This window comes from Ascaphus truei, unplaced genomic scaffold, assembly GCF_040206685.1.
Source record: "Ascaphus truei isolate aAscTru1 unplaced genomic scaffold, aAscTru1.hap1 HAP1_SCAFFOLD_1075, whole genome shotgun sequence".
Lineage (NCBI taxonomy): Eukaryota > Metazoa > Chordata > Amphibia > Anura > Ascaphidae > Ascaphus > Ascaphus truei.
Window position 1 is genome coordinate 1 of NW_027453941.1, and position 118,884 is coordinate 118,884.

At 51.9% G+C, this 118,884-nt stretch overlaps 1 protein-coding gene across 1 annotated transcript; it reads right to left on the minus strand.

Annotated features, from left to right (window-relative positions):
- Positions 1 to 7,087: 7,087 nt before the first annotated feature.
- On the minus strand, positions 7,088 to 107,226 carry LOC142475165 (dynein heavy chain domain-containing protein 1-like). The gene is made up of 7 exons (XM_075581138.1): positions 106,771 to 107,226; positions 82,267 to 82,372; positions 72,919 to 73,510; positions 62,600 to 62,767; positions 33,200 to 33,403; positions 7,150 to 7,260; positions 7,088 to 7,106 (listed from the first exon to the last, which is right to left on the minus strand). The coding sequence occupies exons 2-7, from the start codon at positions 82,283 to 82,285 to the stop codon at positions 7,088 to 7,090; spliced, it is 1,113 nt and encodes a 370-aa protein (XP_075437253.1). The 5' UTR covers positions 82,286 to 82,372; positions 106,771 to 107,226.
- Positions 107,227 to 118,884: the final 11,658 nt, after the last annotated feature.

Below are 118,884 nucleotides of genomic sequence, written 5' to 3' on the forward strand. Positions count from 1 at the left end.
CTGCAGGGCGGCTGTATAATGGGGCACTGTGTGTGTGTCACACACCTGTATATATGCTGCAGGGCGGCTGTATAATGGGGCACTGTGTGTGTGTTACACACCTGTATATATGCTGCAGGGCGGCTGTATAATGGGGCACTGTGTGTGTGTCACACACCTGTATATATGCTGCAGGGCGGCTGTATAATGGGGCACTGTGTGTGTGTTACACACCTGTATATATGCTGCAGGGCGGCTGTATAATGGGGCACTGTGTGTGTGTGTTACACACCTGTATATATGCTGCAGGGCGGCTGTATAATGGGGCACTGTGTGTGTGTCACACACCTGTATATATGCTGCAGAGCGGCTGTATAATGGGGCACTGTGTGTGTGTGTGTTACACACCTGTATATATGCTGCAGGGCGGCTGTATAATGGGGCACTGTGTGTGTGTCACACACCTGTATATATGCTGCAGGGCGGCTGTATAATGGGGCACTGTGTGTGTGTTACACACCTGTATATATGCTGCAGGGCGGCTGTATAATGGGGCACTGTGTGTGTGTCACACACCTGTATATATGCTGCAGGGCGGCTGTATAATGGGGCACTGTGTGTGTGTTACACACCTGTATATATGCTGCAGGGCGGCTGTATAATGGGGCACTGTGTGTGTGTTACACACCTGTATATATGCTGCAGGGCGGCTGTATAATGGGGCACTGTGTGTGTGTCACACACCTGTATATATGCTGCAGGGCGGCTGTATAATGGGGCACTGTGTGTGTGTCACACACCTGTATATATGCTGCAGGGCGGCTGTATAATGGGGCACTGTGTGTGTGTTACACACCTGTATATATGCTGCAGGGCGGCTGTATAATGGGGCACTGTGTGTGTGTTACACACCTGTATATATGCTGCAGGGCGGCTGTATAATGGGGCACTGTGTGTGTGTCACACACCTGTATATATGCTGCAGGGCGGCTGTATAATGGGGCACTGTGTGTGTGTCACACACCTGTATATATGCTGCAGGGCGGCTGTATAATGGGGCACTGTGTGTGTGTCACACACCTGTATATATGCTGCAGGGCGGCTGTATAATGGGGCACTGTGTGTGTGTCACACACCTGTATATATGCTGCAGGGCGGCTGTATAATGGGGCACTGTGTGTGTGTCACACACCTGTATATATGCTGCAGGGCGGCTGTATAATGGGGCACTGTGTGTGTGTCACACACCTGTATATATGCTGCAGGGCGGCTGTATAATGGGGCACTGTGTGTGTGTTACACACCTGTATATATGCTGCAGGGCGGCTGTATAATGGGGCACTGTGTGTGTGTCACACACCTGTATATATGCTGCAGGGCGGCTGTATAATGGGGCACTGTGTGTGTGTCACACACCTGTATATATGCTGCAGGGCGGCTGTATAATGGGGCACTGTGTGTGTGTCACACACCTGTATATATGCTGCAGGGCGGCTGTATAATGGGGCACTGTGTGTGTGTCACACACCTGTATATATGCTGCAGGGCGGCTGTATAATGGGGCACTGTGTGTGTGTTACACACCTGTATATATGCTGCAGGGCGGCTGTATAATGGGGCACTGTGTGTGTGTTACACACCTGTATATATGCTGCAGGGCGGCTGTATAATGGGGCACTGTGTGTGTGTCACACACCTGTATATATGCTGCAGGGCGGCTGTATAATGGGGCACTGTGTGTGTGTCACACACCTGTATATATGCTGCAGGGCGGCTGTATAATGGGGCACTGTGTGTGTGTTACACACCTGTATATATGCTGCAGGGCGGCTGTATAATGGGGCACTGTGTGTGTGTTACACACCTGTATATATGCTGCAGGGCGGCTGTATAATGGGGCACTGTGTGTGTGTTACACACCTGTATATATGCTGCAGAGCGGCTGTATAATGGGGCACTGTGTGTGTGTTACACACCTGTATATATGCTGCAGAGCGGCTGTATAATGGGGCACTGTGTGTGTCACACATCTGTATATATGCTGCAGCGTGGCTGTATAATGGGGCACTGTGTGTGTGTTACACACCTGTATATATGCTGCAGGGCGGCTGTATAATGGGGCACTGTGTGTGTTACACACCTGTATATATGCTGCAGGGCGGCTGTATAATGGGGCACTGTGTGTGTGTTACACACCTGTATATATGCTGCAGGGCGGCTGTATAATGGGGCACTGTGTGTGTGTTACACACCTGTATATATGCTGCAGGGCGGCTGTATAATGGGGCACTGTGTGTGTGTTACACACCTGTATATATGCTGCAGGGCGGCTGTATAATGGGGCACTGTGTGTGTGTCACACACCTGTATATATGCTGCAGGGCGGCTGTATAATGGGGCACTGTGTGTGTGTTACACACCTGTATATATGCTGCAGGGCGGCTGTATAATGGGGCACTGTGTGTGTGTTACACACCTGTATATATGCTGCAGGGCGGCTGTATAATGGGGCACTGTGTGTGTGTTACACACCTGTATATATGCTGCAGGGCGGCTGTATAATGGGGCACTGTGTGTGTGTCACACACCTGTATATATGCTGCAGGGCGGCTGTATAATGGGGCACTGTGTGTGTGTCACACACCTGTATATATGCTGCAGGGCGGCTGTATAATGGGGCACTGTGTGTGTGTCACACACCTGTATATATGCTGCAGGGCGGCTGTATAATGGGGCACTGTGTGTGTCACACACCTGTATATATGCTGCAGGGCGGCTGTATAATGGGGCACTGTGTGTGTGTTACACACCTGTATATATGCTGCAGGGCGGCTGTATAATGGGGCACTGTGTGTGTGTCACACACCTGTATATATGCTGCAGGGCGGCTGTATAATGGGGCACTGTGTGTGTGTTACACACCTGTATATATGCTGCAGGGCGGCTGTATAATGGGGCACTGTGTGTGTGTCACACACCTGTATATATGCTGCAGGGCGGCTGTATAATGGGGCACTGTGTGTGTCACACACCTGTATATATGCTGCAGGGCGGCTGTATAATGGGGCACTGTGTGTGTCACACACCTGTATATATGCTGCAGCGCGGCTGTATAATGGGGCACTGTGTGTGTGTTACACACCTGTATATATGCTGCAGGGCGGCTGTATAATGGGGCACTGTGTGTGTGTTACACACCTGTATATATGCTGCAGGGCGGCTGTATAATGGGGCACTGTGTGTGTGTGTTACACACCTGTATATATGCTGCAGGGCGGCTGTATAATGGGGCACTGTGTGTGTGTCACACACCTGTATATATGCTGCAGCGCGGCTGTATAATGGGGCACTGTGTGTGTGTCACACACCTGTATATATGCTGCAGGGCGGCTGTATAATGGGGCACTGTGTGTGTGTCACACACCTGTATATATGCTGCAGCGCAGCTGTATAATGGGGCACTGTGTGTGTGTCACACACCTGTATATATGCTGCAGGGCGGCTGTATAATGGGGCACTGTGTGTGTGTCACACACCTGTATATATGCTGCAGCGTGGCTGTATAATGGGGCACTGTGTGTGTGTCACACACCTGTATATATGCTGCAGGGCGGCTGTATAATGGGGCACTGTGTGTGTGTGTTACACACCTGTATATATGCTGCAGGGCGGCTGTATAATGGGGCACTGTGTGTGTGTCACACACCTGTATATATGCTGCAGCGTGGCTGTATAATGGGGCACTGTGTGTGTGTTACACACCTGTATATATGCTGCAGGGCGGCTGTATAATGGGGCACAGTGTGTGTGTTACACACCTGTATATATGCTGCAGGGCGGCTGTATAATGGGGCACTGTGTGTGTGTGTTACACACCTGTATATATGCTGCAGGGCGGCTGTATAATGGGGCACTGTGTGTGTGTCACACACCTGTATATATGCTGCAGAGCGGCTGTATAATGGGGCACTGTGTGTGTCACACATCTGTATATATGCTGCAGGGCGGCTGTATAATGGGGCACTGTGTGTGTCACACACCTGTATATATGCTGCAGGGCGGCTGTATAATGGGGCACTGTGTGTGTGTCACACACCTGTATATATGCTGCAGGGCGGCTGTATAATGGGGCACTGTGTGTGTGTCACACACCTGTATATATGCTGCAGAGCGGCTGTATAATGGGGCACTGTGTGTGTCACACACCTGTATATATGCTGCAGGGCGGCTGTATAATGGGGCACTGTGTGTGTGTTACACACCTGTATATATGCTGCAGGGCGGCTGTATAATGGGGCACTGTGTGTGTGTTACACACCTGTATATATGCTGCAGGGCGGCTGTATAATGGGGCACTGTGTGTGTGTTACACACCTGTATATATGCTGCAGGGCGGCTGTATAATGGGGCACTGTGTGTGTGTCACACACCTGTATATATGCTGCAGGGCGGCTGTATAATGGGGCACTGTGTGTGTGTCACACACCTGTATATATGCTGCAGGGCGGCTGTATAATGGGGCACTGTGTGTGTGTTACACACCTGTATATATGCTGCAGGGCGGCTGTATAATGGGGCACTGTGTGTGTGTCACACACCTGTATATATGCTGCAGGGCGGCTGTATAATGGGGCACTGTGTGTGTCACACACCTGTATATATGCTGCAGGGCGGCTGTATAATGGGGCACTGTGTGTGTGTTACACACCTGTATATATGCTGCAGGGCGGCTGTATAATGGGGCACTGTGTGTGTGTCACACACCTGTATATATGCTGCAGGGCGGCTGTATAATGGGGCACTGTGTGTGTGTTACACACCTGTATATATGCTGCAGGGCGGCTGTATAATGGGGCACTGTGTGTGTGTCACACACCTGTATATATGCTGCAGGGCGGCTGTATAATGGGGCACTGTGTGTGTCACACACCTGTATATATGCTGCAGGGCGGCTGTATAATGGGGCACTGTGTGTGTCACACACCTGTATATATGCTGCAGGGCGGCTGTATAATGGGGCACTGTGTGTGTGTCACACACCTGTATATATGCTGCAGGGCGGCTGTATAATGGGGCACTGTGTGTGTGTCACACACCTGTATATATGCTGCAGAGCGGCTGTATAATGGGGCACTGTGTGTGTCACACACCTGTATATATGCTGCAGGGCGGCTGTATAATGGGGCACTGTGTGTGTGTTACACACCTGTATATATGCTGCAGGGCGGCTGTATAATGGGGCACTGTGTGTGTGTTACACACCTGTATATATGCTGCAGGGCGGCTGTATAATGGGGCACTGTGTGTGTGTGTTACACACCTGTATATATGCTGCAGGGCGGCTGTATAATGGGGCACTGTGTGTGTGTCACACACCTGTATATATGCTGCAGGGCGGCTGTATAATGGGGCACTGTGTGTGTGTCACACACCTGTATATATGCTGCAGGGCGGCTGTATAATGGGGCACTGTGTGTGTGTTACACACCTGTATATATGCTGCAGGGCGGCTGTATAATGGGGCACTGTGTGTGTGTCACACACCTGTATATATGCTGCAGGGCGGCTGTATAATGGGGCACTGTGTGTGTGTTACACACCTGTATATATGCTGCAGGGCGGCTGTATAATGGGGCACTGTGTGTGTGTTACACACCTGTATATATGCTGCAGGGCGGCTGTATAATGGGGCACTGTGTGTGTGTCACACACCTGTATATATGCTGCAGCGTGGCTGTATAATGGGGCACTGTGTGTGTGTCACACACCTGTATATATGCTGCAGGGCGGCTGTATAATGGGGCACTGTGTGTGTGTGTTACACACCTGTATATATGCTGCAGGGCGGCTGTATAATGGGGCACTGTGTGTGTGTCACACACCTGTATATATGCTGCAGCGTGGCTGTATAATGGGGCACTGTGTGTGTGTTACACACCTGTATATATGCTGCAGGGCGGCTGTATAATGGGGCACAGTGTGTGTGTTACACACCTGTATATATGCTGCAGGGCGGCTGTATAATGGGGCACTGTGTGTGTGTGTTACACACCTGTATATATGCTGCAGGGCGGCTGTATAATGGGGCACTGTGTGTGTGTCACACACCTGTATATATGCTGCAGGGCGGCTGTATAATGGGGCACTGTGTGTGTGTCACACACCTGTATATATGCTGCAGCGCAGCTGTATAATGGGGCACTGTGTGTGTGTTACACACCTGTATATATGCTGCAGGGCGGCTGTATAATGGGGCACTGTGTGTGTGTCACACACCTGTATATATGCTGCAGGGCGGCTGTATAATGGGGCACTGTGTGTGTGTTACACACCTGTATATATGCTGCAGGGCGGCTGTATAATGGGGCACTGTGTGTGTGTCACACACCTGTATATATGCTGCAGCGTGGCTGTATAATGGGGCACTGTGTGTGTGTTACACACCTGTATATATGCTGCAGGGCGGCTGTATAATGGGACACTGTGTGTGTGTCACACACCTGTATATATGCTGCAGGGCGGCTGTATAATGGGGCACTGTGTGTGTGTCACACACCTGTATATATGCTGCAGGGCGGCTGTATAATGGGGCACTGTGTGTGTGTGTGTCACACACCTGTATATATGCTGCAGGGCGGCTGTATAATGGGGCACTGTGTGTGTGTTACACACCTGTATATATGCTGCAGCGCGGCTGTATAATGGGGCACTGTGTGTGTGTTACACACCTGTATATATGCTGCAGGGCGGCTGTATAATGGGGCACTGTGTGTGTGTCACACACCTGTATATATGCTGCAGGGCGGCTGTATAATGGGGCACTGTGTGTGTGTCACACACCTGTATATATGCTGCAGGGCGGCTGTATAATGGGGCACTGTGTGTGTCACACACCTGTATATATGCTGCAGAGCGGCTGTATAATGGGGCACTGTGTGTGTGTCACACACCTGTATATATGCTGCAGGGCGGCTGTATAATGGGGCACTGTGTGTGTGTTACACACCTGTATATATGCTGCAGGGCGGCTGTATAATGGGGCACTGTGTGTGTCACACACCTGTATATATGCTGCAGAGCGGCTGTATAATGGGGCACTGTGTGTGTGTCACACACCTGTATATATGCTGCAGGGCGGCTGTATAATGGGGCACTGTGTGTGTCACACACCTGTATATATGCTGCAGGGCGGCTGTATAATGGGGCACTGTGAGAATCAGTCTCTGGCTCAGGGATAGTTGAGTCCTGAGGAATCGAATCCTCTTCACGTGTTTCTTCCATCTGCAAGAACAGAGAGGGGCAAGAATTACCCCGGGGGCAGAGATAGAGGGGCAAAAATTACCCTGGGGCAGAGAGAGAGAGGGGCAAGAATTACCCCGGGGGCAGAGATAGAGGGGCAAAAATTACCCCGGGGGCAGAGAGAGAGAGGGGCAACAATTACCGGGGGCAGAGAGAGAGAGGGGCAACAATTACCCCGGGAGCAGAGAGAGAGGGGCAACAATTACCCCGGGAGCAGAGAGAGAGGGGCAACAATTACCGGGGGCAGAGAGAGAGGGGCAACAATTACCGGGGGCAGAGAGAGAGGGGCAACAATTACCTGGGGCAGAGAGAGAGGGGCAACAATTACCGGGGGCAGAGAGAGGGGGGCAACAATTACCGGGGGCAAAGAGAGGGGGGCAACAATTACCGGGGGCAGAGAGAGGGGGACAACAATTACCGGGGGCAGAGAGAGGGGGGCAACAATTACCGGGGGCAGAGAGAGGGGGGCAACAATTACCGGGGGCAGAGAGAGAGGGGGCAACAATTACCGGGGGCAGAGAGAGAGGGGGCAACAATTACCGGGGGCAGAGAGAGGGCAACAATTACCGGGGACAGAGAGAGAGGGCAAAAAATAAAGGGGCGGGGCAGAGAGAGAGGGCAACAATTACAGGGGGCAGAGAGGGGCAAAAATTTCTGGGCGGGCAGGGAGAGAATGTGACCAATAACGGGGGGTAGAAAGAGGAGGCGGCAGAAAATAGGAAGCAGTATTGTCGGGGGCAGAGAATAGGAAGCAGTATTGTCGGGGGGCGGAGAATAGGAAGCAGTATTGTCGGGGGCCAGAGAATAGGAAGCAGTATTGTCGGGAGGCAGAGAATAGGAAGCAGTATTGTCGGAGGGGGGCAGAGAATAGGAAGCAGTATTGTCTGGGGCAGAGAATAGGAAGTAGTAATGTCGGGGGCGGAGAATAGGAAGCAGTATTGTCGGGGGCCAGAGAATAGGAAGCAGTATTGTCGGGAGGCAGAGAATAGGAAGCAGTATTGTCGGAGGGGGGCAGAGAATAGGAAGCAGTATTGTCGGGGGCACAGAATAGGAAGCAGCATTGTCGGGGTGCAGAAAATAGGAAGCAGTATTGTCGGGGGCAGAGAATAGGAAGCAGTATTGTCGGGGGCAGAGAATAGGAAGCAGTATTGTCTGGGGCAGAGAATAGGAAGCAGTATTGTCGGGGGGCAGAGAATAGGAAGCAGTATTGTCGAGTGGCAGAGAATAGGAAGCAGTATTGTCGGAGGGGGGCAGAGAATAGGAAGCAGTATTGTCGGGGGGGCCGAGAGTAGGAAGCAGTATTGTCGGGGGGCAGAGAATAGGAAGCAGTATTGTCGGAGGGGGGCAGAGAATAGGAAGCAGTATTGTCGGGGGGGCCGAGAGTAGGAAGCAGTATTGTCGGGGGGCAGAGAATAGGAAGCAGTATTGTCGAGTGGCAGAGAATAGGAAGCAGTATTGTCGGAGGGGGGCAGAGAATAGGAAGCAGTATTGTCGGGGGGGCCGAGAGTAGGAAGCAGTATTGTCGGGGGGCAGAGAATAGGAAGCAGTATTGTCGAGTGGCAGAGAATAGGAAGCAGTATTGTCGGAGGGGGCAGAGAATAGGAAGCAGTATTGTCGGGGGCAGAGAATAGGAAGCAGTATTGTCTGGGGCAGAGAATAGGAAGCAGTATTGTCGGGGGGCACAGAATAGGAAGCACCATTGTCGGGGTGCAGAAAATAGGAAGCAGTATTGTAGGGGGCAGAGAATAGGAAGCAGTATTGTCGGGGGGGCAGAGAAAAGGAAGCAGCATTGTCGGGGTGCAGAAAATAGGAAGCAGTATTGTCGGGGGCAGAGAATAGGAAGCAGTATTGTCGGGGGGGGCAGAGAAAAGGAAGCAGTATTGTCGGGGGGCAGAGAGTAGGAAGCAGTATTGTCGGGGAGCAGAGAATAGGAAGCAGTATTGTCGAGTGGCAGAGAATAGGAAGCAGTATTGTCGGGGGGCTGATAATAGGAAGCAGTATTGTCGGGGGGGCAGAGAAAATGAAGCAGTATTGTCGGGGGGCTGATAATAGGAAGCAGTATTGTCGGGGGGGCAGAGAAAAGGAAGCAGTATTGTCGGGGGGCAGATAAAAGGAAGCAGTATTGTCGGGGGGGCAGAGAATAGGAAGCAGTATTGTCGGAGGGGGGCAGAGAATAGGAAGCGGTATTGTCGGGGGGCACAGAATAGGAAGCAGTATTGTCGGGGGGCTGATAATAGGAAGCAGTATTGTCGGGGGGGAAGAGAAAAGGAAGCAGTATTGTCGGGGGGCAGATAAAAGGAAGCAGTGGGGCAGAGAATAGGAGAGCAGCATTGTCGGGGGGCTGATAATAGGAAGCAGTATTGTTGGGGCAGAGAATAGGAAGCAGTATTGTCGGGGGGCAGAGAATAGGAAGCAGTATTGTCAGGGGCAGAGAATAGGAAGCAGTATTGTCGGGGGCAGAGAATAGGAAGCAGTATTGTCGGGGCAGAGAATAGGAAGCAGTATTGTCGGGGGGGCGAGAATAGGAAGCAGTATTGTCGGGGGGCAGAGAAAATGAAGCAGTATTGTCGGGGGGCAGAGAATAGGAAGCAGTATTGCCTGGGGCAGAGAATAGGAAGCAGTATTGTCGGGGGGCAGAGAAAGGAAGCAGTATTGTCGGGGGGCAGAGAATAGGAAGCAGTATTGCCTGGGGCAGAGAATAGGAAGCAGTATTGTCGGGCAGAGAATAGGAAGCAGTATTGTCGGGGGGCTGATAATAGGAAGCAGTATTGTCGGGGTGCAGAAAATAGGAAGCAGTATTGTCGGGGGCAGAGAAAAGGAAGCAGCATTGTCGGCATGCAGAAAATAGGAAGCAGTATTGTCGGGGGCAGAGAAAAGGAAGCAGCATTGTCGAGAGGCAGAGAATAGGAAGCAGTATTGTCGGGGGGCTGATAATAGGAAGCAGTATTGTCGGGGGGGCAGAGAAAAGGAAGCAGTATTGTCGGGGGCTGATAATAGGAAGCAGTATTGTCAGGGGGGCAGAGAAAAGGAAGCAGTATTGTCGGGGGGCAGATAAAAGGAAGCAGTATTGTCGGGGCAGAGAATAGGAAGCAGTATTGTCGGGGGGCTGATAATAGGAAGCAGTATTGTCGGGGCAGAGAATAGGAAGCAGTATTGTCGGGGGGCAGATAATAGGAAGCAGTATTGTCGGGGGCAGAGAATAGGAAGCAGTATTGTCGGGGGCAGAGAATAGGAAGCAGTATTGTCGGGGCAGAGAATAGGAAGCAGTATTGTCGGGGGGGCCGAGAATAGGAAGCAGTAATGTCGGGGGGCAGAGAAAATGAAGCAGTATTGTCGGGGGGCAGAGAATAGGAAGCAGAATTGCCTGGGGCAGAGAATAGGAAGCAGTATTGTCGGGGGGCAGAGAAAAGGAAGCAGTATTGTCGGGGGCAGAGAATAGGAAGCAGTATTGCCTGGGGCAGAGAATAGGAAGCAGTATTGTCGGGGCAGAGAATAGGAAGCAGTATTGTCGGGGGGGCGAGAATAGGAAGCAGTATTGTCGGGGGGCAGAGAATAGGAAGCAGTATTGTCGGGGGGCAGATAATATGAAGCAGTATTGTCGGGGGGCAGAGAATATGAAGCAGTATTGTCGGGGGCAGAGAATAGGAAGTAGTAATGTCGGGGGGCAGAGAATATGAAGCAGTATTGTCAGGGGGCTGAGAATAGGAAGCAGTATTGTCGGGGGGGCAGAGAATATGAAGCAGTATTGTCGGGGGCAGAGAATATGAAGCAGAATTGTCGGGGGGCAGAGAGTAGGAAGCAGTATTGTCGGGGGCAGAGAATAGGAAGCAGTATTGTCGGGGGCAGAGAATATGAAGCAGTATTGTCGGGGGGCAGAGAATATGAAGCAGTATTGTCGGGGGCAGAGAATAGGAAGCAGTATTGTCGGGGGGCAGAGAATATGAAGCAGTATTGTCGGGGGCAGAGAATATGAAGCAGTATTGTCGGGGGCAGAGAATATGAAGCAGTATTGTCGGGGGCAGAGAATAGGAAGTAGTAATGTCGGGGGGCAGAGAATATGAAGCAGTATTGTCGGGGGCAGAGAATAGGAAGCAGTATTGTCGGGGTGCAGAGAATAGGAAGCAGTATTGTCGGGGGCAGAGAATAGGAAGCAGTATTGTCGGGGGCAGAGAATATGAAGCAGTATTGTCGGGGGCAGAGAATATGAACCAGTATTGTCGGGGGCAGAGAATAGGAAGCAGTATTGTCGGGGCAGAGAAAAGGAAGCAGTATTGTCGGGGTGCAGAGAATAGGAAGCAGTATTGTCGGGGGCAGTATTGTCATGGGGCAGAGAATAGGAAGCAGTATTGTCAGGGGGCAGAGAATAGGAAGCAGTATTGTCGGGGGCAGAGAATAGGAAGCAGTATTGTCAGGGGGCCGAGAGTAGGAAGCAGTATTGTCGGGGGGGGGGGGTGGCAGAGAATAGGAAGCAGTATTGTCAGGGTGCAGAGAATAGGAAGCAGTATTGTCGGGGGGCCGAGAGTAGGAAGCAGTATTGTCGGGGGGCAGAGAATAGGAAGCAGTATTTTCGGGAGGCAGAGAATAGGAAGCAGTATTGTCGGGGGCAGAGAATAGGAAGCATTATTGTCGGGGGGCAGAGAATAGGAAGCAGTATTGTCGGGGGCAGAGAGTAGGAAGCAGTATTGTCGGGGGCAGAGAGTAGGAAGCAGTATTGTCGGGAGGCAGAGAATAGGAAGCAGTATTGTCGGGAGGCAGAGAATAGGAAGCAGAATTGGTCGGGAGGCAGAGAATAGGAAGCAGTATTGTCGGGGGCAGAGAATAGGAAGCAGTATTGTCGGGAGGCAGAGAGTAGGAAGCAGTATTGTCGGGGGCAGAGAATAGGAAGCAGTATTGTCGGGGGGCAGAGAATAGGAAGCAGTATTGTCGGGGTGCAGAGAATAGGAAGCAGTATTGTCGGGAGGCAGAGAATAGGAAGCAGTATTGTCGGGAGGCAGAGAATAGGAAGCAGTATTGTCGGGGGCAGAGAATAGGAAGCAGTATTGTCGGGGGGCAGAGAATAGGAAGCAGTATTGTCGGGGGGCCGAGAATAGGAAGCAGTATTGTCGAGGGGCCGAGAATAGGAAGCAGTATTGTCGAGGGGCCGAGAATAGGAAGCAGTATTGTCGAGGGGCAGAGAATAGGAAGCAGTATTGTCGGGGGGCAGAGAATAGGAAGCAGTATTGTCGGGAGGCAGAGAATAGGAAGCAGTATTGTCGGGGGCAGAGAGTAGGAAGCAGTATTGTCGGGAGGCAGAAAGTAGGAAGCAGTATTGTCGGGGGCAGAGAATAGGAAGCAGTATTGTCGGGGGCAGAGAATAGGAAGCAGTATTGTCGGGTGCAGAGAATAGGAAGCAGTATTGTCGGGGGGCAGAGAATAGGAAGCAGTATTGTCGGGGGGCAGAGAATAGGAAGCAGTATTGTCGGGAGGCAGAGAATAGGAAGCAGTATTGTCGGGAGGCAGAGAATAGGAAGCAGTATTGTCGGGGGGCAGAGAATAGGAAGCAGTATTGTCGGGGGGCAGAGAATAGGAAGCAGTATTGTCGGGAGGCAGAGAATAGGAAGCAGTATTGTCAGGGGGCAGAGAATAGGAAGCAGTATTGTCGGGGGCAGAGAGTGGGAAGCAGTATTGTCGGGAGGCAGAGAGTAGGAAGCAGTATTGTCGGGGGCAGAGAATAGGAAGCAGTATTGTCGGGGGGGCAGAGAATAGGAAGCAGTATTGTCAGGGTGCAGAGAATAGGAAGCAGTATTGTCGGGGGGCCGAGAGTAGGAAGCAGTATTGTCGGGGGGCAGAGAATAGGAAGCAGTATTGTCGGGAGGCAGAGAATAGGAAGCAGTATTGTCGGGGGCAGAGAATAGGAAGCAGTATTGTCGGGGGGCAGAGAATAGGAAGCAGTATTGTCGGGAGGCAGAGAATAGGAAGCAGTATTGTCAGGGGGCAGAGAATAGGAAGCAGTATTGTCGGGGGGCAGAGAATAGGAAGCAGTTTTGTCGGGGGGCCGAGAATAGGAAGCAGTATTGTCGGGGGCAGAGAGTAGGAAGCAGTATTGTCGGGGGCAGAGAGTAGGAAGCAGTATTGTCGGGGTGCAGAGAATAGGAAGCAGTATTGTCGGGAGGCAGAGAATAGGAAGCAGTATTGTCGGGGGCAGAGAGTAGGAAGCAGTATTGTCGGGGGCAGAGAGTAGGAAGCAGTATTGTCGGGGTGCAGAGAATAGGAAGCAGTATTGTCGGGAGGCAGAGAATAGGAAGCAGTATTGTCGGGGGCAGAGAATAGGAAGCAGTATTGTCGGGGGGCCGAGAGTAGGAAGCAGTATTGTCGGGGGCAGAGAATAGGAAGCAGTATTGTCGGGTGCAGAGAATAGGAAGCAGTATTGTCGGGCGGCAGAGAATAGGAAGCAGTATTGTCGGGGGGCAGAGAATAGGAAGCAGTATTGTCGGGGGGCAGAGAATAGGAAGCAGTATTGTCGGGGGGCAGAGAATAGGAAGCAGTATTGTCGGGAGGCAGAGAATAGGAAGCAGTATTGTCGGGAGGCAGAGAATAGGAAGCAGTATTGTCGGGGGCAGAGAATAGGAAGCAGTATTGTCGGGAGGCAGAGAATAGGAAGCAGTATTGTCGGGAGGCAGAGAATAGGAAGCAGTATTGTCGGGAGGCAGAGAATAGGAAGCAGTATTGTCAGGGGGCTGAGAATAGGAAGCAGTATTGTCGGGGGCAGAGAATAGGAAGCAGTATTGTCGGGGGGCAGAGAATAGGAAGCAGTATTGTCGGGGGGGGCAGAGAATAGGAAGCAGTATTGTCTGGGGCAGAGAATAGGAAGCAGTATTGTCGGGGGCAGAGAATAGGAAGCAGTATTGTCGGGGGCAGAGAATATGAAGCAGTATTGTCGGGGGCAGAGAATATGAAGCAGTATTGTCGGGGGCAGAGAATAGGAAGCAGTATTGTCGGGGGCAGAGAAAAGGAAGCAGTATTGTCGGGGTGCAGAGAATAGGAAGCAGTATTGTCGGGGGCAGTATTGTCATGGGGCAGAGAATAGGAAGCAGTATTGTCAGGGGGCAGAGAATAGGAAGCAGTATTGTCGGGGGCAGAGAATAGGAAGCAGTATTGTCAGGGGGCCGAGAGTAGGAAGCAGTATTGTCGGGGGGGGGGGTGGCAGAGAATAGGAAGCAGTATTGTCAGGGTGCAGAGAATAGGAAGCAGTATTGTCGGGGGGCCGAGAGTAGGAAGCAGTATTGTCGGGGGGCAGAGAATAGGAAGCAGTATTTTCGGGAGGCAGAGAATAGGAAGCAGTATTGTCGGGGGCAGAGAATAGGAAGCATTATTGTCGGGGGGCAGAGAATAGGAAGCAGTATTGTAGGGGGCAGAGAGTAGGAAGCAGTATTGTCGGGGGCAGAGAGTAGGAAGCAGTATTGTCGGGAGGCAGAGAATAGGAAGCAGTATTGTCGGGAGGCAGAGAATAGGAAGCAGAATTGGTCGGGAGGCAGAGAATAGGAAGCAGTATTGTCGGGGGCAGAGAATAGGAAGCAGTATTGTCGGGAGGCAGAGAGTAGGAAGCAGTATTGTCGGGGGCAGAGAATAGGAAGCAGTATTGTCGGGGGGCAGAGAATAGGAAGCAGTATTGTCGGGGTGCAGAGAATAGGAAGCAGTATTGTCGGGAGGCAGAGAATAGGAAGCAGTATTGTCGGGAGGCAGAGAATAGGAAGCAGTATTGTCGGGGGGCAGAGAATAGGAAGCAGTATTGTCGGGGGGCAGAGAATAGGAAGCAGTATTGTCGGGGGGCCGAGAATAGGAAGCAGTATTGTCGAGGGGCCGAGAATAGGAAGCAGTATTGTCGAGGGGCCGAGAATAGGAAGCAGTATTGTCGAGGGGCAGAGAATAGGAAGCAGTATTGTCGGGGGGCAGAGAATAGGAAGCAGTATTGTCGGGAGGCAGAGAATAGGAAGCAGTATTGTCGGGGGCAGAGAGTAGGAAGCAGTATTGTCGGGAGGCAGAAAGTAGGAAGCAGTATTGTCGGGGGCATAGAATAGGAAGCAGTATTGTCGGGGGCAGAGAATAGGAAGCAGTATTGTCGGGTGCAGAGAATAGGAAGCAGTATTGTCGGGGGGCAGAGAATAGGAAGCAGTATTGTCGGGGGGCAGAGAATAGGAAGCAGTATTGTCGGGAGGCAGAGAATAGGAAGCAGTATTGTCGGGAGGCAGAGAATAGGAAGCAGTATTGTCGGGGGGCAGAGAATAGGAAGCAGTATTGTCGGGGGGCAGAGAATAGGAAGCAGTATTGTCGGGAGGCAGAGAATAGGAAGCAGTATTGTCAGGGGGCAGAGAATAGGAAGCAGTATTGTCGGGGGCAGAGAGTGGGAAGCAGTATTGTCGGGAGGCAGAGAGTAGGAAGCAGTATTGTCGGGGGCAGAGAATAGGAAGCAGTATTGTCGGGGGGGCAGAGAATAGGAAGCAGTATTGTCAGGGTGCAGAGAATAGGAAGCAGTATTGTCGGGGGGCCGAGAATAGGAAGCAGTATTGTCGGGAGGCAGAGAATAGGAAGCAGTATTGTCGGGGGCAGAGAATAGGAAGCAGTATTGTCGGGGGGCAGAGAATAGGAAGCAGTATTGTCGGGAGGCAGAGAATAGGAAGCAGTATTGTCAGGGGGCAGAGAATAGGAAGCAGTATTGTCGGGGGGCAGAGAATAGGAAGCAGTTTTGTCGGGGGGCCGAGAATAGGAAGCAGTATTGTCGGGGGCAGAGAGTAGGAAGCAGTATTGTCGGGGGCAGAGAGTAGGAAGCAGTATTGTCGGGGTGCAGAGAATAGGAAGCAGTATTGTCGGGAGGCAGAGAATAGGAAGCAGTATTGTCGGGGGCAGAGAGTAGGAAGCAGTATTGTCGGGGGCAGAGAGTAGGAAGCAGTATTGTCGGGGTGCAGAGAATAGGAAGCAGTATTGTCGGGAGGCAGAGAATAGGAAGCAGTATTGTCGGGGGCAGAGAATAGGAAGCAGTATTGTCGGGGGGCCGAGAGTAGGAAGCAGTATTGTCGGGGGCAGAGAATAGGAAGCAGTATTGTCGGGTGCAGAGAATAGGAAGCAGTATTGTCGGGGGGCAGAGAATAGGAAGCAGTATTGTCGGGGGGCAGAGAATAGGAAGCAGTATTGTCGGGGGGCAGAGAATAGGAAGCAGTATTGTCGGGGGGCAGAGAATAGGAAGCAGTATTGTCGGGAGGCAGAGAATAGGAAGCAGTATTGTCGGGAGGCAGAGAATAGGAAGCAGTATTGTCGGGGGCAGAGAATAGGAAGCAGTATTGTCGGGAGGCAGAGAATAGGAAGCAGTATTGTCGGGAGGCAGAGAATAGGAAGCAGTATTGTCGGGAGGCAGAGAATAGGAAGCAGTATTGTCAGGGGGCTGAGAATAGGAAGCAGTATTGTCGGGGGCAGAGAATAGGAAGCAGTATTGTCGGGGGGCAGAGAATAGGAAGCAGTATTGTCGGGGGGGGCAGAGAATAGGAAGCAGTATTGTCTGGGGCAGAGAATAGGAAGCAGTATTGTCGGGAGGCAGAGAATAGGAAGCAGTATTGTCGGGGGGCAGAGAATAGGAAGCAGTATTGTCGGGAGGCAGAGAATAGGAAGCAGTATTGTCGGGAGGCAGAGAATAGGAAGCAGTATTGTCGGTGGGCAGAGAATGGGAAGCAGTATTGTCGGGGGCAGAGAATAGGAAGCAGTATTGTCGGGGGGCAGAGAATAGGAAGCAGTATTGTCGGGGGCAGAGAATAGGAAGCAGTATTGTCTGGGGCAGAGAATAGGAAGCAGTATTGTCGGGGGGAAGAGAATAGGAAGCAGTATTGTCGGGGGCAGGGAATAGGAAGCAGTATTGTCGGGGTGCAGAGAATACGAAGCAGTATTGTGAGGGGCCAGAGAATAGGAAGCAGTATTGTCGGGTGCAGAGAATAGGAAGCAGTATTGTCAGGGGCCAGAGAATAGGAAGCAGTATTGTCGGGGGCAGAGAATAGGAAGCAGTATTGTCAGGGGCCAGAGAATAGGAAGCAGTATTGTCGGGGGCAGAGAATAGGAAGCAGTATTGTCGGGGGGCAGAGAATAGGAAGCAGTATTGTCGGGGCAGAGAATAGGAAGCAGTATTGTCGGGTGCAGAGAATAGGAAGCAGTATTGTCAGGGGCCAGAGAATAGGAAGCAGTATTGTCGGGTGCAGAGAATAGGAAGCAGTATTGTCAGGGGCCAGAGAATAGGAAGCAGTATTGTCGGGGGCAGAGAATAGGAAGCAGTATTGTCGGGTGCAGAGAATAGGAAGCAGTATTGTCAGGGGCCAGAGAGTAGGAAGCAGTATTGTCGGGGGCAGAGAATAGGAAGCAGTATTGGCGGGGGGCAGAGAATAGGAAGCAGTATTGTCGGGGGGCAGAGAATAGGAAGCAGTATTGTCGGGAGGCAGAGAATAGGAAGCAGTATTGTTGGGGGGCCGAGAGTAGGAAGCAGTATTGTCGGGGGGCAGAGAATAGGAAGCAGTATTGTCGGGGGGCAGAGAATAGGAAGCAGTATTGTCGGGGGGGCAGAGAATAGGAAGCAGTATTGTCGGGGGGCCGAGAATAGGAAGCAGTATTTTCGGGGGGCCGAGAATAGGAAGTAGTAATGTCGGGGGCAGAGAATAGGAAGCAGTATTGTCGGGGGCAGAGAATAGGAAGCAGTATTGTCGGGGGGCAGAGAATAGGAAGCAGTATTGTCGGGGTGCAGAGAATAGGAAGCAGTATTGTCGGGGGCAGAGAATAGGAAGCAGTATTGTCGGGGTGCAGAGAATAGGAAGCAGTATTGTCAGGGGCCAGAGAATAGGAAGCAGTATTGTCAGGGGCCAGAGAATAGGAAGCAGTATTGTCGGGGGCAGAGAATAGGAAGCAGTATTGTCGGGTGCAGAGAATAGGAAGCAGTATTGGCGGGGGGCAGAGAATAGGAAGCAGTATTGTCGGGGGGCAGAGAATAGGAAGCAGTATTGGCGGGGGGCAGAGAATAGGAAGCAGTATTGTCGGGGGGCCGAGAGTAGGAAGCAGTATTCTCGGGGGGCAGAGAATAGGAAGCAGTATTGTCGGGGGGACGAGAATAGGAAGCAGTATTGTCGGGGGGCCGAGAATAGGAAGCAGTATTTTCAGGGGGCCGAGAATAGGAAGTAGTAATGTCGGGGGCAGAGAATAGGAAGCAGTATTGTCGGGGGCAGAGAATAGGAAGCAGTATTGTCGGGGGGCAGAGAATAGGAAGCAGTATTGTCGGGGTGCAGAGAATAGGAAGCAGTATTGTCGGGGGCAGAGAATAGGAAGCAGTATTGTCAGGGGCAAGAGAATAGGAAGCAGTATTGTCGGGGGGCAGAGAATAGGAAGCAGTATTGTCGGGAGGCAGAGAATAGGAAGCAGTATTGTCGGGGGCAGAGAATAGGAAGCAGTATTGTCGGGGGGCCGAGAGTAGGAAGCAGTATTGTCGGGGGCAGAGAATAGGAAGCAGTATTGTCGGGTGCAGAGAATAGGAAGCAGTATTGTCGGGGGGCAGAGAATAGGAAGCAGTATTGTCGGGGGGCAGAGAATAGGAAGCAGTATTGTCGGGGGGCAGAGAATAGGAAGCAGTATTGTCGGGGGGCAGAGAATAGGAAGCAGTATTGTCGGGAGGCAGAGAATAGGAAGCAGTATTGTCGGGAGGCAGAGAATAGGAAGCAGTATTGTCGGGAGGCAGAGAATAGGAAGCAGTATTGTCGGGGGCAGAGAATAGGAAGCAGTATTGTCGGGAGGCAGAGAATAGGAAGCAGTATTGTCGGGAGGCAGAGAATAGGAAGCAGTATTGTCGGGAGGCAGAGAATAGGAAGCAGTATTGTCAGGGGGCTGAGAATAGGAAGCAGTATTGTCGGGGGCAGAGAATAGGAAGCAGTATTGTCGGGGGGCAGAGAATAGGAAGCAGTATTGTCGGGGGGGCAGAGAATAGGAAGCAGTATTGTCTGGGGCAGAGAATAGGAAGCAGTATTGTCGGGAGGCAGAGAATAGGAAGCAGTATTGTCGGGGGGCAGAGAATAGGAAGCAGTATTGTCGGGAGGCAGAGAATAGGAAGCAGTATTGTCGGGAGGCAGAGAATAGGAAGCAGTATTGTCGGGGGGCAGAGAATGGGAAGCAGTATTGTCGGGGGCAGAGAATAGGAAGCAGTATTGTCGGGGGGCAGAGAATAGGAAGCAGTATTGTCGGGGGCAGAGAATAGGAAGCAGTATTGTCTGGGGCAGAGAATAGGAAGCAGTATTGTCGGGGGGCAGAGAATAGGAAGCAGTATTGTCGGGGGCAGGGAATAGGAAGCAGTATTGTCGGGGTGCAGAGAATAGGAAGCAGTATTGTGAGGGGCCAGAGAATAGGAAGCAGTATTGTCGGGGGCAGAGAATAGGAAGCAGTATTGTCAGGGGCCAGAGAATAGGAAGCAGTATTGTCGGGGGCAGAGAATAGGAAGCAGTATTGTCGGGGGGCAGAGAATAGGAAGCAGTATTGTCGGGGCAGAGAATAGGAAGCAGTATTGTCGGGTGCAGAGCATAGGAAGCAGTATTGCCTGGGGCAGAGAATAGGAAGCAGTATTGTCGGGGCAGAGAATAGGAAGCAGTATTGTCGGGGGGGCGAGAATAGGAAGCAGTATTGTCGGGGGGCAGAGAATAGGAAGCAGTATTGTCGGGGGGCAGATAATATGAAGCAGTATTGTCGGGGGGCAGAGAATATGAAGCAGTATTGTCGGGGGCAGAGAATAGGAAGTAGTAATGTCGGGGGGCAGAGAATATGAAGCAGTATTGTCAGGGGGCTGAGAATAGGAAGCAGTATTGTCGGGGGGCAGAGAATATGAAGCAGTATTGTCGGGGGCAGAGAATAGGAAGCAGAATTGTCGGGGGGCAGAGAGTAGGAAGCAGTATTGTCGGGGGCAGAGAATAGGAAGCAGTATTGTCGGGGGGCAGAGAATATGAAGCAGTATTGTCGGGGGGCAGAGAATATGAAGCAGTATTGTCGGGGGCAGAGAATAGGAAGCAGTATTGTCGGGGGGCAGAGAATATGAAGCAGTATTGTCGGGGGCAGAGAATATGAAGCAGTATTGTCGGGGGCAGAGAATATGAAGCAGTATTGTCGGGGGCAGAGAATAGGAAGTAGTAATGTCGGGGGGCAGAGAATATGAAGCAGTATTGTCGGGGGCAGAGAATAGGAAGCAGTATTGTCGGGGTGCAGAGAATAGGAAGCAGTATTGTCGGGGGCAGAGAATAGGAAGCAGTATTGTCGGGGGCAGAGAATATGAAGCAGTATTGTCGGGGGCAGAGAATATGAAGCAGTATTGTCGGGGGCAGAGAATAGGAAGCAGTATTGTCGGGGGCAGAGAAAAGGAAGCAGTATTGTCGGGGTGCAGAGAATAGGAAGCAGTATTGTCGGGGGCAGTATTGTCATGGGGCAGAGAATAGGAAGCAGTATTGTCAGGGGGCAGAGAATAGGAAGCAGTATTGTCGGGGGCAGAGAATAGGAAGCAGTATTGTCAGGGGGCCGAGAGTAGGAAGCAGTATTGTCGGGGGGGGGGGGGGGGCAGAGAATAGGAAGCAGTATTGTCAGGGTGCAGAGAATAGGAAGCAGTATTGTCGGGGGGCCGAGAGTAGGAAGCAGTATTGTCGGGGGGCAGAGAATAGGAAGCAGTATTTTCGGGAGGCAGAGAATAGGAAGCAGTATTGTCGGGGGCAGAGAATAGGAAGCATTATTGTCGGGGGGCAGAGAATAGGAAGCAGTATTGTCGGGGGCAGAGAGTAGGAAGCAGTATTGTCGGGGGCAGAGAGTAGGAAGCAGTATTGTCGGGAGGCAGAGAATAGGAAGCAGTATTGTCGGGAGGCAGAGAATAGGAAGCAGAATTGGTCGGGAGGCAGAGAATAGGAAGCAGTATTGTCGGGGGCAGAGAATAGGAAGCAGTATTGTCGGGAGGCAGAGAGTAGGAAGCAGTATTGTCGGGGGCAGAGAATAGGAAGCAGTATTGTCGGGGGGCAGAGAATAGGAAGCAGTATTGTCGGGGTGCAGAGAATAGGAAGCAGTATTGTCGGGAGGCAGAGAATAGGAAGCAGTATTGTCGGGAGGCAGAGAATAGGAAGCAGTATTGTCGGGGGGCAGAGAATAGGAAGCAGTATTGTCGGGGGGCAGAGAATAGGAAGCAGTATTGTCGGGGGGCCGAGAATAGGAAGCAGTATTGTCGAGGGGCCGAGAATAGGAAGCAGTATTGTCGAGGGGCCGAGAATAGGAAGCAGTATTGTCGAGGGGCAGAGAATAGGAAGCAGTATTGTCGGGGGGCAGAGAATAGGAAGCAGTATTGTCGGGAGGCAGAGAATAGGAAGCAGTATTGTCGGGGGCAGAGAGTAGGAAGCAGTATTGTCGGGAGGCAGAAAGTAGGAAGCAGTATTGTCGGGGGCAGAGAATAGGAAGCAGTATTGTCGGGGGCAGAGAATAGGAAGCAGTATTGTCGGGTGCAGAGAATAGGAAGCAGTATTGTCGGGGGGCAGAGAATAGGAAGCAGTATTGTCGGGGGGCAGAGAATAGGAAGCAGTATTGTCGGGAGGCAGAGAATAGGAAGCAGTATTGTCGGGAGGCAGAGAATAGGAAGCAGTATTGTCGGGGGGCAGAGAATAGGAAGCAGTATTGTCGGGGGGCAGAGAATAGGAAGCAGTATTGTCGGGAGGCAGAGAATAGGAAGCAGTATTGTCAGGGGGCAGAGAATAGGAAGCAGTATTGTCGGGGGCAGAGAGTGGGAAGCAGTATTGTCGGGAGGCAGAGAGTAGGAAGCAGTATTGTCGGGGGCAGAGAATAGGAAGCAGTATTGTCGGGGGGGCAGAGAATAGGAAGCAGTATTGTCAGGGTGCAGAGAATAGGAAGCAGTATTGTCGGGGGGCCGAGAGTAGGAAGCAGTATTGTCGGGGGGCAGAGAATAGGAAGCAGTATTGTCGGGAGGCAGAGAATAGGAAGCAGTATTGTCGGGGGCAGAGAATAGGAAGCAGTATTGTCGGGGGGCAGAGAATAGGAAGCAGTATTGTCGGGAGGCAGAGAATAGGAAGCAGTATTGTCAGGGGGCAGAGAATAGGAAGCAGTATTGTCGGGGGGCAGAGAATAGGAAGCAGTTTTGTCGGGGGGCCGAGAATAGGAAGCAGTATTGTCGGGGGCAGAGAGTAGGAAGCAGCATTGTCGGGGGCAGAGAGTAGGAAGCAGTATTGTCGGGGTGCAGAGAATAGGAAGCAGTATTGTCGGGAGGCAGAGAATAGGAAGCAGTATTGTCGGGGGCAGAGAGTAGGAAGCAGTATTGTCGGGGGCAGAGAGTAGGAAGCAGTATTGTCGGGGTGCAGAGAATAGGAAGCAGTATTGTCGGGAGGCAGAGAATAGGAAGCAGTATTGTCGGGAGGCAGAGAATAGGAAGCAGTATTGTCAGGGGGCAGAGAATAGGAAGCAGTATTGTCGGGGGGCAGAGAATAGGAAGCAGTTTTGTCGGGGGGCCGAGAATAGGAAGCAGTATTGTCGGGGGCAGAGAGTAGGAAGCAGCATTGTCGGGGGCAGAGAGTAGGAAGCAGTATTGTCGGGGTGCAGAGAATAGGAAGCAGTATTGTCGGGAGGCAGAGAATAGGAAGCAGTATTGTCGGGGGCAGAGAGTAGGAAGCAGTATTGTCGGGGGCAGAGAGTAGGAAGCAGTATTGTCGGGGTGCAGAGAATAGGAAGCAGTATTGTCGGGAGGCAGAGAATAGGAAGCAGTATTGTCGGGGGCAGAGAATAGGAAGCAGTATTGTCGGGGGCAGAGAATAGGAAGCAGTATTGTCGGGTGCAGAGAATAGGAAGCAGTATTGTCGGGGGGCAGAGAATAGGAAGCAGTATTGTCGGTGGGCAGAGAATAGGAAGCAGTATTGTCGGGGGGCAGAGAATAGGAAGCAGTATTGTCGGGGGGCAGAGAATAGGAAGCAGTATTGTCGGGAGGCAGAGAATAGGAAGCAGTATTGTCGGGAGGCAGAGAATAGGAAGCAGTATTGTCGGGGGCAGAGAATAGGAAGCAGTATTGTCGGGAGGCAGAGAATAGGAAGCAGTATTGTCGGGAGGCAGAGAATAGGAAGCAGTATTGTCGGGAGGCAGAGAATAGGAAGCAGTATTGTCAGGGGGCTGAGAATAGGAAGCAGTATTGTCGGGGGCAGAGAATAGGAAGCAGTATTGTCGGGGGGCAGAGAATAGGAAGCAGTATTGTCGGGGGGGGCAGAGAATAGGAAGCAGTATTGTCTGGGGCAGAGAATAGGAAGCAGTATTGTCGGGAGGCAGAGAATAGGAAGCAGTATTGTCGGGGGGCAGAGAATAGGAAGCAGTATTGTCGGGAGGCAGAGAATAGGAAGCAGTATTGTCGGGAGGCAGAGAATAGGAAGCAGTATTGTCGGTGGGCAGAGAATGGGAAGCAGTATTGTCGGGGGCAGAGAATAGGAAGCAGTATTGTCGGGGGGCAGAGAATAGGAAGCAGTATTGTCGGGGGCAGAGAATAGGAAGCAGTATTGTCTGGGGCAGAGAATAGGAAGCAGTATTGTCGGGGGGAAGAGAATAGGAAGCAGTATTGTCGGGGGCAGGGAATAGGAAGCAGTATTGTCGGGGTGCAGAGAATACGAAGCAGTATTGTGAGGGGCCAGAGAATAGGAAGCAGTATTGTCGGGTGCAGAGAATAGGAAGCAGTATTGTCAGGGGCCAGAGAATAGGAAGCAGTATTGTCGGGGGCAGAGAATAGGAAGCAGTATTGTCAGGGGCCAGAGAATAGGAAGCAGTATTGTCGGGGGCAGAGAATAGGAAGCAGTATTGTCGGGGGGCAGAGAATAGGAAGCAGTATTGTCGGGGCAGAGAATAGGAAGCAGTATTGTCGGGTGCAGAGAATAGGAAGCAGTATTGTCAGGGGCCAGAGAGTAGGAAGCAGTATTGTCGGGGGCAGAGAATAGGAAGCAGTATTGGCGGGGGGCAGAGAATAGGAAGCAGTATTGTCGGGGGGCAGAGAATAGGAAGCAGTATTGTCGGGAGGCAGAGAATAGGAAGCAGTATTGTTGGGGGGCCGAGAGTAGGAAGCAGTATTGTCGGGGGGCAGAGAATAGGAAGCAGTATTGTCGGGGGGCAGAGAATAGGAAGCAGTATTGTCGGGGGGCAGAGAATAGGAAGCAGTATTGTCGGGGGGGCCGAGAATAGGAAGCAGTATTTTCGGGGGGCCGAGAATAGGAAGTAGTAATGTCGGGGGCAGAGAATAGGAAGCAGTATTGTCGGGGGCAGAGAATAGGAAGCAGTATTGTCGGGGGGCAGAGAATAGGAAGCAGTATTGTCGGGGTGCAGAGAATAGGAAGCAGTATTGTCGGGGGCAGAGAATAGGAAGCAGTATTGTCGGGGTGCAGAGAATAGGAAGCAGTATTGTCAGGGGCCAGAGAATAGGAAGCAGTATTGTCGGGGGCAGAGAATAGGAAGCAGTATTGTCGGGTGCAGAGAATAGGAAGCAGTATTGGCGGGGGGCAGAGAATAGGAAGCAGTATTGTCGGGGGCAGAGAATAGGAAGCAGTATTGGCGGGGGGCAGAGAATAGGAAGCAGTATTGTCGGGGGGCCGAGAGTAGGAAGCAGTATTCTCGGGGGGCAGAGAATAGGAAGCAGTATTGTCGGGGGGACGAGAATAGGAAGCAGTATTGTCGGGGGGCCGAGAATAGGAAGCAGTATTTTCAGGGGGCCGAGAATAGGAAGTAGTAATGTCGGGGGCAGAGAATAGGAAGCAGTATTGTCGGGGGCAGAGAATAGGAAGCAGTATTGTCGGGGGGCAGAGAATAGGAAGCAGTATTGTCGGGGTGCAGAGAATAGGAAGCAGTATTGTCGGGGGCAGAGAATAGGAAGCAGTATTGTCAGGGGCAAGAGAATAGGAAGCAGTATTGTCGGGGGGCAGAGAATAGGAAGCAGTATTGTCGGGGGCAGAGAATAGGAAGCAGTATTGTCAGGGGCCAGAGAATAGGAAGCAGTATTGTCGGGGTGCAGAGAATAGGAAGCAGTATTGTCGGGGGGCAGAGAATAGGAAGCAGTATTGTCGGGGGGCAGAGAATAGGAAGCAGTATTGTCGGGAGGCAGAGAATAGGAAGCAGTATTGTCGGGAGGCAGAGAATAGGAAGCAGTATTGTCGGGGGGCAGAGAATAGGAAGCAGTATTGTCGGGAGGCAGAGAATAGGAAGCAGTATTGTCAGGGGGCAGAGAATAGGAAGCAGTATTGTCGGGGGGCAGAGAATAGGAAGCAGTTTTGTCGGGGGGCCGAGAATAGGAAGCAGTATTGTCGGGGGCAGAGAGTAGGAATCAGTATTTTGGGGGCAGAGAGTAGGAAGCAGTATTGTCGGGGTGCAGAGAAAAGGAAGCAGTATTGTCGGGAGGCAGAGAATAGGAAGCAGTATTGTCGGGGGCAGAGAGTAGGAAGCAGTATTGTCGGGGGCAGAGAGTAGGAAGCAGTATTGTCGGGGTGCAGAGAATAGGAAGCAGTATTGTCGGGAGGCAGAGAATAGGAAGCAGTATTGTCGGGGGCAGAGAATAGGAAGCAGTATTGTCGGGGGGCCGAGAGTAGGAAGCAGTATTGTCGGGGGCAGAGAATAGGAAGCAGTATTGTCGGGTGTAGAGAATAGGAAGCAGTATTGTCGGGGGGCAGAGAATAGGAAGCAGTATTGTCGGGGGGCAGAGAATAGGAAGCAGTATTGTCGGGGGGCAGAGAATAGGAAGCAGTATTGTCGGGGGGCAGAGAATAGGAAGCAGTATTGTCGGGAGGCAGAGAATAGGAAGCAGTATTGTCGGGAGGCAGAGAATAGGAAGCAGTATTGTCGGGAGGCAGAGAATAGGAAGCAGTATTGTCGGGGGCAGAGAATAGGAAGCAGTATTGTCGGGAGGCAGAGAATAGGAAGCAGTATTGTCGGGAGGCAGAGAATAGGAAGCAGTATTGTCGGGAGGCAGAGAATAGGAAGCAGTATTGTCAGGGGGCTGAGAATAGGAAGCAGTATTGTCGGGGGCAGAGAATAGGAAGCAGTATTGTCGGGGGGCAGAGAATAGGAAGCAGTATTGTCGGGGGGGCAGAGAATAGGAAGCAGTATTGTCTGGGGCAGAGAATAGGAAGCAGTATTGTCGGGAGGCAGAGAATAGGAAGCAGTATTGTCGGGGGGCAGAGAATAGGAAGCAGTATTGTCGGGAGGCAGAGAATAGGAAGCAGTATTGTCGGGAGGCAGAGAATAGGAAGCAGTATTGTCGGGGGGCAGAGAATGGGAAGCAGTATTGTCGGGGGCAGAGAATAGGAAGCAGTATTGTCGGGGGGCAGAGAATAGGAAGCAGTATTGTCGGGGGCAGAGAATAGGAAGCAGTATTGTCTGGGGCAGAGAATAGGAAGCAGTATTGTCGGGGGGCAGAGAATAGGAAGCAGTATTGTCGGGGGCAGGGAATAGGAAGCAGTATTGTCGGGGTGCAGAGAATAGGAAGCAGTATTGTGAGGGGCCAGAGAATAGGAAGCAGTATTGTCGGGTGCAGAGAATAGGAAGCAGTATTGTCAGGGGCCAGAGAATAGGAAGCAGTATTGTCGGGGGCAGAGAATAGGAAGCAGTATTGTCAGGGGCCAGAGAATAGGAAGCAGTATTGTCGGGGGCAGAGAATAGGAAGCAGTATTGTCGGGGGGCAGAGAATAGGAAGCAGTATTGTCGGGGCAGAGAATAGGAAGCAGTATTGTCGGGTGCAGAGAATAGGAAGCAGTATTGTCAGGGGCCAGAGAATAGGAAGCAGTATTGTCGGGTGCAGAGAATAGGAAGCAGTATTGTCAGGGGCCAGAGAATAGGAAGCAGTATTGTCGGGGGCAGAGAATAGGAAGCAGTATTGTCGGGTGCAGAGAATAGGAAGCAGTATTGTCAGGGGCCAGAGAGTAGGAAGCAGTATTGTCGGGGGCAGAGAATAGGAAGCAGTATTGGCGGGGGGCAGAGAATAGGAAGCAGTATTGTCGGGGGGCAGAGAATAGGAAGCAGTATTGTCGGGAGGCAGAGAATAGGAAGCAGTATTGTCGGGGGGCCGAGAATAGGAAGCAGTATTTTTGGGGGGCCGAGAATAGGAAGTAGTAATGTCGGGGGCAGAGAATAGGAAGCAGTATTGTCGGGGGCAGAGAATAGGAAGCAGTATTGTCGGGGGGCAGAGAATAGGAAGCAGTATTGTCGGGGTGCAGAGAATAGGAAGCAGTATTGTCGGGGGCAGAGAATAGGAAGCAGTATTGTCGGGGTGCAGAGAATAGGAAGCAGTATTGTCAGGGGCCAGAGAATAGGAAGCAGTATTGTCGGGGGCAGAGAATAGGAAGCAGTATTGTCGGGTGCAGAGAATAGGAAGCAGTATTGGCGGGGGGCAGAGAATAGGAAGCAGTATTGGCGGGGGGCAGAGAATAGGAAGCAGTATTGTCGGGGGGCAGAGAATAGGAAGCAGTATTGTCGGGGGGCCGAGAGTAGGAAGCAGTATTCTCGGGGGGCAGAGAATAGGAAGCAGTATTGTCGGGGGGACGAGAATAGGAAGCAGTATTGTCGGGGGGCCGAGAATAGGAAGCAGTATTTTCGGGGGGCCGAGAATAGGAAGTAGTAATGTCGGGGGCAGAGAATAGGAAGCAGTATTGTCGGGGGCAGAGAATAGGAAGCAGTATTGTCGGGGGGCAGAGAATAGGAAGCAGTATTGTCGGGGTGCAGAGAATAGGAAGCAGTATTGTCGGGGGCAGAGAATAGGAAGCAGTATTGTCAGGGGCAAGAGAATAGGAAGCAGTATTGTCGGGGGGCAGAGAATAGGAAGCAGTATTGTCGGGGGCAGAGAATAGGAAGCAGTATTGTCAGGGGCCAGAGAATAGGAAGCAGTATTGTCGGGGTGCAGAGAATAGGAAGCAGTATTGTCGGGGGGCAGAGAATAGGAAGCAGTATTGTCGGGGGGCAGAGAATAGGAAGCAGTATTGTCAGGGTGCAGAGAATAGGAAGCAGTATTGTCGGGGGGCAGAGAATAGGAAGCAGTATTGTCGGGGGGCAGAGAATAGAAAGCAGTATTGTCGGGGGGCAGAGAGTAGGAAGCAGTATTGTCGGGTGCAGAGAATAGGAAGCAGTATTGTCGGGGGCCGAGAGTAGGAAGCAGTATTGTCGGGGTGTAGAGAATAGGAAGCAGTATTGTCGGGGGGCCGAGAGTAGGAAGCAGTATTGTCGGGGGGCCGAGAGTAGGAAGCGGTATTATGTGGGTGCTCTCTCTGTATTCCTAACGCTCACTGTATTATTCAGGGGGTGTCTCTAATATATGGGTGCTCTCTTGCATTCTTGCTTGGTGTTCTCTCAGTATTATCAAAGCTCTCTGCATGATTGGGGTGTCTAATATTGGGGTGCTCTCCTTTAATATTGGTGCTCTTTGTATTATCATGGATTTTTCTATTGGGGTACTCTGTATTATTGGGATCCTCTCGCTGGGAACGCTTTTTATTATCAGATATTGGACACTCTGTGTTATCGGGTGTCCCTGTATTGTACGGTGCCATGTATTATAGGGGTGCCCCTTTTATAATCGGATGACCCTGTATTATCAGGGTGCTATGTATTATAGGGCTGTTCACCATGTGATTGATCTATATTAGGGTGTCCCTATATTAACAGTCTTCTCTGAATTATAGGGGTGCCCCTTTTATTATCTGTGTACTCTGTAAAATTGGGGTGCCTATATTTTTCTGCTAAAATACGTCTCCCTGTTGAAACCTCTGCACACATCTCGTACAGGGTGCCCTGTATTATCGGAGCTCCCTTGTATTATCAGGGAACCCCGTATTGTATTATCAGGGAGCCCTGTATTATATTATCGGGAGCCCTGTATTATATTATCGGGAGCCCCGTATTGTATTATCAGGGAGCCCTGTATTATATTATCGGGATGCCCTGTATTATATTATCGGGGTGCCCTGTATTATATTATCGGGAGCCCTGTATAATCGACGTGCCCTGTATTATATTATTGGGAAGCCCTGTATTATATTATCGGGGTGCCCTGTATTATATTATCGGGAGCCCTGTATAATTGAGATGCACTGTATTATATTATCGGGGTGCCCTGTATTGTATTATCGGGCACCCTGTATTATATTATCGGGCGCCCTGTATTGTATTATCAGGCACCCTGTATTGTATTATCGGGGTGCCCTGTATTATATTATCGGGGTGCCCTGTATTGTATTATCGGGCGCCCTGTATTGTATTATCAGGCACCCTGTATTGTATTATCGGGGCGCCCTGTATTGTATTATCGGGGCACCCTGTATTGTATTATCGGGGTGCCCTGTATTGTATTAACGGAGTGCCCTGTATTGTATTATCTGGGGCGCCCTGTATTGTATTATCGGGGCGCACTGTATTATATTATCGGGGTGCCCTGTATTATATTATCGGGCACCCTATATTGTATTGCCAGGGATGCCCTGTATTGTATTATTGGGGCGCCCTGTATTATATTATCGGGGTGCCCTGTATTATATTATCGGGCACCCTGTATTGTATTATCGGGCGCCCTGTATTGTATTATCGGGGCGCCCTGTATTATATTATCGGGCACCCTATATTGTATTTCCAGGGGTGCCCTGTATTGTATTATCGGGGTGCCCTGTATTATATTATCAGGCACCCTGTATTGTATTATCGGGGCGCCCTGTATTATATTATCGGGGTGCCCTGTATTATATTATCGGGCACCCTATATTGTATTTCCAGGGGTGCCCTGTATTGTATTATCGGGGTGCCCTGTATTATATTATCAGGCGCCCTGTATTGTATTATCGGGGTGCCCTGTATTATATTATCAGGCGCCCTGTATTGTATTATCGGGCACCCTGTATTATATTATCAGGCGCCCTGTATTGTATTATCGGGGCGCCCTGTATTGTATTATCGGGGTGCCCTGTATTGTATTATGGGGTCCCTGTATTGTATTATCGGGGCGCCCTGTATTATATTATCGGGGTGCCCTGTATTATATAATCGGGCACCCTGTATTGTATTATCGGGGTGCCCTGTATTGTATTATCGGGGTGCCCTATATTGTATTATCGGGGCGCCCTGTATTGTATTATCAGGCACCCTGTATTGTATTATCGGGGTGCCCTGTATTGTATTATCGGGGCACCCTGTATTGTATTAACGGAGTGCCCTGTATTGTATTATCTGGGGCGCCCTGTATTGTATTATCGGGGCGCACTGTATTATATTATCGGGGTGCCCTGTATTATATTATCGGGCACCCTATATTGTATTGCCAGGGATGCCCTGTATTGTATTATTGGGGCGCCCTGTATTATATTATCGGGGTGCCCTGTATTATATTATCGGGCACCCTGTATTGTATTATCGGGCGCCCTGTATTGTATTATCGGGGCGCCCTGTATTATATTATCGGGCACCCTATATTGTATTTCCAGGGGTGCCCTGTATTGTATTATCGGGGTGCCCTGTATTATATTATCAGGCACCCTGTATTGTATTATCGGGGCGCCCTGTATTATATTATCGGGGTGCCCTGTATTATATTATCGGGCACCCTATATTGTATTTCCAGGGGTGCCCTGTATTGTATTATCGGGGTGCCCTGTATTATATTATCAGGCGCCCTGTATTGTATTATCGGGGTGCCCTGTATTATATTATCAGGCGCCCTGTATTGTATTATCGGGCACCCTGTATTATATTATCAGGCGCCCTGTATTGTATTATCGGGGCGCCCTGTATTGTATTATCGGGGTGCCCTGTATTGTATTATCGGGGCACCCTGTATTGTATTATCGGGTGCCCTGTATTGTATTATCGGGGTGCCCTGTATTATATTATCAGGCACCCTGTATTGTATTATCTGGCACCCTGTATTATATTATCGGGCACCCTATATTGTATTATCGGGGTACCCTGTATTGTATTATCAGGCACCCTGTATTGTATTTCCAGGGGTGCCCTGTATTGTATTATCGGGGCGCCCTGTATTATATTATCGGGGTGCCCTGTATTATATTATCGGGCACCGTGTATTGTATTATCGGGCACCCTGTATTGTATTATCGGGCACCCTGTATTGTATTATCGGGCACCCTGTATTATATTATCGGGGTACCCTGTATTGTATTATCAGGGCGCCCTGTATTGTATTATCGGGGTGCCCTGTATTGTATTATCGGGGTGCCCTGTATTGTATTATCGGGTCACCCTGTATTGTATTATCGGGTTGCCCTGTATTGTATTATTGGGGTGCCCTGTATTATATTATCGGAGCGCCCTGTATTATATTATCGGGGTGCCCTGTATTGTATTATCGGGGCACTCTGTATTATATTATCGGGGTGCCCTGTATTGTATTATCGGGGTGCCCTGTATTATATTATCAGGCGCCCTGTATTGTATTATCGGGGTACCCTGTATTGTATTATCGGGGCACCCTGTATTGTATTATCGGGCGCCCTGTATTGTATTATCAGGCGCCCTGTATTGTATTATCAGGCGCCCTGTATTGTATTATCGGGGCGCCCTGTATTGTATTATCGGGGTGCCCTGTATTGTATTATCGGGGCACCCTGTATTGTATTATCGGGTGCCCTGTATTGTATTATCTGGCACCCTGTATTATATTATCGGGCACCCTATATTGTATTATCGGGGTACCCTGTATTGTATTATCAGGCACCCTGTATTGTATTTCCAGGGGTGCCCTGTATTGTATTATCGGGGCGCCCTGTATTATATTATCGGGGTGCCCTGTATTATATTATCGGGCACCCTGTATTGTATTATCGGGCACCCTGTATTGTATTATCGGGCACCCTGTATTATATTATCGGGGTGCCCTGTATTGTATTATCGGGGTACCCTGTATTGTATTATCGGGGCGCCCTGTATTGTATTATCGGGGTGCCCTGTATTGTATTATCGGGGCACCCTGTATTGTATTATCGGGGTGCCCTGTATTATATTATCGGAGCGCCCTGTATTATATTATCGGGGTGCCCTGTATTATATTATCGGGGCGCCCTGTATTGTATTATCAGGCACCCTGTATTGTATTATCAGGCGCCCTGAATTATATTATCGGGGTGCCCTGTATTGTATTATCGGGCGCCCTGTATTGTATTATCAGGCGCCCTGTATTGTATTATCGGGCGCCCTGTATTGTATTATCGGGGTGCCCTGTATTGTATTATCGGGGTGCCATGTATTATATTATCGGGCGCCCTGTATTATATTATCGGGGTGCCCTGTATTATATTATCAGGCGCCCTGTATTATATTATCAGGCACCCTGTATTGTTTTATCGGGGCACTCTGTATTATATTATCAGGCACCCTGTATTGTATTATCGGGGCGCCCTGTATTGTATTATCTGGCGCCCTGTATTATATTATCGGGGTGCCCTGTATTGTATTATCTGGCGCCCTGTATTATATTATCGGGGTGCCCTGTATTGTATTATCAGGCGCCCTGTATTATATTATCGGGTTGCCCTGTATTGTATTATCTGGCTCCCTGTATTATATTATCGGGGTGCCCTGTATTGTATTATCAGGCGCCCTGTATTATATTATCGGGTGCCCTGTATTGTATTATCTGGCGCCCTGTATTATATTATCGGGGTGCCCTGTATTGTATTATCGGGCGCCCTGTATTGTATTATCGGGTGCCCTGTATTGTATTATCGGGGTGCCCTGTATTGTATTATCTGGCACCCTGTATTGTCAGGGGGCCCTGTATTGTATTATCGGGGGGCCCCGTACTGTATTGTCAGGGTGCCCCGTATTGTACAGTCGGGGTGCCCTGTAACGTCGGGGTGCCCTGTAACGTCGGGGTGCCCTGTAACGTCGGGGTGCGCACCGTGAGAACACCCTCCTCCTCAGGAAGTCCCGGAAGTAGGGGATCCCCCTCAGCGCTCGGCACAGCACAGCCTCACGGTGCCAGGCCCCCAGTGTCAGCGTCTCGCTGCCGTCCTGAGGGTGAACGTGCAGGACCCCAAAGGGCGAGAACACAAAGTGCTCGGGGCGCAGGAGGGAGGGACGGGTCACCACCAGGTCATACGGGCTGTAATACAGAGAGATCTCTATATAACACACACACATATACCCCACAGAGACCTCTATATAACATACACACACATACCGCACACAGAAACTTCTATATAACACACACATATACACCACAGAGAGACCTCTATACAACACACACACATACCGCACACAGAAACCTCTATATAACACACATATACCCCACAGTGTACTCTATGCAACACACACATATACCCCACAGAAAAACCTCTATACAACACACACATACCCCACAGAGAGACCTCTATATAACACACACATATACCAGACAGAGACCTCTATATAATACACACATATACCCCACAGAGAGAACTCTATATAACACACACATACCCCACAGAGAGAACTTTATATAACACACACATACCCTGCAGGGGGATCTGCATATAACATACACATATACACACACGACACAGGGACCTCTATATAACACACATACTGTATAAACTATCCCATACATACTGATACATATCGTCATATATTATATTCACATATATATAGTTTCACGTTTCTTAGTACACTAATCTCGCGCTGCTATTCGTGTTTTTTGCTTGTCTGCCCATTTAGCAGCTTTTAGTTACTATCACAGATTATTATTTATATAATCACAGCCACCATGATGAAATCCACCTCAGAAAGGTTTAGCCGGCATAATGAATTTATATCTAATATAGACCCTGCTAAATCAATAAGTGTTTGGGTAACAGTGATCATAACATGGTCTCATTTGAAATAAATGATCAAAAAACAGATTACTTGGGTTCAACAAAGACTTTAAACTTTAGAAAGGCAGATTTTAATAAACTGGGGTCTAATCTACAAGTAATACAATGGGATGATGTTTTTGCAGGAAAAATGTAGAAGATAAATGGGCAGTCTTTAAAACATTGTTAGTAAAGCACACTTATCAGTGTATAGCCTTGGGTAATAAGTATAAAAGAAATAAGTGTAACGGGTATTCCCTGTGAATACAGACGCTACTAATGCTGTATATTACCTGTGTGGCCCTCAGGAGCCTAAGCCTCCGCTCGGGGAGCCTGGGGTACATATATTTTCGCTTCCTAGTGGTGCAACGCCTCCACCTGAGAGGGATCCCGACAGGGCGGGAAGGGGCCCTCACAGGACGCAACCCAATAACACACAATTGGTATGATAAAACAATAACAAACTTTACTGAACATATATATATATATGCCGCCGTTTCCTAGTAAATACAGTACGCTACCAATGCTGTGTAACCTGTTAGCTCGCAGGGCCGGAGCCTCCGCCACGGAGAGCCTGGGGCGCTCACAGTAGTACTGAGAACCTCTTACTTGGTGCAGCGCCTCCACCTGCGATGGCTCCCACCAGAGGGGGAGTGGTTCCCCGCAGGACAAATATATATCACTCCACACACACAGCATGTAAAATAACCAATGACTTTACTAACGCAACCATAAGTATGCATATAACCAACAGGTGTCCCTCCCTAGAGGAGACACTAAACTACGGCGTCTCGCAGGACGCTTCCCCCTTCACCGGGTGATCCCACCCCGGGGCCAGTACCCACACTCAATGTTCCCCCACCCTCAAGTGAGAAATATGTGTGTGACTGCGCAGCCACTATGTCCTGATATGGATGTATGGTATAGTTGGTGCACTTGATGAATTACCTGCCACTCCAGTGCCCGGGCCTGCCAAGGAACTTCACAAAGGATCCGATGACGGTGGAATGCCAGGTCTACCTTCCGGGGCGATCCCACCCGGTCGGCTGCTGCTGCGGAGGTCTGAGCCCAAACCTCGGACTGGATAATTACACTGTCTCTTTGGTTATAGTTCTCCAGTGGGCACTAAAGGGGGACTGTAACCTGACAGAGGGCCGGTCCCTACTTCAGCTCCACTCTACGGGGACTCGGGGTCTAACTGGGCCGGGGTATATGGCCTAGTGTAGGGGCTCCTTGCCTCCCCACATGTAGAGCTCCTTCTCCTTCCTCCTCCCTCTGGACTCTGACAAGCGTGCTCCCCTGCGCAACCTCCTAACCTCCCTCCTGATAGCCTCGCCGCCCTAAAGGCTCCCTGGCGTCACCTGGTCTCGCTATGCCTCCTGGGACTCGTAGTCCCGTGTGCTCCACCCTATAGGAGCCGCTCCTCTTTCGCGGGCTTTGCAACCTCCGGCCGCGCATGTGCGACCTCTACTCCACCACCTCCACGGACCGCTGCGCTTGCGCGAGTACCCAACATGGCGGCGCCCTGATCGCTCGGATACTGCGGAGCCTCCGGTATGTCGGAGTGCTCCCTTCACTCGCTGCAACCTTCCCCATGGATACAGCGATAGGGGCGAGACTGGGGAGCCTGGCTACATATATCTCTTATACTCTATAAGTTCCCAATGTCAATCACTCCCACTTATGAGTGTATGCCCCTTACCCACCACCGTGTACCCCCACACCGTGTCCACAGAATAACCCTTGTCCCGTGGTCAGCGCTGCCACTATGTGTGAGTATTCTGTAGGTGGTACACGTGTGTAACAATACCTGCCCAGTGCGACAGCACCTGGGCGTTCAAAGGATCTTCAAAAAGGATCCGACGACCTCCTGGTGACGTCCGGTTCCTCCAGCAGGTTGATCGGTCAGGGCGGTCCACCCTGGGTACAGTTCTACTCTCTCGGCGGAGTAGGCTTGATCCCAAACCTCTTGGTGGGAAGCGCAGTGTCCGCTGTGTCCCTAACTGACACTGTATATACTGCTAAAGGGGGCAGGATCCCTAACCTGGGGCCTGTCCCTGAAGCACCACAAACTACTGAGTGGCTCAGGGCTAATCTGGGGCCTAGGGGGCTGCTGGCCTAGTGCAGTGGGTCACTGACCTCTGCACCCTCACCTCCTTCCCCTAGCCTCTAATGGCGCCGACTGCCTGTCTCAAAACCCTGCAAAATGTATCTATCTCCTATAGCAGGGAGATCCTACAGCCCTATAGGCTCCCTGGAGTCACGTGGGGTCCCCTAAGGCTCATGGGACTTGTAGTCCCTGCTTAGAGCCTTCTCCTGATTGGTGGGGGTTCGCGCGCATCTCACTGCGCATGCGCGACTTGCCTCTGGCCTTCCCGTCACTATCACTCTGCGCATGCGTGCGCCACAACTAAGACGCGGCGCCCTGCAACGGGAGCCGCCGGGAGTACTCTGCTCGCAATCGCCGCACCAGCACCCGGCAACCTCCCCCCCCGCGCTACTGAGGGTGCGCGCCGTGCGCTCACACGCATCCGCACCTCCCCGCGAGCGGCCGCTCTACCCCTGACCGCTGCGGTGAGTACCTGGGGGTCTCGCTGTACCGAGGGGGACCTGGCTACATAAGTCAAAACCAATGTGACTAAATAAACAGGTAGGTAGGAAATGAACAAGAAGAGGAGGGACGGAGACATCAAAAATAACAAAAAATTGCAAATTAGCAAATTAGCAAAAATGGATTATGAAAAAAGGATTGCTATAGAAAGTAAGGTCAACCCTAAAAAGTTCTTTAAGTACCTTAATAACAAAAAAATGAGAAAAGAAAATATAGGAACCGTTCAGTGTGAGATGGGTAGGCAGATTATTGGAGATAAGGAAAAAGCAGAGGTATTAAATAAATGCTTTGCCTCTGTGTTTACCAGGGAAGAATCAAGTTCAATAGTAGTGCCGCAGGAGGAAGCCACAACCTCCATATTAATGACCAATTGGTTAACTGAGGAAGAAGTTCATAAGCGACTTGAAAAAATTGAAGTAAATAAGGCACCTGGCCCCGATGGCATACATCCAAGAGTTCTCAAGGAGTTAAGCTCAGTAATAGCAAAACCATTATATTTAATATTCAAGGACTCCATTTCCATAGGCTCGGTACCACAAGATTGGCATAAAGCAAATGTGGTGCCTATATTTAAAAAGGGAGCTAGATCACAACCGGGAAATTACAGACCTGTAAGCCTGACTTCAATAGTAGGGAAACTACTTGAAGGTTTAATACAGGATAATATTCAGGAATACCTAATGGAAAACAAAATTATTAGTAATAGTCAGCATGGATTTATGAAGGATAGATCATGCCAAACTAACCTTATTTGTTTCTTTGAGGAAGTAAGTAGGAATTTAGACCAGGGTAATGCAGTTGATGTGGTCTACTTAGATTTTGCAAAGGCTTTTGATACAGTTTCACACAAGAGGTTGGTGTACAAAATAAAGAAAATTGGACTCAGTAATAATATATGCACCTGGATTGAAAACTGGTTAAAGGACAGACAACAGAGGGTTGTCATAAATGGAACTTTTTCAGGTTGGGCTAAAGTCGTGAGTGGAGTACCTCAGGGATCGGTACTGGGACCCCTGCTTTTTAACTTGTTTATTAATGACCTTGAGGTTGGGATCGAGAGCAAAGTCTCCATCTTTGCTGATGATACTAAATTGTGTAAGGTAATAGAATCAGAGCAGGATGTAATTTCTCTTCAGAAGGACTTGGAGAGACTGGAAACGTGGGCAGGTAAATGGCAGATGAGGTTTAGTACAGATAAATGTAAGGTTATGAATTTAGGATGCAAGAACAAACAGGCGACTTACAAATTAAATGGAGACAAATTGGGGAATCCTTGATGGAGAAGGATTTAGGAGTGCTTGTAGACAGCAGGCTTAGCAATAGTGTCCAATGTCATGCAGTAGCTGCAAAGGCAAACAGGATCGTATCTTGCATCAAACGGGCAATGGATGGAAGGGAAGTAAACCCCTTTCCTTTGTACTTTTATGTTTGCCTCACCCCACCCCTTTCCTCTCCCTTCCCCTGTATTGTACGTTGTGGTTTCACATTCACTTTGTGTTTTTCATTAAAAGATTTTGTGTTCACCAATCCCCTTATCGTCTTTTGTGTGCTGGGAACATTCATTTTTTTGTATTGCATTAGGGAGGAATTAGGGTCCTCCCTGTTCCACATTGCACCTACTATTCCATACGCCCGTTTGAGTGCCGTCTATATATTTTTGTTGTTCAAACATAATTATGCCCCTTTACAAAGCATTAGTAAGACCACACCTTGAATATGGAGTACAATTTTGGGCACCAATCCTAAGAAAAGACATGATGGAACTAAAGAGAGTGCAGAGAAGAGCCACCAAATTAATAAAGGGGATGGACAATCTAACTTATGAGGAGAGGCTAGCTAAATTAGATTTATTTACATTAGAAAAGAGACGTCCAAGAGGGGATATGATAACTACATACATATATATTCAGGGACAATACAAGGAGCTTTCAAATTAACTATTCATCCCACGGGCAGTACAAAGGACTCGGGCCATCCCTTAAGGTTGGAGGAAAGGAAATTTCACCAGCAACAAAGGAAAGGGTTCTTTACAGTAAGGGCAGTTAAAATGTGGAATTTATTACCCATGGAGACTGTGATGACAGATACAGTAGATTTGTTCAAAAAAAGGTTGGACATCTTTTTAGATAGGAAAGGTATACAGGGATATACCAAATAAGTATACATGGGAAGGATGTTGATCCAGGGATTAATCCGATTGCCAATTCTTGGAGTCAGGAAGGAATTCATTTTTCCCCTTAATGGGGTTTTTTGTTTGCCTTCCTCTGGATCAATAAGTAAGTATAGATATAGGATAAAGTATCTGTTGTCTAAATCTAGCATAGGTTGAACTTGATGGACGTACGTCTTTTTTCAACATCATCTACTATGTAACTATGTAAATGGGTCTGTATATCCCATAAAGAGTTTAACAACACTGCTAAGGTAATTTTTTATCAGTTTTTTATTTAGTTTGTAGTTAAAATCACTGTCCCCCAACTTCTCTTCCCCATCTCCCCTTCACCCACCTCCCCTCCTCTACTCCCCACCATACCCCCGCTTCTCCCCCCTTATCCCTTTCCCCCTCATCTCCTCCCCCCTACCCTCACCTCTCTCCCCCCTTCATACCCCTCTCCCCTCACCTCTCCCAACTCACCTCTCCCCCCTTCACCCCTATCCCCCCCTTCACCCCTCTCCCCCCCTTCACCCCTCTCCCCCCCTTCAACCCCCTCCCCCCCTTCACCCCTCCCCCCCCTTCACCCCTCTACCCCCCTTCACCCCTCTACCCCCCCACCTCTCTTGCCCCGTCACCTCTCTTCTCTACCCCACACTTTTCTTTTCTCCCCCCCCCTGTAAAAGGGGACTTTTCCCTGTTGAAAATGTGCCTCTAATCCAGCAGTGTGGTGGTTAACTGCTGGTAGACAATGAACCAACACCACCTGGCTGATTACAGGTGTCAGAAAAGACTGCCTCTGAGACAGTAAGAGAGATTCTTTCTGAGCTCACATGTGAGCTGAGCTGACCCAGGAAGCAGAAAAAGCAGAGAATTCCTTAGTCTCACACGTGATGTGGGGCTGAACCAAGGAAAGACTGCACACGGACACTGTCTTGAGCGGCAAAGAGACTGCACGCTGCCAGCAAGACACAGGAGACAATATTTCTAAACCTGGATCCTGACATTGCCTTATCGCACCAGGAGAGCAGAGAAGCCTTCCCCTACAGCTACAAGAAACAGAGAAGACTTTCTTATGGGACTGTTTATATATCTGTTTATATGTATTGTGACAAACGGCTTACTCTGGGGCTCCGTTTAGAACAGTCCGGGACTGTTTAGAACACGGTCTTTTAGGGTAGGTTAAATGATGAGGCGTCACGTACTGTTCCTTTAAACAGGCTATGCCTGGTTTATTCAGTCCCAGGCACTGAGACTGCCACAGTGCATACAACAGAAAACAGATCAAAACAAAAGCTGCTCATCTGAGCGATAACTTAACTTAGATATCCCTGACTCAGGGTTGGAAGTGGCTTTTCCACTCCCAACAACAAAACAAGGTACTTTTGCAGTCTTATACAAATGAACAGAAAGATTGAACCTGTTAGGGGAAGAGGCTTCTCCCCTCTGTAGTTCAGCAGCCTTCCAGCCTCCTGGCTCTTGTGGGGAGCCCAGAGCAAACAGGAAAACAGTCTTACATACCTGATTCCTAATTAGCATGACAGGTGACAGAAATCAGGCAGCAGACAAACTCTGGTCTGGATCTCTCATCCCTCAGTTCCAGCGCTTGCCAAACTGTGGGATGGAGTGTATGTATTATAAGGCTGCACTCCCAGGCCAAACAGGATAGAAACTGTTTAGTATCCTGGGAGCCCTATATACGGAATTTATTACCATCCCCTGGTTTCTGTCACATATCCTCCCCCCCAGCTCAGACCTCGAGGGATGAGCGACCATGGATATTAGGGAGTGCATCCTTGACAACCCGTCAGCATTGCCATGTTTGTGCCCTGACCTGTGTTCCACAGAAAATTTAAAGGGTTGTAGGCTTAGGAACCACCTGGTCACTCTAGCATTCTTTTCCCTGTTTTGACACATCCAGGTAAGGGGTGCATGATCTGTGACCAACCGGAATTTTCTCCCCAACAGGTAGTATTTGAGCGTCTCTACAGCCCACTTTATTGCGAGACACTCTTTCTCTACTATGGAGTAATTTTTCTCCTGGGGATTTAGTTTCCTACTTAAATAAAGGATGGGGTGCTCCTCACCTTGAGACTCCTGGGAGAGTACCGCCCCCAGCCCTACCTCAGATGCGTCGGTTTGGACTACGAACTCTTTGGAGAAGTCAGGTGTGACCAACACTGGTTGGGCACAGAGAGCTTCTTTCAGGCTTCTAAAGGCTTGTTCGGTTTCAGGGGACCACTTTACCATTAGTGGTCCTCTTGCTTTTGTGAGGTCAGTTAGTGGGGTTGCCTTAGTTGCAAAATTGGGAATAAACCTTCTATAGTACCCAATTAACCCCAAAAAGGTCCTTACTTGTTTTTTTGTAACTGGCCTTGGCCAATTTTGTATCGCCTCCACTTTGAGTGTTTGGGGTTTGAGTAAACCTCTGCCAATAGAATATCCCAGATACTTGGCCTCCTCCAGACCAATAGTGCATTTAGCGGGGTTAGCAGTTAGTCCAGCAGACCGGACTGCGTCAAGCACAGCTTGGACCTTTGGAAGGTGGGATTGCCAATCTTCACTATGGATTACCACATCATCCAGGTAGGCGGCAGCATACCGAGCATGTGGTTTTAAAATTTTATCCATCATTCTTTGGAATGTGGCGGGAGCTCCATGTAAGCCAAAAGGCAACACCTTATACTGAAAGAGGCCGTCTGGGGTTGAGAAGGCTGTCTTTTCTTTTGCCCTTTCTGTGAGGGGAACCTGCCAGTACCCTTTTGTTAGGTCTAGGGTTGTGAGATATCGGGCTTTGCCCAGTCTCTCTACAAGTTCATCTACCCTGGGCATAGGATAAGTATCAAATTTTGACACCGCGTTTAGTTTCCGGTAGTCATTACAAAACCTTGTTGTACCATCTGGCTTTGGGACTAAGACTATAGGGCTGTTCCACCCACTTTGGGATTCCTCAATTACACCTAGTTTTAGCATTTTTTTAACCTCTAAACTTATAGCCTTTCTTTTGGCCTCTGGGATTCGGTACGGTTTAAGGTTAACTCGGACCCCCGGTTCAGAGACTAGGTCATGTTCAATTACGCTAGTTCTACCTGGCCGTATAGAGAAGATTTCTTTGTTTCTTCTCACTAAATTCTGAACCTCTCGTTTCTGATGAACAGACAGGGTTTCAGCTATGCTAACTTCTGGGTCAGTTTCTTGATTCTCTGACGGACCTGGGGGTACTAGGGTTAACAAGACTTCTCTATCTTTCCAGGGCTTGAGTAGGTTTATATGGTAAATTTGCTCAGGTTTCCTCCTACCTGGCTGTCTCACCTTATAATTTACTTCTCCCACTCTTTCCAAGACCTCATATGGCCCATGCCATTTAGCAAGGAATTTACTCTCCCCGGTGGGAACCAGAACTAGTACCCTATCACCTGGATAAAAAATTCTGACCCTAGCACCCTTATTATACGTATTCCTCTGTGCTTCTTGAGCTTTCTCCATGTGTTCCCTCACTATGGGTAGGACCGCAGCTATGCGGTCCTGCATCTGGGCAACATGCTCTATTACACTTCTGTAAGGGGTAACTTCGTGTTCCCAAGTCTCTTTGGCTATATCCAGTAAGCCCCTTGGGTGTCGGCCATACAATAGTTCAAACGGGGAGAAGCCTGTGGATGATTGGGGAACTTCCCTAATGGCAAATAACAGGTACGGTAACAAACAATCCCAGTTTTTCCCATCTTTATCAACCGCCCGCCGTAACATGCTCTTTAAGGTTTTATTGAACCTTTCCACTAAACCATCTGTTTGTGGATGATAGACTGAGGTTCTGAGATGCTTGATTTTTAGGAGTTTACATACAGTAGCTCTTTTGTTACTTGGGACATAAATGGTGTTCCCTGGTCAGATAGAATCTCTTTAGGAATCCCGACCCGGGAAAACAGAACTACTAACTCTTTTGCTATGTTTTTAGCAGACGTGCTACGTAGGGGAACTGCCTCCGGATATCGGGTGGCATAATCTAATATTACCAATATATGCTGATGTCCCCTAGCAGACTTTATTAGGGGTCCTACTAGATCCATAGCAATCCGGTCAAATGGTACCTCTATTATGGGAAGGGGTACCAATGGGCTGCGGTACGCCTTGAACGGGGCGGTGATCTGACATTCTGGGCATGAGGAACAATAATTCGTAATTTCTGCCAGAACCCCAGGCCAATAGAAGCTTCGGAGAACCTTTTCTTTTGTCTTTTCCACCCCTAGGTGTCCCCCCAATGGATGACTATGTGCGAGGTGTAATACTACGTTACGGAATGTCCGTGGTACCAACAATTGTTTAGTTGTAACAGATTTCCTTTTATCAACCCGATATACTAGGTCGTTCTCTACCTCGAAGTAGGGGTAAGCAAGTGACCTATCTGGTTGGCCAGGAGTACTATTCTGGTCCCGTATATTTCCCCTTGCTACCGCTAATGTGGGGTCCTCCCACTGGGCCTTCTTAAAACTCCCAGGACTGACCTCTAGGTCAGCGAGGGTCTTATCCGGTTCTGGGTTGGTAAGTGTCTGCTCAACATCTTGATTTGGGGTATTCCCTACCAAAGTAGTGATGGGGAAGGGAATTTTACAGCACTCCTCCTTTTCCCCCTTCTTATTTGGGCCCTCGTCAACCTCCATTTCTGAAAAAGGGAAAGGATTTGTTTCTTCTAATACTTCGTTATGGTCCGCTATTGAACTCTGGGCGCTATTCTGAGCGGGGGACCACATTTTTAGAAAATGGGGAAAGTCGGTCCCTATTAACACATCATGTGCCAGTTTGGGTACAATACCCACCTTGAAATCTAAAGAACCAAACTCTGTTTCAAAAAAAACATCAACAGTGGAATATTCATGATTATCCCCATGTATACAACAAATTGCCACTCTTTGTGAACTGTTTCCCTGTTTCTTCTTAATGGGCAAGAGGTATTCGGACACTAGTGTGACCATGCTCCCCGAGTCAAGAAGTGCCCGAACCCTCTTACCATTAACCTTTACAAATGCCCACAGATGGTTATTCAAGGGGTCCTCTGGGCTAGGGCCCATACATTGGGACAACAGCGAATAAGGTTCCACGCTGTTGCATTGCATGGGCTCATCATTTAGTGGGCAGATTTTTGCTGTGTGGCCCCTCTCATGACAATTTACACATTTAGGTACATAGTCTGTGTCCCACTTAGAGCCTTTTCCTGGCTCCCCATGTTGGCTATTGCCCTTAGTGTGCGAACCACTGTTGCTGGTGCTGCGTGAAGGTGGTCGCCGCTCTTCAGCGCCCCTTAACCCCGGTACCCTTTTACCGTCTCTGGAAGAGTCCTGGAACCTCGGGTAGTGGGGTTGCTCCACGACTGTGGGTTGCGGGTGCTCTTCTGCTGCATTGTACCTTTCTACGAGGGCCACAAGCTCATCCGCATTGTGGGGGTCACTCCGACTGACCCAACGGCGTAAGGCAGAGGGAAGTTTCCTCAAGAACTGGTCCATGACCAACCGTTCCACGATGTGGCTGGCTGAGTTGATCTCGGGTTGTAGCCACTTCCGGGCGAGGTGGATGAGGTCATACATCTGGCTTCGGGTGGCCTTATCCATCGTGAAGGACCATGCGTGAAACCTTTGGGCGCGAACAGCCGTGGTTACGCCGAGGCGGGCGAGGATCTCGAACTTCAATTTTGCATAGACGTTAGCTTCGGTTGGCTCTAGATCAAAGTAAGCCTTCTGGGGTTCGCCGCTTAGGAAGGGTGCGATTAGACCAGCCCACTCAGCTTCTGGCCATCCCTCTCTCTGTGCCGTGCGTTCAAACGTGAGAAGATAGGCTTCCACATCATCCGAGGGTCCCATCTTCTGAAGGTAGTGGCTTGCCCTGGTCATTTTCGGAACTGGGGCTGCCACTGCCAGTGGAAGGTTACTGATAGTCCCCCTCAGGATCTCGAGTTCCTGCTGTAAGCCCTGAGCGAACCGCTGTTGCTCCTCTCTCAGCAAGCGGTTTGTCTCTTGCTGGTTTGCATTCGCGTTTTGCAGGGCTTCATTCGTCTGTTGCTGGTTTGCATTCGCCTGTTGCTGGTTTGCATTCGTCTGTTGCTGGTTTGCATTCGCCTGTTGCTGGTTGGCATTAATCTCTTGCTGGGCTATTAGCAGCTGTTGCTGGGCTGCATTCGTCTGCTGCTGGTTTGCATTAGTTTCTTGCTGGGCTATTAACAGCTGTTGCTGGGTTTCATTCGCGTCTTTCTGGGCAGCGACATTGCATACCAGCGCACCCACCACGTCTTCCATCTTGTTTGCAGAGGATGAAAAACCTTTTTTTTTTTTTTTTTCTCAAAGTTCTTCAACCCGCAGACCCCCTAGTGCTCTGCCCGCATTCTCCACCATATGTGACAAACGGCTTACTCCGGGGCTCCGTCGTTTGTCCGGGACTGTTTAGAACACGGTCTTTTAGGGTAGGTTAAATGATGAGGCGTCACGTACTGTTCCTTTAAACAGGCTATGCCTGGTTTATTCAGTCCCAGGCACTGAGACTGCCACAGTGCATACAACAGAAAACAGATCAAAACAAAAGCTGCTCATCTGAGCGATAACTTAACTTAGATATCCCTGACTCAGGGTTGGAAGTGGCTTTTCCACTCCCAACAACAAAACAAGGTACTTTTGCAGTCTTATACAAATGAACAGAAAGATTGAACCTGTTAGGGGAAGAGGCTTCTCCCCTCTGTAGTTCAGCAGCCTTCCAGCCTCCTGGCTCTTGTGGGGAGCCCAGAGCAAACAGGAAAACAGTCTTACATACCTGATTCCTAATTAGCATGACAGGTGACAGAAATCAGGCAGCAGACAAACTCTGGTCTGGATCTCTCATCCCTCAGTTCCAGCGCTTGCCAAACTGTGGGATGGAGTGTATGTATTATAAGGCTGCACTCCCAGGCCAAACAGGATAGAAACTGTTTAGTATCCTGGGAGCCCTATATACGGAATTTATTACCATCCCCTGGTTTCTGTCACAGTATATATATATTTGGGGGCTGGTAAATAGCTTAGCTAACCACCCAGTTATAGAGAGGGCTGAACTACATGTGTAGATTGTCTCCAAAGCGGAGATAGGATTTTGCTTGGCTTATTTTCATGTTTTCTGGTGTTAAAGGGACAGGCGCAATAAAGCCTTATTTTAATTTCACCTTAAAACAGTCTCCATTTCGTACCTCTGAACACGTCTCTTACATATGGTGTCAGAAGTTGGGGTGAGTGGTGGCCCTTGAAGTTAAAAGGGGCTCCGGAGATTGTCTGTGAAATTTTTTTATGCTTTTTGCCTGCATGCAGTCTTGCAAACAGCCTGAGCAACAAAAACAAAGATGCACCTGCAGCAGAGGCCAGAATTAAAGGGCTACATACACCGCACTGAACAAAGCCACAAAACCACAGATCGACGCTTTTCCCCGATCCCAAGAGGAGAGAGACTGTGTTGAAGCAGGTAAACCTTACTTGCCCATCACAATAATGTGTAATATGGTTCTTGATAAAGGGGCTTTGCCTTCCAGTTGTAGTCAGAGTTCAAGAAGTGAGTTAGCGCTCCAGAGGAGCTAGGCTTTGTTTATTGTTTTCTTAAAAAAAAAAAAATGGTGTTTGGCTATGCGTCTGCTGAAGCAAGGAAATGGGCAGCTAGCAAGCATTGTATTTAAAGAAACAGTGCCCCAATAGGTCAAGGTGAAGAATACACCTGTGTGGAGAAACCCCCCCCCCCCAAAAAAAACCCATGGAATTTAAAATGGCTGCCCAGCTGAAGTCAAATACAGACTGCAAAAATGAGAAAGAAAATGTGTTCCTGATGTAAAGAACCTCACCACACGGAGCAGTGTCCCTTCAGGCCTTATTCAGACGATGAGAGTGAATGCATGCACAGTACTGCTAATATTGTAAAACTTACCAAAGGGAAGAAAAAGAAAAAGTCTACAGAGATGCCTGTGAGAGTTACGACCTCTACAAGTAAAATATGCCCACCGGTAGGACTACCACAATTTGGGGTTCTAGCGAATACAGTGACAACAGCTGCAAAAGCGCCTCCTGAGTTCAGGAACAAAAATACACCTGATAGCCCCCAAATGGACGACAAGATGTGGCGTTTCTGTAATGAACCCTACCCCACTGAAGAGTGGCCCTTCCGGTCCGATAAGGAGAAAGACATCTCTTATGGGGAACCCGAACCAAGTCACACCCACAAAACACCCCGAGAATGGTGGGGGTGCCTGAACTCGGTACGAACTGAAAAGACCGCTCTCTATGATGACGAATATGTTCGGCAGGAGAAAGAGCGGGAGCAGCAGATCACCGAATATTCCTGTCAGCTAACTCAACTGCAAGAAAAGCCTGGTGTATATAGTGAAGCTGCTGAAGTTTCAAATAAAGACGGAGACCCAGTATTCCTGATGGGACGGAGTCATCCAAAACAAAAAGGCGGAAAAAGAAAAGCGGGTCTTCACTTACCATGGAAGGAACAGACATGTCCGCAGACCCCGTGGAGAAAAAGGGGGTCCAAGATGCCCTGCAGCCTAGAGAAAATGGAGGTTTTGTCCCGCAGATGACAGAATATCCAGAGGGCCCAAGGCGGAAGTCGTGTAACCCAAAGAAGTGTCTGTCCGGTGCTAATAGTGAGAAACCCTCAACCAACCATACCAGGGAAGCGGAGCCGGAACCAATGAGTGGCGATCCCTTGACCAGCCCTGAAGATGCCCTGGAAATTGCCAGGCGTGACTCTGATCTGCTCCGGGAACAATTGAAACTGGAGAGGGAAGATAATGCTGAGCTACAGAAGACTATTCTCGCAATGTACTCTGAATCTGGACCCGTATTGGAGAATCTAAGGACAGATCTAGATACAGCAAATGCTACTATTACCATCATGGATGGAAAGCAGAGTCAATCTGATAGAATGATTGCTATTCTGAAGCAGAAGTATGAAGAGGCACGGAAGGAGATTATAGTCATTCAGCAAGACGTTCGCAAATGCCATAGAGAGGTGGAAGTCTCTCAGAATGAGGTTCACACTCTCCGCATAGATCTGAATGCCTCACACCAGGAGGTCAACAGTGTCCGGACAGAGGTGGACATATCCCAGAAGGAGGTTCATACACTCCGCACAGCACTGGATGCCTCACACCACGAGATCGGCAGCTGCCACACAAAACTGGAAGTCTCCAAAATGGAACTTCACAGTCTCACTGAGGAGCTGGACAATTCTAAAAAAAAACTATTGTCAATCTTAATATAGATCTCAAAGTCTCTCAGAAGGAGCTTCAGACCATCAACCTAGAGATGGAAGTCTCATGCCAGGAGACAGTCAGTCTCCAAGCAGAGGTGCGAAAATGGAAAGCGGACTACAAGGAGGCCCTGAATATTACAGAGACTGAAAAAAGAGAAAATGTAAGACTAAAAAAAGAAAATTCTGAGTTGACAGACCATGTCAATGGAAAGAATGAAAAGATCCACGAGCTGGAAAAAATAAAGAAACTTCTGGAAGGTGAAAAGGTTGAAGCAGAGCACCGACTGCAGAACCAACTACAAGGTCTGCATACACACCTCCAGAATACCAAGGAGAAGCAGCGAACTCTGCAGGAAGAAAATCTGCAGGCTGCAAAAGAGGTACAAGCGCTGCAGTAACGTCTGAATACCCAGTGCGTCCCCACAGAGCAGTATGAGGAGCTAAAGGCCACGCTGCATGTCACCAGAGCCTCGCTGAAGGCAGAGCTTAGAGATCAGGTGACTCTATATGAGAAGAAGCGGGAGAAGGCCCAGAAACTGGAGCAAGAGCTGGAGAAGCTGTTCCATCCCCTTAAGTCAGTACACCAAGGAGAAAACAGAGCCAGCAGCAACCTTGACGACAAAAATCACAGAACTCCAGAATATGAAGGAGGCGCTGAGACAAGCTCAGAGAAAACAAAGTGAGCAGATAAATTCCCTGAGAAGAGATTTGCAAGATGCCCTCAAAAACCAGGGATCTCTTGCTGATGAGATTACAGTACTATAAGGACAAGTATTGACCCTGACCAAGCATCAGTATCCCACAGTCACAAAAACCCATAGAAAAAAGGGTACACAGAGCTGGGAACACCGCACAAATGAAAAACAAGGTTGCAAAGTCTAAACCACCTAAGCAAGCACTAGCAAAACCTTCAGCTGGCCAACAGGCAACACAAAAAGGTATACGTGCCGAATCAAATCCAGAAAAATCCTTAGCTGGTGAAGCTGAGAAGATAGGACGTTCTCGGGAAATGGAGGTGGAATTGCAACTCAACCCAAAGAAGCTGAACTGGCAACTCCGTTGAGTGGAGAAAGTGCAGAAAGACAGCTTCAAGAGCGGAAAACTCAAAGGGCTATTCTTAACCGCTCTGTAACTGTCGCCATACTGTCTATCTACAAAAAGTGGAGCGCCCGATACAAGGGAAATCTCATGACCACGCACTCAGAAAAAAGACTATACTTGGAAAAAGTCCTCCTCGAGCGGCTGAGGAGTGCTGAGCTCAAGCACCTTCGGGAGACACAAATAAACTGGAGAAAGGGCTCCAATCCCAGCAGGACTGACGGTTCTCTTCCTCCATCCACTCTCATTTAAGTCACAGAAAGATCTCGAATGAAAGTGGAAGGATGGGCGTTGGCCGTGGCAAGCCCGAGCTTCCCACAAACAGGGGAGTTATGTAACAGGGGACGTATCCCTGTTGAAAAAATGTGCCTCTAATCCATCAGTGTGGTGGTTAACTGCTGGTAGACAATGAACCAACACCACCTGCCTGATTAGAGGTGGTAGAAAAAGCCTGCCTCTGAGACAGGAAGAGAGATTCTTCCTGAGCTCACACATGAGCTGAGCTGACACAGGAAGCAGAAAGAGCAGAGAATTCTTTAGTCTCACACGTGACGTGGGGCTGAACCAAGGAAAGACTGCACACGGACACTGTCTTGAGCGGCAAAGAGACTGCATGCTGCCAGCAAGAACCAGCATTAATAATACATCTATCAAATGTAATAGATTAGAATGCATTTCTAAAATCTTATTTTGCACAGTGTCTATATAGAACTAATGATTTCCAAATGTAAATATAAAATGCCCTTTTATTAACTTCCAAGAGATGTAAACAGTATATTATCATTATAATTAATTGCCTGTGATCACAAAGACTCTATTAAACTCTGTTGGATATGAATATATAGATGACTTTAAATGAGAGAAATGTATATTATTAGATTGTTACAGCAATATATACGTCATCACGTGTGCTGAGACAACGCGAGGGCGGTACGGTCGTTCCCTGCATGTGAGCAGCTGATTACAGACGCTATACCGTAGACATACAAACCGCATGGTGCAGGATCGAGGTGCTGTCAATTTATCCACGATTTCTGCATCGGAAGGTGGAATTATTCTGAGGGCAGCACCGATGGACTACATGATCCGTTTCCCAAGCGCCCAGCTGTACAGCCTTGGACTTCGACTCCTATCGGGTGACGTCATCCATCCAGAGATTATCTCTCAAATGCTTCAATCTTTTATCCTCTTATGAGTGCAGGTCCAATAGAACGTGTCTCTCTTTTTAACATTACATTCATTTTATGCTATGGAGCTTGCGCTTCTTTTTGTATTATATATATATATATATATATATATATATATATATATATATCTATATAGATATATATATATATATATATTATTTTTTTCAGCCACCTTGATTTCTACCATGATAGACACAGACTTCCACTGTCTATATTAATTGTTCTGATTTGATAGTCATACAATTGTTTAATATGATTGCATATAAGATATAATTATCAGTACAACTCTGATCCATTCCTGAATGAGCATAGAGAACATTAGCACTAAACTATTACATTGGGATATATTAACTCTTATTTCCATATCTCTGTCAATATATTATTTATGTTTATGTGTGTTGTGTTAGGATATTTTGATAGATTCTACATGTATAATAAGTGGTGTGTAGTTTTATTTTCCTATGTATAAAGAAATAGTTTATGCTACCGTTGCTTCTATTAGGAGACCCTCCCATCCAATCAATCTATCATCGCACTCTAAAGCTTATATAGGGAGAGAGGTAGGGTCACACTTCATTACCCCCGAGGAAGCTTTTTGACGTGAATCGCATAGGGTTACCTCTGGGATTTCCTGAGAGCACTGAGCATTAGTACAGAGCAGGCTGAGCATCCTGTTACAACCACAGACACAGCTGTGAGATTACTACACTAGTACGCAAGCGCAGCCACACCCCCTGACATCATCGGCGGGTGACAAGGAGGAACGGAGCTACTGAGCGTGCTGTGAGGGACCGGAGAATCCAAACAAAGCGCCGGCCATCGATTTCGAACTCACGGCTGTACCAGGATGTGTCCCACATTGCACTTTTACTCTAACAAATTGGGTAGCTGGCATCACAAAACTGGGATGAAGCCCAGCTAAGCTACCCCTAAATCCATGTGACTTGGCCTCCTATATGAAGCTTATTTCAGCCAAATGTACTTTCATATCTGGGGAAGAATAGGGAATGAGTAAATGTAGCCCATGTCTGTAAGAATGTATTTCAACGCATGTATTCTTTATTCCTGGTGACAATCCTTCCCCCAATTTAGAAAGCCGGCATTGCCTTATGATATGATTTTTGGCCTGTGTGTAAATTGGGTGTCAGCCCTGCAAGAAAGTAAATGAGATATTCCACTGATACTGTCATTTCTATGGAGAAAGACTCAGAAATCCACTTGTATCTTGTTATGTGCATCTTTGTTTTGTCTGCTGGCTTGCCAGAATAAACCTCATTTTATTCAAAATTTTGTCCCGTCTGGTGCTAGTGAGCCCGGTGGTTTTGGAGTAAAAGTACTGGTTTCCCGTGACAGTGGCGTTTTATCATTTGCGTAGTAAACTTTTGATACAGTGCGTCACGCTATATTGCCGTCACTCATTTTCAGAAGTGTTTTCCCCACTTCTCGGTCCACTTGAATTGGACCTCTATCCCTGCTCCTCACCAGAGATTGTATGTATTACTGATTCCTATGCCACTCTTTCCACCGATTTAGTTTGCTTATTCTCCCCTGTTTGCCTCAGGTCACTGTGTTTGTGTATGTGCAGGGAAGACCATTGGACTACTGGACTGATCTCTTACCCTAACAGACATCTTTTGCTTCTCTTCTCAGGTAAAGCCCAAATGTGATTCTGCTGTCTCCTATTCACCCCTTAAGTGTCCATTTGACTACATTCAACTTGTAACACCCAGACAGGACAACACCCTGCTTAAAAATTTACCAATTGTTTAAATGGGCGTCACATGTGCTAATTGAGCTGGTTGGGCTGAAATTAATTTAGTCCTGTGATTTGTAAGACCTATATAACTAGAGACACACTGGGGAAGCAGCAATGCTGAACAGGGAGTTAAACAGGAGTGTAACAAGTGGACAACACCTACTGGCCCTGATTCCTGGGTTTTGAACTACGCTGGAAAGCAGGACATGATCTCTCAGCACTGAACTATTGCTGCCACGCCGCCACTACTGTTTATATTTGCCTTGACCTCACTTCTTTTCAAAATACATACTTCTTTCTACCAGCCTCATGTGTCTACCTCTATTCATATCTCTCCATCTCTTCTTCCTTCACCGCTTCTCTGTTCACATGAACGCCTTTCTTACCTGCGCCCTCTAACACCACACCGCTATACCCCCTGCACTAAAACACACCCCTACAAAACATCCTCACACATTCTCTTTGTCCATGCTCTATCCATGCTTCTCCTCCTCGCTTCTGGGGATATCTCTCCCAATCCTGCTCCCTGCCTTATTCCTGTATGCTCCTGTCCTCACCTTTCACATCCAACTTCTACTCCTTCGGGTGTTAACCCCTCTAACCTCATACCTATCCCCTGCCACCCTCCCTCCTCTCTCCCATCCCCTGCCACCCTCCCTCCTCTCTCCCTTTCTCCTGTGCCCTTTGGAACGCTCGCTCCCTTTCTAACAAGTTCCTCTCTGTGCATTACTTCTTTCTCTCTCACTCTGCTCCTATTTGCTATAACTGAAACTTGGCTCACTCAGTCTGACTCTGCTCTGGAAGCTGCCCTCTCCTACGGTGGCCTTTCCTTCTCCCACACTCCACGCACTGATGGCAGGGGTGGAGGTGTGGGGCTCCTGCTCTCCTCTCTCTGCCGCTACCGTACTCTTCCTATTCCTCCTTCTCTTGCTTTTCCCTCCTTTGAGGCTCACACTGTCCAGATTTTCTCTCCTCTCCCTGTCCATGTGACGGTCATCTATCGCCCACCTACCTCTACTCATCCCCCTTCTGCCTTTCTCTCTCACTTTGAATCCTGGCTCTCTTTCTTCCTCTCCTCAGACTCCCCTGTTCTTCTCCTTGGGGACTTCAACTGCCACATTGATGACCCCTCTCTCCCTTGGGCTTCCCGCTTTCTTTCTCTAACCTCTTCTTTTGGCCTTCAACAGTGGACTGCAGCCAGCACCCACAAAGATGGCCACTACCTAGACCTGGTTTTCACTAAAAACTTTTCTCTCTCTCCAATTTCTCCATTTCCCTTTTTCCTCTCTCTGATCATCACCTCATCTCATTCTCTCTATCTCGCTTCTCCCCCTCTCTTCTACAGAAACTTGCGCTCTATTAACCTACCAGCTTTTGATTCCACTTTACGCTCCTCCCTCTTGTCATGATAGAGAGGATTTGGCCTGGGATTAAAGGGGTTACACCCCATTTGGCCACCCTCTACTCTCGCCTGGGAAACAAGGGGTTAACTGGACTGGGGTCCAGTAATGTGTTTTTGCCTTGCTTCAGCCATCCAACTGTTTATTCCCCTGTATAAATGTATTGTTTCTGGGCCAGTGTCTGCAGCACACACACACTGGGGCTTAAGGGGTTAATGAGCGGCAGTTTAGGAAAATACATTAGGATGCGTGGTGTCTTTTCAGAAATCTCTGGAATTCAAAAGGCTTGACTGAAGTTGGGTGTGAAAAGTAGAGGGTTTTTTAGTGCACAGTATGTTAATACCTAATTTGCAGGCCAAGGGTATATTGCTGGGAGACAGCTAGGACAGGAGGTCTGGGGCACTGGGTGTGAAATATAGCGCCAGTGACAGATGTCCACTACACAGCCCTGCTTCAAAGGATTTCTTGATGGGGGCCAGGGGTGCGGTTACGCAAGCAGATATCAGAATGAGTGACCTTATTAAATATAAGAAAAATAAGGGATGTCCCCATGGGACTGATGCTACAACTTTGTAGGTTTAGTGTGGACAAGTGGAGAGAGTCAGTAAGAAACCACCGCAGCAACAAGATAATCAATAAGTCCTTAAACATATGATTGTAGACCTCTATCATTGATGGGGGGCATTTAAAGCACGGCTGGTAGAGATACACCGGAGCCCTATCTAGACAGAGCTCAGGAGTAAATCACGAGTCCAGCTACTGCTAGCCTCACCTGCATCTTGTGATCGAGGGGTTGATTCTGCCGGTGTACATCATTCCTTGATCTGAAGAACTGCCGGGTGCTGCTGTAAAAGAGCGTTGCTTGTTGCTGTGTGATGCGGTGGTGTGCTCCTGCTCGCAAATGGTGAAGAGAGGTAGGTAAATGGTGGACAGACGGCGGTCACTGCTCCTCTGAAAAAACTCTCCAACCAGGCGTAAAAAACAAAAAAACTTTATTGCATCAAAACGAACATCCACATGTCAATGACACTCTGACGCGTTTCGTTCTGGGAACAGAACTTTATCAAAGAGTGCCTTCTACTCCGTAATCCCCCCTATAAGTAGACCATAAATGATCCTCACTGGCTGAACAACGTCACGTGTAAACACTCCCACCGGTGAACCAAGTGCCAATAAGATTTGAGACAAATCGGCATTCAAGGGGGGGGCGTAGGGACACTAACAATAAACAAATAGTGCAACAATATAAACTTATTGCTGATACAACATAATACAAAATAGAGACATACTGATTAGTGACAAACGGAGTTAAAAGTAAGAAGATATGTGGATCTTAAAGGGCAGTTGCTACAATGTTTATCCTACCTGGGCACCAATATCCTAATACTATAATAGACAGCTATTAACTATATATATAAACAGCTATTACAGCTACAAATATCATCATGATTTTATTAAAGGAGTCAAATCTGCTCTTGATTCTATATGTGCACAGGACTAACATACAAAGTAACGTCTGCCCTAAATACATAATTAATTAATTAACATCTATATCACGTTATAAAAACAGGTTGGACCATGGACAGGACATAGTAACTAGCTCCAATTTTAATGAAATGTTTTGAGGATACTAATATGAATTATCTGAACAAGCTATCCACTCACATCACTATTGATTAAAGCATCACTTTACTAGGTGTCTCAAGTGTATCCCTTAGGGAAAAAAAAAAGCTAGGTAGTCAAAAAATGCTTTAGCTCCCAATCTATATTTATACCAGTGGGATAAAGTGTGCCTAAGGTGTGGATCCAAAACATCTCCTGTCTATTGAGTCTATTAACCCTATCACCTCCTCTCACATACTGGGTATTTGCTCGAATAAAGTGTGTCGGTGCAGTATACACGTTTTTTAAATATAAAGGATTTTTTATTCATATTTGTTTGATATACACATATAAATTATGGAAGAAGTGGACACGGACACAGGGTCTAGAGAAGGAGATACCTATGTTTATGCCTGTGGTGATGACACTAAAAGGACAAAGAAAGCAGCACACTTGTTTGACGAGATTAAGGATATTACATATGAAGTGCCATCAGATTTAACACATTATTTTGTTAAACTCGAGAGACTGTTAGTCCAGAATATTAAGCTTTGGTGGGAAATTACATCGTTGGAGAATTATGTTAGATGCAGTAGAATTCCCAGAGGTCTACGGATCAAGAAAACGCCCACTTTTGGGTTTACCAACAAGCAGTTTGAGTTGGATTGGGTTAAAATCTTAGACCATTGTTCTAATCAATTAATGGAGTTAATTATACAACATAAGTTAACTGAGAAAGCTGCAATTATGTCGGAAATTAATATTCTAAGAGCCAAACTACAACCATTCGCCAAAATGGAACAATTTGTGAAAAATGATAGAACTTTATTATCCAATATAGAAGTCATAGAGGATGATATTAGCGATAAAAAGCACAATAAATTTGAGAGGGATAAGGCTGATTACATCAAGGGCCAAGTGTACTGTTGGCAAAGGCCACAGGTAGCTAGAGAGAGGTTTGGTTTCAGTACACCCAAGGGAACCTCCAGAAAACGCTCGTATAAAACACCGGGTAAATCTATCTTAAAAACCAGACATACAGAGACTTCCAGCTTCGACTCAGAAAACTCTGACTATGAAACAAGGTCACATTCTGTGTCTTTTGAGGGCCAATCGGATAATATTTCGGATAATCAGGGAAGAACGAGGAGCGATAGTAGGTCTTCCATTTCGTTAGCTAATATTAGACCAGCCAATTCATCTGTCTTTGTACCCACTTCATCACTTCCATCAGGGTCAAAAAACTACGTAGGACCAGAAGATCCAAAAGGAAACGGGGGAGGCAGAGGGAGACCAAAGAGGAAGAAATACACTTGAACGCAACTGATAATAATGTAATAAACCTATCTGGTATTGAACTTTCATATGAACAGCTTACATTGCTAAACAAAGGCTTGGGATTTGCTCCGGTCCAGGACTTTCACCTTTTCCAAACTGTGATTGACCTCCAAAAATTCACACGAAAATTAACATTGAAAATTTTTTTTTCTTCCAGAGGTCGATTTGATCATTTGAGGAGTGAGGTTTTAAAAGGTGATATGGACTATGCGAACCAGGACTCTGAATCCAATCCTATGATGCATGTTGATTCTGATGGTTCTACCGATATTGATGCATTAATGAATAACTTTACTTTTCAGGAACAATGTACGGTATCTGATTTACATAATTTGTTGGAGGTACAGGGTGAATCTACTAACACATTTTCTCAGCCATTTTTTGGCAGTCAGTCGTCAGGGCTAAGGAGGAAGTCCATATTCTGCCCAAATTTCAATCGGGGCCCATTTATAACTACATTTGAAAGACTAGTAGAACGTGATCTCAAATTATTAGCCCAAGGCTTCTCACACTCACATGTGAGTTCAGGGAACCTTACCTATGTTGAAACTGTTCAATTAGACTGTCTAAAGAAAAATCACGATATAGTCATACGTAAGGCAGACAAAGGAGGTGCCCTAGTGGTACTCTCGGCTAATCAATACAGACAGGAGGCACTTAGACAACTGAGCAACGTGGCCCACTATCAATTACTAAAGAGAGATCCTACCCCTGGTTTCCTTGGAGAATTAGCGGAAGTCATTGATTTGGGTAAAATATTATATGTTATTGACAACAAGGAAATTGAATTTTTGAACTGTCCACATCCCGTGATACCGGTATTCCACCATCTCCCGAAGATCCATAAATCGCTGGTAGATCCTCCGGGACGCCCGATAGTTGCGAGCATTGGATCTTTGGGAGATGGGTTATCGCGGTATGTGGACAGTTTCCTTCAACCACTGGTCTTCCGTCTGCCCTCGTTCATCAAGGACACGTCGGAACTTATTGTCGCATTGCAGGAAGTGGTCTGGAAAAAGGAGTACAGGTGGGTCACATTAGATGTGGTCTCCCTGTACTCCATCATTAAACATGAACACGGTTTATCTGCTATACGTCACTTTTTAGATTCTTCAGATATTTCTGTCACCCAGGGGGTTTTTCTTCTGGAATCAATCACTTTTCTATTAACACATAACTATTTTATGTTTGACTCACACTTTTACTTACAACTACTAGGCACTGCTATGGGCACGAGTTTTGCACCTTCATACGCGAATTTATTTATGGGTTATTGGGAAGCACAATTTATTTATCACATTAATAATACATTTCGCACTAATATTATTTTCTTTAAGAGGTATATCGATGATCTTATAATGATTTGGGAGGGTGATGAGGTTTCACTGCTCACTTTTATTAATACACTTAATCAAAATAATTTAAATATTAATTTCACGTTTGAACACAATATACATCATATAAATTACCTTGACCTACTGCTATATATCGATAACGACATGACCATCCAAACCGAGATTTTCAGGAAGGCAAATTCCAGGAACACGTTGCTCAGGGCCAACAGCAGCCATCCACGCTCTCTCCTAAATAGCATACCGAAAGCCCAATTTATTAGGCTTAAAAGACTCTGTTCTAGTAATGACTCATTCATCAAACAATCGGGGGAAATGGCAGCTAGGTTTAAAGCTAGAGGCTATACTGAAGAGATCATTAATACTGCATTTACATATGCTGACTCAATGGATAGGGCCAAATTATTGCACAAAAATATTAATAAAAAGCGGCACACTAAGTTCAATTCACCTATTCATGATGGGTGCCCCACTTTTGTGACAACATACAGTAAGCAATCAAAGTCCATTCGTGATATAATCAACAAACATTGGGCAACAATAAGCCTAGATAAAGACATTTCAGATGTTACCAAAAAAAGACCAAGATTCAGTTACCGTAAAGCAAAAACATTAGGTACACTTTTATCACCCAGTCTCTTTGACTCCCGCTCCAATTATAAGATTCGAAATATACCTCAAGGGTTCTTTTCATGTGGTCACTGTTCTATGTGCCGCTATGCCCAGCCCACTAAAACTATTATGCGTGATGTTGATAAGAAGAAGAGTAAGATTACGAGCTTCATTAACTGCAATAGTAGTTATGTGATTTACATGCTGTCATGTGGGTGTAAGAAGTCTTATGTGGGTCGAACCACCAGACCTTTAAAGACCAGAATAGCAGAACATGTGAGGCTTATCAAGAAATGTGATAGTGTTCATCCAGTTCCCAGACATTTCAGCCTTTGTCCTAAGGGAGGTATAGCGAATTTTTCATTCTGTGGAATTGAACATGTACCGTGTCACCCGAGAGGAGGTGATAGGGTTAATAGACTCAATAGACAGGAGATGTTTTGGATCCACACCTTAGGCACACTTTATCCCACTGGTATAAATATAGATTGGGAGCTAAAGCATTTTTTGACTACCTAGCTTTTTTTTTCCCTAAGGGATACACTTGAGACACCTAGTAAAGTGAATTATACTTTTAACTCCGTTTGTCACTAATCAGTATGTCTCTATTTTGTATTATGTTGTATCAGCAATAAGTTTATATTGTTGCACTATTTGTTTATTGTTAGTGTCCCTACGCCCCCCCTTGAATGCCGATTTGTCTCAAATCTTATTGGCACTTGGTTCACCGGTGGGAGTGTTTACACGTGACGTTGTTCAGCCAGTGAGGATCATTTATGGTCTACTTATAGGGGGGATTACGGAGTAGAAGGCACTCTTTGATAAAGTTCTGTTCCCAGAACGAAACGCGTCAGAGTGTCATTGACATGTGGATGTTCGTTTTGATGCAATAAAGTTTTTTTGTTTTTTACGCCTGGTTGGAGAGTTTTTTCAGAGGAGCAGTGACCGCCGTCTGTCCACCATTTACCTACCTTATTAAATATAAGAATATTATGAGATGTCCTCGGCTGAACGTGCTAAAAGCTACATATGTGTATTCGTGGGACCGAGCCGCAACTAACGATTACCGACACCTGATGTTTAGCAGGTCCTAAGAGACAGATATTAATATCTCTCTTAATTTTAGTATTACACTAATATTTAGTCTTATTGGGAGCGTCATGCGTGCCGGAATGTATTAATATGTCTCGCGTGCCAGTAAGTATTACTGAACTGAAGTTATGAAGTTATTTAGATAGGAAAAGCAGTTTTTAAACGTCCTTGGGTGGGAGGAGTTTTACTCTGAGGAAAACTGTCAACCTCACCACTGATTTATGAGAGGGGCTGGGTTTAGGTTGTGTTCAATGGGAAATAATGGTATAAGAACCAGGCTCAGCCTATGGCTATTGTCTTTCATTTCTTTTCGTGTCTTGGTGATCATTAAGATTGCTGTATGAACTGCCAGTCCAGATATGACTGTTTCATCATTTCCATATTTTGTCTGTTATTTGTATATCTCGTGTGTTCACCTTTTTCAAGGAATAAATTATATTTTATCATATCTAAGTCTCGTCCAGTTCAACCCAGTTATATATTTGGTGTGTATTATTATAGCCTGTCTCAAAGCTACCGTCACACCTCTCCTCTCTCAGCTCTGCTCCAGACAATGACAACCTGGTCAGGAACTACAACTCTGCCTTATCCTCCTCTCGATCTATATGCCCCGCTTTCTCTCTGCCGTCTTCTCCCTTCTAACCCCAGACCCTGGCTAAATTCCCACACACGCATGCTGCGCTCCTGTACTCGCTCATCTGAACGCCTCTGGAGGAAATCTCACATTCTCGCAGACTTCCTTCACTACAAATTTATACTGTCCTGTTTCAACTCTACCCTCTCTCAGGCTAAACAAGCCTACTTTTCTTCACTAATCAACACGCACAAGTCTAAACCACGCCGACTCTTCTGTCTTTGACTCCCTACTCAGACCACCCTCTGCTGCCTGTTCTTCTTCCATCTCCACTCAGGACTTTGCTGACTATTTTAAGGAAAAGGTGGAATCCATACGAAAGAACATCCCCTCTGTTTCTTCCTCTCATCCTACACCTCTTCCTAACTCTCCTCCTGCCTTCCTTGACTCTTTCTCCTCTGTCTCAGAGGAGGATGTATCACTGTTGATCGCCTCTTCTCCCTCTACCACTTGCCCTCTTGACCCCATTCCCTCCCATCTCCTAAAACCTCTTGCTCCTACTATAATCCCTGCGCTCACACACATTTTTAACTCCTCCCTCTGCTCTGGAACCTTTCCATCCTCCTTCAAACATGCAACAGTCATACCATTACTCAAAAACAGCGAGCTTGACCCTACCGGTCTTTCTAACTATCGTCCTGTCTCCCTCCTGCCTTTTGCCTCTAAACTCCTTGAACGTCTTGTATTCTCTCGCTTGCTCCATTTTCTCAACACCTATTCTCTCCTAGACCCTCTACAATCTGGCTTCCGCACTGCTCACTCCACGGAAACAGCCCTCACTAAAATAACTGACGACCTCCATGCTGCCAAAGACAGAGGTCATTACACTCTGCTCATATTACTTGACCTCTCTGCAGCATTTGACACCGTGGACCACCCTCTTCTCCTTCACATTCCCCATACTCATGGTATTCGGAACAAAGCTCTTTGCTGGATCTCCTCTTACCTCTCCCATCGTACTTTCAGTGTCTCTTTTGCAAACACCTCCTCCTCTATCGATCTCTCTGTGGGGGTACCCCAGGGCTCTGTCCTGGGACCTCTTCTCTTTTCTGTCTACACACTCTCTCTAGGTGACCTAATCACTTCTCTTGGGTTCAAATATCACCTCTATGCTGACAACACACAAATTTACTTTTCTACCCTTGACTTTACACCTGCTGTACAGACTAAAGTTTCTGAATGTCTGTCAACTATATCATCCTGGATTGCCAGCCGCTGACTTAAACTAAACATGGCAAAAACAGAGCTCCTCATACTCCCTCCCAAACCTGGCCCAACTACCTCCTTCCACATTACTGTTGGAAGTAATATCATTCACCCAGTAGCCCAAGCACGCTGCCTAGAGGTCACACTCTACTCCTCTCTCACATTCGCCCCTCACATTCAGAACGTTTCTAAAACCTGTCGCTTTTTCCTCCGCAATATAACAAAGATATGCCCTTTCCTCTGTTACTCGACTGCTAAAACTCTGACTCAGGCCCTCATTCTCTCCCGTCTTGATTACTGTAACCTCCTGCTGTCCGGCCTTCCTGCCTCTCACCTGTCTCCCCTACAATCTATCCTAAATGCTGCTGCCAGAATCACTCTACTCTTTCCTAGATCTGTCTGAGCGTCTCCCCTCCTGAAATCCCTCTCCTGGCTTCCGATCAAATCCCACATCTCACACTCCATTCTTCTCCTCACTTTTAAAGCTTTACACTCTTCTGCTCCTACTTACATCTCAGCCCTAATTTCTCGCTATGCACCATCCCGGCTCTTGCGTTCGGCTCAAGGATGTCTTCTCTCTACCCCCTTTGTATCTAAAGCCCTCTCCCGCTTTAAACCCTTCTCACTGACTGCCCCGCACCTCTGGAATGCCCTTTCCCTCAATATCCAAATAGCACCCTCTCTATCCACATTTAAGACCCACCTTAAAACACACCTGCTTAAGGAAGCATATGAGTAGCTCCATGGCTGATAATTAACACTTCGTACATTAACCTTGGCCCCCTGCAGACGCACTTACCAGAACGCCCTCCTACTGTCTCTGTACGTTCTTCCTACAAACCAATTAGACTGTAAGCTCTTCGGAACAGGGACTCCCTTTCCTAAATGTTACTTTTATGTCTGAGCACTTCTTCCCTTTGTGTTATTTATATCTTATTTATATGATTGTAACTATTACTGCTGTGAAGCGCTAAGTACATTAATGGCGCTATATAAATAAAGACATTCATTCATGTGTGTGTATGTTTATCTGTGTGTGTGTCTCCATGTATTTACATGATCACATACACGTTTGCAACACACATCAGCCTGAGAATGTTGCGGTATCTGGGAATATTGCGGCCTGCCACATCTGTAAACATGCACACGTACAAACGCACACGCGTGTGATTACCAGCAGTGCCAGCCCTCCGCTCTGTTCATATACAGGAAGAGGAACCTCCCCAGGTGTCTGTATGTGACGAGCAGCTCCGCTGCGCTCAGACCTGTGAGCTCTGCACCATCCCACGCTGCACGCTCTGCACAGGGGGGCCGGGGGGACAGTGGCAGAGCGGAAACCGACCTAAGGGAGCAGTGAGAGGGTGAGAACAGTGCCCCAGGGACACACACAGAGACAGTGGCAGAGCAGAGAAAGGACTGCAGGATAAGTGAGAGAGCACAGTGCCCCAGGGACACACACAGAGACAGTGGCAGAGCAGAGACAGGACTGCAGGAGAAGTGAGAGAGCACAGTGCCCCAGGGACACACACAGAGACAGTGGCAGAGCAGAGAAAGGACTGCAGGAGAAGTGAGAGAGCACAGTGCCCCAGGGACACACACAGAGACAGTGGCAGAGCAGAGACAGGACTGCAGGAGAAGTGAGAGAGCACAGTGCCCCAGGGACACACACAGAGACAGTGGCAGAGCAGAGACAGGACTGCAGGAGAAGTGAGAGAGCACAGTGCCCCAGGGACACACACAGAGACAGTGGCAGAGCAGAGACAGGACTGCAGGAGAAGTGAGAGAGCACAGTGTCCCAGGGACACACACAGAGACAGTGGCAGAGCAGAGAAAGGACTGCAGGAGAAGTGAGAGAGCACAGTGCCCCAGGGACACACACAGAGACAGTGGCAGAGCAGAGACCGGACTGCAGGAGAAGTGAGAGAGCACAGTGAACCAGGGACACACACAGACACAGTGGCAGAGCAGAGAAAGGACTGCAGGAGAAGTGAGAGAGCACAGTGCCCCAGGGACACACACAGACACAGTGGCAGAGCAGAGAAAGGACTGCAGGAGAAGTGAGAGAGCACAGTGTCCCAGGGACACACACAGAGACAGTGGCAGAGCAGAGACAGGACTGCAGGAGAAGTGAGAGAGCACAGTGCCCCAGGGACACACACAGAGACAGTGGCAGAGCAGAGACAGGACTGCAGGAGAAGTGAGAGAGCACAGTGCCCCAGGGACACACACAGAGACAGTGGCAGAGCAGAGACAGGACTGCAGGAGAAGTGAGAGAGCACAGTGTCACAGGGACACACACAGAGACAGTGGCAGAGCAGAGACAGGACTGCAGGAGAAGTGAGAGAGCACAGTGCCCCAGGGACACACACAGAGACAGTGGCAGAGCAGAGAAAGGACTGCAGGAGAAGTGAGAGAGCACAGTGTCCCAGGGACACACACAGAGACAGTGGCAGAGCAGAGACAGGACTGCAGGAGAAGTGAGAGAGCACAGTGCCCCAGGGACACACACAGAGACAGTGGCAGAGCAGAGACAGGACTGCAGGAGAAGTGAGAGAGCACAGTGCCCCAGGGACACACACAGACACAGTGGCAGAGCAGAGACAGGACTGCAGGAGAAGTGAGAGAGCACAGTGTCCCAGGGACACACACAGAGACAGTGGCAGAGCAGAGACAGGACTGCAGGAGAAGTGAGAGAGCACAGTGCCCCAGGGACACACACAGAGACAGTGGCAGAGCAAAGAATGGACTGAAGGACGAGTGAGAGAGCACAGTGCCCCAGGGACACACACAGAGACAGTGGCAGAGCACAGAATGGACTGAAGGACGAGTGAGAGAGCACAGTGCCCCAGGGACACACACAGAGACAGTGGCAGAGCACAGAATGGACTGCAGGAGAAGTGAGAGAGCACAGTGCCCCAGGGACACACACAGAGACAGTGGCAGAGCAGAGACAGGACTGCAGGAGAAGTGAGAGAGCACAGTGCCCCAGGGACACACACAGAGACAGTGGCAGAGCAGAGAAAGGACTGCAGGAGAAGTGAGAGAGCACAGTGTCCCAGGGACACACACAGAGACAGTGGCAGAGCAGAGAAAGGACTGCAGGAGAAGTGAGAGAGCACAGTGCCCCAGGGACACACACAAAGACAGTGGCAGAGCAGAGACAGGACTGCAGGAGAAGTGAGAGAGCACAGTGCCCCAGGGACACACACAGAGACAGTGGCAGAGCAGAGACAGGACTGCAGGAGAAGTGAGAGAGCACAGTGCCCCAGGGACACACACAGAGACAGTGGCAGAGCAGAGAAAGGACTGCAGGAGAAGTGAGAGAGCACAGTGTCCCAGGGACACACACAGAGACAGTGGCAGAGCAGAGAAAGGACTGCAGGAGAAGTGAGAGAGCACAGTGCCCCAGGGACACACACAGACAGTGGCAGAGCAGAGACAGGACTGCAGGAGAAGTGAGAGAGCACAGTGCCCCAGGGACACACACAGAGACAGTGGCAGAGCAGAGAAAGGACTGCAGGAGAAGTGAGAGAGCACAGTGCCCCAGGGACACACACAGAGACAGTGGCAGAGCAGAGACAGGACTGCAGGAGAAGTGAGAGAGCACAGTGCCCCAGGGACACACACAGACACAGTGGCAGAGCAGAGAAAGGACTGCAGGAGAAGTGAGAGAGCACAGTGCCCCAGGGACACACACAGAGACAGTGGCAGAGCAGAGACAGGACTGCAGGAGAAGTGAGAGAGCACAGTGCCCCAGGGAGACACACAGAGACAGTGGCAGAGCAGAGACAGGACTGCAGGAGAAGTGAGAGAGCACAGTGTCCCAGGGACACACACAGAGACAGTGGCAGAGCAGAGACAGGACTGCAGGAGAAGTGAGAGAGCACAGTGTCCCAGGGACACACACAGAGACAGTGGCAGAGCAGAGACAGGACTGCAGGAGAAGTGAGAGAGCACAGTGCCCCAGGGACACACACAGAGACAGTGGCAGAGCAGAGACAGGACTGTAGGAGAAGTGAGAGAGCACAGTGCCTCAGGGACACACACAGAGACAGTGGCAGAGCAGAGAAAGGACTGCAGGAGAAGTGAGAGAGCACAGTGCCCCAGGGACACACACAGAGACAGTGGCAGAGCAGAGACAGGACTGCAGGAGAAGTGAGAGAGCACAGTGCCCCAGGGACACACACAGAGACAGTGGCAGAGCAGAGAAAGGACTGCAGGAGAAGTGAGAGAGCACAGTGCCCCAGGGACACACACAGAGACAGTGGCAGAGCAGAGAAAGGACTGCAGGAGTAGTGAGAGAGCACAGTGCCCCAGGGACACACACAGAGACAGTGGCAGAGCAGAGAAAGGACTGCAGGAGAAGTGAGAGAGCACAGTGCCCAGGGACACACACAGAGACAGTGGCAGAGCAGAGACAGGACTGCAGGAGAAGTGAGAGAGCACAGTGACCCAGGGACACACACAGAGACAGTGGCAGAGCAGAGACAGGACTGCAGGAGAAGTGAGAGAGCACAGTGTCCCAGGGACACACACAGAGACAGTGGCAGAGCAGAGACAGGACTGAAGGACAAGTGAGAGAGCACAGTGCCCCAGGGACACACACAGAGACAGTGGCAGAGCAGAGAAAGGACTGCAGGAGAAGTGAGAGAGCACAGTGCCCCAGGGACACACACAGAGACAGTGGCAGAGCACAGACAGGACTGCAGGAGAAGTGAGAGAGCACAGTGACCCAGGGACACACACAGAGACAGTGGCAGAGCAGAGACAGGACTGCAGGAGAAGTGAGAGAGCACAGTGTCCCAGGGACACACACAGAGACAGTGGCAGAGCAGAGACAGGACTGCAGGAGAAGTGAGAGAGCACAGTGTCCCAGGGACACACACAGAGACAGTGGCAGAGCAGAGACAGGACTGCAGGAGAAGTGAGAGAGCACAGTGTCCCAGGGACACACACAGAGACAGTGGCAGAGCAGAGACAGGACTGCAGGAGAAGTGAGAGAGCACAGTGCCCCAGGGACTCACACAGAGACAGTGGCAGAGCAGACAAGTCTGAAGGACAAGTGAGAGAGCACAGTGTCCCAGGGACACACACAGAGACAGTGGCAGAGCAGAGACAGGACTGCAGGAGAAGTGAGAGAGCACAGTGCCCCAGGGACACACACAGAGACAGTGGCAGAGCAGAGACAGGACTGCAGGAGAAGTGAGAGAGCACAGTGCCCCAGGGACACACACAGAGACAGTGGCAGAGCAGAGACAGGACTGCAGGAGAAGTGAGAGAGCACAGTGCCCCAGGGACACACACAGAGACAGTGGCAGAGCAGAGACAGGACTGCAGGAGAAGTGAGAGAGCACAGTGTCCCAGGGACACACACAGAGACAGTGGCAGAGCAGAGAAAGGACTGCAGGAGAAGTGAGAGAGCACAGTGCCCCAGGGACACACACAGAGACAGTGGCAGAGCAGAGACAGGACTGCAGGAGAAGTGAGAGAGCACAGTGCCCCAGGGACACACACAGAGACAGTGGCAGAGCAGAGAAAGGACTGCAGGAGAAGTGAGAGAGCACAGTGCCCCAGGGACACACACATAGACAGTGGCAGAGCAGAGACAGGACTGCAGGAGAAGTGAGAGAGCACAGTGTCCCAGGGACACACACAGAGACAGTGGCAGAGCAGAGACAGGACTGCAGGAGAAGTGAGAGAGCACAGTGCCCCAGGGACACACACAGAGACAGTGGCAGAGCAGAGACAGGACTGCAGGAGAAGTGAGAGAGCACAGTGTCCAGGGACACACACAGAGACAGTGGCAGAGCAGAGACAGGACTGCAGGAGAAGTGAGAGAGCACAGTGCCCCAGGGACACACACAGAGACAGTGGCAGAGCAGAGACAGGACTGCAGGAGAAGTGAGAGAGCACAGTGTCCCAGGGACACACACAGAGACAGTGGCAGAGCAGAGAAAGGACTGCAGGAGAAGTGAGAGAGCACAGTGCCCAAGGGACACACACAGAGACAGTGGCAGAGCAGAGACAGGACTGCAGGAGAAGTGAGAGAGCACAGTGTCCCAGGGACACACACAGAGACAGTGGCAGAGCAGAGACAGGACTGCAGGAGAAGTGAGAGAGCACAGTGCCCCAGGGACACACACAGAGACAGTGGCAGAGCAGAGACAGGACTGCAGGAGAAGTGAGAGAGCACAGTGCCCCAGGTACACACACAGAGACAATGGCAGAGCACAGAATGGACTGCAGGAGAAGTGAGAGAGCACAGTGTCCCAGGGACACACACAGAGACAGTGGCAGAGCAGAGAAAGGACTGCAGGAGAAGTGAGAGAGCACAGTGCCCCAGGGACACACACAGACACAGTGGCAGAGCAGAGAAAGGACTGCAGGAGAAGTGAGAGAGCACAGTGCCCCAGGGACACACACAGAGACAGTGGCAGAGCAGAGACAGGACTGCAGGAGAAGTGAGAGAGCACAGTGCCCCAGGGACACACACAGACACAGTGGCAGAGCAGAGAAAGGACTGCAGGAGAAGTGAGAGAGCACAGTGCCCCAGGGACACACACAGAGACAGTGGCAGAGCAGAGAAAGGACTGCAGGAGAAGTGAGAGAGCACAGTGTCCAGGGACACACACAGAGACAGTGGCAGAGCAGAGACAGGACTGCAGGAGAAGTGAGAGAGCACAGTGCCCCAGGGACACACACAGAGACAGTGGCAGAGCAGAGACAGGACTGCAGGAGAAGTGAGAGAGCACAGTGTCCCAGGGACACACACAGAGACAGTGGCAGAGCAGAGACAGGACTGCAGGAGAAGTGAGAGAGCACAGTGCCCCAGGGACACACACAGAGACAGTGGCAGAGCAGAGACAGGACTGCAGGAGAAGTGAGAGAGCACAGTGTCACAGGGACACACACAGAGACAGTGGCAGAGCAGAGAAAGCACTGCAGGAGAAGTGAGAGAGCACAGTGTCCCAGGGACACACACAGAGACAGTGGCAGAGCAGAGACAGGACTGCAGGAGAAGTGAGAGAGCACAGTGTCCCAGGGACACACACAGAGACAGTGGCAGAGCAGAGACAGGACTGCAGGAGAAGTAAGAGAGCACAGTGCCCCAGGGACACACACAGAGACAGTGGCAGAGCAGAGACAGGACTGCAGGAGAAGTGAGAGAGCACAGTGCCCCAGGGACACACACAGAGACAGTGGCAGAGCAGAGACAGGACTGCAGGAGAAGTGAGAGAGCACAGTGCCCCAGGGACACACACAGAGACAGTGGCAGAGCAGAGAAAGGACTGCAGGAGAAGTGAGAGAGCACAGTGTCCCAGGGACACACACAGAGACAGTGGCAGAGCAGAGACAGGACTGCAGGAGAAGTGAGAGAGCACAGTGTCCCAGGGACACACACAGAGACAGTGGCAGAGCAGAGACAGGACTGCAGGAGAAGTGAGAGAGCACAGTGCCCCAGGGACACACACAGAGACAGTGGCAGAGCAGAGACAGGACTGCAGGAGAAGTGAGAGAGCACAGTGCCCCAGGGACACACACAGAGACAGTGGCAGAGCAGAGAAAGGACTGCAGGAGAAGTGAGAGAGCACAGTGCCCCAGGGACACACACAGAGACAGTGGCAGAGCAGAGAAAGGACTGCAGGAGAAGTGAGAGAGCACAGTGCCCCAGGGACACACACAGAGACAGTGGCAGAGCAGAGAAAGGACTGCAGGAGAAGTGAGAGAGCACAGTGCCCCAGGGACACACACAGAGACAGTGGCAGAGCAGAGACAGGACTGCAGGAGAAGTGAGAGAGCACAGTGCCCCAGGGACACACACAGAGACAGTGGCAGAGCAGAGAAAGGACTGCAGGAGAAGTGAGAGAGCACAGTGCCCCAGGGACACACACAGAGACAGTGGCAGAGCAGAGAAAGGACTGCAGGAGAAGTGAGAGAGCACAGTGCCCCAGGGACACACACAGAGACAGTGGCAGAGCAGAGACAGGACTGCAGGAGAAGTGAGAGAGCACAGTGCCCCAGGGACACACACAGAGACAGTGGCAGAGCAGAGAAAGGACTGCAGGAGAAGTGAGAGAGCACAGTGCCCCAGGGACACACACATAGACAGTGGCAGAGCAGAGAAAGGACTGCAGGAGAAGTGAGAGAGCACAGTGTCCAGGGACACACACAGAGACAGTGGCAGAGCAGAGACAGGACTGCAGGAGAAGTGAGAGAGCACAGTGCCCCAGGGACACACACAGAGACAGTGGCAGAGCAGAGAAAGGACTGCAGGAGAAGTGAGAGAGCACAGTGCCCCAGGGACACACACAGAGACAGTGGCAGAGCAGAGAAAGGACTGCAGGAGAAGTGAGAGAGCACAGTGTCCCAGGGACACACACAGAGACAGTGGCAGAGCAGAGACAGGACTGCAGGAGAAGTGAGAGAGCACAGTGCCCCAGGGACACACACAGAGACAGTGGCAGAGCAGAGACAGTACTGCAGGAGAAGTGAGAGAGCACAGTGCCCCAGGGACACACACAGAGACAGTGGCAGAGCAGAGAAAGGACTGCAGGAGAAGTGAGAGAGCACAGTGCCCCAGGGACACACACAGAGACAGTGGCAGAGCAGAGACAGGACTGCAGGAGAAGTGAGAGCGCACAGTGCCCCAGGGACACACACAGAGACAGTGGCAGAGCAGAGAAAGGACTGCAGGAGAAGTGAGAGAGCACAGTGCCCCAGGGACACACACAGAGACAGTGGCAGAGCAGAGAAAGGACTGCAGGAGAAGTGAGAGAGCACAGTGTCCCAGGGACACACACAGAGACAGTGGCAGAGCAGAGACAGGACTGCAGGAGAAGTGAGAGAGCACAGTGCCCCAGGGACACACACAGAGACAGTGGCAGAGCAGAGACAGGACTGCAGGAGAAGTGAGAGAGCACAGTGCCCCAGGGACACACACAGAGACAGTGGCAGAGCAGAGAAAGGACTGCAGGAGAAGTGAGAGAGCACAGTGCCCCAGGGACACACACAGAGACAGTGGCAGAGCAGAGACAGGACTGCAGGAGAAGTGAGAGAGCACAGTGTCCCAGGGACACACACAGAGACAGTGGCAGAGCAGAGACAGGACTGCAGGAGAAGTGAGAGAGCACAGTGTCCCAGGGACACACACAGAGACAGTGGCAGAGCAGAGACAGGACTGCAGGAGAAGTGAGAGAGCACAGTGCCCCAGGGACACACACAGAGACAGTGGCAGAGCAGAGACAGGACTGCAGGAGAAGTGAGAGAGCACAGTGCCCCAGGGACACACACAGAGACAGTGGCAGAGCAGAGACAGGACTGCAGGAGAAGTGAGAGAGCACAGTGCCCCAGGGACACACACAGAGACAGTGGCAGAGCAGAGACAGGACTGCAGGAGAAGTGAGAGAGCACAGTGCCCCAGGGACACACACAGAGACAGTGGCAGAGCAGAGAAAGGACTGCAGGAGAAGTGAGAGAGCACAGTGCCCCAGGGACACATACAGAGACAGTGGCAGAGCAGAGACAGGACTGCAGGAGAAGTGAGAGAGCACAGTGTCCCAGGGACACACACAGAGACAGTGGCAGAGCAGAGACAGGACTGCAGGAGAAGTGAGAGAGCACAGTGTCCCAGGGACACACACAGAGACAGTGGCAGAGCAGAGACAGGACTGCAGGAGAAGTGAGAGAGCACAGTGCCCCAGGGACACACACAGAGACAGTGGCAGAGCAGAGACAGGACTGCAGGAGAAGTGAGAGAGCACAGTGCCCCAGGGACACACACAGAGACAGTGGCAGAGCAGAGACAGGACTGCAGGAGAAGTGAGAGAGCACAGTGCCCCAGGGACACACACAGAGACAGTGGCAGAGCAGAGACAGGACTGCAGGAGAAGTGAGAGAGCACAGTGCCCCAGGGACACACACAGAGACAGTGGCAGAGCAGAGACAGGACTGCAGGAGAAGTGAGAGAGCACAGTGCCCCAGGGACACACACAGAGACAGTGGCAGAGCAGAGACAGGACTGCAGGAGAAGTGAGAGAGCACAGTGCCCTAGGGACACACACAGAGACAGTGGCAGAGCAGAGACAGGACTGCAGGAGAAGTGAGAGAGCACAGTGCCCCAGGGACACACACAGAGACAGTGGCAGAGCAGAGACAGGACTGCAGGAGAAGTGAGAGAGCACAGTGCCCCAGGGACACACACAGAGACAGTGGCAGAGCAGAGACAGGACTGCAGGAGAAGTGAGAGAGCACAGTGCCCCAGGGACACACACAGAGACAGTGGCAGAGCAGAGAAAGGACTGCAGGAGAAGTGAGAGAGCACAGTGCCCCAGGGACACACACAGAGACAGTGGCAGAGCAGAGACAGGACTGCAGGAGAAGTGAGAGAGCACAGTGTCCCAGGGACACACACAGAGACAGTGGCAGAGCAGAGACAGGACTGCAGGAGAAGTGAGAGAGCACAGTGTCCCAGGGACACACACAGAGACAGTGGCAGAGCAGAGACAGGACTGCAGGAGAAGTGAGAGAGCACAGTGCCCCAGGGACACACACAGAGACAGTGGCAGAGCAGAGACAGGACTGCAGGAGAAGTGAGAGAGCACAGTGCCCCAGGGACACACACAGAGACAGTGGCAGAGCAGAGACAGGACAGCAGGAGAAGTGAGAGAGCACAGTGCCCCAGGGACACACACAGAGACAGTGGCAGAGCAGAGACAGGACTGCAGGAGAAGTGAGAGAGCACAGTGCCCCAGGGACACACACAGAGACAGTGGCAGAGCAGAGACAGGACTGCAGGAGAAGTGAGAGAGCACAGTGCCCCAGGGACACACACAGAGACAGTGGCAGAGCAGAGACAGGACTGCAGGAGAAGTGAGAGAGCACAGTGTCCCAGGGACACACACAGAGACAGTGGCAGAGCAGAGACAGGACTGCAGGAGAAGTGAGAGAGCACAGTGCCCCAGGGACACACACAGAGACAGTGGCAGAGCAGAGACAGGACTGCAGGAGAAGTGAGAGAGCACAGTGCCCCAGGGACACACACAGAGACAGGGCAGAGCAGAGACAGGACTGCAGGAGAAGTGAGAGAGCACAGTGCCCCAGGGACACACACAGAGACAGTGGCAGAGCAGAGACAGGACTGCAGGAGAAGTGAGAGAGCACAGTGCCCCAGGGACACACACAGAGACAGTGGCAGAGCAGAGACAGGACTGCAGGAGAAGTGAGAGAGCACAGTGCCCCAGGGACACACACAGAGACAGTGGCAGAGCAGAGACAGGACTGCAGGAGAAGTGAGAGAGCACAGTGCCCCAGGGACACACACAGAGACAGTGGCAGAGCAGAGACAGGACTGCAGGAGAAGTGAGAGAGCACAGTGTCCCAGGGACACACACAGAGACAGTGGCAGAGCAGAGACAGGACTGCAGGAGAAGTGAGAGAGCACAGTGCCCCAGGGACACACACAGAGACAGTGGCAGAGCGGTTACAGCTTCGCACCTGTAGGGCTTGTGTGTAAGGTCTGGTAGAAGTTCCAGTGGCAGGTCGGTTCTCAGTGCCAGCGCGGTGCCCCCACGGCTGCATCTCCACACAGACTCAGCGCCCGCCAGCTTAGCCCCCACGTCCCCCACACAGTGGGGCAGCTCTCGCAGGTTCAGGGGGGACAGGCCGGGCTTTGAGGGGTCCTTTCCATCACGAGAAAGGTAGAAAAGTGTCGAGCAGTCGGGGAGGAAGGCAGCTCGCAGCGCACCAGGGACATCCAGGTCACTCAGCTGGACACGCCGCCGCTCGTACACGCAGTGCAGCCGCAATAAAGCTGGCAGGAGCACCCCTCGCTGACACGCCAGGAGGTCCCGGAACGGGTGCAGGAGATTCAGGACTTCCAGCAGCTCCAACCACCATCCAGGGACCGAGCCGTGAGCGGCGCCTGACACAAACCTCACTATCTCTTCAGCCAGGAGTTCAACGTCATGTGGAGAAGCGTGGCCCGAAGCAGCCAGCTGCTGACACAGGCGCCGTCCCCGTGACCAACACCCAGCCACGGACTGACCCGAAAACGCCGCACTCAAACCGCCAACTGTGTACCGAGGCCCTACAAGGGAGAAGACACGGTGCGTGGGATTCACTTAGCGCAGAGAGAGAGATCTACGTCTGTACAAATAGGGATCCTCTATACTGTTATCCATGTGACAGAGCAGTGACATCTCCCAGGGAGCGGTCAGTACATGTGACAGAACAGTGACATCTCCCAGGGAGCGGTCAGTACGTGTGACAGAGCAGTGACATCTCCCTGGGAGCGGTCAGTACGTGTGACAGAGCAGTGACATCTCCCAGGGATCGGTCAGTACGTGTGACAGAGCAGTGACATCTCCCTGGGAGCGGTCAGTACGTGTGACAGAGCAGTGACATCTCCCAGGGAGCGGTCAGTACGTGTGACAGAGCAGTGACATCTCCCAGGGAGCGGTCAGTACGTGTGACAGAGCAGTGACATCTCTCAGGGAGCGGTCAGTACGTGTGACAGAGCAGTGACATCTCTCAGGGAGCGGTCAGTACGTGTGACAGAGCAGTGACATCTCTCAGGGAGCGGTCAGTACGTGTGACAGAGCAGTGACATCTCTCAGGGAGCGGTCAGTACGTGTGACAGAGCAGTGACATCTCCCTGGGAGCGGTCAGTACGTGTGACAGAGCAGTGACATCTCTCAGGGAGCGGTCAGTACGTGTGACCGAGCAGTGACATCTCCCTGGGAGCGGTCAGTACGTGTGACAGAGCAGTGACATCTCCCAGGGAGCGGTCAGTACATGTGACAGAGCAGTGACATCTCTCAGGGAGCGGTCAGAACATGTGACAGAGCAGTGACATCTCCCAGGGAGCGGTCAGTACGTGTGACAGAGCAGTGACATCTCCCTGGGAGCGGTCAGTACGTGTGACAGAGCAGTGACATCTCCCAGGGAGCGGTCAGTACATGTGACAGAGCAGTGACATCTCTCAGGGAGCGGTCAGAACATGTGACAGAGCAGTGACATCTCCCTGGGAGCGGTCAGTACGTGTGACAGAGCAGTGACATCTCCCAGGGAAGCGGTCAGTACGTGTGACAGAGCAGTGACATCTCCCAGGGAGCGGTCAGTACGTGTGACAGAGCAGTGACATCTCCCAGGGAGCGGTCAGTACGTGTGACAGAGCAGTGACATCTCCCAGGGAGCGGTCAGTACGTGTGACAGAGCAGTGACATCTCCCAGGGAGCGGTCAGTACGTGTGACAGAGCAGTGACATCTCCCAGGGAGCGGTCAGTACATGTGACAGAGCAGTGACATCTCCCAGGGAGCGGTCAGTACGTGTGACAGAGCAGTGACATCTCCCAGGGAGCGGTCAGTACATGTGACAGAGCAGTGACATCTCCCTGGGAAGCGGTCAGTACGTGTGACAGAGCAGTGACATCTCCCAGGGAGCGGTCAGTACGTGTGACAGAGCAGTGACATCTCCCAGGGAGCGGTCAGTACGTGTGACAGAGCAGTGACATCTCCCAGGGAGCGGTCAGTACATGTGACAGAGCAGTGACATCTCCCTGGGAGCGGTCAGTACGTGTGACAGAGCAGTGACATCTCCCAGGGAGCGGTCAGTACATGTGACAGAGCAGTGACATCTCTCAGGGAGCGGTCAGAACATGTGACAGAGCAGTGACATCTTCCTGGGAGCGGTCAGTACATGTGACAGAGCAGTGACATCTCCCAGGGAGCGGTCAGTACATGTGACAGAGCAGTGACATCTCCCAGGGAGAGGTCAGTACATGTGACAGAGCAGTGACATCTCCCAGGGAGCGGTCAGTACATGTGACAGACCAGTGACATCTCCCAGGGAGCGGTCAGTACATGTGACAGAGCAGTGACATCTCCAAGGGAGGAGGTCAGTACATGTGACAGAGCAGTGACATCTCCCAGGGAGCGGTCAGTACATGTGACAGAGCAGTGACATCTCCCAGGGAGCGGTCAGTACGTGTGACAGAGCAGTGACATCTCCCTGGGAGCGGTCAGTACGTGTGACAGAGCAGTGACATCTCCCAGGGATCGGTCAGTACGTGTGACAGAGCAGTGACATCTCCCTGGGAGCGGTCAGTACGTGTGACAGAGCAGTGACATCTCCCAGGGAGCGGTCAGTACGTGTGACAGAGCAGTGACATCTCCCAGGGAGCGGTCAGTACGTGTGACAGAGCAGTGACATCTCTCAGGGAGCGGTCAGTACGTGTGACAGAGCAGTGACATCTCTCAGGGAGCGGTCAGTACGTGTGACAGAGCAGTGACATCTCTCAGGGAGCGGTCAGTACGTGTGACAGAGCAGTGACATCTCCCTGGGAGCGGTCAGTACGTGTGACAGAGCAGTGACATCTCTCAGGGAGCGGTCAGTACGTGTGACCGAGCAGTGACATCTCCCTGGGAGCGGTCAGTACGTGTGACAGAGCAGTGACATCTCCCAGGGAGCGATCAGTACATGTGACAGAGCAGTGACATCTCTCAGGGAGCGGTCAGAACATGTGACAGAGCAGTGACATCTCCCAGGGAGCGGTCAGTACGTGTGACAGAGCAGTGACATCTCCCTGGGAGCGGTCAGTACGTGTGACAGAGCAGTGACATCTCCCAGGGAGCGGTCAGTACATGTGACAGAGCAGTGACATCTCTCAGGGAGCGGTCAGAACATGTGACAGAGCAGTGACATCTCCCTGGGAGCGGTCAGTACGTGTGACAGAGCAGTGACATCTCCCAGGGAGCGGTCAGTACGTGTGACAGAGCAGTGACATCTCCCAGGGAGCGGTCAGTACGTGTGACAGAGCAGTGACATCTCCCAGGGAGCGGTCAGTACGTGTGACAGAGCAGTGACATCTCCCAGGGAGCGGTCAGTACGTGTGACAGAGCAGTGACATCTCCCAGGGAGCGGTCAGTACGTGTGACAGAGCAGTGACATCTCCCAGGGAGCGGTCAGTACATGTGACAGAGCAGTGACATCTCCCAGGGAGCGGTCAGTACGTGTGACAGAGCAGTGACATCTCCCAGGGAGCGGTCAGTACATGTGACAGAGCAGTGACATCTCCCTGGGAGCGGTCAGTACGTGTGACAGAGCAGTGACATCTCCCAGGGAGCGGTCAGTACGTGTGACAGAGCAGTGACATCTCCCTGGGAGCGGTCAGTACGTGTGACAGAGCAGTGACATCTCCCAGGGAGCGGTCAGTACATGTGACAGAGCAGTGACATCTCTCAGGGAGCGGTCAGAACATGTGACAGAGCAGTGACATCTCCCTGGGAGCGGTCAGTACGTGTGACAGAGCAGTGACATCTCCCAGGGAGCGGTCAGTACGTGTGACAGAGCAGTGACATCTCCCAGGGAGCGGTCAGTACGTGTGACAGAGCAGTGACATCTCCCAGGGAGCGGTCAGTACGTGTGACAGAGCAGTGACATCTCCCAGGGAGCGGTCAGTACGTGTGACAGAGCAGTGACATCTCCCAGGGAGCGGTCAGTACGTGTGACAGAGCAGTGACATCTCCCAGGGAGCGGTCAGTACATGTGACAGAGCAGTGACATCTCCCAGGGAGCGGTCAGTACGTGTGACAGAGCAGTGACATCTCCCAGGGAGCGGTCAGTACGTGTGACAGAGCAGTGACATCTCCCAGGGAGCGGTCAGTACGTGTGACAGAGCAGTGACATCTCCCAGGGAGCGGTCAGTACGTGTGACAGAGCAGTGACATCTCCCAGGGAGCGGTCAGTACATGTGACAGAGCAGTGACATCTCCCTGGGAGCGGTCAGTACGTGTGACAGAGCAGTGACATCTCCCAGGGAGCGGTCAGTACATGTGACAGAGCAGTGACATCTCTCAGGGAGCGGTCAGAACATGTGACAGAGCAGTGACATCTTCCTGGGAGCGGTCAGTACATGTGACAGAGCAGTGACATCTCCCAGGGAGCGGTCAGTACATGTGACAGAGCAGTGACATCTCCCAGGGAGAGGTCAGTACATGTGACAGAGCAGTGACATCTCCCAGGGAGCGGTCAGTACATGTGACAGACCAGTGACATCTCCCAGGGAGCGGTCAGTACATGTGACAGAGCAGTGACATCTCCAAGGGAGAGGTCAGTACATGTGACAGAGCAGTGACATCTCCCAGGGAGCGGTCAGTACATGTGACAGAGCAGTGACATCTCCCAGGGAGCGGTCAGTACGTGTGACAGAGCAGTGACATCTCCCTGGGAGCGGTCAGTACGTGTGACAGAGCAGTGACATCTCCCAGGGATCGGTCAGTACGTGTGACAGAGCAGTGACATCTCCCTGGGAGCGGTCAGTACGTGTGACAGAGCAGTGACATCTCCCAGGGAGCGGTCAGTACGTGTGACAGAGCAGTGACATCTCCCAGGGAGCGGTCAGTACGTGTGACAGAGCAGTGACATCTCTCAGGGAGCGGTCAGTACGTGTGACAGAGCAGTGACATCTCTCAGGGAGCGGTCAGTACGTGTGACAGAGCAGTGACATCTCTCAGGGAGCGGTCAGTACGTGTGACAGAGCAGTGACATCTCCCTGGGAGCGGTCAGTACGTGTGACAGAGCAGTGACATCTCTCAGGGAGCGGTCAGTACGTGTGACCGAGCAGTGACATCTCCCTGGGAGCGGTCAGTACGTGTGACAGAGCAGTGACATCTCCCAGGGAGCGATCAGTACATGTGACAGAGCAGTGACATCTCTCAGGGAGCGGTCAGAACATGTGACAGAGCAGTGACATCTCCCAGGGAGCGGTCAGTACGTGTGACAGAGCAGTGACATCTCCCTGGGAGCGGTCAGTACGTGTGACAGAGCAGTGACATCTCCCAGGGAGCGGTCAGTACATGTGACAGAGCAGTGACATCTCTCAGGGAGCGGTCAGAACATGTGACAGAGCAGTGACATCTCCCTGGGAGCGGTCAGTACGTGTGACAGAGCAGTGACATCTCCCAGGGAGCGGTCAGTACGTGTGACAGAGCAGTGACATCTCCCAGGGAGCGGTCAGTACGTGTGACAGAGCAGTGACATCTCCCAGGGAGCGGTCAGTACGTGTGACAGAGCAGTGACATCTCCCAGGGAGCGGTCAGTACGTGTGACAGAGCAGTGACATCTCCCAGGGAGCGGTCAGTACGTGTGACAGAGCAGTGACATCTCCCAGGGAGCGGTCAGTACATGTGACAGAGCAGTGACATCTCCCAGGGAGCGGTCAGTACGTGTGACAGAGCAGTGACATCTCCCAGGGAGCGGTCAGTACATGTGACAGAGCAGTGACATCTCCCTGGGAGCGGTCAGTACGTGTGACAGAGCAGTGACATCTCCCAGGGAGCGGTCAGTACGTGTGACAGAGCAGTGACATCTCCCAGGGAGCGGTCAGTACGTGTGACAGAGCAGTGACATCTCCCAGGGAGCGGTCAGTACATGTGACAGAGCAGTGACATCTCCCTGGGAGCGGTCAGTACGTGTGACAGAGCAGTGACATCTCCCAGGGAGCGGTCAGTACGTGTGACAGAGCAGTGACATCTCCCAGGGAGCGGTCAGTACGTGTGACAGAGCAGTGACATCTCCCAGGGAGCGGTCAGTACATGTGACAGAGCAGTGACATCTCTCAGGGAGCGGTCAGAACATGTGACAGAGCAGTGACATCTTCCTGGGAGCGGTCAGTACATGTGACAGAGCAGTGACATCTCCCAGGGAGCGGTCAGTACGTGTGACAGAGCAGTGACATCTCCCAGGGAGCGGTCAGTACATGTGACAGAGCAGTGACATCTCTCAGGGAGCGGTCAGAACATGTGACAGAGCAGTGACATCTTCCTGGGAGCGGTCAGTACATGTGACAGAGCAGTGACATCTCCCAGGGAGCGGTCAGTACATGTGACAGAGCAGTGACATCTCCCAGGGAGAGGTCAGTACATGTGACAGAGCAGTGACATCTCCCTGGGAGCGGTCAGTACGTGTGACAGAGCAGTGACATCTCCCAGGGAGCGGTCAGTACGTGTGACAGAGCAAGTGACATCTCCCAGGGAGCGGTCAGTACGTGTGACAGAGCAGTGACATCTCCCAGGGAGCGGTCAGTACGTGTGACAGAGCAGTGACATCTCCCAGGGAGCGGTCAGTACGTGTGACAGAGCAGTGACATCTCCCAGGGAGCGGTCAGTACGTGTGACAGAGCAGTGACATCTCCCAGGGAGCGGTCAGTACGTGTGACAGAGCAGTGACATCTCCCAGGGAGCGGTCAGTACGATGTGACAGAGCAGTGACATCTCCCAGGGAGCGGTCAGTACGTGTGACAGAGCAGTGACATCTCCCAGGGGAGCGGTCAGTACATGTGACAGAGCAGTGACATCTCCCTGGGAGCGGTCAGTACGTGTGACAGAGCAGTGACATCTCCCTGGGAGCGGTCAGTACATGTGACAGAGCAGTGACATCTCCCAGGGAGCGGTCAGTACGTGTGACAGAGCAGTGACATCTCCGGAGCGGTCAGTACATGTGGACAGAGCAGTGACATCTCCCAGGGAGCGGTCAGTACATGTGACAGAGCAGTGACATCTCCCAGGGAGCGGTCAGTACGTGTGACAGAGCAGTGACATCTCCCAGGGAGCGGTCAGTACATGTGACAGAGCAGTGACATCTCCCTGGGAGCGGTCAGTACGTGTGACAGAGCAGTGACATCTCCCAGGAGCGGTCAGTACGTGTGACAGAGCAGTGACATCTCCCAGGGAGCGGTCAGTACGTGTGACAGAGCAGTGACATCTCCCAGGGAGCGGTCAGTACATGTGACAGAGCAGTGACATCTCCCTGGGAGCGGTCAGTACGTGTGACAGAGCAGTGACATCTCCCAGGGAGCGGTCAGTACATGTGACAGAGCAGTGACATCTCTCAGGGAGCGGTCAGAACATGTGACAGAGCAGTGACATCTTCCTGGGAGCGGTCAGTACATGTGACAGAGCAGTGACATCTCCCAGGGAGCGGTCAGTACATGTGACAGAGCAGTGACATCTCCCAGGGAGAGGTCAGTACATGTGACAGAGCAGTGACATCTCCCAGGGAGCGGTCAGTACATGTGACAGAGCAGTGACATCTCCCAGGGAGCGGTCAGTACATGTGACAGAGCAGTGACATCTCCCAGGGGAGCGGTCAGTACATGTGACAGAGCAGTGACATCTCCCAGGGAGCGGTCAGTACATGTGACAGAGCAGTGACATCTCCCAGGGAGCGGTCAGTACATGTGACAGAGCAGTGACATCTCTCAGGGAGCGGTCAGTACATGTGACAGAGCAGTGACATCTCCAGGGAGCGGTCAGTACATGTGACAGAGCAGTGACATCTACCCAGGGAGCGGTCAGTACGTGTGACAGAGCAGTGACATCTCCCAGGGATCGGTCAGTACATGTGACAGAGCAGTGACATCTCTCAGGGAGCGGTCAGTACGTGTGACAGAGCAGTGACATCTCCCTGGGGAGCGGTCAGTACGTGTGACAGAGCAGTGACATCTCCCAGGGAGCGGTCAGTACGTGTGACAGAGCAGTGACATCTCTCAGGCAGCGGTCAATACGTGTGACAGAGCAGTGACATCTCCCAGGGAGCGGTCAGTACATGTGACAGAGCAGTGACATCTCTCAGGGGAGCGGTCAGTACATGTGACAGAGCAGTGACATCTCCCTGGGAGCGGTCAGTACGTGTGACAGAGCAGTGACATCTCTCAGGGAGAGGTCAGTACGTGTGACAGAGCAGTGACATCTCTCAGGGAGCAGTCAGTACGTGTGACAGAGCAGTGACATCTCCCAGGGAGCGGTCAGTACATGTGACAGAGCAGTGACATCTCTCAGGGAGCGGTCAGTACATGTGACAGAGCAGTGACATCTCCCAGGGAGAGGTCAGTACATGTGACAGAGCAGTGACATCTCCCAGGGAGTGGTCAGTACATGTGACAGAGCAGTGACATCTCCCAGGGAGCGGTCAGTACATGTGACAGAGCAGTGACATCTCTCAGGGAGCGGTCAGTACATGTGACAGAGCAGTGACATCTCCCAGGGAGCGGTCAGTACATGTGACAGAGCAGTGACATCTCCCAGGGAGCGGTCAGTACATGTGACAGAGCAGTGACATCTCTCAGGGAGCGGTCAGTACATGTGACAGAGCAGTGACATCTCTCAGGGATCGGTCAGTACATGTGACAGAGCAGTGACATCTCTCAGGGAGAGGTCAGTACATGTGACAGAGCAGTGACATCTCTCAGGGAGCGGTCAGTACGTGTGACCGAGCAGTGACATCTCCCAGGGATCGGTCAGTACGTGTGACAGAGCAGTGACATCTCTCAGGGAGAGGTCAGTACATGTGACAGAGCAGTGACATCTCCCCAGGGAGGCGGGTCAGTACGTGTGACAGAGCAGTGACATCTCCCAGGGAGCGGTCAGTACGTGTGACAGAGCAGTGACATCTCTCAGGGAGAGGTCAGTACATGTGACAGAGCAGTGACATCTCCCAGGGAGCGGGTCAGTACATGTGACAGAGCAGTGACATCTCTCAGGGAGAGGTCAGTACGTGTGACAGAGCAGTGACATCTCTCAGGGAGCGGTCAGTACGTGCGACAGAACAGTGACATCTCCCAGGGAGCGGTCAGTACGTGTGACAGAGCAGTGACATCTCTCAGGGAGCGGTCAGTACGTGTGACAGAGCAGTGACACCTCTCAGGGAGCGGTCAGTACATGTGACAGAGCAGTGACACCTCTCAGGGAGCGGTCAGTACGTGTGACGGAGCAGTGACACCTCTCAGGGAGCGGTCAGTACGTGTGAAGGAGCAGTGACACGTCATTGAGCAGTAGGTTGGTTACCTGTGTGCGCTGCAGTCATGGATGTAGGGAGGGGGGGGCAGGCGTGTCCTGGCTCCCGCTGGTCTCTGTGTAGATGTCATGATGATTTCAGGGTCACATGGGCGTCCTGGGAACACAAAGCAGAGATGAGGGACATGTCCCAAGGCAGCGAAGGTGGGGAGGTGTGCGCTGGGAGGGGCGGCGGGAGTGGAGGTGGCGCTGCGGCTGGGGAGGGGGCGGTAGTGGGGAGGTGTGCGCGCTGGAGGGGGCGGAGGGGGAGGTGTGCGCGCTGGGAGGGGGCGGAGGGGGAGGTAGGCGCACGGGAGGGGGGAGGAGGAGGAGGGGGAGGGGGGGAGGAGGGGGGAGGGGGGGGGAGGAGGGGAGGGGGGGTGAGGGGAGGAGGGAGGGAGGTGGGGAGGAGGGGGAGGGAGGGGGAGGAGGGGGAGGGGGGAGTGAGGGGGTTGGAGGGGGGGGGGGAGGGGGGGGAGGAGGGGGAGGGTGGGGGAGGGGGGAGGGGGGGTGGAGGGGGAGGGGGGGGAGGGGAGGGGGGGGGATGGGGACGGTTGGGCGGGGTGGGCGAGTGGGTCGGGTGGGACGGGTGGGGGGGGGGGAGGGGGCGAGGGTGGGCTCTGCGTTAGTCTTGTGGAGGGGCGCTGGGGAGGGGGGCGGGTTGGCGCAGTGGAGGAGGTGTGAGGGCGGAGGTGGTGGGCGCGCTGTGCTAGGGGGATGTGGCGCGGAGGGAAGAGTTGTGGTGCGCTGGGAGGGGGGCTCGGAAACACTCACTATACACACCTCCCCCCACCCTCACACATACACATCTCCCCCACCCTCACACATACACACACACACCTCCCCAATCCCACACACATACACACCTCCCCAATCCCACACACATACACACCTCCCCAATCCCACACTCAAACACACCCTCCCCAATCCCACACACATACACACCTCCCCAATCCCACACACACACACACACACACTCAAAAATCCCACACAAATACACACGTCCCCCCACCCTCACACATACACACCTCCCCCCACCCTCACACACCTCCCCAATCCCACACACATACACACCTCCCCCACCCTCACACATACACACCTCCCCCCACCCTCTCACAAACACACTCCCCCCACCCACACACATACACACCTCCCCCCAACCCTCACACAACACACCTCCCCCACCCTCACACATACACATCTCCCCCACCCTCACACATACACACACATACACACCTCCCCAATCCCACACACATACACACCTCCCCAATCCCACACACATACACACCTCCCCAACCCACACTCATACACACCTCCCCAATCCCACACACATACACACCTCCCCAATCCCACACACAAACACACACACCTTCCCAATCCCACACACATACACACCTCCCCACCCCCACACATACACACCTCCCCCCACCCTCACACACCTCCCCAATCCCACACACATACACACTCCCCAATCCCACACACATACACACCTCCCCCCACCCTCACACATACACACCTCCCCAATCCCACACACATGCACACCTTCCCAATCCCACACACACACACCTCCCCCCACCCTCACACATACACACCTCCCAATCCCACACACATACACACCTCCCCCAATCCACACACATACAAACCTCCCCAATCCCACACACATACACACCTTCCCCCAACCCTCACACATACACACCTCCCCCACCCACACACATACACACCTCCCCCACCCATACACATACACACCTCCCCCACCCATACACATACACACCTCCCCCACCCATACACATACACACCTCCCCCCACCCTCACACATACACACCTCCCCAATCTACACACATACACAGCTCCCCCCACCCTCACACATACACACCTCTCCCCACCCTCACACATACACACCTCCCCCCACCCTCACACATACACACCTCCCCAATCCCACAGACATACACACCTCCCCCACCCTCACACATACACACCTCCCCAATCCCACACACATACACACCTCCCCCCACCCTCAACACATACACACCTCCCCCCACCCTCACACATACACACCTCCCCACACCCTCACACATACACACCTCCCCACACCCTCACACATACACACCTCCGCACACCCTCACACATACACACCTCCCCCCACCCACACACATACACATCCACCCCACCCATACACACCTCCCCCCACCCACACACATACACACCTCCCCCCACCCTCACACATACACACCTCCCCCCACCCTCACACATACACACCTCCCCCCACCCTCACACATACACACCTCTCCCACACCCTCACACATATACACCCTCCCCCACCCTCACACATACAAACCTCCCCCACCCTCACACAAACACACCTCCCCCCTACCCTCACACATACACACCTCCCCAATCCCCCCCCCACACACACACACACACACCTCCCCAATCCCTTGCACATACACACCTCCCCCCCACCCTCACATACACACCTCCCCCCACCCTAACACATACACACCTCCCCCCACCCTCACACATACACACCTCCCCCACCCTCACACATACACACCTCCCCCCACCCTCACACACCTCCCCCCCACCCCCACATCTCCCCAATCCCACAGACATACACACCTCCCCCCACCCACACACATACACACCTCCCCCCCACCCCTCACACATACACACCTCCCCCCCACCCTCACACATACACACCTCCCCCCACCCTCACACATACACACCTCCCCCACCCTCACACATATACACCTCCCCCCACCCTCACACATACACACCTCCCCCACCCTCACACATACACACCTCAACCTACCCTCACACATACACACCTCCCCAATCTCACACACATACACACCTCCCCAATCCCACACACACACACACACACACACACACACACACACACACACACACACACACACACACACACACACACACACACACACACACACACACCTCCCCAATCCCTTGCACATACACACCTCCCCCACCCTAACACATACATACCTCCCCCCACCCTCACACATACACACCTCCCCCACCCTCACACACCTCCCCCCCACCCTCACACATCCACATCTCCCCAATCCCACAGACATACACACCTCCCCAATCCCACACACACACCTCCCCAATCCCTCGCACATACACACCTCCCCCCACCCTCACACATACACACCTCCCCCCACCCTCACACATACACACCTCCCCCCACCCTCACACATACACACCTCCCCCCACCTTCACACATACACACCTCCCCCACCCTCACACATACACACCTCCCCCCCACCCTCAACACATACACACCTCCCCCACCCTCACACATACACATCTCCCCAATCCCACACACACACACACACACACACACCTCCCCAATCCCACACACACACACCTCCCCAATCCCTCGTACATACACACCTCCCCCCACCCTCACACATACACACCTCCCCCCCACCCTCACACATACCACACCTCCCCCCACCCTCACACATACACACCTCCCCCCACCCTCACACATACACACCTCCCCAATCCCACACACATACACACCTCCCAAATCCCACACACATACACACCTCCCTATCCCACACACATACACACCTCCCCCATCCTCAAACATAAACACCTCCCCCCACCCACACACATACACATACTCCCCAATCCACACACATACACACCTCCCCAATCCCCACACATACACACCACCCCAATCCCCACCCACACACAACCACACCCACACCTCCCCAACCCACACACATGCACACCTCCCCAATCCCACACACATGCACACCTCCACAATCCCACACACATGCACACCTCCCCAATCTCCCACACACATCCACACCACCTCCACAATCCCATACACATACACACCTCCCCAATCCCACACACATACACACCTCCCCCCCACCCTCACACCATACACACCTCCCCAATCCCACACCACATACACACCTCCCCCCACCCTCTCACAACACACCTCCCCCACCCACACACATACACACCCTCCCCCCACCCCTCACACATACACACCTCCCCCACCCTCACACATACACACCTCCCTCACCCACACACATACACACCTTCCCAATCCCACACACATACACACCTCCCCCACCCCCACACATACACCACCACCCCCCCACCCTCACACACCTCCCCAATCCCACACACATACACACCCCCCAATCCCACACACATACACACCTCCCCCCACCCCTCACACATACACACCTCCCCAATCTCACACACATGCACACCTTCCCAATCCCACACACACACACCCTCCCCCACCTCACACATACCCACCTCCCCAATCCCACACACATACACACCTCCCCCAATCCACACACATACACACCTCCCCAATCCCACACACATACACACCTTCCCCCAACCCTCACACATACACACCTCCCCCACCCACACACATACACACCTCCCCCACCCAGTACACATACACACCTCCCCCACCCATACACATACACACCTCCCCCACCCATACACATACACACCTCCCCCCACCCTCACACATACACACCTCCCCAATCCTACACACATACACAGCTCCCCCACCCTCACACATACACACCTCCCCCCACCCTCACACATACACACCTCCCCCACCCTCACACATACACACCTCCCCAATCCCACAGACATACACACCTCCCCCCCACCCCTCACACATACACACCTCCCCAATCCCACACACATACACACCTCCCCCCCACCCTCACACATACACACCTCCCCACACCCTCACACATACACACCTCCCCACACCCTCACACATACACACCTCCCCACACCCTCACACATACACACCCCCCCACCCACACACATACACATCCACCCCCACCCACACACATACCACACCTCCCCCCCACCCCACACACATACACACCTCGCCCCACCCTCACACATACACACCTCCCCCCAACCCCTCACACATACACACCTCCCCCACCCTCACACATACACACCTCTCCCACCCTCACACATATACACCTCCCCCACCCTCACACATACGAAACCTCCCCCCCACCCTCACACAAACACACCTCCCCCTACCCTCACACATACACACCTCCCCAATCCCCCCCCCCCCCACACACACACACCTCCCCAATCCCTTGCACATACACACCTCCCCCCCACCCTCACATACACACCTCCCCCCACCCTAACACATACACACCTCCCCCACCCTCACACATACACACCTCCCCCACCCTCACACATACACACCTCACCCCACCCTCACACACCTCCCCCCCACCCCCACACATCCACATCTCCCCAATCCCACAGACATACACACCTCCCCCCACCACCCACACACATACACACCTCCCCCCACCCTCACACATACACACCTCCCCCCACCCTCACACATACACACCTCCCCCCACCCTCACACATACACCCCTCCCCCACCCTCACACATACACACCTCCCCCCACCCTCACACACCTCCCCCACCCCCACACATCCACATCTCCCCCAATCCCACAACATACACACCTCCCCCACCCTCACACATACACACCTCCCCCACCCTCACACATACACACCTCAACCTACCCTCACACATACACACCTTTCCCAGCCTCACACATACACACCTCCCCCACCCTCACACACCTCCCCCCACCCTCACACATCCACATCTCCCCAATCCCACAGACATACACACCTCCCCAATCCACACACACACACCTCCCCATCCCTCGCACATACACACCTCCCCCCACCCCTCCCACCACATACACACCTCCCCCCACCCTCACACATACACACCTCCCCCACCTTCACACATACACACCTCCCCCCACCCTCACACATACACACCTCCCCCCACCCTCACACATACACACCTCCCCCACCCTCACACATACACATCTCCCCAATCCACACACACACACACACACCTCCCCAATCCCACACACACACACACCTCCCCAATCCCTCGTACATACACACCTCCCCCCACCCTCACACATACACACCTCCCCCCACCCTCACACATACACACCTCCCCCCCACCCTCACACATACACACCTCCCCCCCACCCTCACACATACACACCTCCCCAATCCCACACACATACACACCTCCCCCCATCCTCAAACATACACACCCTCCCCCCACCCACATACACACCTCCCCCCACCCACACACATACACAACTCCCCAATCCCACACACATACACACCTCCCCAATCCCACACACATACACACCTCCCCAATCCCACACACACACACACACATGCACACCTCCCCAATCCCACACACATGCACACCTCCCCAATCCCACACACATGCACACCTCCACAATCCCACACACATGCACACCTCCCCAATCTCCCACACACATGCACACCTCCACAATACCATACACATACACACCTCCCCAATCCCACACACATACACACCTCCCCCCACCCTCACACTACACACCTTCCCAATCCCACACACATACACACCTCCCCCCACCCTCACACATACACACCTCCCCCCACCCTCACACATACACACCTCCCCCCACCCTCACACATACACACCTCCCCCACCCACACACATACACAACTCCCCAATCCCACACACATACACACCTCCCCAATCCCACACACATACACACCTCCCCAATCCCACACACACACACCACCCCCCCACCCTCACACATACACACCTCCCCCCATCCTCAAACATACACACCTCCCCCCACCCACACACATACATACCTCCCCCCACTCACACACATACACACTTCCCCCCCACCCACACACATACACACCTCCCCCCACCCTCACACATACACACCTCCCCAATCCCACACACATACACACCTCCCCAATCCCACACACATACACACCTCCCCAATCCCACACACATACACACCTCCCCAATCCCACACACATACACACCTCCCCAATCCCACACACATACACACCTCCCCAATCCCACACACATACACACCTCCCCAATCCCACACACATACACACCTCCCCAATCCCACACACACACACACATGCACACCTCCCCAATCCCACACACATGCACACCTCCCCAATCCCACACACATGCACACCTCCCAATCCCACACACATGCACACCTCCCCAATCCCACACACATGCACACCTCCCCAATCCCACACACATACACACCTCCCCAATCCCACACACACACACACCTCCCCAATCCCACACACATACACACCTCCCCCCACCCTCACACATACACACCTCTACAATCCCACACACATACACACCCTCCCCCACCCTCACACATACACACCTCCCCCCACCCTCACACATACACACCTCCCCCCACCCACACACATACACAACTCCCCAATCCCACACACATACACACCTTCCCCCAACCGTCACACATACACACCTCCCCCACCCACACACATACACACCTCCCCCACCCACACACATACACACCTCCCCCACCCATACACATACACACCTCCCCCCACCCTCACACATACACACCCTCCCCAATCCCACAGACATACACAGCTCCCCCACCCTCACACATACACACCTCCGCCCACCCTCACACATACACACCTCCCCCCACACTCACACATACACACCTCCCCAATCCCACACACATACACACCTCCCCCCACCCTCACACATACACACCTCCCCCCCACCCCCACACATACACACCTTCCCACACCCTCACATATACACACCTCCCCACACCCTCACACATACACACCTCCCCACACCCACACACATACACACCTCCCCCCACCCACACACATACACACCTCCCCCCACCCACACACATACACACCTCCCCCCACCCTCACACATACACACCTCCCCCCACCCTCACACATATACACCTCCCCCACCCTCACACATACACACCTCCCCCACCCTCACACATACACACCTCCCCCTACCCTCACACATACACACCTCCCCAATGCCCCCACACACACACACACACCTCCCCAATCCCTTGCACATACACACCTCCCCCCCCACCCTAACACATACACACCTCCCCCCACCCTAACACATACACACCTCCCCCCACCCTCACACATACACACCTCCCCCACCCTCACACATACACACCTCCCCCCACCCTCACACACCTCCCCCCACCCTCACACATACACATCTCCCCAATCCCACAGACATACACACCTCCCCAATCCCACACACACACACCTCCCAAATCCCTCGCACATACACACCTCCCCCCACCCTCACACATACACACCTCCCCCCACCCTCACACACACACACCCTCCCCCAATCCCACACACATACACACCTCCCCCATCCACACACATACACACCTCCCCAATCCCACACACATACACACCTCCCCCACCCTCACACATACACACCTCCCCCCACCCTCACACACCTCCCCCACCCTCACACATACACATCTCCCCAATCCCACACACATACACACCTCCCCAATCCCACACACACACACACACACCTCCCCAATCCCTCGCACATACACACCTCCCCCCACCCTCACACATACACACCTCCCCCCACCCTCACACATACACACCTCCCCCCACCCTCACACATACACACCTCCCCAATCCCACGCACACACACACATGCACACCTCCCCAATCCACACACATGCACACCTCCCCCAATCCCACACACATGCACACCTCCCCAATCCCACACACATGCACACCTCCCCAATCCCACACACATACACACCTCCCCAATCCCACACACATACACACCTCCCCAATCCCACACACATACACACCTCCCCCCCACCCTCACACATACACACCTCTCCAATCCCACACACATACACACCTCCCCCCACCCTCACACATACACACCTCCCCCCACCCACACACATACACAACTCCCCAATCCCACACACATACACACCTTCCCCCAACCCTCACACATACACACCTCCCCCACCCACACACATACACACCTCCCCACCCACACACATACACACCTCCCCCCACCCACACACATACACAACTCCCCCAATCCCACACACATACACACCTTCCCCCAACCCTCACACATACACACCTCCCCCACCCACACACATACACACCCTCCCCCACCCACACACATACACACTCCCCCACCCACACACATACACACCTCCCCCACCCATACACATACACACCTCCCCCCACCCTCACACATACACACCTCCCCAATCCCACAGACATACACAGCTCCCCCACCCTCACACATACACACCTCCCCCCACCCTCACACATACACACCTCCCCCCACCCTCACACATACACACCTCCCCAATCCCACACAAATACACACCTCCCCCCACCCTCACACATACACACACCCCTCCCCCCACCCCACACATACACACCTCCCCACACCCTCACACATACACACCTCCCCACACCCTCACACATACACACCCTCCCCACACCCTCACACATACACACCTCCCCCAATCCACACACACACACACATGCACACCCTCCCCAATCCCACACACATGCACACCTCCCCAATCCACACACATGCACAACTCCCCAATCCCACACACATGCACACCTCCCCCAATCCCACACACATACACTGGCGACACACTTTATTCGAGCTCGGCTAGTCCCACGAATTCGGGTATACCCGGGTGTATTGAGGTTTGTGACTGTTTTCTGCCCGAGTGCATTGAGGTATTTTCCAGGCAGGGATTGAAGCATTTTATTCCGGCTGGCTGCAATACTGCACAGTATATATATATAAACTGCATTACAATTCATGAATTTATGCCATCTGGTAGACACGCGAAGCATTGCAGCCTATTAAATCCTAATCATTATCATTTAACAGATCAGCCGCCGTCAGCCAGGCATGAACCCAGGCTGGGAAGGCAAACGCAACGGGGCTTGTCAGAGGTGAGGAGCGGCGCATTCCAGGTATCTGCCAGGTACATACTGGGTATTTGCTCGAATAAAGTGTGTCGGTGCAGTACACACCTCCCCAATCCCACACACATACACACCTCCCCAATCCCACACACATACACACCTCCCCCCACCCTCACACACACACACCTCTCCAATCCCACACACATACACACCTCCCCCCCACCCTCACACATACACACCTCCCCCCACCCTCACACATACACACCTCCCCCCACCCACACACATACACAACTCCCCCAATCCCACACACATACACACCTTCCCCCAACCCTCACACATACACACCTCCCCCACCCCACACACATACACACCTCCCCCCACCCACAACACATACACACCTCCCCCACCCATACACACCCTCCCCCCACCCTCACACATACACACTCCCCAATCCCACAGACATACACAGCTCCCCCACCCTCACACATACACACCTCCCCCCACCCCTCACACATACACACCTCCCCCCACCCTCACACATACACACCTCCCCAATCCCACACACATACACACCTCCCCCCACCCCTCACACATACACCTCCCCCCCACCCCCACACATACACACCTCCCCACATACACACCTCCCCACACCCTCACACATACACACCTCCCCACACCCTCACACATACACACCTCCCCCTACCCCACACACATACACACCTACCACCCACCCACAACACATACACACCTCTCCCCCCACCCACACACATACACACCTCCCCCCACCCTCACACATACACACCTCCCCCCACCCTCACACATACACACCTCCCCCCACCCTCACACATACACACCTCACACCCCACCCCTCACACATACACACCTCCCCCCACCCTCACACATAATACACCTCCCCCACCCTCACACATCCCCTACCCTCACACATACACACCTCCCCAATGCCCCACACACACACACACACCTCCCAATCCCTTGCACATACACACCTCCCCCCCACCCTAACACATACACACCTCCCCCCACCCTAACACATACACACCTCCCCCACCCTCACACATACACACCTCCCAAACCTCACACATACACACCTCCCCCACCCTCACACATACACACCTCACACCCACCCTCACACATACACACCTCCCCCACCCTCACACATATACACCTCCCCACCCTCACACATACACACCTCCCCCACCCTCACACATACACATCTCCCCCACCCTCACACATACACACCTCCCCCTACCCTCACACATACACACCTCCCCAATGCCCCACACACACACACACACACCTCCCCAATCCCTTGCACATACACACTCCCCCCCACCCTAACACATACACACCTCCCCCACCCTCACACATATACACCTCCCCCACCCTCACATACACACCTCCCAATCCCACACACACACACACACCTCCCCAATCCTCGCACATACACACCTCCCCCACCCTCACACATACACACTCCCCCTCACACATACACACCTCCACCCTCACACATACACACCTCCCCAATCCCTCACACATACACACCTCCCAAACACCACACACATACACACCTCCCCAATCAACACACATACACACCTCCCCAATCCACACACATACACACCTCCCCAATCCACACACATACACACCTCCCAATCCCACACACATACACCTCCCCAATCCACACACATACACACCTCCCCACTCCCTCACACATACACACCTCCCCCAATCCCTCACACATACACACCTCCCCAATCCCACACACATACACACCTCCCCCCACCCACACACATACACACCTCCCCCACCCTCACACATACACACCTCCCCCCACCCTCACACATACACACCTCCCCCACCTTCACACATACACACCTCCCCCACGCTCACACATACACACCTCCCCCACCCTCACACATACACACCTCCCCACCCTCACACATACACACCTCCCTCACACATACACACCTCCCAATCCACACACATACACACTCATCCACCATCCCACACACATACACACCTCCCAATCCCACACACATACACACCTCCACCCTCACACACATCTCCCCAATCCCACACACATACACACCTCCCCCACCCACACACATTCACACCTCCCCACCCTCACACATACACACCTCCCCACCCTCACACATACACACCTCCCCCACCCTCACACATACACACCTCCCCCCCCCTCACATATACACCTCCCCCACCCTCACACACACACCTCCCCATCCCACATACACACCTCCTCACACATAACACCTCTCCAATCCCACACACATACACACCTCCCCCACCCTCACACATACACACCTCTACAATCCCACACATACACACCTCCCACCCTCACACATACACACCTCCCCCACCTCACACATACACACCTCCCCACCCACACACATACTCAAGGCCAATCCACACATATACTCAAGAAATAATATATATGTATATCCCCACCCACACACATACACACCTCCCCACCCACACACATACACACCTCCCCACCCATACACACCTCCCCCACCCTCACACATACACACCTCAGATCCTACAGACATACACAGCTCCCCACCCTCACACATACACCTCCCCCCACCCTCACTGTATATACGAAAATCAAATAATACTGTCTATCAGCACAAACCTCTACTCAGTATCTCACCCCCCTCACACATACACACCTCCCCACACCCTCACACATACACACCTCCCCACACCCTCACACATACACACCTCCCCACACCTCACACATACACACCTCCCCCCACCCACACACATACACACCTCCCCCACCCACACACATACACACCTCCCCCCACCCACACACATACACACCTCCCCCCACCCTCACACATACACACCTCCCCCCACCCTCACACATACACACCTCCCCCCACCCTCACACATACACACCTCACACCCACCCTCACACATACACACCTCCCCCACCCTCACACATATACACCTCCCCCACCCTCACACATACACACCTCCCCCACCCTCACACATACACATCTCCCCCACCCTCACACTTACACACCTCCCCTACCCTCACACATACACACCTCCCCAATGCCCCCCACACACACACACACCTCCCCAATCCCTTGCACATACACACCTCCCCCCCACCCTAACACATACACACCTCCCCCCACCCTAACACATACACACCTCCCCCCACCCAAACACATACACACCTCCCCAACCTCACACATACACACCTCCCCCCACCCTCACACATACACACCTCACACCCACCCTCACACATACACACCTCCCCCACCCTCACACATATACACGTCCCCCACCCTCACACATACACACCTCCCCCACCCTCACACATACACATCTCCCCCACCCTCACACATACACACCTCCCCCTACCCTCACACATACACACCTCCCCAATGCGCCACACACACACACACACACACACACCTCCCCAATCCCTTGCACATACACACCTCCCCCCCACCCTAACACATACACACCTCCCCCCACCCTCACACATATACACCTCCCCCACCCTCACATACACACCTCCCCAATCCCACACACACACACACACCTCCCCCCACCCTCACACATACACACCTCCCCCCACCCTCACACATACACACCTCCCCAATCCCACACACATACACACCTCCCAAACACCACACACATACACACCTCCCAATCCAACACACATACACACCTCCCCAATCCCACACACATATACACCTCCCCAATCCCACACACATACACACCTCCCCAATCCCACACACATACACACCTCCCCAATCCCACACACATACACACCACCCCCCACCCTCACACATACACACCTCCCCAATCCCACACACATACACACCTCCCCCCACCCACACACATACACACCTCCCCCCCACCCTCACACATACACACCTCCCCCCACCCTCACACATACACACCTCCCCCCCACGCTCACACATACACACCTCCCCCACCCTCACACATACACACCTCCCCCACCCTCACACATACACACCTCCCCCACCCTCACACATACACACCTCCCCCACCCTCACACATACACACCTCCCCAATCCCACACACATACACACCTCCCCAATCCCACACACATACACACCTCCCCAATCCCACACACATACACACCTCCCCAATCCCACACACATACACACCTCCACCCTCACACACATCTCCCCAATCCCACACACATACACACCTCCCCCCACCCACACACATTCACACCTCCCCCCACCCTCACACATACACACCTCCCCCCACCCTCACACATAAACACCTCCCCCCACCCTCACACATACACACCTCCCCCCCCTCACACATATACACCTCCCCCACCCTCACACATACACACCTCCCCCTACCCTCACACATACACATCTCCCCAATCCCACACACCTCCCCAATCCATCGCACATACACACCTCCCCCCACCCTCACACATACACACCTCCCCCCACCCTCACACATACACACCTCCCCCCACCCTCACACATACACACTCTCCCACCCTCACACATACACACACACACACACACACACACCTCCCAAATCCCACACACACACACACCTCCCCAATCTCACACACACACACCTCCCCAATCCCACACACACACACACACCTCCCCAAACCCACACACATACACACCTCCCCAATCCCACACACATACACACCTCCCCAATCCCACACACATACACACCTCCCCAATCCCACACACATACACACCTCCCCCCACCCTCACACATACACACCTCCCCAATCCCACACACATACACACCTCCCCCCACACTACACACATACACACCTCCCCCCACCCTCACACATACACACCTCCCCAATCCCACACACATACACACCTCCCCAATCCCACACACATACACACCTCCCCAATCCCACACACATACACACCTCCCCCCACCCACACACATACACACCTCCCCCCACCCTCACACATACACACCTCCCCCCACCCTCACACATGCACATCTCCCCAATCCCACACACATACACACCTCCCCAATCACACACACACACACACACACACACACCTCCCCAATCCCTCGCACATACACACCTCCCTCCACCCTCACACATACACACCTCCCCAATCCCACACACATACACACCTCCCAAATCCCACACACATACACACCTCCCAAATCCCACACACATACACACCTCCCCAATCCCACACACATACACACCTCCCCAATCCCACACACATACACACACCCCCAATCCCACACACATACACACCTCCCCAATCCCACACACATACACACCACCCCCCACCCTCACACATACACACCTCCCCCCATCCTCACACATACACTACTCCCCCCACCCACACACATACACACCTCCCCCCACCCACACACATACACACCTCCCCCCACCCACACACATACACACCTCCCCCCACCCACACACATACACACCTCCCCCACCCTCACACATACACACCTCCCCAATCCCACACACATACACACCTCCCAAATCCCACACACATACACACCTCCCCAATCCCACACACATACACACCTCCCCAATCCCACACACATACACACCTCCCCAATCCCACACACATACACACCTCCCCAATCCCACACACATACACACCTCCCCAATCCCACACACATACACACCTCCCCAATCCCACACACATACACACCACCCCCACCCTCACACATACACACCTCCCCCCATCCTCCCACATACACACCTCCCCCCACCCACACACATACACTACTCCCCCACCCACACACATACACACCTCCCCAATCCCACACACATACACACCTCCCCAATCCCACACACATACACACCTCCCCAATCCCACACACATACACACCTCCCCAATCCCACACACATACACACCTCCCCAATCCCACACACATACACACCTCCCCAATCCCACACATACACACACATACACACCTCCCCAATCCCACACACATGCACACCTCCTCAATCCCACACACATACACACCTCCCCCCACCCTCACACATACACACCTCCCCCCACCCTCACACATACACACCTCCCCAATCCCACATACATACACACCTCCCCCCACCCTCACACATACACACCTCCCCCCACCCTCACACATACACACCTCCCCCACCCTCACACATATACACCTCCCCCACCCTCCCCCACCCTCACACATACACACCTCCCCCTACCCTCACACATACACATATCCCCAATCCCACACACATACACACCTCCCCAATCCCACACACACACACACCTCCCCAATCCCTCGCACATACACACCTCCCCCCCACCCTCACACATACACACCTCCCCCCCACCCTCACACATACACACCTCCCCCAACCTCACACATACACACCTCCCCCACCCTCACACATACACACACATACACACCTCCCCAATCCCACACACATACACACCTCCCCAATCCCACACACATACACACCTCCCCAATCCCACACACATACACACCTCCCCAATCCCACACACATACACACCTCCACCCTCACACACACATACACACCTCCACCCTCACACACATCTCCCCAATCCCACACACATACACACCTCCCCCCACCCACACACATACACACCTCCCCCCACCCTCACACATACACACCTCCCCCCACCCTCACACATACACACCTCCCCCTACCCTCACACATACACATATCCCCAATCCCACACACATACACACCTCCCCAATCCCTCGCACATACACACCTCCTCCCCACCCTCACACATACACACCTCCCCAATCCCACACACACACACACCTCCCCAATCCCTCGCACATACACACCTCCTCCCCACCCTCACACATACACACCTCCCCAATCACACACACACACACACCTCCCCCCACCCTCACACATAAACACCTCCCCCCACCCACACACATACACACCTTCCCCCACCCTCACACATACACACCTCCCCCTCCGCCCCCTCCCAGCGTGTATGTGAGGGTGGGGGAGGTGTGTATGTGTGAGGGTGGGGGGAGGTGTGTATGTGTGAGGGTGGGGGGAGGTGTGTATGTGTGAGGGTGGGGGGAGGTGTGTATGTGTGAGGGTGGGGGGAGGTGTGTATGTGTGAGGGTGGGGAAAGGTGTGTAGGTGTGTGGGATTGGGGAGGTGTGTGTGTGTGTATGTGTGAGGGATTGGGGAGGTGTGTGTGTGTATGTGTGGGATTGGGGAGGTGTATATGTGTGTGGGATTGGGGAGGTGTGTATGTGTGTGGGATTGGGGAGGTGTGTATGTGTGTGGGATTGGGGAGATGTGTGTGGGATTTGGGAGGTGTGTATGTGTGTGGAATTGGGGAGGTGTGCATGTGTGTGGGATTGGGGAGGTGTGTATGTGTGTGGGATTGGGGAGGTGTGTATGTGTGAGGGTGGGGGGAGGTGTGTATGTGTGTGGGATTGGGGAGGTGTGAATGTGTGTGGGATTGGGGAGGTGTGTATGTGTGAGTGTGGGGGGAGGTGTGTATGTGTGTGGGATTGGGGAGGTGTGTATGTGTGTGGGATTGGGGAGGTGTGTATGTGTGTGGGATTGGGGAGGTGTGTATGTGTGTGGGATTGGGGAGGTGTGTATGTGTGAGGGTGGGGGGAGATGTGTATGTGTGAGGGTGGGGGGAGGTGTGTATGTGCGAGGGTGGGGGGAGGTGTGTATGTGTGTGGGATTGGGGAGGTGTGTATGTGCGAGGGTGGGGGGAGGTGTATATGTGTGTGGGATTGGGGAGGTGTGTATGTGTGTGGGATTGGGGAGGTGTGTATGTGTGTGGGATTGGGGAGATGTGTGTGTGAGGGTGGAGGTGTGTATGTGTGTGGGATTGGGGAGGTGTGTATGTGTGTGGGATTGGGGAGGTGTGTATGTGTGTGGGATTGGGGAGGTGTGTATGTGTGTGGAATTGGGAGGTGTGTATGTGTGAGGGTGGAGGTGTGTATGTGTGTGGGATTGGGGAGGTGTGTATGTGTGAGGGTGGGGGGAAGTGTGTATGTGTGTGGGATTGGGGAGGTGTGTATGTGTGTGGGATTGGGGAGGTGTGTATGTGTGTGGGATTGGGGAGGTGTGTATGTGTGTGGGATTGGGGAGGTGTGTATGTGTGTGGGATTGGGGAGGTGTGTATGTGTGTGGGATTGGGGAGGTGTGTATGTGTGTGGGATTGGGGAGGTGTGGATGTGTGAGGGTGGGGGGAGGTGTGTATGTGTGTGGGATTGGGGAGGTGTGTATGTGTGTGGGATTGGGGATGTGTGTATGTGCGAGGGATTGGGGAGGTGTGTATGTGTGTAGGATTGGGGAGGTGTGTATGTGTGAGGGTGGAGGTGTGTATGTGTGTGGGATTTGGGAGGTGTGTATGTGTGAGGGTGGAGGTGTGTATGTGTGTGGGATTGGGGAGGTGTGTATGTGTGAGGGTGGAGGTGTGTATGTGTGTAGGATTGGGGAGGTGTGTACAGTAGAGGCAGCGATTATTCTAATCAAAAACCAGTGTCAATTCCCCAAAAGACCCAGGTACACCCAGGTACATTCTGAATACAAGCCTTAAACTTTCCTTAAACTAGCCCAGCATTTTTGCATTGATTAATGGCCTATCAGATTAACAGCGGGGGTCCCTGGCAGTCCCATTCAAACTGAATTGGACTGCCAGGGATCCCTGCTGTGTTAATCCTATGGGTCGTTAGTCAATGCAGAAATGCCTTAAACGTGCCTCAAACTAGCCCAGAACATACCCAGCACACACCCAGCACACACCCAGCACACACCCAGCACACACCCAGCACACACCCAGCATGTAACCCGGCTAGTTTACAGCAAATGTTAGAATAAGCGTTGCCTCTACTGTATGTGTGTGGGATTGGGGAGGTGTGTATGTGTGAGGGTGGAGGTGTGTATGTGTGTGGGATTGGGGAGGTGTGTATGTGTGAGGGTGGAGGTGTGTATGTGTGAGGGTGGGGGGAGGTGTGTATGTGTGAGGGTGGGGGGAGGTGTGTATGTGTGAGGGTGGGGGGAGGTGTGTATGTGTGTGGGATTGGGGAGGTGTGTATGTGTGTGGGATTGGGGAGGTGTGTATGTGTGTGGGATTGGGGAGGTGTGTATGTGTGTGGGATTGGGGAGGTGTGTATGTGTGAGGGTGGGGGGAGGTGTGTGAGGGTGGGGGGAGGTGTGTGAGGGTGGGGGGAGGTGTGTGAGGGTGGGGGGAGGTGTGTATGTGTGTGGGATTGGGGAGGTGTGTATGTGTGAGGGTGGGGGAGGTGTGTTTGTGTGTGGGATTGAGGAGGTGTGTATGTGTGTGGGTGGGGGGAGGTGTGTATGTGTGAGGGTGGGGGAGGTGTGTATGTGTGAGGGTGGGGGAGGTGTGTATGTGTGAGGGTGGGGGAGGTGTGTATGTGTGAGGGTGGGGGGAGGTGTGCATGTGTGTGGGATTGGGGAGGTGTGCATGTGTGTGGGATTGGGGAGGTGTGCATGTGTGTGGGATTGGGGAGGTTTGTATGTGTGAGGGTGGGGGAGGTGTGTGAGGGTGGGGGGAGGTGTGTGTGTGTGTGTGTGTGTGTGTGTGTGTGTGAGGGTGGGGGGGAGGTGTGCATGTGTGTGGGATTGGGGAGGTGTGTATGTGTGAGGGTGGGGGAGGTGTGTATGTGTGAGGGTGGGGGAGGTGTGTGTGTGTGGGATTGGGGAGGTGTGAGTGTGGGGGATTGGGGAGGTGTGTATGTGTGTGGGATTGGGGAGGTGTGTATGTGTGTGGGATTGGGGAGGTGTGTGTGTGGGATTGGGGAGGTTTGTGTGTGTGTGTGTGGGATTGGGGAGGTGTGTGTGTGGGATTGGGGAGGTGTGTATGTGTGAGGGTGGGGGGAGGTGTGTATGTGTGTGGGATTGGGGAGGTGTGTGTGTGTGTGGGATTGGGGAGGTGTGTGTGGGGGGGATTGGGGATATGTGTGTGTGTGAGGGTGGGGGGAGGTGTGTATGTGTGTGGGATTGGGGAGGTGTGTGTGTGTGTGTGAGGGTGGGGGGAGGTGTGTATGTGTGTGGGATTGGGGAGGTGTGTATGTGTGTGGGATTGGGGATGTGTGTATGTGCGAGGGATTGGGGAGGTGTGTATGTGTGTAGGATTGGGGAGGTGTGTATGTGTGAGGGTGGAGGTGTGTATGTGTGTGGGATTGGGGAGGTGTGTATGTGTGAGGGTGGAGGTGTGTATGTGTGTGGGGTTGGGGAGGTGTGTACAGTAGAGGCAGCGATTATTCTAACAAAAACCAGTGTCAATTCCCCAAAAGACCCAGGTACACCCAGGTACATTCTGAATACAAGCCTTAAACTTTCCTTAAACTAGCCCCAGCATTTCTGCATTGATTAATGGCCTATCAGATTAACAGCGGGGGTCCCTGGCAGTCCCATTCAAACTGAATTGGACTGCCAGGGATCCCTGCTGTGTTAATCCTATGGGTCGTTAGTCAATGCAGAAATGCCTTAAACGTGCCTCAAACTAGCCCAGAACATACCCAGCACACACCCAGCACACACCCAGCACACACACCCAGCACACACACCCAGCACACACACCCAGCACACACCCAGCACACACCCAGCATGTAACCCGGCTAGTTTACAGCAAATGTTAGAATAAGCGTTGCCTCTACTGTATGTGTGTGGGATTGGGGAGGTGTGAATGTGTGAGGGTGGAGGTGTGTATGTGTGTGGGATTGGGGAGGTGTGTATGTGTGAGGGTGGGGGGAGGTGTGTATGTGTGAGGGTGGGGGGAGGTGTGTATGTGTGTGGGATTGGGGAGGTGTGAATGTGTGAGGGTGGGGGGAGGTGTGTATGTGTGTGGGATTGGGGAGGTGTGTATGTGTGAGGGTGGAGGTGTGTATGTGTGAGGGTGGGGGGAGGTGTGTATGTGTGAGGGTGGGGGGAGGTGTGTATGTGTGAGGGTGGGGTGAGGTGTGTATGTGTGTGGGATTGGGGAGGTGTGTATGTGTGTGGGATTGGGGAGGTGTGTATGTGTGTGGGATTGGGGAGGTGTGTATGTGTGTGGGATTGGGGAGGTGTGTATGTGTGTGGGATTGGGGAGGTGTGTATGTGTGAGGGTGGGGGGAGGTGTGTGAGGGTGGGGGGAGGTGTGTGAGGGTGGGGGGAGGTGTGTGAGGGTGGGGGGAGGTGTGTGAGGGTGGGGGGAGGTGTGTGAGGGTGGGGGGAGGTGTGTGAGGGTGGGGGAGGTGTGTATGTGTGTGGGATTGGGGAGGTGTGTATGTGTGAGGGTGGGGGAGGTGTGTTTGTGTGTGGGATTGAGGAGGTGTGTATGTGTGTGGGTGGGGGGAGGTGTGTATGTGTGAGGGTGGGGGAGGTGTGTATGTGTGAGGGTGGGGGAGGTGTGTATGTGTGAGGGTGGGGGAGGTGTGTATGTGTGAGGGTGGGGGGAGGTGTGCATGTGTGTGGGATTGGGGAGGTGTGCATGTGTGTGGGATTGGGGAGGTGTGCATGTGTGTGGGATTGGGGAGGTTTGTATGTGTGAGGGTGGGGGAGGTGTGTGAGGGTGGGGGGAGGTGTGTGTGTGTGAGGGTGGGGGGGAGGTGTGCATGTGTGTGGGATTGGGGAGGTGTGTATGTGTGAGGGTGGGAGAGGTGTGTATGTGTGAGGGTGGGGGGAGGTGTGTATGTGTGAGGGTGGGGGAGGTGTGTGTGTGTGGGATTGGGGAGGTGTGAGTGTGGGGGATTGGGGAGGTGTGTATGTGTGTGGGATTGGGGAGGTGTGTATGTGTGTGGGATTGGGGAGGTGTGTGTGTGTGTGTGGGATTGGGGAGGTTTGTGTGTGTGTGTGTGGGATTGGGGAGGTGTGTGTGTGGGATTGGGGAGGTGTGTATGTGTGAGGGTGGGGGGAGGTGTGTATGTGTGTGGGATTGGGAGGTGTGTGTGTGTGGGATTGGGGAGGTGTGTGTGTGTGGGATTGGGGAGGTGTGTGTGGGGGGGATTGGGGATATGTGTGTGTGTGAGGGTGGGGGGAGGTGTGTATGTGTGTGGGATTGGGGAGGTGTGTGTGTGTGGGATTGGGGAGGTGTGTATGTGTGAGGGTGGGGGAGGTTTGTATGTGTGAGGGTGGGGGGAGGTGTGTATGTGTGAGGGTGGGGGGAGGTGTGTGTGTGTGGGATTGGGGAGGTGTGTATGTGTGGGATTGGGGAGGTGTGTGTGTGTGGGATTGGGGAGGTGTGTGTGTGTGTGGGATTGGGGAGGTGTGTATGTGTGAGGGTGGGGGGAGGTGTGTATGTGTGGGTGGGGGAGGTGTGTATGTGTGTGGGATTGGGGAGGTTTGTATGTGTGAGGGATTGGGGAGGTGTGTGTGTGTGAGGGTGGGGGGAGGTGTGTGTGTGTGAGGGTGGGGGGAGGTGTGTGTGTGTGAGGGTGGGGGGAGGTGTGTGTGTGTGTGGGGGGATTGGGGAGGTGTGTATGTGTGTATGGGATTGGGGAGGTGTGTATGTGTTAGGGTGGGGGAGGTGTGTATGTGTGAGGGTGGGGGGAGGTGTGTATGTGTGTGGGATTGGGGAGGTGTGTGTTTGGGGGATTGGGAGGTTTGTATGTGTGAGGGATTGGGAGGTTTGTATTTGAGGTGGGGGGAGGTGTGTGTGTGTGTGTGTGTGTGTGTGTGTGTGTGTGTGTGTGTGTGTGTGTGTGTGTGTGTGTGTGTGTGTGTGTGTGTGTGTGTGTGTGTGTGTGTGTGTGTGTGTGTGTGTGTGTGTGTGGGATTGGGGAGGTGTGTATGTGTGTGGGATTGGGGAGGTGTGTATGTGTGTGGGATTGGGGAGGTGTGTATGTGTGTGGGATTGGGGAGGTGTGTATGTGTGTGGGATTGGGGAGGTGTGTATGTGTGTGGGATTGGGGAGGTGTGTATGTGTGTGTGGGATTGGGGAGGTGTGTATGTGTTAGGGTGGGGGAGGTGTGTATGTGTGAGGGTGGGGGGAGGTGTGTATGTGTGTGGGATTGGGGAGGTGTGTGTTTGGGGAATTGGGGAGGTGTGTATGTGTGAGGGATTGGGGAGGTTTGTATGTGAGGGTGGGGGGAGGTGTGTGTGTGTGTGTGTGTGTGTGTGTGGGATTGGGGAGGTGTGTATGTGTGTGGGATTGGGGAGGTGTGTGTGTGGGGGGAGGTGTGTATGTGTGTGGGATTGGGGAGGTGTGTATGTGTGGGGATTGGGGAGGTGTGTATGTGTGGGGGATTGGGAGGTGTGTATGTGTGGGGGATTGGGGAGGTGTGTATGTGTGGGGGATTGGGGAGGTGTGTATGTGTGGGGGATTGGGGAGGTGTGTATGTGTGTGGGATTGGGGAGGTGTGTATGTGTGGGGGATTGGGGAGGTGTGTATGTGTGGGGGATTTGGGAGGTGTGTATGTGTGGGGGATTGGGGAGGTGTGTATGTGTGTGGGATTGGGGAGGTGTTATATGTGGTGTGTGGTGTGAGGAGTGGGTGGAGTGTGGTGAGGATGGGTGGAGGTGTGTGAGGATGGGTGGAGGTGTGTGAGGATGGGTGGAGGTGTGTGAGGATGGGTGGAGGTGTGTGAGGATGGGTGGAGGGTGAGTGGTGGGGGGGAGGTGTGATGGGTGGGGAGTGTGCGGATGGTGGAGGTTGTGGAGGATGGGTGGAGGTGGGATGGGTGGAGGTGTGTGAGGATGGGTGGAGGTGTGTGAGGATGGGTGGAGGTGTGTGAGGATGGGTGGGGGACAGTGTGTGGGGGGGGAAGTGTGTGAGGATGGGTGGAGGTGTGTGAGGATTGGTGGAGGTGTGTGAGGATGGGTGGAGGTGTGTGAGGATGGGTGGAGGTGTGTGAGGATGGGTGGGGACAGTGTGTGGGGGGAGGGAAGAGGTGTGTGAGGATGGGTGGGGACAGTGTGTGGGGGGGGAAGTGTGTGAGGATGGGTGGAGGTGTGTGAGGATTGGTGGAGGTGTGTGAGGATGGGTGGAGGTGTGTGAGGATGGGTATAGGTGTGTGAGGATGGGTGGAGGTGTGTGAGGATGGGTGGAGGTGTGTGAGGATGGGTGGAGGTGTGTGAGGATGGGTGGGGACAGTGTGTGGGGGGGGGAAGTGTGTGAGGATGGGTGGAGGTGTGTGAGGATTGGTGGAGGTATGTGAGGATGGGTGGAGGTGTGTGAGGATGGGTGGAGGTGTGTGAGGATGGGTGAGGTGTGTGAGGATGGGTGGAGGTGTGTGAGGATGGGTGGGGACAGTGTGTGGGGGGGAAGTGTGTGAGGATGGGTGGAGGTGTGTGAGGATTGGTGGAGGTGTGTGAGGATGGGTGGAGGTGTGTGAGGATGGGTGGAGGTGTGAGAGGATGGGTGGGGACAGTGTGTGGGGGGGAAGTGTGTGAGGATGGGTGGAGGTGTGTGAGGATTGGTGGAGGTGTGTGAGGATGGGTGGAGGTGTGTGAGGATGGGTATAGGTGTGTGAGGATGGGTGGAGGTGTGTGAGGATGGGTGGAGGTGTGTGAGGATGGGTGGGGACAGTGTGGGGGGGGGGAGTGTGTGACCGGTTTATACCCCCTTTACCTCTTGGTCCGTACACACACAGTTGGGGGAGCACATACATGTATATATATTTATATTGTCTCTCTCCCTTTACCTCTCTTCTCTGCGGCTTCTCTGTGGGGGGGTCCTGGGTCCTGTCTCTGTGTGGGGGTCCTGGGTCCGGTCTCTGTGTGGGGGTTCTGGGTCGGGTCTCTGTGTGTGTGGGGGTTCTGTGTCGGGTCTCTGTGTGTGTGGGGGTTCTGGGTCGGGTCTGTGTGTGTGGGGGGGTTCTGGGTCGGGTCTCTGTGTGTGTGGGGGTTCTGGGTCGGGTCTGTGTGTGTGGGGGGTTCTGGGTCGGGTCTGTGTGTGTGGGGGGTTCTGGGTCGGGTCTGTGTGTGTGTGGGGGGGGTTCTGGGTCGGGTCTCTGTGTGTGTGGGGGTTCTGGGTCGGGTCTGTGTGTGTGTGGGCGTTCTGGGTCGGGTCTCTGTGTGTGTGGGGGGGTTCTGGGTCGGGTCTCTGTGTGTGTGGGGGTTCTGGGTCGGGTCTCTGTGTGTGGGGGGGTTCTGGGTCGGGTCTCTGTGTGGGGGGGGGGGGGGGGGTTCTGGGTCGGTCTCTGTGTGTGTGTGGGGGTTCTGGGTCGGGTCTGTGTGTGTGGGGGGGTTCTGGGTCGGGTCTCTGTGTGTGTGTGGGGGGGTTCTGGGTCGGGTCTCTGTGTGTGTGGGGGGGGTTCTGGGTCGGGTCTGTGTGTGTGTGGGCGTTCTGGGTCGGGTCTCTGTGTGTGGGGGGGTTCTGGGTCGGGTCTCTGTGTGTGTGGGGGGGTTCTGGGTCGGGTCTGTGTGTGTGTGGGGGTTCTGGGTCGGGTCTCTGTGTGTGGGGGGGGGTTCTGGGTCGGGTCTCTGTGTGTGTGGGGTGTGTGGGGGGTTCTGGGTCGGGTCTCTGTGTGTGGGGGGGTTCTGGGTCGGGTCTCTGTGTGTGGGGGGGGTTCTGGGTCGGGTCTCTGTGTGTGTGGGGGTTCTGGGTCGGGTCTCTGTGTGTGTAGGGGGGGTTCTGGGTCGGGTCTCTGTGTGTGTGGGGGGTTCTGGGTCGGGTCTCTGTGTGTGGGGGGGTTCTGGGTCGGGTCTCTTTGTGTGTGGGGGGGGTTCTGGGTCGGGTCTCTGTGTGTGTGGGGGGGGTTCTGGGTCGGGTCTCTGTGTGTGTGGGGGTTCTGGGTCGGGTCTCTGTGTGTGGGGGGGTTCTGGGTCGGGTCTCTGTGTGTGTGGGGGGGTTCTGGGTCGGGTCTCTGTTTGTGTGTGGGGGTTGTGGGTCGGGTCTCTGTGTGTGTGGGGGGGGTTCTGGGTCGGGTCTCTGTGTGTGTGGGGGTTCTGGGTCGGGTCTGTGTGTGTGTGGGCAATCTGGGTCGGGTCTCTGTGTGTGTGGGGGTTCTGGATCGGGTCTGTGTGTGTGTGGGGGTTGTGGGTCGGGTCTGTGTGTGTGTGGGGTTCTGGGTCGGGTCTCTGTGTGTGGGGGGGGGTTCTGGGTCGGGTCTCTGTGTGTGTGGGGGGGTTCTGGGTCGGGTCTGTGTGTGTGTGGGGGTTGTGGGTCGGGTCTGTGTGTGTGGGGGGGTTCTGGGTCGGGTCTCTGTGTGTGTGTGGGGGGGTTCTGGGTCGGGTCTCTGTGTGTGGGGGGGTTCTGGGTCGGGTCTCTGTGTGTGTGGGGGTTCTGGGTCGGGTCTCTGTGTATGTGGGGGGGGTTCTGGGTCGGGTCTATGTGTGTGTGGGGGTTCTGGGTCGGGTCTCTGTGTGTGGGGGGGTTCTGGGTCGGGTCTCTGTGTGTGTGGGGGTTCTGGGTCGGGTCTCTGTGTATGTGGGGGGGTTCTGGGTCGGGTCTATGTGTGTGTGGGGGTTCTGGGTCGGGTCTCTGTGTGTGGGGGGGTTCTGGGTCGGGTCTCTGTGTGTGTGGGGGGGGGGGGGGTTCTGGGTCGGGTCTCTGTGTGTGTGGGGGTTCTGGGTCGGGTCTCTGTGTGTGGGGGGGTTCTGTGTCGGGTCTCTGTGTGTGGGGGGGGTCTGGGTCGGGTCTCTGTGTGTGGGGGGGGGTCTGGGTCGGGTCTCTGTGTGTGTGGGGGGGTTCTGGGTCGGGTCTCTGTGTGTGTGGGGGGGTTCTGGGTCGGGTCTCTGTGTGTGTGGGGGGGTTCTGGGGTCGGGTCTCTGTGTGTGTGGGGGGGGTTCTGGGTCGGGTCTCTGTGTGTGGGGGGGGGTTCTGGGGCGGGTCTCTGTGTGTGTGGGGGTTGTGGGTCGGGTCTCTGTGTGTGTGGGGGGGTTCTGGTCGGTCTCTGTGTGTGGGGGGGTCTGGGTCGGGTCTCTGTGTGTGGGGGGGTTTTCTGGGTCGGGTCTCTGTGTGTGTGGGGGGGTTCTGGGTCGGGTCTCTGTGTGTGTGGGGGTTCTGGGTCGGGTCTCTGTGTGTGTGGGGGTTCTGGGTCGGTCTGTGTGTGGGGGTTCTGGGTCGGGTCTCTGTGTGTGGGGGGGGGTTCTGGGTCGGGTCTCTGTGTGTGTGGGGGTTCTGGGTCGGGTCTCTGTGTGTGGGGGGGTTCTGGGTCGGGTCTCTGTGTGTGGGGGGGGGTTCTGGGGCGGGTCTCTGTGTGTGTGGGGGTTGTGGGTCGGGTCTCTGTGTGTGGGGGGGGGTTCTGGGTCGGGTCTCTGTGTGTGTGGGGGTTGTGGGTCGGGTCTCTGTGTGTGGGGGGGGGGGTTCTGGGTCGGGTCTCTGTGTGTGTGGGGGGGGTTCTGGGTCGGGTCTCTGTGTGTGGGTGGGTTGTGGGTCGGGGCTCTGTGCGTGGAGATTTGGTCTCAGTGTCGGTTCTGGGTCCGGTTTCAGTGTCGGTTCTGGTCTCAGTGTCGGTTTCCCGGTTGCTAGGCACGCGCTGTAACTAAGGTACGGCGAGAGAGACGGGACAGAAAGAGCAGCGCGAAGTGAGAGACAAGCAGAGGGAGGGGGAGGGATATATAATAGAGAGGGAGGAGGGATATATAATAGAGAGGGAGGAGGATGTATAATAGAGAGGGAGGAGGGGGATATAATAGAGAGGAGGAGGGGGATATAATAGAGAGGGAGAAGGGATATATAATAGAGAGGGAGGAGGATATATAATAGAGAGGGAGGAGGGATGTATAATAGAGAGGGAGGAGGGGGATATAATAGAGAGGGAGGATGGGGATATAATAGAGAGGGAGAAGGGATATATAATAGAGAGGGATATGTAATAGAGAGGGAGGAGGAGGGATGTATAATAGAGTGGGAGGAGGGGAATATTTAATAGAGAGGGAGGGGGATACATAATAGAGAGGGAGGAGGGATATATAATAGAGAGGGAGGAGGGTATATAATAGAGAGAGGAGGAGGATATTTAATAGAGAGGGAGAGATGAGGGATATCATAATAGAGAGGGAGGGGAGGGATATATAATAGAGAGGGAGGAGGGAGGATATATAATAGAGAGGGAGGGGGGATATATAATAGAGAGGGAGGGGGGATATATAATAGAGAGGGAGGAGGAGGGATATATAATAGAGAGGGAGGGGGGATATATAATAGAGAGGGAGGAGGAGGGATATATAATAGAGAGGGAGGTGGTGATATATAATAGAGAGGGAGGGGGGATATATAATAGAGAGGGAGGGGAGGGATATATAATAGAGAGGGAGGGGGGGTATATAATAGAGAGGGAGGAGGAGGGATATATAATAGAGAGGGAGGAGGGGATATATAATAGAGAGGGAGGAGGGGGATATAATAGAGAGGGAGGAGGGGGATATAATAGAGAGGGAGGGGGGATATATAATAGAGAGGGAGGAGGGGATATATAATAGAGAGGGAGGAGGGGATATATAATAGAGGGAGGAGGGGGATATAAGAGAGGGAGGGGGAGGATATATAATAGAGAGGGAGGATGGGATATATAATAGAGAGGGAGGGGGAGGATATATAATAGAGAGAGAGGAGGAGGGATATATAATAGAGAGGGAGGAGGGGATATATAATAGAGAGGGAGGAGGGGATATATAATAGAGAGGGAGGAGAGGGGATATATAATAGAGAGGGAGGAGGGGGATATAATAGAGAGGGGGGATATATACTAGAGAGGGAGAAGGGGGATATATAATAGAGAGGGAGGAGGGGATATATAATAGAGAGGGAGAGGGAGGGATATATAATAGAGAGGGAGGAGGGGATATATAATGGAGGGGGAGGGATATATAATAGAGAGGGAGGAGGATATTTAATAGAGAGGGAGGATGAGGGATATATAATAGAGAGGGAGGGGAGGGATATATAATAGAGAGGGAGGAGGGAGGATATATAATAGAGAGGAGGGGGGATATATGATATATAATAGAGAGGGAGGGGGGATATATAATAGAGAGGGGAGGAGGAGGGATATATAATAGAGAGGGAGGGGGGATATATAATAGAGAGGGAGGAGGAGGGATATATAATAGAGAGGGAGGTGGGGATATATAATAGAGAGGGAGGGGGGATATATAATAGAGAGGGAGGGGAGGGATATATAATAGAGAGGGAGGGGGGTATATAATAGAGAGGGAGGAGGAGGGATATATAATAGAGAGGGAGGAGGGGATATATAATAGAGAGGGAGGAGGGGGATATAATAGAGAGGGAGGGGGGGATATAATAGAGAGGGAGGAGGGGATATATAATAGAGAGGGAGGGAGGGGATATATAATAGAGGGAGGAGGGGATATATAATAGAGAGGAGGGGGAGGAATATATAATAGAGAGGGAGGAGGGGATATATAATAGAGAGGGAGGGGGAGGATATATAATAGAGAGAGAGGAGGAGGGATATATAATAGAGAGGGAGGAGGGGATATATAATAGAGAGGGAGGAGGGGATATATTATAGAGAGGGAGAAGGGGGGATATATAATAGAGAGGAGGAGGGGGATATATAATAGAGAGGGAGGAGGGGATATATAATAGAGAGGAGGAGGGGGATATAATAGAGAGGGGGGATATATACTAGAGAGGGAGAAGGGGGGATATATAATAGAGAGGGAGGAGGGGATATATACTAGCGAGGCGCGTGAGGGCTATACTAATACGCGACGGGAGGAGGGGATATATAATGGAGGAGGGAGGGATATATAATAGAGAGGGAGGGGAGGGAATCATATCCACTAGCGAGGGAGGCGGGGATATAATAGAGAGGGAGGGGAGGATATATAATCGCGCGGGCGGAGGGGCTCTACTCCACGCTGGCGGGCGGGCACTCATCCAGCGCGGGAGGCGGCTACAACTCAACGCGCGGGCGGGGGCGGATATATACTAGAGAGGGAGCGGGCGGGCTCCTCAATAGCGCGGGCGGCGGGGCATATACCTCGCGAGGGCGGAGGGGCGATATATAATAGAGAGGGAGGAGGGGATCTCACTACTCGAGAGGGCGGGGGGAGGGTTGTCTCACCTCGAGAGGGAGGCGGGTGGCAAGATCCACGCTATAGCGAGGAGGGGGATATATAATAGAGAGGGAGGAGGGGGATCACTATACTCGCGGCGGAGAGGGGATATCTAATAGAGAGGGAGGAGGGGGGATATATACTCACGCGCGGGCGGAGTGGGGGCACTATAACCTAGAGAGGGAGGAGGGGGACTAACTACTCGCGAGGGAGGCTGGGGATCTATCAATAGAGCCGGGAGGAGGGGATCTCTACCTCGCGAGGGCGGCGCGGGCTCAATATCATCGCGCGGGAGCGGGGGCGGACTATATCCTCGCGCGGGAGGCTGGGCTACTATCACTCTCGCGCGGGAGGCAGGGGCATATCTAATAGACGCGGGAGGGGGCGGATCTACTCACTAGAGAGGGAGGCGGGGGCTATCACACACCTAGAGAGGAGGAGGGATATATATAATAGAGAGGGAGGAGGAGGATATATAATAGAGAGGGAGGAGGAGCGGATATATCACTAGAGAGGGAGAGGGAGGGATATCTCATCGCGAGGGAGGCGGGCTCTACTCTGTCGCTACCAGTACCCCTAGGGCACCCGACCTCTCTCCTGCTGACCGTCCGGCCTGGTCCAAGTTGTGGGCCATGCCCGCCGTCCATTATGGAGGTTTGCCCCTCCCACCCTGGTGGGGTGCCCTGTGTATGGATGAGCAGTGGTCACATGCTCTGACTCCATGGTTAGTGATGTCCGAGGTGTGTCAGCTTCCAGAGTGTACATAAGGCACAGCACTGTGTCCAAAGTTAGGTTCTGAGTAGTTCTGCCAGAGTTCTGAGAGGAGTAAGAGTTATGTTATAGTAGCTGAGTAAGAAGACTGTGTCCAGGGGACCTGGCACAGAGTAAGGACATCCCGGCTGGGATAGGGAATCCCTATTAAAGGAGAATTACACCTTTCAAAGGGAAGCACTGAGGGACAATGAGTGGCTAGAGAAACTACTGCGAGGGGCAGCTAGCCCACCTCAATCAATAAAGATGCTCTTAATCACAAACCCCTCTCGTGTACATGTGTGGAGTGAATGTACAGAGAGGAGCACCACAGAGGAGTTCCTCGTCAGGACCATCCCCAAGTGACCGAAGGGACCCTGATGAGGTGGAGGCGCTGCACTGGAACTAGGTAGGACTCAGCACACTACCCTCAGCTGCCTGTCTGGACGGGTCCTCCCCACACACCATCATGCGGGAGACTCAGGAGTCCTGTTGCCAACACTACCACACTGTAGTGGGGACCGGTTAGACCACAGGGGCCAATGTGAGATTGGGTGGGTTAGGCCGGTATCACAAAAACCGTTACATTTGGAGGCGAGCTGCTGAGATCAGATCTGTCAACAGGACAGGCTCTAGCTAGGCACACTGGGAAACAGGGAGAGCGTCTGCTGCCACTCTGTGCTGCGTAGGGACGGACCTAGGGGTGGTCAGGGGCTGACAGGGTATTGTCAGTTCGCAGGGACGACCTAGGGGCCTGAAAGGAGTGAGGGGTTTGGAGCCGGGCTATAGCTGACCGAGTCACTTTGAGGTAGTGCTAGTGTAGGACGCCAGAAGGGATAGCCTGTTAACGTGGTCAGGAATCCTGGAGAGGGTCTGCGCTAGGCTGACCAAGAGAGGTAGACGCCCTAAGTACTGCATGGGAGCCCCAGAGTACTCTAGCCCATTCCAGACCTCTTACCGAAGGGAGCACAGACTGGGAGGAAGGAGATACAGCAGACACTGAGAGAGTGAGCCTAGCCTGAGGTAGTGCAACATGAGTCCAACCTACATTAGGTACACAAGGTGGTGCATCAGGGAAATCTTTATTGTACCGGTGTGGTGGCTGCCCCGCAGAGAGGAGCCCCATGTACGATAACTGCTACGAGAGAATGACGACCGCAAGAATGGAGGATCCGCGCGGTGCGGATAATCCAAAATGGCGACCGAAGGTTGATGGGGAAAGCACACGTGGCGTGCGCCCCACTGAAGAGCAAGCTGTGGCTGACCTGTCTTTTTCAAGCCTGCTCTGGAGCGGAGCGAAAGCTGTGGCTGCACCGTTTTGGTCCTGCCTGGGACAACGGAGCGCCACCCTGGAGGACTGTGTTGAGGACATTGCAATTGCGGCTGATGGAAAGGACTTACAAAATGGCGGCTCCCGCTTCCCTGGGAGACCGCGTGGGCCGATGGCAGAATATTCTGCAGATACACCCGTTGCAAGGAATTGGCCTGGAGCGGCGCCAACTGGAAAGCCCCGCCCGCATGGGGGGTATGGCGCGAAAGCTGCGGCTGCGCCTTCATGGACAGTAACTCACTCAGCCCCAGTGCTGAGTCAACCACTTAGTCTGTGGGACCCTCCCAATATCCCTCCTAATATCAACCAGGGGGAGTGGTTTCCAGCTATGCCCCGTGGGTATGAATCCCGCGGGCCCAGGAGCTGGTGCGCTGACGGCCCCATTACCAGAAGTAGTTCCGGCCGCTGAAATTGTGTGCAAGAAAGAAGGTTACTTTGCACGCAAGGCAGCTGAAAGGAAGTGGCTGGAGTTGGCGGCAAAAGAAGAACCCGCCCTATTGGGGAAAAGCGCACGGAAGCTGTGGTCGCGCCCTCTAGGACTGAAAGAGGCGCGGCCTCAATTAAAGGACATCCTATTCCCTTGTGGGACCCGCCCATAATTACTACCACTGGGGGCGGATTCCAATTGTGTCAGAGGAGGGCGGAGCTGAAACAAGGAGTGGCTGACCATTCAACCCCTGTTGGTCACTCACGCGGGACCAGCTTCCAGAACAGACCAGTATTACGAGTAGCTCCTACCAAGACTATGGCCTGCTCCCCTTATGCGAACCGGATGGTTTCGACCCAACCCTACGCAATACCCGGCGGGGTGCTAGTGATACGCGTGGGGGGCGCGGAGACAGTAGTAGGCCTCTGCCTGCAATGCCGACTGCCCGGCGGCGCATGGGCACAGCAGCACGCTGTCCCCAGTGTGGCACTCAATATCTATGGCCAATGCCCACCTTCGTGCCCATCCAGAACACTGACCCAGGGGGGAATACGGCTATGCTGTCCGGCGAGTTCCCCGGTGCGCTATGGACTAAGGGTGCAGACCCTGAGGAGTGTGACGTGGTCGGTTCGGCAACCGACCGAGAGAAGAGAAGACGGTCGCCGCGTTCGGTGACCCCAAGTACCCTAAGTGCGGATCCCTCGGACGAAGGACCCAAAGAACCGACAAGTACTTTAGTCTGGCCAGTGGCGGTGTCCGTTGGAGGGAATGAGAACAAAAGGCCACTTACTGAAAGTGACAATGGACGGAGCCGGGTGTCGCCGGTGGAGCAGAGAGCGTATTTCATGAGGGCAACCCAAATCTTCTGACATACAAGGGAATAGAGAGGGTAGATGCCAATTGGAGAGGTGGGGATCGCCTGCGTAAGCTATGCCAACGAGAAACCTTCTGGATATATAAATTGAAGACACTAACACCCAGAGGACTCAACATAGACATTGATCTGGGGGCATTTATGTGATCACCCAGACTACGGCCTACATATTCCATTCATTGGACATCATGTATGCTTAAACTAAGGCGATCACTAACCTGCATTTTCTCCTCCAACCACAGATATACCCGCCCAAAGCTCTGGAATTCTCTCCTCCATTTGGGATTGGACTGCATTATTGACGACTGCCTTTTAAACCATAGATCCTCATTTTTTATCTTATGGTATACTATTTTTAACTTATAATTTTTACCCGGGACAGAGCCTTTTTTCTAGTCCATTTGATTTTATGCAGAGATTTTTTGGATATTTTATACATAATTTTTTGCTTTTTATTATCATTTTTTATTTTTATTTTTATTTTTATTTTATTTTTTGTTTCATGATTTTATCCACTACACCTGCCTCCCACAGCAGTGTGTTTTAAACTCGGTTAGCAAACAACTAGAGCATGTTAATTCACTTGTCATACTCACTCACATAGGACATCATTTTAATATGTTGCTCACCATTATTATTTGAATATTATTCTATTATTATCCCCATTACCATTACCTCCAACCAATTCACATTAGGTATTAAACCTAATCACATTAGAGTATTTCTAATCACTCTGTACTTTAAATATTTAAAACACCTATCTTCAGTTAATTAAGATCAGATTTTATTTAATACTTTTAAAAGTAACTCACATTATGATTTGTACCATTTATAAACTACTTTCATTAATTTATAACAGGCAATTTAATCTAATTTAATTATAATAAATTTAATCACTCTGCACTTTAAACACTAAAACACTTTTTCTCAACACAATACTAGATTATACCTAACACTCCTTAAATTAACTCACATTAGAACATACACTATTTATGAATTAACCTTAATTTAGTACTATAATATTTTGGACCCTTAATACACAAGATTAAATCATACTTATTATTTTTAAGAGCAAACACAATTTAGAATATATATCACATTTTTAATCACTGTTTAATACTATAAATATATAAGAATAGACACACAACTCAGCACATATAAACAACTTTATTAGGTTGCACTCGAGACAATTATGGCACAGTATAATCTTTATACTTTATGCAGCAGCAACCAGAGGCATACACAACACCTTTCAAGATACTCTTAAGGCATCTTTTAACCCCTTCAGTATTTAGTCATAAGTGAAAGTACATAGATACAGAACATGCAATAACGCAGTATACAAGGGACTGCGCACGAACTTTTCTTCCTTTTTCTCTTTTTTTTTTCCCCCTTTTTTTCAACAAGGCGGAACTTTATTGAGACGCACAAGGACATACGATTGTACTGCCTGAAAACTTTATTATTTAGACCACCACACATGCGCGACCCAATAGAAGATAGGATGCGCGCGCACCCTACAAGATGGGATACGCGCGCACATCACAAGATGGCGACGTTCAGTCGCATTAGAAGAACAGGACTGCAAATCATTGCAATAGAAGATGGGATGCGCGCGCACCCTACAAGATGGGATGCGCGCGCACATCACAAGATGGCGACGTCCCGTCGCATTAGAGGAACAGGATTGCAATTAATGCAATTAACACAACGACCAGGATTGGCTAAACCCGGCATAAAAGAGGCTGGAAACAGCAGGAACACATCTACAGAGCCTGAGGAAGTCCAGTACTTGGACGAAACGCGTTGCTCTTTTACCTGGAACATTTTAACAGCACATCACAGAGGAGACAGAGGTGTAGTTGTAGCTCCCCATCCGGACGCGGAAGGCGGGGACCCCCTACTACTATACACCATACTGTCCCCCCTTTGCTTTTACTTCCTAAGAAACGTTGGTTTCTGTTTTTGTTTTTATTTTTATTTCTCATGTTTTTTTATTAAAGTTAGTTTGTACCCTCCAGACCCTAGTGTCTTTTATATGCGTTATACCCCATCTTCACCATCAGCTACATCAGGAATAGAAGAACAAAGATACCGCTAGAAGTGTGTACTCACACTGGCCCGTGTGAGTATTGTGTTATTTTTACCATATACACCATTGTACCCCACCCTTTCATCACCTGATACTAATTGGGTAACACCCATAAGAAAACAAGATACCAAGATAAGAGCACACTCACACCAGCCCGTGTGAGTGCAAGAGTATAATATATTTTTATGGTGGTCTATAAACACACCATCCCCTCCCCCACATTGACGTATATATGTATATGTGTTAACCCTATCCTCCTTTCTGTTTATACGAGAGGAAATCCTCCTGGAGCGGCACTCTGAACCAACGAAGCAAGCAACCTATACTCCAAGAAGAAGAACCCACACCGCAAGAAGAAAAGCCTCACCAGAAGCACACGGGATTCCAAAAGAAACCTTGATGCGATTGGGCTTACACAAGGCCGTGTAAGTTGTATTTACTTTTATTCTACTCTTTCACCAATACATACGAACCCATGTGTGTCTATCCTTCAAATTAGACATTAGACACCTGAGCTACCACACTCACTCAGGATATAACTACTTTATTTTAAAAAGCGATTACCAGTTCTACAACACTGCCTGTTTCCAACTATTGTGCTCCCCCATCCTTTTTGTATTCACTGCCTACAAGGGTCCTGGATAGATCCTGCTGGGGTTCCGAGTCACAAGAGGATACCACTTGAAAACTACTTACAGGCAGTATTACACCACAACTTTTTTTATACCTCCGCACATCAAATAAGCCATACAGAGATAGCGCCCGGGTACCTCCACAAACAACTTATTTAGTATCCACACTACCTGTAGGCAGCTCTTCTCACCTTTTAAGAAACTGGTCCCTAAAACATGGAATCAGACTCTAATATCACAGATCCAGATCTAGAAACCACATTTATAGAAGTGGATACCACAGAAATGGAAACCACAGTAACCACCCCTAACATCTTTGAAAAAAGATTGTTAAGAGATACGGATATGGAGAGTATTATGAAAATAACCGAAGAGAGAGATGACTCAGAAGTTATAAATGAGGAATTCGATGTACTAGACAAACTCCTGAAAAAGGAGATTAAAAAACTACTAGACAAAGCCTATTTAGAAGAGTATATTAAGGCCAAAAGAATACCAAGAGGCCTAAGAGTCAGCAAAAAAGCCTCCTTCGATTTAGAGGAAATTGAATTTACGGTAAGGTGGGAGAACATATTAGACACCTGCGGTAATGACCTTATAAAACTATTAATCGAACACCACCAGATTACTCTTAAAAAATTAGACGAAGATATAAATGAGATAAGAATCAAATTGGAACA

Excerpts from the sequence above, each read along its gene's own strand:
- LOC142475165 (XM_075581138.1), bottom strand. Across the intron at positions 62,768-72,918 it reads CTTACACACAAGCCCTACAG|GTCGGTTTCCGCTCTGCCAC; the intron begins GTGCGAAGCTGT and ends CTGCTCCCTTAG. Across the intron at positions 7,261-33,199 it reads AGGAGGAGGGTGTTCTCACG|ATGGAAGAAACACGTGAAGA; the intron begins GTGCGCACCCCG and ends CTGTTCTTGCAG.